At 43.9% G+C, this 122,251-nt stretch overlaps 3 protein-coding genes across 6 annotated transcripts; 2 read left to right on the top strand and 1 right to left on the bottom strand.

Annotated features, from left to right (window-relative positions):
- Positions 1-11,673: 11,673 nt before the first annotated feature.
- TSKS (testis specific serine kinase substrate) lies at positions 11,674-88,283 on the bottom strand. Its single transcript, XM_075605686.1, has 12 exons — positions 88,214-88,283; positions 80,220-80,258; positions 43,437-43,662; positions 43,091-43,189; positions 30,996-31,079; positions 29,585-29,668; positions 26,922-27,253; positions 25,188-25,382; positions 17,752-17,892; positions 16,802-16,934; positions 16,187-16,311; positions 11,674-11,871 (listed from the first exon to the last, which is right to left on the bottom strand). Exons 3-12 carry the CDS (start codon positions 43,632-43,634, stop codon positions 11,694-11,696), a joined length of 1,569 nt encoding a protein of 522 aa, XP_075461801.1. The 5' UTR covers positions 43,635-43,662; positions 80,220-80,258; positions 88,214-88,283; the 3' UTR covers positions 11,674-11,693.
- On the top strand, positions 64,114-86,860 carry LOC142497630 (testis-specific serine kinase substrate-like). Of its 2 annotated transcripts, none has more exons than XM_075605687.1 (10): positions 64,114-64,334; positions 66,150-66,248; positions 70,138-70,221; positions 71,360-71,440; positions 74,563-74,894; positions 75,325-75,519; positions 79,239-79,379; positions 81,469-81,601; positions 83,213-83,337; positions 86,677-86,860. In XM_075605687.1, exons 1-10 carry the CDS (start codon positions 64,137-64,139, stop codon positions 86,852-86,854), a joined length of 1,566 nt encoding a protein of 521 aa, XP_075461802.1. In that variant the 5' UTR covers positions 64,114-64,136; the 3' UTR covers positions 86,855-86,860. The 2 variants fall into 2 exon arrangements, with proteins under 2 accessions (XP_075461802.1, XP_075461803.1); XM_075605688.1 differs by lacking the exon at positions 64,114-64,334 and adding an exon at positions 65,059-65,484.
- A 208-nt stretch (positions 88,284-88,491) lies between the features above and the next one.
- AP2A1 (adaptor related protein complex 2 subunit alpha 1) lies at positions 88,492-120,465 on the top strand. Of its 3 annotated transcripts, none has more exons than XM_075605685.1 (23): positions 88,492-88,781; positions 94,226-94,294; positions 95,704-95,846; positions 96,894-97,087; positions 97,450-97,579; positions 98,615-98,716; positions 98,820-98,928; positions 99,102-99,252; positions 99,642-99,810; positions 101,053-101,190; positions 102,111-102,293; positions 102,387-102,484; positions 103,218-103,449; positions 105,643-105,804; positions 106,700-106,857; positions 109,378-109,443; positions 115,115-115,197; positions 115,397-115,487; positions 115,711-115,833; positions 116,257-116,373; positions 116,979-117,048; positions 117,307-117,449; positions 117,985-120,465. In XM_075605685.1, coding segments are annotated over exons 1-23 (2,799 nt in total). In that variant the 5' UTR covers positions 88,492-88,714; the 3' UTR covers positions 117,986-120,465. The 3 variants fall into 3 exon arrangements, with proteins under 3 accessions (XP_075461800.1, XP_075461797.1, XP_075461798.1); XM_075605682.1 differs by having other exon boundaries at positions 88,493-88,781; positions 117,307-117,441; XM_075605683.1 differs by lacking the exon at positions 109,378-109,443 and having other exon boundaries at positions 88,493-88,781; positions 117,307-117,441.
- The last annotated feature ends 1,786 nt before the right edge of the window (positions 120,466-122,251 follow it).

The following is a 122,251-nucleotide window of genomic DNA, read 5'->3' as shown; positions in this document are numbered from 1 at the left end:
CCTCTGTGCGGCCCGTGATGACTCCAGCCGGGCGCCAGTTAATTAATTAAATAAATTAAAAAAAAAAAGTTTAAAAAAATGGTGGCGATTCATCCCCCCCCTCCACCACCACCACCCCTCCTCCCTCCACCTCTCCCTCCCAGCCCTCTCCCTCCCCGCCCCCAGGTTTTGCGGTGCGCGGGGGCAGCAGCAGCATGACGAGGATGCGGCAGCCGTGTGTGTTTTTTTTTCTTCAATAGCAGGCTGCCGGGGAGGTCAGAGCATGCCGGGGGCGGGGCTTAGTACCGGGGAGAGAGGATGTGCTGAGCTGATCTGTGTGGTGTGTGTGTGTGAGAAAAATGGGCTGGTGGGGGGTGGGTGTGAAAAACGGGCTGGTGGGGGTGGGGTGGGTGTGAAAAACGGGCTGGTGGGGGGGGTGGGCTGCTGCCATGTGAGGGGGGGCTGGGCTGCTGACATGTGAGGGGCAGGGGGGGGGAAGTGATGTGAGGTGCAGGGGGGGGGAGAGAGTGATGTGAGGTGCAGGGGGGAGAGAGTGATGTGAGGTGCAGGGGGGGAGAGAGTGATGTGAGGTGCAGGGGGGGGGAGAGAGTGATGTGAGGTGCAGGGGGGGGGAGAGAGTGATGTGAGGTGCAGGGGGGGAGATACTGATGTGAGTTGCAGGGGGGGAGAGAGTGATGTGAGTTGCAGGGGGAGGGTGAGAGTGATGTGAGTTGCAGGGGGGGAGGGTGTGATGTGAGTTGCGGGGGGGGAGAGAGTGTCATATTGAGGGGAGGGGGAAAGAGTGTCATATTGAGGGGAGGGGGAAAGCGTGTCATATTGAGGGGAGGGGGAAAGAGTGTCATATTGAGGGGAGGGGGAGAGTCATTGAGGGGAGGGGGAGAGTGTCATATTGAGGGGAGGGGGCGAGAGTGTCATATTGAGGGAAGAGACATGGGGGGGATGCTGACATGGAATGGGCTGGGGGGATGTGAAGGGGGGTATTGTATGTTTGATGTGGAGGGGGGTATTGTGTGGGTGAGTATGAGAGATAGATGGGGAGTATCGTAAAGATTGATAGAGGGGTTCTGGGGGAGATATGAGGATGATGATGAGAGGTGCTGGAGGAGAGATGATGATGATGATTTAACCCGTGCGGCCCAAATTTTTTTTTCCTTGGAGCAGTTCGGCCCTTCTCACTTTACGAGTTGGGCAGGCCTGATTTAGAGAAACCCAAAATAGCAATAATTCATGTAGTTGCATCTAATGAATCCGCAAGGATTTTTAAGCTAGTGCTCTCCTTGTAAATGCATGAGGCTCGCTGATGTCATACAGCAAAGGGTGGTACTCATGCATAAGATAGTAAAGTTCTTTAGTGAATATTTCAATTTGATAAAGAGTTTGTCTTTAGGAGAAAAAGAGAGCTATCGCTATACAACCGGTTTCTGGCGTGTCGATCAGCATCTGTCCCCACCAGCTGACGTCATCGTTGTGACTTTAGCAAAACCTGACGATCATTTCCGATTGATAGCTCTTTCTCGATTCTGAGGGTGGTGGTGCATGGTCGTCCTTAGTTGGTGGAGAAATTTGTCTGGTTAATTCCGATAACGAATGACACACCTCCATGCTAACTAGTTATGCGGCACCCAGCTCATCTTTAACGGCAAATACTATCACCAGATCTAGGGCAACGCCATGGGGACCACATGCGCTGCCACCTACGCTAATCTCTATCTGGGCTGGTGGGAGGAGAGTGTGGTCTTCGGCAAGGCCCTGGATCAATATGTGGACCAGATAATACTCTGGGTCCACTACATTGATGATATACTACTGCTGTGAGGGGTACTGAGAGAACATTACGTAAGTTTGTGACCAGGTTGAACAGAAGGAAGAAAACAAATAAGGTAGCGCTAATTTCAAATACATAAAATAAGAATTGTAATACACTTGAACAAAGTGACTGGCTTCCTGTGATATAACTCTGACCCCATGTCAGATAGAATCGTGTGAAAAATGTTATGTCTATGGTGTTCTGCACTTAGATAATGAATAAAAGGATATATACAACCAGAGTAGATGATACTGGCGAATCCGCGGAGTGCTCCACGTGAAGAGGATCAGACATTAAATGGAAATAAAAATACATTAGTATAGTACTGTATGATAACCTAAAATGGTACACTCACAACACAATCAACAAATGCTGAGAACAAACAGGTGACTGATAGTTATACCAAACACATTTAATAAACACAATTTAAAACACAATTGAATAAGTTAAAATGAATAGGTCCCACTGATGTACTCCTGCTGTGGCTGAAGTACCTGCTTACCAGAAAAAAGAAGGTAACCGGCAGTGGATATTTAGAAAGTATCCCCTCTCATCTGTGGCCAGTTTGCTCCATCTGTTCTTCTCTGGTGTCTGCAGCTTGCTGGCATCGGCTTCCGGACAGCCGTCCCCTGCTCTCGCGGGGACAGACCTCTGTGATACTGTAGCTTCAACCTCCGTTTCTCAGACAGCCTGTGGGAGTGTAATCTAAGAGTCGCTATCCAAATAGATCATGAAAAGATCAATTTTCTTGATATTACTATCGAGAGGGGGAGTGATGGCTACCTTGAAACAACAATTTTTAGGAAACCCACTTCAACTAACAGCCTCTTAAGGGCAGATAGCCACCACCCATCCCATCAGAAATATCCCAACTAGACAATTTCTACACCTTAGGCGCAATTGTTTGTCGGTTCCTTACTTTTTGACTCAAGCAGAAGATATGAGTACACGCTTCTATGAAAGGGGTCATAGTAGAGGTGCAGTTAAAAAGGCCTCAAATAGAGCATTGAACACCCAAAGACCAACACTCTTGACCCATAAACAGAAACGTGACTCAGATAATGAGCTTATACGGTTTATTGGGACATACAATAACCAGTGGGATTATATTAGATGAATTTTCACGAAACATTGGCATTTACTAACAGAGGATAATGATCTTGCTCAGGTTCTCAATCCATCACCAAGTATGACAAGTAGATGAAGAAATATATAAGACAGGCTTGTTAATAGTCATTATCAACAAACCCCTACTAGGACTTGGTTAAACCAAAAACCGAAAGGATCCTACACATGTGGGAGGTGGGAGATGTAAGGCATGTGCCTATTTGACATCCACTAAAATCTTCACTGACTAAACTATTAAATACCTTTCAGATCAAGGATTTTCTAAACTGTCTAAGCAAAGTAGTTATTTACCTTGTCCAATGTATAGGTGGTAAACTCTATTTAGGGAAAACACATAGACAGTTAAGTCTGTGTCTTAGAACACATTGGATCAGTGAGGAATAGCCATGATACACCGGTGGCTAGACATGTTAATCATGCCCATCATGGTGACTCGAGCATGTTACACTTTGTGAGTATTGAACAGATTCCATTAGGACCACATAAGGGGGACTGGGATAGACACCTACTACAATGAGAGTAGGTGGATTTTTAATCTTCAAACCCTGAACCTCCTAGGTCTTAATGAGGGCTTTATATATTCACCTTTTTATCTAATACCACATCACACTATGTTTACAGATATATATATATATATATATATATGTGCACATATTTGCCGTTGTGTATGCATGCATATGTTTCAATATATAGACAGACTGTGCGTTAGGTAGCCCTCATTCACTTACCTGTTTCATTCTACGCACGAAAAAAAGAGAAAAAGATCCTCCTTGAATGCACTCGGATTGGCCAGTGATAGATGATAATGAGTGTATTTAAAAACCTTTTAATCACAAGAGAAGGTTTAAAATAGGATTGTATAGAGGGGCATGGTATATATAATCCAAGGCCAGCCCCTAGTAGGCAAACCAAACAAAATCGTCCTCACTTGAGAGGAGATATAAGTATGACAACACCTTAATGTGGAACTGTGTCGCTCAGACAATCCCCATTACTATAATACCAGAATCAACGGCCCATAAGCCGTATGGAAATCCTTTTATCAATAATTCAATGAACCTAAAATGGTATAGGTCATTGAAGCTAAGTCTGGAAGGGTGATTGTCTTACACCGAATGGACAGATGGTATATATCTGGATGATGTCCCTAGTCCACTTAAGCGGTGTGTACAACAAATAAACAAAACATGGTGAAAACAATAACAACGCAACAAAGATGATCATCATAAAAATGGAAACTCAACCACCATATGCATGTAGTAGTGGGATACGTAGCTGAATAGTGTGTATGCTCTGTAAAGGGCAAGCACAAAGTGTGCTATCGGAAACGCCCTGAGGCACGGTTCGAAGACCGTATCCAGTTATAGCCTCATGTATGTAATGGTGGGATGCGTAGCTGAATAGTGTATGAGCTCTGCAGAGGGCAAGCACAAAGTGTGCTAACGGAGAACGCCCTGAGGCACGGTTCAAAAGACCGTATCCAGTTATAGCCTCTGTGTACTGGTGGTGTTTCATGCAGAGAACGAAATCACATGTATCCTCTCTAGAGTCCGGTAATAAACGCTGATCAGACCTAATAATTATAAGTTACTGATAGGTACACGGGGTAAGGAACAGCCTGACTCATAAGTCATATTGAGTCTCCCTCTAAGCAAGTATAATATCAGGACATAAAAGTATCTTAGGTCCTTTGAGAAAGCGCGATCCCGCGCGAAACGTGCGTCAGGTGACTACGAGCGTGGTGACGTCACCACATCCAAGATGGCGCCTCCGCGGCTGTAGCTGCTGCCTCGAGACCGGAACACCCCTCCCATGGTATCCTGTAGCCGTTCCCTTCTACCTACGATGGTGTAATGGCTTCTATATGCACCCATGAGCTAAGTAGCACCCCTATTAGGACCTAAGATACTTTTATGTCCTGATATTATACTGTGCATCATTATGTTTGCTATGTTCCCATTTTTACCATAGCTACCATTTAGGTCACCAGCATAATATATGCACATAAGGGAGGGAGGTGTAATCAGGGGTATTGGTCACTGACCATGATCAGCCCTAGCAATCTATATTTACTTGCTTAGAGGGAGACTCAATATGACTTATGAGTCAGGCTGTTCCTTACCCCGTGTACCTATCAGTAACTTATAATTATTAGGTCTGATCAGCGTTTATTACCGGACTCTAGAGAGGATACATGTGATTTCGTTCTCTGCATGAAACACCACCAGTACACAGAGGCTATAACTGGATACGGTCTTTTGAACCGTGCCTCAGGGCGTTCTCCGTTAGCACACTTTGTGCTTGCCCTCTGCAGAGCTCATACACTATTCAGCTACGCATCCCACCATTACATACATGAGGCTATAACTGGATACGGTCTTCGAACCGTGCCTCAGGGCGTTTCCGATAGCACACTTTGTGCTTGCCCTTTACAGAGCATACACACTATTCAGCTACGTATCCCACTACTACATGCATATGGTGGTTGAGTTTCCATTTTTATGATGATCATCTTTGTTGCGTTGTTATTGTTTTCACCATGTTTTGTTTATTTGTTGTACACACCGCTTAAGTGGACTAGGGACATCATCCAGATATATACCATCTGTCCATTCGGTGTAAGACAATCACCCTTCCAGACTTAGCTTCAATGACCTATACCATTTTAGGTTCATTGAATTATTGATAAAAGGATTTCCATACGGCTTATGGGCCGTTGATTCTGGTATTATAGTAATGGGGATTGTCTGAGCGACACAGTTCCACATTAAGGTGTTGTCATACTTATATCTCCTCTCAAGTGAGGACGATTTTGTTTGGTTTGCCTACTAGGGGCTGGCCTTGGATTATATATACCATGCCCCTCTATACAATCCTATTTTAAACCTTCTCTTGTGATTAAAAGGTTTTTAAATACACTCATTATCATCTATCACTGGCCAATCCGAGTGCATTCAAGGAGGATCTTTTTCTCTTTTTTTCAGCTATATATATTTTTCCTCTTTTGCACCGGCATTTTGCCTGACATACTACTTATCACTCACTTACCTGCTGATGCGGGAGCATCCCCTACCCCTCCCTTTTTTCCCCCTTCCCATCCTTGGATTATCTCATTCTACGCACCATTGATCCACCAGATTCCAGTCATCAGGTTTCTTGTCACACCATACCTACCGTTTGTGAATTATTAGAACATTTTGGTGGAAGATGTCTAATGAGATACAGTATTGTGTGTGTGTGTTAAGGCACTTTAGGTAGAGTGGATAAATATAACAGTACTGTATTGACTTTAGAGGCAGTCCACCTAGATTTAGGACACCTACAAACCGCACTGGACCGCCCATAGGGTCAACATATAGAGAGATACCTTATCTAGCGCGGACCATATTGACATTATGGGCGGTCCATTTAGATCTAGGTCATTCCTACATTATCATCATATGTGTATATATGTATCTAATCACTATCTCAACCAAGTTGATCTCTTGGGACATCTTGTCACTATTTATGGAAATTGCATATGTATTTCTGATCTGATATTCTTATATTCTTTATTTATTTGTTTATTATTAGAGTCCAACATCATATTGGGACACCACTGATTTCCTTCCAAAAATGTATCGCTATCTCCTGTACACCGTTAGTAGGCATTATATGCATATAGGGTTTGCATGTGTTATTCTTTGATTAATTAATAAATGATATATGTACTGTGGATATCTGTATTTGTTCCTATCACCCAATAGGAACTACATATGGGGTTGATACAATTAAGCTGCATACTTAAGTACACGCCCCCGGAGAAGGGATATTTAAACCTCACAAGAGAATAAAAACAAGAAAACAGCGCACAACGCTCATAGTGAAATAAATTTTAGTAAAAGAAATTCTTACAAAAGGGTAAGTATTCTGCGTACATCAGATAAAATCTTTAGAAGCATTTCATGTTACAAGACATGGGTTACCAAACACTGGAACCGGACAGGTAGAAGGAAGCATCGTCGTCTAGTCGCCCTCAGATTGTGTTGGGAAGATGTCGTTCTCCTTGCGGTAGAAGGCCCCTCACGGAAGGCCGGGTCCGTTGCATTCGCCTGCTCCACTCGCTACATAGTGGCGCTTGCGCAGTGACGTCACTGACCTATGCTGCACACTGCCGGTGTTCTCTTTGGGCTTAAGCTGTTCATGTATTGCAGACTAAATCTCTAAAAGTCCTCATCTCTACATTATCATCTGCCGCTCCATTAAAACCGCCCCCCGAACCAACACATGCGGCTCACGCTATACTGTGATGCCGGTTAGTGAAGGAAGGAAGGGTTTTTTCTGGCTCTATCTCTGGACATTCTTTACCAGTGTTACCGCATTTGAGAACCAACGCCTTTCCCTGGAGAGGCTACTGGACGGGACGCTTGCTCCAAGGAGGATCGATTGTGCCATTCCATGAGGGGCCACCTACCGCAAGGACTTCCCAATACAATCTGAGGGCGACTAGACTACCTGTCCAGTCCCAGTGTTCGGTAACCCATGTCTTGTAACATGAAATGCTTCTAAATATTTTAGTTGATGTACGCAGAGCAACTCCTCTGTCAACAGCTGCAGACACTCTTTAAAACCTATGCAAGGTTATGTATGTTTCACCATTACACTGATTCATGTGTCACTCACATTTAATATTGTTGGGTATTTGCGATCTGATATCTGTTTTATTTTAGTGTGTTTCACATTGTATATTTTTTATATCCCAGAATTTATTTTAGTAGCGCACCTTTATTTCTTTTTTTAAAACCTCACTCACCTGCACTAATTACAACTCTCCCACCTTGAAGAAGCACACTTGTGGCGCGAAACGATCATTGGGTATTGCTGACGTCAGCTGGTGGGGACGGATGCTGATCGCCACACGCCAGAAACCGGTTGTATAGCGATATCTCTTTTTTGTTTTTCTCCTAAAGACAAACTCCTTATCAAATTGAAATATTCACTAAATAACTTTACTATCTTCTGCATGAGTACCACCCTTTACTGTATGACATCAGCGAGCCTCATGCATTTATCGACAAGGAGAGCACTAGCTTAAAAATCCTTGCGGATTCACTAGATGCAACTACATGAATTGTTGCCATTGTGGGTTTCTATAAATGATGCAGTTGATGTGGTCTACTTAGATTTTGCAAAGGCTTTTGATACGGTTTCACACAAGAGGTTGGTGTACAAAATAAAGAAAATTGGACTCAGTAATAATATATGCACCTGGATTGAAAACTGGTTAAAGGACAGACAACAGAGGGTTGTCATAAATGGAACTTTTTCAGGTTGGGCTAAAGTCGTGAGAGGAGTACCTCAGGGAACGGTACTGGGACCCTTGCTTTTTAACTTGTTTATTAATGACCTTGAGGTTGGGATCGAGAGCAAAGTCTGCATCTTTGCTGATGATACTAAATTGTGTAAGGTAATAGAATCAGAGCAGGATGTTATTTCTCTTCAGAAGGATTTGGAGAGACTGGAAACGTGGCAGGTAAATGGCAGATGAGGTTTAATACAGATAAATGTAAGGTTATGCATTTGGGATGCAAGAATAAAAAGGCGATTTACAGATTAAATGGAGATATATTGGGGGAATCCTTGATGGAGAAGGATTTAGGAGTGCTTGTAGACAGCAGGCTTAGCAATAGTGCCCAAAGTCATGCAGTAGCTGCAAAGGCAAACAAGATCTTATCTTGCATCAAACGGGCAATGGATGGAAGGGAAGTAAACATAATTATGCCCCTTTACAAAGCATTATTAAGACCACACCTTGAATATGGAGTACAATTTTCGGCACCAATCCTAAGAAAAGACATTATGGAACTAGAGAGAGTGCAGAGAAGAGCCACCAAATTAATAAAGGGGATGGACATTCTAACTTATGAGGAGAGGCTAGCTAAATTAGATTTATTTACATTAGAAAAGAGGCGTCTAAGAGGGGATATGATAACTATATACAAATATATTCAGGGACAATACAAGGAGCTTTCAAAAGAACTATTCATCCCACGGGCAGTACAAAGGACTCGGGCCATCCCTTAAGGTTGGAGGAAAGGAGATTTCACCAGCAACAAAGGAAAGGGTTCTTTACAGTAAGGGCAGTTAAAATGTGGAATTCATTATCCATGGAGACTGTGATGGCAGATACAATAGATTTGTTCAAAAAAAGGTTGGACATCTTTTTAGATGGGAAAGGTATACAGGGATATACCAAATAAGTATACATGGGAAGGATGTTGATCCAGGGATTAATCCGATTGCCAATTCTTGGAATCAGGAAGGAATTTATATCATTGGATGATATGACACTGGGGTTTTTTTGTTTGCCTTCCTCTGGATCAATAAGTAAGTATAGATATAGGATAAAGTATCTGTTGTCTAAATTTAGCATAGGTTGAACTTGATGGACCTACGTCTTTTTTCAACCTCATCTACTATGTAACTAATCAACCAGCTACTAAAAAGGGGTTGTTGTTGAGGTGACTTGAATTATATTTCTATTTTTGCTTTTCAATCAGGTTCTTATATACATTAACCATAAGTGACCTATACACCCTATGCAAATACATGATTTTTTGCCACGATTTGTTTTTCTAAATGATCAACTTGCTACTGAAGTGGTGGTGTTTTGATGAAATTAACTACATTTCTAATGTGATAGCCAATCCGGCTCTCACATATATAAACCACAAGTGATTTGTGTTGTTTCTGTTTACAGATTGTGTCCTTCTAGGGGATTTTAGAGACAAAGATACATTTACTTACTTACTATGTGTATCTATATATACTATATATAGTCTAGTTCTCCAGCATCCTACCCCACGTTTGGGGATTTTAATATAATTTATTTTTCTCTGTATATATTTGTTCACCAAGATGAGTTATATTAATAAAAAATTAATATTTTGAATTTTAATCCGGTATCGCTCTTCTCAGAATAAAATTTGACATTTGTGATTATTTAGCTCATTTAAAGACATTAAGTCTATTGTTAATATTGACTACTTATGGTTTGAGTGCAATAATAGGGGTTTCGTTTTTTGATCATTTTGTATTCAGGCAATAAAAAATGACAAAACCCCTGAGGAAGCCAAGTAATCAAGCGAAACGCTCGGAAGCCATCGTACCTGGAGATTGGAGAGCTGACGTCATACCATCCTACAGTGCTGAGACTACGGAGACAGACTGGGGAGGCCGTGCACACGGAGGACGTGCCCTGGAGACGAAAGCCGGAGCCAGGTTGGAGTGCGCCTCCAGTCGCTCAATGCTTTATAAAACCAGTGGGGAGAGTGAGTGTTTCCTTTCACCCCTGTGTTGTATGTGACCTGTAGTAAAACATTAATATATGCTATTTGCGTTTCTATTTGTGTTTTATTTTCTATATATGAGGTTATACTGTATACCAGAATAAGTGATTCCACGCTGTGAGGACATGGAGAGAACTGTTGCAAGAGACCAGCATTTATTGCACAGTTATTGTCACTATTTATTATTCACTTATTCACCCAGTGTGTGCCGCGGATACCTATCCATTGCATATGTTTTACTTTCACAGTGCAGCACCAAGGTAACAAGGTCACCCTTGTTTCTCTTCTGCTTTGTCACTTGTGAGGTTTCTCACCTAGGATGAGTAAAAATGAAATAACTTAATATGCAGTTTATGGTACTGTTAAGGTTGACTTGGGAATAGATCATTCATTTGAGCACATTACTCTATTTTTTTTTTCTTTACCTCTGTCAGTGGTTTCTAAATGTTGTTTTTGGTTAAAGAACCCTATGTGAAATTCTGCAGAAACCCAACCCTAATAGTGCGTCTGAGATCAGATGCATTGTAAGGAACTCCAACCCTCTCTAATAGTGCGTCTAAGATCAGATGCATTGTAAGGAACTCCAACCTTCTCTTATAGCGTCTGAGATGAGGTTGTAGGGAACCCTATAGGGATACCTGGGGAACCCTGGTTGAAAAACACTGACCTATGCATATCTTTTTGACCTTGACCATGAAACTGCCAAACGAAGAAGCGGTGCACTGAGGTAAGTATGAAACCAAACGCAGCTCTTACAAAAAATTACTATTTATTGAAAAAAAAGGACAAACATCACGAAGCTAGGAACCTCTGACGCGTTTCATCCCACAAGGGACTTTGTAAAAGAGTAAGACAAAGTCCCTTGTGGGATGAAACGCGTCAGAGGTTCCTAACTTCGTGATGTTTGTCCTTTTTTTTTCAATAAATTAGTCGTTTTTTGTTAGAGCTGCGTTTGGTTTCATACTTACCTCAGTGCACCGCTTCTTCGTTTGGCTGTTCCGGTTACTCCTGCTGGTAGCACGTGGATTCAAGGACACACTGCATTGCAGGCATTCACTCAACGGTGGTTTATCTTCATTTCATCGTGGAAACACCGGATCAAGCAGCGTGACAGCAGGTACTTTATTGGCAGAGTGGGCTGAGGGTGACTTAGCGTTAGCCAGGCTGTTCTCATTCAGGATAGTCGGCGATTCTTAGTGTCACCCCTTATCACCCCTCCCCCAGCCAGCTCCACTTTGTCCGCTTAGAACGCTATATGTGTTTATTTCAATGCCTCATACGTGTGTCATCATGACTAAAGAATAAGACATTTCTACGCTTGTTGGCCCTTGAGCACTGGTGGCAGAATTCTTCTGCTTTGCTTCTTTTGACCATGAAACAGACCAGCACAAAGAAACATCACTCTAAAGCTTGTTCTTCAAGCATTCATTTTATTCTTTGGTTGTATCGTCATCGCACTGATCATTTCTTTCCAGGCAGGAGCATGGTCCTGGAGATATAGTATTGCTGGCTTCAAGTAGAGGAGAATACTTATTTAAGCATAGTTTAGATAGTTGTTCTTGGAGGGAGCATATTTTTATAGTGATGTTATCCAAAACCGGCTTGCCCCTGCAACAAGAAATACTGTTATAGCAAGAATCTTATATTGGAAAACGTAAAGGTTGCAAACATCAGCTTTAAAAAAAAAACAGGTGTGTGTGTGTGCTTGAGTTAAGATTGATGTTTCTACAGGTAAAGGATTATAGTGATACTTCATAATTAGTAATATTAAGTAGCAAATAAAAATACCACTTGGGGTGCATTTATTTGCATGTCTCAGACAGGTCTGCAACCTTGCCGTTCCCCATGATCTCTTGCCAAACAATGCTTCCACTGCAGCTAGGGATTCTGGGTAATGACATGCAAATGAGCAGTCGCAATTAGTCATGCTTTACTTTTTATTCATTTTAACAGGGACCCCTATAAGCGTATGACTGCCGTATTACACAGCTTTTCAGCACAGCCTGAGTTAAAGAAGTACATAGCCAGTCACCCTACTCACAGACAGCTGTTTCGAGGTAAAGAGTGGCTCACTAAGTGCTCATTATATAGTGATGGGGAAAGACGGTTGCAGAAAAAAAAAAAAATATATATATTACACCGTGTACTTTTGCGCTAATTTTCTGTTATTTACTTTGTCACTTTTTGAGTATTTGAGCGGCACTTTGCCCTTATTCACTGTAATTGGTATCAATGATTTTTTCTTTTTCAAGTCATGGCCAAGGGTTCTTCAGACACTTTCTCAAGAAGACAAAATATAGGGTTAAATATTAATACTTTATTTGAGAGAGAAAATGCTCCAGTGAAGGATGATATATGTCTACCCATTTTTTGCTGTTGGAGAAATTGTTATTAAAGAAAACGTGTCCATTGTAGGACATGAGAAGTAGATGTACCGTCCATGCAGAATACAAGGATTCCAAGAGGATTGCGGATTATTAAGCAACCCACCTCCTTTTTCTGATGATGGAATATTTCTAGGGGCTTGTTTTAAAGGAGCAATCGGTTCTTTGGGGGGGTGGGTCTCTGGAGCTGGACCCCATTCATTTCAGGTCCGGGGACTGTATTGTCACTTGGGCCAGGGTTATTCCCCATTGAGAGAAGATAGTTCCCCAGCATCCCCATGGAGAAGAAAAAGGGATGACGGTGTAGAAGAGGAACAAGAAGGGGAAATCATTCAACAAAAGAAGCAAATGGTGAAAAGTGATGGTATCTTTAACATAAGTGGTATTCCATTGAGTAAGGAAGAAACATCGGTTTTGTCCATAGGTCTTCATTTTGCCCCTAGTGCTATCCTAAACGCCTTTATAGATGCAAGTAAATATATGCGAAAACTCACTGTAAAGAGACACTTCCTGGGAAGGAACTTTGATCAACCAGAGGTTATATATACCCCCTGTGATGCCCACTAATGAAGAATTTAAACACACGAATCTGAAGAGAAAAAAAAAATCGACCTTTTATCCAGATCACGATAAAGGAAATGTTATTGAAACATTTCATCTAATCTCAAAATGTTTGAGCAATTAATTAAGAATAATTTAAAGGAAAACAGAATATTACTATGGAAAAATGAATCGAATATTATGATTTGGTGATAAAACATGCAGATAAGGGAGGAGGGATGGTTATTATGAACAACAAATTTGATTTGGAAGAAAGGTACTTCTATCAAATTTTAAAAGAAAATCCCACCAAATCCTTCCTAGAATAATTTAATCTACTCTTAAATAGAGGAAAGAATGCCAGTGACCAAGAATATATTTTTTCTATTTACTCAATTCCCCCAAACTATAGCAAAAAAAAAAAAAAAAAAAATCAAAGTTGCATATGAGTCATACTCCAGACCTATAATTTCCAGAATAGATTCGATCATCTCAAACATGTCCCAATATATAGACACTTTCTTGCAGGAATTTGTAGCAAGGTTACCTTTCACACTTCAAAGATTCCACCCAAGTGATTATCATTTTGGAAGGACAGCCTTGGGAGAAGCATCATATTTGGGTATCGTGATGTCTCCTCACTATATACAGTTATTAATCATACACATGGGTGTATTGTAGTGAAGCAGATATTGTCTAAAGAAAGTAATTTGAAATTAGATGAGGTTCATTTTATTATTGATGGGATCAGATTTATTCTAGCACATAATCATTTTATGTTTGGGGATACATTCTATTTACAGATGTGCAGAACGCATATGGGAACCAGGTTTGGACCAAGTTATGCCAATCCCTTCATGGGGGCAGGGGAGGAGGATTTTAATTACAACAATAATCCCTTTGGTTCAAACCTAGTCCTCTGGTGCTGCTATATAGATGACGTTATCCTGATCTGTAAGGGGGGAGAAACTCTATATTGGGAAGCTCTGTGCAATATCTGAACTCTAATACAGTTAATGTAACATTTACTTCATAATCTGATCAAAACCTTTATCTTGTTCTGTATGTGGGAAAAAAAAAGGTATTAACCAGAATCTTCTTTAAAGCAGATAATAATAATTTTATTGACCGGAACAGTTGTCATCATAACTGGGGTGCAAATATACCATATGGGCAGTTCTGAAGTCTTTGAATAAAAAAAGACTGTGATATGAAAAAAAGATTTATTGAAAAAACATTAAGATCCTATGACAGTGACTAAAGCTAAAAAAAGAAAGCAAGGATGCTGGATAGGTATCTCATCTTAAATAATTCAGCCAAGAAAAAGAGAAATGATTTTAATCCTTTTATCACTAAATATAATAGAGATTCCAACAAAATTGAAAAAAAAATAATCTAATCTATTGGCATGTGCTTGTAACGTTGCTGGCAGGAATACAGGATACGAACCCGCAGGGCAGAGGTAGGGAGTAGTACACGGACCTTGTTCTGGGATCTGAGGCCTGAGATGCAGGGATAGTCATTTCCAATTCTGGGGTCGCGGAAGGCAGGGGTGGTCAGGTCCAGGCAGAGGTTAAGCACGATCAGGTAAAGACAGGGCTCAAGCAGAACAAGGTACAGAGTACTTGCACGAGCACTGAAGGGAGCAACTGTCTGCTATTTAAAGCCCAGAAGCAGCTGCTGTCAATGAGGACCAGAGGGAGGCTGATTTCCTGTCAGGAAGTGAGGAGGAATTGCCAGGAAGGAAGATGGCGATGGTAGCTTCAGTGAAGGCTAGAGGTCACTTCCTGTATCATCTTAGGTATCCAATCCAGACAGATCCTTTATAGTGTGCTTTGACAAGACTCAATTTGGAGGGGGAAAAAATCCCGATAGACGGCAGGCCATTTTTACAAAGGCCGATAATTTAAAAACCTAATTGGCACCAAGCATTTTGAGGATCCCAAGGAAACCTTTGAATAATTAGTTACCCTCAAAACCTAAAGGTTTCTTTAAATGTGATCATAAGGCTTACAAATTTGGCCATGAAAAAACTAATGTTTTCAAATTATGTAAGAACAAGAAATTTAAAATATCAACCCTCATTAATTGCCACAGCAATTTTGTCGTCTATCTTTTGATTTGCCCTTGTGGTTTAAAGTATGTAGGACGTACTATTCGTCCATCTTAGACCTACATTTAAAAAAAAGTTGTGTGCTGACCACGCGCATTGTAAGTGAAACTTCTGTGTGTTTTGTCACAGAAATTGTATTTGTGATGGTGATGTTTTTCATTTATTTTATTTATTTTATTTATTTTTGTGTCGAAATTTCCATACTATCACTTGGCATACATGACATAATTGACTTATAACTAAAGTAAGATACATATATGGCAGGGACTTATTGTTACCCCTACGGATGTGCGGTTCTCTGTTGGTGAGTCTTGGATCTTGCATAGGCACTTTATCAGCATTTATTAGGGGTTTGAATTAGCAGTGTACGTCTTTCATATTTTTAGAATTGTATTGTTTGTCCTGTCCACCGTTCATAATAATAATAATAATAATAAATTGTATTTTGATATTTTTGCACACTTCCATGAATGCCCCCATTTCTAGGACCCTGTCTGCTGTGGGTATACCGCCCTTTCGTGTGTATCAGTGCTCATCCATACTCCAGGGGAGCACCGTCCATGTTAACACGGGCATGGATTGATGTCAATTAATTTGTCTTACTTTATCTCTCGGTAGTAGAGCATTTCCACCCCGTCCCCTATTGGCACATCATTTATTCACTTTTTTGGTACCTGTTAGCACTCTGTTACACAGGGTTGCAGACCTGTCTAGGACATGCAAATGCACCACAAGTGGTATTTTTATTTGCTGTGCCCTGTACTATGGAGGGTTGGGTCATTTGTTTTATCTACCATAACTTTTTGTATTGTCTAATTATAAAGTGATATTTTGACCAAGGTTGAAATCACTAAGAAGTGGACATGTTTCCATGCCAGACACTCACTCAGTTTTTATCCGGTCTCTCAAAAGCATATTTTGCAATCTTGTAGCATCATCCTGCACCAGCCGCAGATCAGAACACAGAACCACTGCTTGCATGCGTTTCTCTGCCATCTGCCCTTCCAATTCCTTAGCAGGGAGAGAGAGAGGAAAGTAATGAAGAAACCAACAAAGCTTATCCCACGTGTAATGACATTTTATATGAATGGTTGCGTTAGTAAAACTGGAGCTGCAGCAGAGGGCTACAACCAGTGGTGAACTAACAGCTACAGGATGAGCAGCCTTTATTTCCAGATGTTAGGGCAGTTACACGTTCCACTTACTGTATTACTATATATCCATCTATGCAACGTGTGAGACCAAGAGAAGAAAGCCAAAGTACAATGACTTAAAGCTGATAGGAGAAGGCTGACAAAACAAAATAAAATGATTATATTGCGGAAAACATGGTGAGCAATGTGAGTGTCTTTGTTTATTTAAGTGATTGTAAAGCTGCAGTGTATGTGCAAAGAAAGCAGAGCACGAATGTGACCCACGAGTGTATGAGAGTGGCTGAAACCCAAAACAGCAGAAACAGCAATTTGTGTTATTCTTTTTAACCAGGTCTCCACCAGCTTACCAGTATTTTCTTCTGCATACTCTGACAATTGGTACATGTGTTATGCTGGTTGCAGCTTTTCATCTCCTCCAGCAGGGGGCTCAATGCCTGATCTATCACTTGTTTAATGGTGCTGATGTTAAAAGAACTGGTTCTGAAAGTGAAAGGGATAATTGATTTATAGGAACAGTTTTTTTTTTTTAACTAACCTATCAGTGTAATTGGCTTTCTTAGAAATAAGTAAGACTTATTTTAAGGGGGATTGAATATTTCAATCTTGTTCTGGTCATCTGCCAGCCCATTATCTGTGTGACTATTGATGGCGCCATAATTACTTGGTAAACAAAAGAACAAAGCGAAGCCAGCAGTGTTAATGTTAAATATGTATTTTAGTGATGAGAGAATTTGCCAAACACCACACCATTACTTTTACAAACTATTGCAAAATACTTGTGCAATTTGTATAAAAAAAAAAATTTAAAAAAAAGTTAAGGTGTCAATGAGCTAAAAAAAAAACAATGTTTGACTTCTAATGTCACTTTTGCCCTCGGCTGGAACGACTCCCCCTTTAAGTGACGTGTTTATTTGTTCTTCATTTGGTTTTAAAACAAAGTCTCTCAACATTAATGGGCATTTGGTAATAATTGTAACGTGTACAACTATATGTGTATAAGGTAACTACATACACAAATTTCCCTGTTACTAAAAAAACAAATTTCCCTGTTACTAAAATATATATATATATATATATATATATATTTATATCTACATTTATATATATAATTTGTTTTCTAGGCAACACATATGAACTAGTCAATTTTATTTCCCTCTTTCGCATAAAATACCACCCTTCACACCTCTCTCATTCTCCTTATGTGTTCTTATAATCCTAATTCAAATTCTATTTGGGTATGTTTAAACCCTCTATGAATCCATGGGGCACCTGTGTGCACCAGCTTTGTTTGTGTTACCTGGGTGCGGAGATCTCTGTTGTGTCTTGGATCCTCATTATGGTCAGGTGTCTGGACACCTCCTCCAATAATGGCTTCATTTGCCAAAAGGCGTCCAACTCGCTCCGGGTCTGTCCATAGCTGGAAGAGATTCTCTTAACGCTGGAAGAAAATACAAAGAGAAAAAAAATACACAGCTGTTGTAATCACTTTCAAAATGTAATCCGTCAGATCATAATTTAACATTTAGAGTATTATAACATGACTCTCAGACTGGGCTCCCTAGTAGAGTTGGGTGATTTTTCTTTTTGGATTTGGATCCGGTTCCTTTGGTCCGTAGGTTTCTGCAGATCAGTCTCAAAAAGGCAAATCCCTAGTGGATTTGGATTGATCTGCACGGCTTCAGTGCCCAATCCGCAGACAGATTTTGGTGGTGGGGGAGGGGGGGGGGGGTGGATTTGGTCTAAAAACGGATTTGAACCGGTTCGTCCGTCTCTAGTCCCCAGACAGCGGGTGGTACACAAAATGATGTCTTTCAGATAACCGGTCCAGTATTGTGTTTTAGATATATTGTTCATATAAATAAATATATTGGTGAGCAGAGCTTAGTCAAAGTTTGGTGGTTTAATACTGGTTAGAAACACAGAAGTGCCCAAATATAGTGCAAGGAATTTATATATATATATATATATATATATATATATATATATATACACACATACACTGTATAAGTACTTTAGTATTAAGTGATACCTTTTCTTTTTGGACTAACAATTGATATAATAAGACAAGCTTTTGAGAGTTTTCCTCTCTTTCTCGGGTTGGCAATGAAAACGCTTGAAAGCTTGTCTTATATACATTGTTAGTCCAAATAAAATAGGTATCACCTAATACTGAAGTACTCATTTATTCTGCACTATTGCAACTGGATTAACACAGCTATTTCCATTAAAAAAAAAAAAAAAAAAATATATATATATATATATATATATATATACTGCACCGACACACTTTATTCGAGCAAATACCCGGTATGTACCTGGCAGATACCTGGAATGCGCCGCTCCTCACCTCTGACAAGCCCCGTTGCATTTGCCTTCCCAGCCTGGGTTCATGCCTGGCTGATGGGCGGCTGATCTGTTAAATGATAATGATTAGGATTTAATAGGCTGCAATGCTTCGCGTGTCTACCAGATGGCATAAATTCATGAATTGTAATGCAGTATATATATATGTACTGTGCAGTATTGCTGCCAACGGGAATAAAATGCTTCAATCCCTGCCGGAAAATGACTCAATGCACTCGGGCAGAAAACAGTCACAAACCTCAATACACCCGGGTATACCCGAATTCGTGGGACTAGCCGAGCTCGAATAAAGTGTGTCGCCAGTGTATATATATATATATGTATATATATTTCCCACACTTATTGCTGCACTAAAGATTAATCATTAGGGCATTTCTGGGGGCGGAACCAGTTTTACCTGCAGTGTAGCTCACACACAGCGCATATAGTGCTTCTAAATGTTAGCCCGTAGGCACCTCACACATCCCATGCTATTGAGCAGCATTGTTTTTCCTCTTTTCTCTATGCAGTGGAGGAAATACAAAGGACACCGTATAACATTGTGCACGAAAACATGTAGGAGGGTTTTTTGTACCTCCATTCCTCCTTTCATGGACCAATAAAGTTTATTTTTTAGTTGTTTCTGACCCACTCTCTTCTTGCTGTGCGCCTTTACCTCTATGGATGCTTATTTGGTAGTGTAGGAACCTGCTGAAAGGGTCTAGCGTTACATGGTTGCCGCTCAACATGTATTGGCCAAAATATGTAACTAAGTGACCCATACGTATGAGAAGAAAACACATATAGAAGCAAACTAAATTATTTGCCATATTTGACGTGTTTTGGGGCTTCTTTGATTACTATTTTATAATTTACATCACTTTCCCAAGTTGGGATAATTAAATATACAATACTGTGGGACTGTGTTATTAGCTAAGATTGTGTACATCTAATTTCGAAAAAAGTGCATCACGTATAAAGACTTCATTGCCATGATATAGTGAGCCATTTAAAGTGAGCTTTTAAGTGACAAGTTATAGTTAGACTATAGTTTGACTAGAGGTGACTGGTGACTGCATCTTTCTGCAAACTCTTTTACTCAAGACAACAAACGGTTAGCTATTCAGATCACACTATGATCCCATTCTTGCTAACCTGCATATTTCAACCCCCCACCCCTTTACAACTTATTTCACTGCAGCCTCTCCCAAAACTGACAGACACACCCCTGCTGTTTAGTCTGCACACACTCACTTTGTTCACAACAGCTCCATGCAGCACTGCCTATCTCTGGCATAATGAACCTGCTATGTATCTTAACTTTTTTCTTTCTCCTGGCCTCATGGAGATGTTACTCCCTCTATCCACTACAAACTCCTCCATCCTGGCCCACACCCAACATCACCATATACCCTGGACTACTCAAAAGCCTTGCACTATCTACTGAATGTTGGTGGAGAACTCTAAAAAGCAGCGCACCAACCACTGCTCACTCTAATGGCAAACACCACAAATTTACAACTTCCAAACAACTACCCAAATTCCTACTCGTACTGTTACTCTCTTTAGCAGGTGATATTGAACCTAACCCAAGTCCTCCCATTTCAGCTCTGTCCCATGCCCCTGAGAATTCCACCTTTAAATTCCAAAAAGGGCTATCTGTCGCCCATATAAACATCCGGAGCCTGCTGCCCAAACTGGACGAACTAAGGGCATGGGGCCTTATGCAAAACCCAAAGCCATCGTTCTCACAGAAACATGGCTAACCCATAAAACATACTGGACACCTAACAAGCTCCTATTGAATCGCCAAAATAACCACAACATATATATAAGCATATGAGTGTCACAGAGGAGTGCTACTGAGCATGGCAATATATATTTAAAACCAGAGACAGAACATAAAACACAGACAGAGCTCAGTGCACATCCATTGAAACCCATACACGGTACAGTGCCTAAATATATATGTATAAATATCTATTAAATAAAATGGTCTTTTAGTTTAACATTTTTGGCCAAAATTGTTGTAAGCCCCTGAGCCACTGCACGGCAGACCACATTCTTCAGGGGTCCCTAACACTAATATAAATTCTTAATAACCTGTATAATACTAGGAAGAATGATTTATAATAAATCTGTCAATATTAGTTGCAAAGTTCTAAGTCTGATTGAAGCTTTTAATAACCTGTACATTACCAGGAAAAGCACTCTGTATTAGATTTGTCACAACCATACTGCAAGCAAGCAAGTTCCCCTGAGTGGGAGATGCTATGCAGTGAGCTTTTAACCATTTAAATGTGGGAGGGGGTAAGCTTCAATTAGGTAGGAGGTTGCCACCCTCCAATCAGAAGACTAGCTGAACAAGAATTGTAAAACATACTGGACACCTAACAAGCTCCTATTGAACCCCCAAAATAACCACAACATATATATAAGCATATGAGTGTCACAGAGGAGTGCTACTGAGCATGGCAATATATATTTAAAACCAGAGACAGAACATAAAACACAGACAGAGCTCAGTGCACATCCATTGAAACCCATACACGATACAGTGCCTAAATATATATGTATAAGTATCTATTAAATAAAATGGACCATTTTATTTATACATATATATTTAGGCACTGTACCGTGTATGGGTTTCAATGGATGTGCACTGAGCTCTGTCTGTGTTTTATGTTCTGTCTCTGGTTCTAACCCATAAAACCCCTGATGCAAATATCGCCATTCAGGGATACTCCATTTTTAGGAGAGATAGGTCAAGGAGAGGAGGAGGGGTGTTATTTTATATTGCAGACACCTTACAATTTACACTGTTAAATTGCCCCCCAAGCAAACCCTCTTTTGAAATTATAGTTGGCAAAATCTGCCTCCCCTTTTCTAAGCCTAGCTTGCTTGCTGGCATCTACCGCCCCCCTAAAGCCCCTCTACAATCCCTGACTGATATCACCCAGTTTCTTGGCTCCATTTCCTCTCTGAATGAGAAGAGTGAGCTGCTAGTTCTTGAAGATTTCAACTTCAATTGGCTTGACCCTAAAAACCACAAAATCCAGATAAAACTCAAGTCACTTAACCTATCACAACTCATTTCCCAACCCACACGGATAAACCTGAAATCGCATAACCATTCCTTGCTAGACTGGATTCTCGCCTCAAACCCCAGCAGAATCCAATCCTCTGGCATCCTTCCTGACATTTTCAGTGACCATGCAATAGTGTACTGTGTAAGGAAAATTAAATCGCCCCAATCAAGCCCTAAAGTTCTCCTCACTAGAACATTTAAAAACTTTAACCCACAACAGTTTCTGGATGACCTTACCAACTGGCCATGGCACAGAATCGATTTAATTCCCGACCCTGATTCTGCGCTCGACTATTTCCAATCCGAGTTCTTAAAACTCTGCGATACCCATGCTCCACTACGCAAAATAAGGGTACGGGGGGCCCACCTTCCATGGGTTACAACTGATCTTATTGCACTCTACCAGCTCAGGGATGCCTTGTGGAAAAGCTACAAAGTAACTGGCACTACCAAGGATCTCAATCACTACAGATGCCTGCGGAACATGTGCACAAGGCAAACAAGGCATGCAAAAGCACAATATTACTCTGACAAACTCCTCCAGAATACATCAAACCCAGCTAACTTCTGGAAGGTTATCAACAATATATTCCAGCCTCCTAACCATCAACAACCAAGTAATATCACTAAGGGGGATATTACTCTGACAAATCCCACTGATATTGCAAATGCATTCAATGATTACTTTGTGGGGTGTGCCACTAACTTATTAGCGAAACGCAGCCCAAACCACAAACCTGAATCTCATCCTGGGAGTACCCCTATAGTCCCACCCCCTCCCAACACTGCCCACAATTTTCAATTTGGCCCAGTATCTGAAGAGGGGATTATACAAGTGCTCCCCAAACTAAAACTAAGCAGCCAATGTGGACCTGACTTACTACAATCTAGGTTCCTACGACTTGGTGCCCCAGCCATTGCCAAACCAATTGCGTCCATAGTCAACTCTATCCTGTCTGCAGACCATATCCTTAAGACCTGGAAAACTGCCAGAGTTGTCCCAATCTTCAAAAGTGGGGACAAAAACACTGTCTCAAACTACAGGCCAATCTCACTTCTCCCAATTCTATCCAAAGTCATGGAAAAATGTGTCTACTCCCAATTAAGTGATTTCTATACCAAGACAAATTTCCCTAGCCAATTCCAATCTGGGTTTCGTCCCAAACACTCCACCGTAACTACCCTGCTAAAAGTTTGCAATGAAATCCAGTGTGGAATGGAACGGGGACAACTCACTGGTGCAGTATTCCTAGATTTTGCAAAGGCTTTTGACACAGTTGATCATGCTATCCTGCTTAACAAACTCCAGAGCTCCGGAATAGGGAAGCATGCTTTAAACTGGTTTCAGTCCTACCTATCAGGAAGATCCCAACTTGTTTCCATCTCAGGCTCTAACTCCAACCCCCTGGATATCACCTGTGGTGTCCCTCAAGGCTCTGTTCTGGGGCCCCTACTCTTCTCAGTGTTTATTAATGATCTTCCCAAAGCTTGTAAGGAAGCCTCAATACACATGTATGCAGACGACACAATCCTATATGCACACAGCCATAGCCTCTCTGACCTTCAACACATACTTCAGTCTGACTTTTTGAGACTCGAAAACTGGATTTCCCAAAACAAACTGTTTTTAAACACTGACAAGACTGTAACAATGGTATTTGGGACCAAGACTAAATTCTTAAAGCTTCCAGTGACTGAGCTCCTGATTAGAACCAACGCTAACACCACCCTAACCCCTGACACTAGTTTTAAATACCTGGGCTTATGGTTTGACTCCCACTTAACATTCGTGATGCAAATTGATACCCTGACAACCAAGACCTATGCCAAACTAGGGGTACTTTACAGGAACAAATCCTCCCTAAGTCTCCTGGTCAGAAAGCGTATCGCACAGCAGATGCTAATGCCAATTATTGACTATGGAGACATAGTATATGGCTCGGCACCTCAAACCCACCTTGGCAAACTTGACACCCTCTACAATTCAATTTGTCGTTTTGTTCTCCAATGCAACTACAACACACATCACTGCGAAATGCTCAAAGAACTAGATTGGTCATCACTAGAGTCTAGGCGCAAAGTTCACCTTTCCTGTCTTGCCTTTAAATTCTTCATGGGCATGCTACCCAGCTATCTGAACAAGCTCCTCACCCTTACCACTTGCAGCACTATTCACCTGAGATCAGACTCCAAAAGACTGTTCATGGTCCCAAGGCTCAACAAAGTATCCGGACGTTCCTCCTTCTCCTACTGTTGGAAATAAGGCATCCCTCATATTGCATAACTGATGTATACTATTTTAATTAAAACCAAATTGTTTTTTTTTTTCTATTTAGAACTAGTCTGAGTAAATATCAATTATTAGTATTATATTGATAATAGAATACATTTTGTAACCTATCCTATACAATGCTTAAAGGAATTTTTGAAGTGTTGCATGGCAACCTAATTGAGTTTTTTTACGATGTACGCCGAGTCGAATTTGGCGGGTGATTTTTTACGCACTTTTAAAACTGTTTTGTGAGACACAGAAATATCCTATGTGTGAGAGATTGTAAACGCTATTTACATCTGTACTCCAGGCACAAACATTTTTATGCGAAAACAAACGAAAATTCACGCAGTTGAAATAGAGTTTGACGTGCGCCTCAAAAACAGCCTGCGATGCTTAGTACAAACATCCAAAATAGTGTTAGTGCTAAATGAGGGTTAGTATGTATCTATCAACCCCAAAATGTATTTGTAGCAGCAGGATATTCTATTATATTGCTTAACAAAAGGTATTCTTTTCACAGTATGGCTATCTCATAAATAATATGACACTAATAATTTATATTTAGTATTACTAGTTATAAATATTTCTGTTTATTTAAAATTGTACCAATCGGGTATTAAACATAAGGGATGCATCGAAAAATCATTTCAAACAAGTGTGTGTGTGCGCGCATGCGCTCACACAGTGTCCACACTAAAAGAGACACGGACATTATGTAAGTAAACGCACTGCGCCTCTCTTACGGTGAACACCCTGTATATACTGTGTATGACGCACATTTTTAGAAGGTTTGTATTACTTTTTAGCACTTAGATGTTTAACGCAACACAAATTATAAAACAAAAATTGTACATAGGCCTATTTGAACCCACAACATCCTGGAGAAGTGTATATTTGTTGTAGGTTATTACCAGTAGCTGAGCGGCAGTGAGGGAGTTTGCATGGTAATACACGGAGGGCTAGTTTTAGCAGAGAAGATTCTATTTCACTTCTATAATTGACATGAAAGATAGATAACACGAGTTACAGGGAATAGATTCCGTCCATGTTGGCTTGCAGCTCCTGGATATTTTCCATCATATGTCTTTGCTCCTTCTGAGTGCGCTCCCACTGGGACAGAAATGAGTCAAAGCGGGTACTCGTGTGGAAGACCGTCATGTGTTCATTCTTATGGGACATAATCTCTTGTTCATATTTGGCATGAAGTTGGACTATGCTGTCCCTGCAAAGATAAGCAGTATTTACGTACACATGTAAAAACAATCCTTTATTCTTACATATGATAAGAAGTTACATAGTAGATAAGGTTGAAAAAAGACGTATGTCCATAAAGTTCAACCTATGCTAAATTTAGACAACAGATACTTTATCCTATATCTATACTTACTTATTGATCCAGGGGAAGGCAAACAAAAAAAACCATTAAGGGAAAAGTAAATTCCTTCCTGACTCCAAGAATTGGCTATTGGATTAATCCCTGGATCAACATCCTTCCCATATATACTTATTTGGTATATCCCTGTATACCTTTCCTATCTAAAAAGATATCCAACTTTTTTTGAAATCTATTGTATCTGCCATCACAGTCTCCATGGGTAATTAATTCCACATTTTTAACTGTCCTTACTGTAAAGAACCCTTTCCTTTGTTGCTGGTGAAATCTCATTTCCTCCAACCTTAAGGGATGGCCCCGAGTCCTTTGTACTGCCCGTGGGATGAATAGTTCTTTTGAAAGCTCCTTGTACTGTCCCCGAATATATTTGTATATACAGTAGAGGCAACTCTTATTCGAACAAAAACCAGTGGCAATTCCCCAAAAAACCCAGGAAACACCCAGGTACATTCTGAATACAAGCCTTAAACTTTCCTTAAACTAGCCCCAGCATTTCTGCATTGATTAATGGCCTATCAGATTAACAGTGGGGGTCCCTGGCAGTCCCATTCAAACTGAATTGGACTGCCAGGGATCCCTGCTGTGTTAATCCTATGGGTCGTTAGTCAATGCAGAAATGCCTTAAACGTGCCTCAAACTAGCCCAGAACATACCCAGCACATACCCAGCACATACCCAGAATGTAACCCGGCTAGTTTACGGCAAATGTTAGAATAAACGTTGCCTCTACTGTAGTTGTCATATCCCCTCTTTGACGCCTCTTTTCTAATGTAAATAAATCTTATTTAGCTAGCCTCTCCTCATAAGTTAGATTGTCCATCCCCATTATTAATTTGGTGGCTCTTCTCTGCACTCTCTCTAGTTCCATAATGTCTTTTCTTAGGAGTGGTGCCCAAAATTGTACTCCATATTCAAGGTGTGGTCTTACAAATGCTTTGTAAAGGGGCATAATAATGTTTACTTCCCTTCCACCCATTGCCCGTTTAGTGCAAGATAAGATTGTATCGCTGATCGTAGTGAAATAATATCATGATGGCAAATTAGCGCCACAAAGCCCGCCTACTCTGCCCATTGGCTCATACATAGTGTAAACCTGTGAAAAACTTCATCCAAATCCAAAGAGATCTCGAGCGTGCCAGATGCAATCTTGTTTTTCATTCAATTACTAAAATACATGTGGTCAATGGATTCACACCCACGCCCCCATGAGAGACTCTGCTGCCATCTTCACCTCTGATTTACCCCATTGTTCTCAGGGAGGGCAGCATCATATTCAACTATAGGCTCCTCTGGCAGGAAAAAGGTTAAGAACTGTGTGACATTCCTATGTAAAATTTGTACCAACTGGGTTCCCTAAACATACTGTACCTTATTTCAGCCAGAGCAGCTAGTATCTCCTTCATTTGCTGTGTCCCCAGGACAGCAACCTCTTTACCACTTCTTAACTTCTGAGCATCCATTTCCATGGTAAGCTGCAGCCCTCTAATAGAAATGAGAAGTGTGGCTATGTCCTTGTTTAAGTCTGACTGTTGAGTGGTCTCAGTTCTGGCACCAGCTCCTTGCAAACCTGCTTGACCAAGTGAAGCCTCGGCAGAGTGCTTGGCTATGCTAGCTGTGACTCGCTGTTCCAGGTCCTGCAGCTGCTTCTCCCTCTTCCCAAAGTGCTCTTGTACTTCCCGATACAAGTAATGTAATTTCTCCTGGAGAAAGTGACAGCATGTTTAGGCACATACAGTGATATCCCCATGTGCCCTGCTTAGCTTTTACTAAGCGTGTTACAGGCAAAGTCCTCCCCTCACAACATTTACATTTCTACATAGAGCACTTCCACGTTTCTGATGCTGAGTGCTCTCCTATAAGCAATCTCAGATTGTGTACTATTGAGAACCCCTATCAATGAAGAAAGAAAACAAATAATAAGTGACCGAGAATGAAGCAAGAAATGAGTTACAATATAAAATGACTGGAATTAAAAGCAGTTGAAATGTACAATTAATGTAGAACAATAAATTAATGGAAGTTGGTGAAAGACAAACAAATTTAAAAAGTATTTGAATGTTCCCTTTTGTATGATTATTTTGCTCTAAATTTGACAGGAAGATTGCTGTCAATCACAGAGTATTCTAGGTACAGATTAAATTTCTCAAGCGCCTCCTAATTCCTTTAGTTTGGAATACCCCCATTACACTATTCCCTAGGGCAGGGGGGCGGGACACAACTCTAGTCCTCAAAGGCCACCAACAGGCCAGGTGTTAATGATATCCCTGCTTCAGCACAGGTGGCTCATTCAGTGGCTTAGTTGCAGACTACCTGTGCTGAAGCAGGAATTTCCATAAAACCTGTCCTGTTGGTGGCCCTTGAGGGCTGGAGTTGGCCACTCCTGCCCTACATCCTTCATTTCAGTGTGCAAAGACTGCACTGAAACATACGAGCATATGTTTTCATGTATTACTGAAATTATTATGCTCCTGCTGATATATTTTTACATTGAGAGGGGGGTTTGCAAGGAAGGAGACGTAACCACTGTGCTTATTAGATCGGCATCAGATACACAAAACTCACGTTTCATATATACAGTATGACTTTGATGCAGATCAATGCATATGGATATGTTCACACTACATAATGACCAAACGGCATTTCTAGATACACTTAACCAGCTATGCAGACATTTAATAGAGACACTGTTACTTAAAGCAACATACATCCAAAGCAAGCAAAATCAACCATAAAAAAGTGTGTTGCGTCTTGCAGAATATCCCACTGTACAGGAACATTAATGGTTTGTGTTACTCTATTGAAGAAATGCAGTGGGAGTTAAATTATATGATTGTTACATATGGTCTTTAATTAACAATAAACTCTTAACATTCAGCTCCTGTAAACCTCTGTCAGAATTCTGCCGCGGTTTGTCATTGCGAATATAATTTCCCTCTGCAGCCACCTGAAAGGTGAAACATTTTTTGTACCCTAAGTTGAGTACCAGGGTTACTGTCATTGTTTTATTCATTTTTCTATGTACGCAGAGTCGTTCCTGCCAGACAATAACCCCCTCACTGCCAGGCGCACACATTGCTGGTGTGTGAGAGATGTATTTCGCTTGGTACTTTTAACAGACGTTACACAGGATGATCATATTCATTGATGCTGCATTTTTAGAGGAGCAATCCGACCTAACTAACCTCCCTTTCTTGGAGCTGGGGGTCCTCCAGAGACGAAACGCACTATTTCCAGCTCTGGGGACCCGTTGGTTTCCGAGATACTAGTGAAGTTACCAGTATTGCTTCCTGGTTTTTAAAGGGGATTTAAATGGCCATCCAATAGGAAGCCACAACCGATGTTACAACTTCTTATTAGCAGCCATTTTCTTTTCCCTGCGGAATATTTAAACCCAGTAACTTCACCTCCAGGGCTGAACCCAGGGCTCCCAGAGCTGAAAATAAATATAGGCGTTTGGCTCAGGGGATCACCGGTTCCCATCCTGTAAAAAGAAAAAAATGGCAAAAATGAGTAGGAGGAACGCCTCTTAACTGATGCATAAAAAGTGGAGAAAAATGTCAAGTAAAAAAAAAAATGTAAAGTAACTCCTCCTTTCTCTTATTTCTTATTATAACTCTCCCATAATTGCTCTAATAAACCAAAACACCCATTCTGAAGGTTTCAGAGATATCCACCTGTATGGGCAATTTATAGAGTCGCTAGGGATTCTATTTGGGCCGTGAGACACAGGCACGTACTGGTACTTTGTGAAGTTTAAATTAAGATGAGCACAGGAAAACGTCAGGCTTTTCTAAGAGTTCCTACTGCCCACCAGGAGACAGAAATCACATCAAACATGAGCCACAGTTCTATTTGATGATTAGGTTGTCTAAAGCGCTGTTTGGTCTCCAAGAGGATTTCAGGCAGATGAGGCAGAAGAACATTACATGTGCTCCTTAAGGGATGGAGTTATTTATAATTTTCATGCATTAATAACGCACACTATGACACGGACACTGTGTGTATCCCCACAGCAGTGCTTTTCTCTTTACCTCTAGAGTAATATAATTCTGCTTCATAGCGTTGGTTTTGATCTCTGCTTCTTCCACAGATGTGTTAACTTTCCTGCAGCTCTCCTGCACACAAAGAATCAGAATGAAGAAGAATCTGGTAGCGCTGATACAGACGCTGCACTCATTTTATTTATTCAATCTAACAAACAGCTAGAGGTGGCCAACTCCAGTTCTCAAGGGCCACCAACGGATCAGGTATTAGAGAGATCCCTGCTTCAGTACAGGTGAATCAATCAGTGGCTCAGTCGAAGACTGAAGCAGGGATATTCCTGGCCTGTTGGTGGGGATATTCCTAATTCCTGGCCTGTTGGTGGGGATATTCCTAATTCCTGGCCTGTTGGTGGGGATATTCCTAATTCCTGGCCTGTTGGTGGGGATATTCCTAATACCTAGCCTGTTGGTGGGGATATTCCTAATTCCTGGCCTGTTGGTGGGGATATTCCTAATACCTAGCCTGTTGGTGGGGATATTCCTAATACCTAGCCTGTTGGTGGGGATATTCCTAATTCCTGGCCTGTTGGTGGGCATATTCCGGATACCTGGCCTATTGGCTGTTGGTGGTCCGGAGGTGGCCACCCCTTCAGCTACAGGCTGCTCCATTCACCTTTTCACGTCAACTACAATACGCCTATTTACCAATAGGTAATTCTACTTTTTTTTTAAGTTATTTTTTTTGTAGCATTTATTATTATCAATTATAAAGCACCAACATGTATAATGGGAGTGAAATACAATATTAGGCATAACAAATAGCATTTCTGTACGCACAACAGCACCAGGTTCCTGCTCCAATGATTTAAGAATCTAAGAGGCGGTATTTAATACAAGTCAGTCATTCCCTAAAGTTGACAGGCACATTTTTTTGCCAGTGAAAATAAGCCGTTTTTCACTTTTATAGGAGAAAAAAAAGTGACAAAAAAGTTGTTAAAAGGTGAGGAAAAAAAAGGTCATAATGAATTTAGAAGATTTGCCGCTAAGGCTAATTAAAAAAAAAATTCTCATGAAAAATTGGAAAATTTTCAGTTTAAAAGTTTGAACTTTCCGTGATGGTTGCGAGAGAAAAAAAAAAAGGTCCGGACTGAATTTCGGTAACTTCGCCCATCTGTGTGAATTTCCATATTTCTCATAAACACCAGAGGATGTTTCATTTTGAGATGAAAAAAGGGAAAGAAAAGGCAATTTGTGTAACTTTTTGTTGGGCCGACTAAGTACAACTAATGCAATAAATTATCAAAGGAGAGATTTCTGTATTTCAAGATAATGTATCTCTTTTGGGCATCCTTATTTTCACCATCTCTTTCACTTTTGAATAGGTTTTTGTTAATGTATTCACCTGTGCAAACATAACATGGATAACATAGCACAGATATGGGCATTATATGTTACTTACCTCTAACTGGTTACAATAATTCTCCAACTGCTCAGCTTCCTCATGTCTCAGCTCCAGGTTCTCACACAGTGCTGAACACTCATTCTGTAACCGCAAGCACAAGATCAGGGACATGAGGGAAGGTTGCAAACACTGCCACTAACAGCACAGTTTTGGGCCACAGATGGATATTTAGCTGTTAGATCTTGAAACACAGGTAAGGAGAAGAGATGGAAATGATTTGGGCTTTTCTCACAGGGATATAGTTAAAAAGAAAAGTGGTTCACAAGAAAAGATGAATTTGAGCTGCACACGATTATGTTTTGTAAATAATAACATAAGGATATTCACAGCAAAAAAAACTATAGTAGTATAGCCTGGATTTCGGCAGATATGTATTCTTCTGGGCCTTTCCTCTGTCAGTCCTGTTAGAACAGGCAGTGGGAAGGTTAATTCCTCCAGTTGGTCTGTTTTGCATTTCAGCTCTGAGTATGTAGCAATATTCAAGCTGCAGTTCAGTCTTTTTTTTTTTAATTAATTTTTTTACTTCAATAGTTTCATGTGTGCAATCTCTAATTACCTAAAGAACTGTATAGCTGCAGGTCAATTCGTTCTCCATGTATTGATAGGTCGAAATTTGGTGACATAATTAGTGAAGGGATCTGTTTATATTCTGCTTGTCTGTCAGTGGAAGCTCATGAATATTCATGAGCACTCCTGCACTGACAAGTGCTAGAGGGAGGGCAGGGCTGACAAAGGGGTGTGCCAGGGCTTGTGACAGGTCATGAAGGGGCAGTGCCTTAGCAAATGGCTGTTAAAATAGAATACAAGAAAATTGGTCTTTCAAAGTTGTTTTTTTTAAAACAGAAAATGCTAAAAGTATTTTTTCTTACTACAGAACTGATTTATTAAAAAAAAACACATGCAGGATATTGACTGAACTGCAGCTTTCAGGGGCAGACCTAAGCAACGGGTTGGAACACCCCCTAATGTGTGTGTGAACCAATCGGTATCCAGCTTTGAGTTGTAATGATTCAAAGCTAGAGACACTCCCTGAGGATATTCAAATTGAGACATATTTCCAAATTCAGTCAGTGATGAGTTAGTCTTCAGAGAGAGCTGAGAGAGATAGCAAGCCAAGAAGAGTTCTCTCCCTCCTGCCCCACCTGGGTGAGGAGGGAGGGGAATTCAAGCTGCCATGAGCAGAGAGGCAGAGATTACACCACGCTGTGATATCATGCTGTATGCTGTCTGCACATCTATGCTGAATAAAGATCCACAGAAAAGAAGCTGCTGTGTGTGTCCCTGTTCCTGTGTATGGAGAATGGAGTGTCAGTGGGGGTCTCTCCTCTGGAGACCCCAGGGGATCCCTGCTGGCTGGAGGCACTGTGCACCCTGAGAGAACAAGGTAACCTGTCCCACACCTCCTGTCCCTGTCCTGGGTTCTCCCCACAACACCACGGAGCACTCAGCCCTCCTGTTTACCAGCAGGTCACAGCACCCAGACCACTCAGAGTGACCAGAAGGAGTGTACCCCCGAATCTCATGTCGGGTGGGGTACCATAGAAGGGTTACAATTGGAGGCGCTGCTGAGAGGAGGACTGCTCCCCAGGACAGGACACGTTTTTCAACGGGACAGGTTTTCAACGACAGAGGACCATGCAGCAGTTTCAAAGACTTTGTATGCAGCACAGAACAGCAGCCATAGACTCTGCCGTGAGGGAACCCCTCCTTGAAGCTAGGAGGTTGCCCTAATGAAGACCTTGCTGTGGGACCATTCCTGGTGGCTATGCACCAGGGAAGGCTACGTCCATAGATGGACAAGCCGTGCTGAGGCGTGCGGACGCTCCGCGCTGAGCCCCTGCATCCTCAATGAGGATGCCCTGAGAGGGGGCTCACGCGAGCGTCCGCAGGCGTGCTCAGGCTTTGGAGTTTTCAGCCGAGCGCCAAGCTGTTTTTCAGCGCGCTGTCGGCTGAAAACATCCAATCAGCCTGAGGCCGCGTCAACGTCACGGCGTCGTGAGATTGACGTCAGTGCGTCCCGGGCGATTGGCCCAGCGACATCACTGCCCCACCTCCAACCACCTCCCCCCCAGCTCCCTTCGAGCACGCTGGCTCGCCTGCAAGTCCGTGCAATCGCGCTGACTGAAGCAGGCGAGCCTCAGCGTTAGCGCGCCTTCGCTCTCCCCACCCCTCTATGGCCCGGGCCTAAGTCTTTACATGCACTTCAAGGGGACAGAGGCATGCTCCATGATTGCATAGGACCCTCTGTGCCTCCAACAACTTACCAAGAAGAAAGTAGGGGCCGGTTCCTGAGGCTTCACCAGGGAGCTGGCTCCCTATTAATGGCACTGCAGCAGGGGCGACTGACCTGAGGCGTTCCCAGGGAAGTGTGGCCACCCTCCTGTACCCACAGCGGAGAGTGAGGGGCACAGGGAACTCTGGGGATTACGCCTATGACCCCTGTGCACCTCATCTGAGAAGAAAAGGGAGGCAGGTCCCTGAGGCTTCACCAGGGAGCTGGCGGTCCCTTAATGGCACTGCAGTTGGGGCGACTGACCTGAGGCGTCCCCAGGGAAGTGTGGCCACCCTCCTGTACCCACAACGAAGAGATAGGTAAGGGGGCAGGGACTACATGGGAAATGTCTGTAGGTCCCTGTGCACCCTGCAGTAAGAGTTACTGCCGTCCCTGTGTGAGGCGTTCCCTGATGCTACCCCAGGGTGCGTGATACTCAAAGATTACAGGACAGATATGTATTTGTGGCTCCTGAATGCAAACGGAGACCCCACTGTTCTGGACTGTTATATCTCAATCTGGTGTTTCCTGCTCCTACACGGATGCCATGTATTTTTGTGCTTTCAAAATGGCGGCTCCAGCTCGCTGGGGGCCGCATGGACTCTCTTTGTGCTCAAAATGGCGCTTCCCGCCTTACCAGGGAAGCCATGTGCTGTGCTGTGCTGTGCTGCAAAGATTTGTGCATTTTGCAAGCTTCTGCTGCTCTTCAGCTTGCAAGAAAGTGCGGGAACTGTTCAAACCCCTCCCCCTTTGCTTGCTCCTGATTGGACTATCCTATCTACTAGGGGGAGGAGCTAAGTGTGTTCCACAGAGCTACAGGAAGTGAGGAGCCAGATGCACTTCCACTTCAAACACGGGTGGTTGTGTCTGCCAGGCTGCCCTGCTTGCTTCACTATGAGAGACTGGGCCTGTGTGCTGAGAAGCCTGTCAGCAGCACAGAAGCTGATGACATCACTGAGGTCTCTACCATTACCTCCACCGTACCAGAGTATGCTGTGGAGCTGCCAGTTCCAGTAACTGTTGCTGGTGCCTTCCATCTGACCCACGCTGCCAGTGTGGGTGCTGCACCACAGAGGTATCGGCCGATGCCTCCACCGTACCCGATGCTGCTGGGATCCGCCCTGCTGCTACAGATGGCTGTGAGCTGCTTGCTCTGTCTACAGATCCCCGCTGGGATCGCGCCCAGAAAGCTGCGGAGCTGTATCTGCGGCGTCAGCAGGAGAAGTGCCGGCCGGCATCACCCCTGATGACTGCATTGTCTACCGTTGCTACTCCACCACTGGGAGCTAAGATGGCCCCGAGTCGCCCGGCCGGGTGAGCTCCAGAGAGATCCAGGCCGCTCCGGTGAGTACTACCCTTCCGGTTGAATCTTTCCTCCTGACAAACAGGGAGAGGAAGAAGTCCCGGGAGGCCCTTCAGGCCGAGGCGCTGGCTGAAGCCGCTGCTGTAAGAGCAGAGGAAGGGGCAAATTGAACTTGACCCAGGACTGTGCCATTGCTCCTCTCGGGGAGAGAAACCCCTGAATGTGCCCCCTAGAGACTTTGGTGCTTGCCCCAGTCCCAGAGTCTTCTGCCCCGCCTTCCCCATCCATCACCAGTCCCAAGGTGCGACCCTTGACCCCCAGGCCCTCTTCTCCCGGAAGCCCCGTGGCTCTCTACGGACAATGTGATGTTATGTCTATTATGCCTGATATGCAATTGGAAGGGTCTGTGCATTGGGTGGATTGTGATGATGAGGGGAGTAGTTCAATGCAATCTGAAAATGTTTTGTCTCCCGTCAGAGAGAAGGCAGAAGGGACCCCTGTATGAGAAGTTTTGAGGTTCACTGATTAGAGTATGTGATGGAAGCCATTCTGGCCCATCTGGCACTTACTGCTGTAGTAATAGAAATGGTTCTATTCAGTCCTGTATTGCAATGTATCTGTGTAATGCAGTGTATGCTGGAATGTATAGGAGTTATTGCATTTCAGCTCATGTAAATTCACAGCTGTTGCACAGTATGGTAAGGGTTCTACCTACTGTAGTCCAAGCCGGGACGGTTGGAGTTTTACCAGAGGGAGTATATAGCCTGGCCTTTGGCAGCTATGTATTCTTCTGGGCCTTTCCTCTGTCAGTCCTGTTAGAACAGGCAGTGGGAAGGTTAATTTCTCCAGTTGGTCTGTTTTGCATTTCAGCTCTGAGTATGTAGCAATATTCAGGGGCAGACCTAAGCAACATTTGAATGTGTTAATCCAAAGGTTGGACATGGGTTGGAACACCCCCTGATGTGTGTGTGTGAGCCAATCGGTATCCAGCTTTGAGTTGTAATGATTCAAAGCTAGAGACACTCCCTGAGGATATTCAAATTGAGACATATTTCCAAATTCAGTTAGTGATGAGTTAGGCCCGGGCCATAGAGGGGCGAGGAGAGCGGATGCGCGCTAACGCTGAGGCTCGCCTGCTTAAGGCCGAGTCCATAGGCGTGCTGAGGCGTGCGGACGCTCCGCGCTGAGCCCCTGCATCCTCAATGAGGATGCCTTGAGAGGGGGCTCACGCGAGCGTCCGCAGGCGTGCTGACGAGTTGGAGGTTTCAGCCGAGCGCCAAGCTGTTTTTCAGCGCGCTGTCGGCTGAAAACCTCCAGTCACAGCAGCGTCAACGTCACGGCGCCGTGACATTGACGTCAGTGCGTCGCGGGCGATTGGCCCAGCGACGTCACTGCCCCGCCTCCAACCACCTCCCCCCGGCTCCCTTCGCGCACGCTGGCTTGCCTGCAAGTCCGTGCAATCGCGCTGACTGAAGCAGGCGAGCCTCAGCGTTAGCGCGCCTCCGCTCTCCCCACACCTCTATGGCCCGGGCCTTAGTCAGCGCGATTCCACGGACTTGCAGGCGAGCCAGCATGCGCGAAGGGAGGTGGGTGGAGGCGGGGCAGTGACGTCGCTGGGCCAATTGCCCACGACGCACTGACGTCAATGTCACGGCGCCGTGACGTTGACGCTGCTTAAGGCTGATTGGATGTCTTCAGCCGACAGCGCGCTGAAAAACAGCTTGGTGCTCGGCTGAAAACTCCAAAGCCTCCGCACGCCAACGGACGCTCACGTGAGCCCCCTCTCAAGGCATCCTCATTGAGGATGCAGGGGCTCAGCGCGGAGCGTCCGCACGCCTCAGCGCTGCTTGTCCTTCTATGGACGCAGCCTTAGTCTTCAGAGAGAGCTGAGAGAGATAGCAAGCCAAGAAGAGTTCTCTCCCTCCTGCCCCACCTGGGTGAGGAGGGAGGGGAATTCAAGCTGCCATGAGCAGAGAGGCAGAGATTACACCATGCCTGTGATATCATGCTGTATGCTGTCTGCACACCTATGCTGAATAAAGATCCACAGAAAAGAAGCTGCTGTGTGTGTCCCTGTTCCTGTGTATGGAGAATGGAGTGTCAGTGGGGGTCTCTCCTCTGGAGACCCCAGGGGATCCCTGCTGGCTGGAGGCACTGTGCACCCTGAGAGAACAAGGTAACCTGTCCCACACCTCCTGTCCCTGTCCTGGGTTCTCCCCACAACACCGCAGAGCACTCAGCCCTCCTGTTTACCAGCAGGTCACAGCACCCAGACCACTCAGAGTGACCAGAAGGAGTGTACCCCTCAATCTCATGTCGGGTGGGGTACCATAAGAGGGTTACAGTAGATTATAAATCAAGCAACATAATGGGCCATTGACACTAAAAAAGTATACACTTCTCAGATACCCCCGCTACAGCTATGTTGTGTAGGGAATGGTGCTTAAAGGGGCATGGATAGTAGTAGAACTGAAGATGGACAGCACCCCTATGTAGCACTCTATTCCTATGTGAGATGGTGGATGAATTAAAACATGATTTATTCAAAACTTCGTTAAAACAATGGGGTTTAAAACAATAATTAAATATTACCAAGCGCTTTATAAACTCTTGGGGTAGGTGTACTCCAGAGGAGTGGAGGTATATAATAGATAGTAAAGTCCAGTGTTAGTGAATTCACTGGCCCTAGTAATCCTCATATGCAGTGATTATCTAGGGAATGGTTTGGTGAGGGAATGAAAGTAGTGACCCTATATGTAGTGCCACAGGAATGGTTTGGTGAGGGAATGAAAGTAGTGACCCTATATGTAGTGCCACAGGAATGGTTTGGTGAGGGAATGAAAGTAGTGACCCTATATGTAGTGCCACAGTAATTGAGTACTAGTTGGTGCACCAATACACAGAGACCTTATACTGTGCTGCTATGTTATGCAGCAAGTTTTACTAACACTGGACTTTACTATCTATTATATACCTCCACTCCTCTGGAGTACACCTACCCCAAGAGTTTATAAAGCGCTTGGTAATATTTAATTATTGTTTTAAACCCCATTGTTTTAACGAAGTTTTGAATAAATCATGTTTTAATTCATCCACCATCTCACATAGGAATAGAGTGCTACATAGGGGCACTAAAAAAGTAGTTTGAAACATGCACCTCTCTATACAACTCCTTTTTTCTGCTTAAGCTGACATTTCGTTTTGCGACAATAAGGTGAGAGCTCCTTAGTTAACACAAGTATATAACAAATGCATCAATTTGTTTATCTTGGTTATCTTTTCCATTCTTTGCATTAATCAATCCCCATGTCTGAGTTGGTCATTTTTTTTTGCCTAAGAAATTGTAAAATACTTGCTAAAAAGTTTTATACATTTGACAAATAAGAGCTGTATAGGGATGCATAATGCTAATGGTTCTGAGTCAGCTTTAACACATCACGCCTTTCATTTGTCTCCGGTGTTATTCTGGAGCTGGGGTGGCCAACTCCAGTCCTCAAGGGCCACCAACAGGTCAGGTGTTAAGGATAGCCCTGCTTCAGCACAGGTGGCTCAGTCTTCAACTGAGTCAACTGTGCTGAAGCAGGGATATCCTTAACACCTGACCTGTTGGTGGCCGTTTATGACTGGAGTTGGCCAGCCCTGCACTGGGGGATCTGAATTTCCCAGGTTTGATAACATTTGGCAAAACGGGAGGCAGTGTTTTTTTGGGCAGTGGATATTCACAGTTGAGTGCAAACAGCCGCACGACTATTCGCACTCAGTAAGAAATGAAATGGAAAAAAAAGACAGAACACTCCCCTATTGACATTCTATAACCCCTGCATCTGTAATCAGCGCGGCTTTAGGCTGAGTCCCCAGTCAGCACTGTGGCACGCGCCCGGCGGGGGGGGACGGCGCATGCACAGCGCTAGACCGCGATCTGCGGTCTGAGGGGAGAGAGAACATTTGCGACGGGAGGGGGTGTGGCGGTAGGTTTGCGGGGGCGTGGCCACGCCTCCGTCGCAAATGCCAATCTCAAACTCCCCTGCCTGCCTGAAAACCTGTCGCGCACCGCTGGGGATAGGTGCGCGACGAGGTAGGGACTGGGACCGGAGGAACTGGGTGGGCGGGGCTTGATCGCACAGGCGTGCGCTGTAGTAGTTAGTGGGACCGCAGCCTTAGGAGCCGCTTCCGCATACGTGCGGAGGCGTGTGGAAATGCAGGCGACAGGCAAGTTTAAATATACGCGCTGAGGGGAGCGGAGGAGCGGTCACGTGACAGCAAACATCCAATGGGGATGAGGGACTAGCCCCACCTCCGCCACACCTTCGCCCCGCCCCCAAAGCGCGCTCACTGCCTCACTTGTCACGCCACAAAAAAGCACCAGCTTCTGCAGGCGAGGCAGAGCAGGAGCGCGGCCCAAGGCACCATGCCCGAGTCCTTAGGCCTCGGGCATGGTCATCGCTTAGGCGCTGACCCGTGCTGAGGCGCGCTGCTGCTCGGCAGTGGGTCGTCTAGCGGCTGCGGTGGGTGGCGGGACAGCCCTCTCATGCGGGGGGGCAGGGGTGGCGGTGCAGAGGGGGGGGGTGGCGGTGCAGCGGTCACAGCAGTTGCCGCCAGCCCCGCTGCAGGCATCACGCTACTGCTCACGCGCGCACCAGTGTGCTGCGGGGGTGGGGCCGATGCTGGCCCGATGGGGGGGGGGGGGGTCACAGCAGTTGACACCGGCCATGAAGCACCTGTCTCGCGATGCAGCTCCCACGCGAAACGGGGCTCCCTCTGACGCCGGCGTGCCGGAAGCTTAACCCAGACTACTTCCGGCGCTACCACAGGGAGACACCGCGATTTTTTTTGCAGCGATTTCTTGTTTTTTTTTAATGAACAGGCGCCCGGCCGCGCAGGCGGGCCCGGGCGGCCGGGTCCCCCTGACCCACGGGGCCAGGGACACCAGTACCCTTTCTCCCCCGCTGTTGGCGGCCCTGATTAAGATCAATGGTGTACAGCACATATATCGTAACCCAGTTTATAATTGGTATACATCATTATGCATAAGGCCGCGTCCATGTTTAGTGCTTGCAGGCGGAGGTGCGCTTCCGCTCGGCACTGAGCCCCTACAGCCGCAATGAGAGCGGCTTTAGTAGGGGCTCGCCTACGCTTCCGCGCGCTTGCGGAAGCGTAGCTCTTACGGAAATTTTACATTTCCCCGCTTGTCGGCGCGCAGGGCCGGTCACGTGAGCGGTTCGCCGAATGAGGGAGAACCAGCTCCGTGACATCACTGGCCCGCCCGCCGACACGCCAGCAGGAACCTTGGCCGAGGCCTTATGTGTCTGGCCAGGGTGAGCATCGGGGCTTGAGACGCTTGCAGAGCAAGCAAAATTGAATTTGCCGCCTCCAAGCGCGTCACGTAAGCGGTTCACCTAATGAGGGCGAACCAGCTCAGTGCCATTGTGGCCGCGCCCCCAGATGAGCGTGCACCTAGCCACAAATTGCACGGCCGAGCAGGGCGCAGCGCTCGTGTGCCAGCACGCCACGCTCCCACTCAGGCCGCAGCCTAAGGCTTAGTCCATATAGACTGAAGCCGTGCGGAGGCGCGCTGAGGCTGAGGGAAAGCGGTGCTTTCCCTGGCCTTAGAGCGCGCGCCGTCCGTGGGTGTGTCTGGGGGCGGGCCAGTGACATCACGGAGCTGGTTCTCCCTCATTTGGCGAACCGCTCACGTGACCAGCCCTGCGCTCCGGCAAGCTAAGAAACTAAAGATTTCTTAAGACACGCTTCCGCAGGCGTACGGAAGCGTGCGCGAGCCCCTGCTAAAGCCGCTCTCATTGCGGCTGCAGGGGCTCAGTGCCGAGCAGCAGCGCGCCTCAGCACGGGTCAGCGCCTAAGCGTTGACCATGCCCGAGGCCTAAGGACTCGGGTATGGTGCCTCGGGCCGCGCTCCTGCTCTGCCTCGCCTGCAGAAGCTGACAGGTGAGGCAGTGAGCGCGCTTTGGGGGCGGGGCGAAGGTGTGGCGGTGGTGGGGCGGGAGGCGGGGCTAGTCCCTCATCCCCATTGGATGTTTGCTGTCACGTGACCGCTCCTCCGCTCCCCTCAGCGCGTATATTTAAACTTGCCTGTCGCCTGCATTTCCACACGCCGCACGCATGCGGAAGCGGCTCCTAAGGCTGCGGTCCCACTAACTACTACAGCGCACGCCTGTGCGATCAAGCCCCGCCCACCCAGTTCCTCCGGTCCCAGTCCCTACCTTGTCGCGCACCTTTCCCCAGCGGTGCGCGACAGGTTTTCAGGCAGGCAGGGGAGTTTGAGATTGGCATTTGCGATGGAGGCGTGGAAACGCCCCCGCCGGCGGTTCAGCCAATGAGGGCAAAACAGCTGCGGGACATCATGGCCACGCCCCCGCAAACCTACCGCCACGCCCCCTCCCGTCGCAAATGTTCTCTCTCCCCTCAGACCGCAGATCGCGGTCTAGCGCTGTGCATGCCCCCCCCCCCCCCCGCCGGGCGCGTGCCACAGTGCTGACTGGGGACTCAGCCTAAAGCCGCGCTAATTACAGATGCAGGGGGTATAGAATGTCAATAGGGGAGTGTTCTGTCTTTTTTTTCCATTTCATATCCTACTGAGTGCGAATAGCCGTGCGGCTATTTGCACTCAACTTAACTGAGTGCGAATAGCCGAGCTGCTATGAACACTGTAATGTCAATAGGCTTCTATGCTATTCACTTCAAAAGCATCAGAAAGTCTTATAGCTCAATTGGTAATGCTACAGCCTATTAACAGAGTGGACGAGGGTTTGATTCCTGGCTGGGATGGTTATTTTTTTTCCATTTTATTTCCTACTGAGTGCGAATAGCCGTGCGGCTATTTGCACTCAACTGCCGTTTTTTTGGTGATGGTTTTATGATGTGTTCTATGATATATTTTTTAGAGAGAGGTCTCTTTCTCCGGGTCTCTGTCTTTAGTGCCGATTTATGGTCATCAGAAGTTGTGGCATGTTTCTTACACTGTATTCTGAGTAGATACGGGCGCATATTAAATGTGCTTGGCAAATTCTTTTTGCCAATTTCTCTTAAATTTTGAGTTTGCACAAAAGTGGCAGTGCTCATAATTCCCCCCCCCCCCCCCCCCCGTCGGCAGTGTTGTGAGCCCCACTTTACACCTCGTGACCCCCCCCCCACCCATTTCACACCTCGTGGACCCCCTCTTTCCCTCCCTCTTCCCATGTATTTCTCTCCCCTCCGTCTCACCCTCCCCCCTCCATCAATTACCCCTCTCTCACTCAATCCCTGCCCCCCCAGACCCGCCCCACGGCCTCACATTTACTATATTTCTCTCCCCTGCGTCTAACTCTTACTCACTATTTTTCTCACTCACCCTCTCCCCTCCAGCCTCCGTCAATTACCCCACTCTCATTTATTCCCTCCCCCCTCACACAATATATACCAAAAAAATGCCCCCAATGCAAAAACTTCCCACCCACAAATAAATATTAAAAAAATCTCCCCCCAAAATATATACATCCCCCACCACCCCAAATATATACTAACACCCCCAAATACATACAAAAAAAACACCTCCCCAATACATGAAAAAAGACCCCAATACATCTAAAAAAAAATGCATATAAAAAATCCCCAATACATTTTAACAACCCAAATACATATAAAAATATTCCCACCCAAATACATATAAAAAAAATAGACTTACCTTGGGGGTGGTCAGGCTGGCCCGGTGACTGCAGGGGGGACGGTGACTGCGGGGGGGAGGGGGCTGACAGTGGGAGGCCTGGTGGCGAGGTAGGGCAGTTGCCGCCGGGCCTCGGCTCCACCCACCGGCATGCCCCTTCCTCTCTCTGTCCCACGCCGGACCCTCTGACTTCAGCATGTGTCGGGCCTCCACTCAGGCCGCCGTGCGGCGGAAGCCGGACCAAGCTTACTTTCATCGCGCCGACGTCAGAGAGGCCCGTCGCGGACTGACGTCAGAGGGCCTGGCATGAGACAGAGAAAGGAAGGGGCCAGCAGGTGGGGAGAACCGGGGACTGGCGGCAACTACTTTGTCCGGCCACCGGGCCCCCAGCAGCCACGTGTTCCGGCTGCCCCCCCCCTTCCCTACGGCGGCCCTGCCAGCATACACTACGTTTGCACCTCACAAAGTGCAGAATAGTGTCACACCGTGTGCATGTCACATCTTCCAGAGAAGACATCTCGCACTTCTGAGCTGGACTTCTTCCCATACTTTTATTTCAGAGGTTTTTGGTATATGTATGACCATTCATCGTATATATGTAATTACATCTTTTGAGGGTTAATATTTCCCATTTTTAAATTAAAAATGACATACACTGGCCGCGAACTATCATTGGCTGATGCTTTAACATCATAGCATTGTATTATTTGTTATTTATATTATGTCCTGTGTATTACTGCTGTGAAGCACTATATACATGAATGGCGCTATATAAATAAAGACATACATACATGCCTTACATACACCGAGATTGTTTTAATAAGGAAGATGTAATAATTCAATGAGAAAAGTATACAGACCTTCAGCGTTTGAACATGCTGATTGATCTTGGCGCTTTTCTTTTTGAGATTCGTTATGGAGTCCTTGGCTTTCGTTAGGCCAGAACTCGACGTCAAATCCTGCAATGGACAATAGAAAAATAACAATGAGCACACATTTACATTAGTGAGCTGGAAGTATTGGTCACAAAATGTATTCTCAATGTAGTTTTATTTAAAGCATACAGTTAGAGGGGCCAACACACGTAACCATATACTTTGCAGATTCATGGTCCCTGTGGCATCATTGGGGTTGTTCAAGTTTTGGTAAAAACCAGAACAAAAGTTCATAGAGAATATGCTGCCAGCTGGATTAGAATATGGTTACCTGAGATTCCACAGAAAAGGTCTCTTCGTCCAGCTCTGCCTGGGATGAAGAGGAAAGCTCCGATGTAGAAAAGTTCCCATCCGATCCAATGAAACTTTCCTCGCTCTCTGGGCTGTCATCTTGGTCCACCGCTGCTAGATTTAGGACAGACACATTGGTAGAGGCGGACGAACGTTTGAGGGCAAGGCACCACTGCATACAATCATCTCCTTTGGGGACTTCCACTCTGTAGGGCGAGAAGAGCTCTATGAAGCTGAAATTGAAACAAAGGCTATACAATGCAACGCAGATTATGGCTGCATCCACTGTTAGACCTCTAGAGAGTCATTATATTACACAAATATATATATAATCAAAAACAAATACTCAATACAGTTCTGTGACTAACGAATTGCTTTTATTTGTGTGAGCTTTCGAGATACACGGACCTCTTCTTCGGGCGATGTTACAATGGATAAAGCAAGAAAAGTTTTACTTTTAAACAGCCTGGAATGTTATCTGTGGATGAATCCTATCCCCCCCACCCCCTGCAGTCAGGGCCGTCTTAACGTATGGGCACGCTGGGCAGTTGCCCGGGGGTTCCACAGCATAGGGGGGCCCAACGCGTAGGGTGACCAGATGTCCCGGTTTAGCCGGGACAGTCATGTTTTTTTGGTGCTGTGTGGTGGGCTGACATACCCGGAAATGTCCAGGTTTTTGCTGAGTGTCCCGGGTCTCACAGAGCAGGGGATGCCGGGGGGGGGGGGGGGCGGAGGGGGGGAATGGGAGGAGGATAGCAGCTGATTGGCGCAGCAGCAGCAGATGCCGGGGGTGGGGAGCAGAGCAGAGAGATGATTTTGCTGGTAGAGAAGGGTGAGGGCGAGGTTAGCAGCAGAGAAGGGTGGGGGCAGGGGGTTAGCAGCAGAGCAGAGAGATGATTGGCCTGACAGAGAAGGGTGGGGGCGGGGTTAGCAGCAGAGGAGCCTGTCAGTAAGCACCGGAAGCAGTGAGTACTTCCTCTGCTACCAGATACACACACTGTGTATCTGGATACAATCAGATGTTGCCACAGTTCCCAAAACCATGGGAAATACTGACCCAATAATACCTCATAAAACAGATTAGACACTACCCCGACCTGATGATGTACTGAGCCGAGGGGGTTTTCTATGTACACTCGTGCGGCCAGGTAAGTGCGGTTATCCCCATGAAAACAGGTTACCTGTAAGGAGATTCCTGGCAGAAACTCGGACTTAACAAGATGTGCAGAGACCAATGTAACTGTACTGCCAGTATCAGGCATTGCTCTTACAGGTACCCCATCTACTTTGACTTCACACATCTTATTTTTCTCTAAATGTCCCTTCTCTATAACGGTCTACTTAACAGCAGGAACCCCCCCGAAAAATACCCCACAGAAATGTCACATTGCATTCGGTCAGAGTTCAAAGGGCAAACTGCCGCCACATGTCCAAGTTCATGGCATACGTAGTATTCAATGTACTTCCAAAAATTGAGTTGGGGATTTTTCTCCAGTCTACTGGAAAGAATGGGACTGGAGTCCCTCCTATGGGCCGTGGGACTTCCAACTCCTTTATCTGAGTCTATGAGTCTGTGTAGCCTGTTAGGCCGAAGAACAGTCTTACCAGACCTCCTGACATGCGGGGATCAGGGACCGGAAAACTCATCGGGTCTTGAACTCTGGGACATCTCAGCAGCAAAGTGACGTTCAACTAAAGCGACCAACTGCTCTACTTTTGGGGCCATTCTGGCTGACCCACTTCTTGACTGTGCGAGGAAGACCCCACAGGAACCGGTCTAGTATGACCGTTTGGACGATGGCGATGGCTGTACATTTGTCAGGCTGGAGCCATTTCCACGCAAAGTGGATGAGGTCGTAGAGTTGGGAGCGTGGAGCCTTTTTTGCCTCAGGAGTTGAACCGCTGGGCCCGAACCACGATGGTGACACCCACCAGGAAGGGAGCAATTATTCCAGCCCACTGCACGGCTGGCCATCCTTCAAAGGCTGCTGTATGCTCCAGAATCGATAGGTATGCCTCAATGTCATCGTCCATCATCATTTTCTGGCGAGCGACCTGTGGGGCCCCACTAGTCTGGACGGTAATTCTCCCAACACTAGGAGCTCCTGGTGTAGCCGAAGGAGCGCCTCGTGTTGCTCTTCCTTTAGAGTCTGATGTAGAGACAGCGCCATCTGCTGTACTAACAACGCAGTGCTTTCAGTTTGGGATTTTGTCATCTGTTGCAAACCTTGCATTAACGTAGCAGCACTCTCTGCTTGGGTGCGCTGTAGAATAGCCATATTCTCTGCTTGGGCATGCTGTACCGTGGTCAGAAACTCCTCCATAGTTTCCACTACTCCGTGCCTTGTGGACTGCTCGCATTAAACTCCACCAATTGTGATGTCTCCGTCACAGCGTAGGATCTTATGTCCCAGGTCAAAGGCAGGAAACTTAGAGTTTGGTGCACAGGGGGTTTATTTACAGGGTACAAATCAGGAACAAAACATAAACAAAGAACCTAACTCCACTTTGGGGAGTGCTGACTAATACATCTTAGTCACTGACTAACTGTGAGAGAGCTAAGCTCTCCTTCCACCCTGTATCTATGGACAGGCAGGAACTCCCCTTGCAGTCTCTCACAGGGCTGTCTGTGTATGTGCCTTCAGATCAGCACAGCAGCAGGAAACTGTCTGTCTTGCCTTTTACCTTGAAGCTCATTAATTAAGGCTCAAGTGAGAGGGAAGGGATCACACCCTGGAAGGTGCTGGGTCCTATGTACCTCCCCTCAAACACCTTCTGGTTGAGCATATATATATATAATAAAGGGGAGATTGTGTATACCCAACATTGTTGTAGGGTTGTCATTCTTCAGTTTGCTGACATTTTTAAGATGAGTTACTAGATAATTATTTCACAAAATAAAGATGTAAACCCGTCTTAAAATAGTCTGATTTTCAGTGCTTGGACGCCTAGCCAAGCGTGCATTCAATTATACATAGAGGTTAAGTAACATAGTTACATAGTAGATGAGGTTGAAAAAATACATATGTTCATCAAGTTCAACCTATGCTAAATTTAGACCACAGATACTGATCCTATATTTGTATTTACTGTATTTCGATATAGGAAGGCAAACAAAAAACCCCAGTGACATATCATCCAATGATATCTCATAAGAGGAAAATAAATTCCTTCCTGACTCCAAATAATGGCAACCAAACGACTCCCTGGATCAACATCCTTCCCATGTTTACGTATTAGGTATATCCCTGTATACGTTTCCTTTCTAAAAAGATGTCCAACCTTTTTTTTTAACAAATCTATTGTATCTGCCATCACAGTCTCCATGGGTAATGAATTCCAAATTGTAACTGCCTTACTGTAAAGAACCCTTTCCTTTGTTGCTGGTGAAATCTCCTTTCCTCCAACCTTAAGGGATGACCCTGTGTCCTTTGTATTGCCCTTGGGATGAATAGTTCTGTTGTGTCAGGGTCTTCTAGACCTCCTGCCAGCCATAGTTCTTCTTTGTCCACTGGGTGTGCTGCTGTCTCCTATTTCCTCTGGGTTCCTCTGTCTGCCTGTCTGTCTTCTTGTTGCTCCTGTCTCTGTCCTTTATAGCTTCTGCTTCCTGGTTGGTTCAATTGCCTTTGCTTCAAGTCAGACTCCTATGCACATGCCTGTCTCTGATCCTGATCTGTTCCTCTACCTGTACCTGTATTTGAGTCTGTTCACAGTAAAGGCCCTTGCTGGTAATCTGGCTTGTCCGTTTGTTCCTTGCTCCCCGGTCTCAGTCCCTGCTCCTCGGTCTCAGTCCATGCTCCCCGTTCTCAGTCCCTGCTCCCCATTCTCAGTCCCTGCTCCCGGACCTGTCCTGCCCCGCCTATATTGTTCCAGTCTCCTCGTTGTCGACCTGCTTGTTACCTGACTTCGCTACCTGCCGCCTGCCTCGGACCCCTGCTTGTTACCTGACTTCGCTATCTGCCGCCTGCCTCTGATCTCTGCTTGTGACCCCTACTACGCTCCTGCTGTTCCGGCCACCGAGATCCTATCCGCCACAGGAGTCTCCCGTGACATGTTGAAAGCTCCTTATACTGTCCCTGAATGTCTTAGTATATAGTTATTATATCCCCTCATAGACGCCTCTTTTCTAATGTAAACAAATCTAATGTAGCTCTTTCCTCATAAGAGATTATCAATCCCCTTTATTAATTTGGTGGCATTTATCTGCACTTTTTCTAGTTCCATAATAGCTAAGTGAATCTCACCCTTTATGTTTTAGTTAACCTTTACAGTGCAAGAAGCTCGGCAGAACCAGAGTACCACTCTGGTCATGTAATTGCTGGAAGAGTGATCACATTGTTGTGAGCGCCCCCTGACTGACAAACTGTACCAGGTATGTCATCAGGGCACACATGATAAAAATCTCAAATTAATGTTGCCATCGGGGTGCCACGTTACTCTGGGGGGATTATTCTGTATCAGCCAAAGCAGCTGTTTGGGCCATTTTGGGCTGAAATTCCCCATTGACTTTAATTGGGGGATTTTGGCTTAAAACAGCCCTATTAGCGGCTTTGCCTAATATAGAATAATCCCCCAAGTCACAACAAAGAAATAGGTCAGGCTTATCGTAAACCCATATTTGAGAAAATATTGAGGAAATTAAGAACTGTATGTGGCTGAATTAATTGAAAAACGGTAGTTCTGGTTTAATATCAGGTGGAAACCAACTGACTTAAATAATTACGAAGCAGCCGAGCCTAACCTGATTATGAATTCTAAAGTAATTCAGCCATTTACAGTTCTGCTTGAATAGTTTTACTTCCATGTTCTGTTTCTTTACCCATGAAAGGACACAGCCTTCTTCCTTGTGATGAACACCTTAGGACTCTGCACGGTTAGCACATTCTCCGATTGGTAAGGGTTTCCGGAAGGCACCATCTTGCTTTCTACTGCTTGTCTCTCTCCTACTTTAAGCTCTTGAGCTTGCCAAATTGTCCTAACTGTAAGCGCCATTGTTTTCATAAAAATAGAACTGAATTCAGTTTCCTCTGACATAAAATACAAAAATATTATGCTTGCTGGATGGTGGCTGGTTTGGTGTTTGTATACATATGAATTTACTCGGAACATGGAAGAATGCATGTCAGAATGTATGAGGTCACAGAGGTTGATCACATGACTAGAGTGGCTTTAAAATGGACCGAACCATTAACATACAGCACAGACAAACTATTGTACTCTGTAGAAAAGTGATTCAGTGTTCTCCCAAATAAAACATCCATTAACCCAGTCTGAGTCAATGGAACATTAAAAGCTCTCCCTCGTTTCTCTCCCATATCACCATTTACAGATTCATTGTTTTTTGTTAGGTCACATATTTAAAGAGAAAATGTAACATACACTTTGGACATCATTATAAATGTGTTTGAAACACTATTCCTTTATTTTCATTCCAGTACTATTCTGTAGGGTGGGTGACAGTGACTGGGTGACGGTGACGGTGACTGGGCGGGTTGAGTGACTGGGTGGTGTGGGTGACTTACCTTGACTGGGTGGGTGCTGCTTCCTTGCCGCCAGATGCTTCCCCCCCTGCCCCCGATATCCCCGCGGCAGCAGCCCGGGGCGGGAGGTGGGCTCGGGAGGGGGGTTTTGGAGGTGGGCTCGGGGGCGTGCGGGAGGTGGGCTCGGGGGGCGTATGGGAGGATGGCGGCTGGGTGGGGGGCGAGACTGGCGGGCTGGGGCAGGAAGCGTGCACGGGGGAAGCTGGGTTGGCGCCCGCGGGGGAAGCTGGGTTGGCGCTTCCCCTACGTCCCACGTTGGAAGTGGAGGGGAGCAGTGGGGGGACCTGGGGGGAGCGCGCCCACAGGCAGCAGGCTGGACACCCTGCTTGCCCTGCGCATGCACACGGGGAATCGCCGTCATTTAAAAAATATATTTTTTATTTAATTAACTGGCGCCCGGCCGGGCCCCCATGACTCACAGGGCCCGGGATACCAGTACCTTTTGTCCCCCCCTGTTGGCGGCCCTGCCTGTTCCTATCAGGACTTATAGTGTTGAGACCAGTAGAAGGCTATATTCAGGGGCACTTAGCTACATATTCACTTAGCTATATTCAGGGGCACTTAGCAACATTCACACAACATCCAGAAATGTATGTGAGAAGGCAAAAGAGCACACGCTATATTAAATATTATTTTTTGTCATCCGTGGGTTTGTTCTTTTAATATCTTTTACCAAATAAATAATCTATTATTATTATGGATGAATCTAAACTGTACTGCTCAATGTTCATCCGTTGAGGAAGTATAAAAGCTATTCAGTTTTATCACAAGCAAGAAAAAGTAACAAGTGAGTGGACAGGTCAAACCGAAACCGAACATTCGTTTTCTCATGGAAGTATTTTAATTTAGCCTGGGTTGAACTTAATGGACATGTGTCTTTTTTCCACCTCATCTACTATGCAACTATAACAGAAACAAAGACTTATCAAAGAATATACATCAATGTTGTTTTACTTTTCCTATAACTGCTACTTTAATTCATTAATTGATATGGCCCAAAACACTTATTTGACACAGGAAATTACAGTCCAAGTTTAAACATGTATGCAGATATTTTTCTTTCTGTGTTCTTCTTTTTCTACACATTCTTGTGTTTTTGTGTGTTGTTTTGGATCAGTACATTAGTGATTGATTGTGCCTGTGTAATAGAATAGCTTACAGGTAATGTCTTTTCTTTCCTGTGGTTACCTCAGGTGGTTTGATAAGTCCTTTACCTGTGTGGTGTTCAAGAATGGGAAGGTGGGACTGAACGCTGAGCATTCTTGGGCTGATGCCCTTATGGCAGCGGTGCGCAAAGTGAGAGACTTGCTGCGGGGGGCGTGGGGTTTACAGAGGCCCGCGCACCCTTCCCGAATGCATTTAAATTAATGCCAGGGGAACTGCAGGGCCTCTGTAAACCTTACTTACCTTGTTTCAGACGCTCCTGGTCACGCGTTGCCATGGCAACATGACGTCATGACGCCAGGATGTCTGAAGCAAGGCAAGCAGGGGAACGCGAGGAGAGGGGGACAGACGGCAGGGGGGTGCAGGGAAAAAAAGATTGCGCACCCCTGCCTTATGGGACATATGTGGGAGGTAAGCATTAAACACAAGACAAAATGACATGTATTTTAGCAACAACGGTTTACGCACAGCTTTTCAGTGTAAGTGAGGAGCGGCTCAGTGAGTAAAGACACTGACTGGCACAGGGGAGCCAGGTTCAATTCCTGCTGTCGGCTCCTTGTGACCTTGGGCAAGTCACTTTCTCTCCCTGTGCCTCAGGCACCAAAAACATAGATTGTAAGCTCCATGGGGCAGGGACCTGCGCCTGCAAAATGTCTCTGTAAAGCGCTACGTAAAATTAGCAGCGCTATACAAGAACATGCTATTATTATTATGATTATAAGTATTATTATTATAAGTATTATTATTATTATAAGCCTGCAGATAGCTTTAAGTATAAAGAAATGTAACAGTACATGATTACTTATTTTGTCTTGTGTTAATTGACTGACCTGTTGAAATTTGGACACTTTTTATTTAAAAACAATAATTCTGATTAGAAAGAAAAATAAATCGGCATCAAATGTGAATTAGCCAGTGGGAGGCATTTGCTGAGCACATACAAATCAAAAGGAGAAGTGGCCACTTAAAAGTGTAATCCAAACGGGCTGTTTTTTAATATATTAAATTTAATATAATTTTTGTATTTCATTTTTTTTTACATAGGTTTGAAACAGGGGGTCTATGGAGTTCAACCCCATTAACTTCAGCTCCGGGGACTCCCTAGTTTCTAAGATACTTACCCCTGAATGGGGAGCCGGTATCTTGGCAATTCCCATGTCACGTTGGCCAATAGGAATGGAAGTGATGTTACATCCCTGGCGCTTAGCACTAAGACACCCTAAATAAAAGGATATATACAACCAGATGGAGGGTGAATCCACTTGGGTAATCCTCGTGCAGGCGATCAATCATATGAAAGAAAGAAATAAAATGACATAGCGTAATACAGTAAACTTCAAAACATACAAACACATAAGGGACAATACAAACAGATGCTGAGACAAACAGATGCTGAGACAAACAGATGACTGAGATAAGTAAAAAAAAACATTTAATAAAACAACTGGATAAACACTATTAAGATCAAAAATAATAATAACACACAATGTAAAAAATGAATATAATGATAAAGGAAATGATAGGTCCCATGTGCACTCCAACAGTAGCTGGACTGTCCGCTTACCAGAAACAAGATGGTATAAGGCGGTGGATAATTCAGAGAGTATCCCCTCTCGTAGTTATTGCTGTCCGCTCCAAGGCATCTCGTGATGGTCAGCGATGGCCTCCGGGAGGGGCACTCCCAACCTTCCGAGCAGCAGACCTCTGCAAAGTAGCTACTTTTCTACCCCTGAGGAAAGAAAGCCACGACTTCCGAAACGCGTAGGGTGGTCCCATTTGTGCTCCGCTGTCCCACAGTGTTTACCACACTCCCTGTCGCTATCTCAATCGATATAGCATTTTCTTTGGCGAATCTGCTGCTGCTTTCTACACTACTCCACTGAGCAAGTCCCTGACGAATCTGCTACCTGGGATCCAGAGCTACTACTGCGCATGTGCGGGCGTCCTGTGAGACGGAGCCCGGTGCGGCTGCTTTGCAGAGGTCTGCTGCTCGGAAGGTTGGGAGTGCCCCTCCCGGAGGCCAACGCTGACCATCACGAGATGCCTGGGAGCGGACAGGAATAACTACGAGAGGGGATACTCTCTGAATTATCCACCGCCTTATACCATCTTGTTTCTGGTAAGCGGACAGTCCAGCTACTGTTGGAGTGCACATGGGACCTATCATTTCCTTTATCATTATATTCATTTTTTACATTGTGTGTTATTATTATTTTTGATCTTGATAGTGTTTATCCAGTTGTTTTATTAAATGTTTTTTTACTTATCTCAGTCATCTGTTTGTCTCAGCATCTGTTTGTCTCAGCATCTGTTTGTCTCAGCATCTGTTTGTCTTAGCATCTGTTTGTATTGTCCCTTATGTGTTTGTATGTTTTGAAGTTTACTGTATTACGCTATGTCATTTTATTTCTTTCTTTCATATGATTGATCGCCTGCACGAGGAGTACCCAAGTGGATTCACCCTCCATCTGGTCGTATATATCCTTTTATTTACTGTGTCTTAGTGCTAAGCGCCAGGGATATAACATCACTTCCATTTCTGTTTGCTGACCTTGGTGGTCAGAGTTATATCATAGGCTGCTAGCCATTTTGGTGTTAGAAATCAGTGCTCCTTCTTGTTTTGTTGTTTAGTTGGCCAATAGGAAGCCGCACCCGATGGCGTCACTTCCTATTCGCCCCCAGGATGCGTGAGCTTTGAAACTCCACCATTACGGGATCCCTGCTAGCCGAGCGGAATGGCTACCAGCACCCCCTGCGGAGGGGAAGCAGGGGGTCCCCAGGAGTCTAAAATAACAGAGTTCAGTTTCAAGACCACATGCTATAATCCTACATTAAAAAAAAAAATTAGGGGGGGGGGGGAGAAAACCTCCCACTTGGCTTGCCGCTTTATGGAATGTAGTGAGTTTTCACACTTCCCTATGCACTGTAATGTGAGCTGAGTGCTTTCTCTTGTTTCTTTTATCCTAGTCCATGTTGGCTACAGATTGTTTTCAGCTAGGATATAATGAAGACGGTCACTGTAAAGGTCAAGTCGATAGCACATTGCCTGTACCACAGAGGCTGCAGTGGGAAATCCCTAGTGAGGTGGGTGTGCCTCCAATGTTCTGATATTTACAGTTTCACATGGGTTACCTTCCATCGGTTCAGTGTTTTAATCCCTCAATACATATGTCATGTTTGCATAATTGGTGATTTTAATTATCCGGACATAGACTGGAGCAATGAGATTAGCATTACGACTAAAGGAAACAGGTTTTTGGGGGTGCTAAAAGACAATTACATTAACCAAATTATTGAGGAACCAACCAGGGGAAAGGCATTACTAGATTAGGTAATATCAAACAAGGTAGAAGTAATAACAAATATTCAAGATCGGGAACATTTGGAAAACAGTGATCATAGCATGGTCTCATTTGCAATAAATAATCAAAAAACATATTATACAGTATGTGACCCCTTTCATAGGATACAGCTATGTATGCTGCCCCCTGACTGGCTCCTCTTTGGTGTGTGCTGCTGGAAATGAGCCAATGACTGATAGCAGCAGAAGGGGCTTCTGTAAATTGTAGCCTGAAATAGACACATGACATTACAGCCAATCAGTGAGAAGGATCATATGTTGGTGGGCCCCAGAAATGCAGAGGACAGAGAGGATCATGAAGAGACCAGAGTTAGAAAGACCCTGGAGAGAGCAGCTGCAACCTGATAACCAGGCCCTGAGGACAACTCAAGGGAGCAGGGTGACTAGGTAACACCAAGGCTCTCCTAGTGGACTTGAAAGCGGATCAGCAGCCTCCCAGACTAAGGGAGTTGTGAATAAACAGAGAGAGGATCCTCATTGCAGGCAACAGTACCACAGTCTTTGCGAAGAGACAGGCCTGCTATAGTATAACACTGATTATAAGAGCTCCAACATTGTGCCGGCACCTAAATATAGGCCGCTTATAACACGGGGTCATGGGGACTCTGAGAAACATTGACACACAACTGCACAGTGCCTTACAAGTATTGTGACTGTATGTATATGATCCTCCCATAGAAGATCACATGTATGTATGTATGTATATATATATAATATACACACACACGTTTTGGTTATTCATAGCCCTGTGTCGTGTCCTATTGTCTGACCTTTGCAAAGTTATCAACTAGTGAAGGAATAGAGAGAGAACCCTGTATAGCACTCAGGTTCACGCTCTGATGGTAGATGAGTGATTTAAAACATAAACTTTATTATTAGCATATATTAAAATAGTGGATGTTGGAACAACGTGCTGGAGGTGGGTTGATCCTGAATAATAGTAGCCGTGTTGGCTCCGGATCAGATAATATCTTATATACCAGATATAACTATATTGGAACACTGGTAACAAAAAGGCACATAGATCCTGATGTGGACCTTTGTGATGGGTGTGGGTTCCTGGGTGTGCTAATAAAGGTACTGAAGTAACATATCACACACTGGCATAGTCTGCGTACTTCCTTTATTAAGGTGGTAAGTATGATATGTGTATATATGCTGGTAGACGCTGGGAACGAGTATAGTATGATTCTCAGCAGTCGTGAGTGCAGTCAGCTAATTAACCACTCTATATATATGGGTGTCTCCGGCCAAGTGTCAAACTGACCTAAGGTGACCTTCTATTGTATATACTGTAGGGTAGGTGCCCTGCACTACCTCTAGGGCTGTATATAGACTGTAAGCAGGTAGAGGTTATAGACACTTGTGTAAGGGAGGCACTATGGCTGGATAGTAATCATAATCCCATAGCAGAGGGTGAGCTGAGGGTAAGCACCAATAGTGACCCTTAAAGTGCTGCTGTCTAGAATATCCCTGACAGCAGCGCAGCTATGGTGTTGCTGGGGATCACTATATCAGTACTTCAAGGATATTAGCACTCTCCAAAAAGAACACCACACAGAGGAGACTTGCAATGACCGTCGGGGCACTGCTAGTCTGTATATCCTGCACGAGCAGGCTGCCGCATGAACTCGCGGTTAGAGTTTCATAATGCGGATGCAGTCACAAGCCTGCGCGTGCACGTGGGAGAAGGGAGCCGACGCGCGCGTTTCGCGAGGGGCTTTCTCAAGGCGAATGGTAAGTATAGTTGAGGGAGCCCTGCAGGTAGGCAGGTATATATAGGGCCTCCAGTGAGATGACGTCATAGTTTAACCCCTGGTGCGCTGAGGTATGCCTGGTGCTGTTTAAAGAACACAGTGAGTATACCAGTGTGAGTCACTGCATACTTAACACACTACTCAATAAAAATCTGACTTATGTGTTGTCTCGTTTTTGCTTCTTGTCAGATATGCACAGTAGAGCTGAATTGACTCAGTCTGTGCTACAGGGGTAGTCTCAAGGTTAATGCCTAATAAATGATCATGTGCTAATGATAGTAGGGTTCAGATGTACCCTAATGAAGTTAATATCACCACTGTTAAGTGGCAAAGGTCAAAGTACAGGACTATGAAGATACCTGATACCGTCATGGCAGAGCTATTGGCGTGAGTGAGGATACTAGTGGTAAATTGGGGAGAGATATACTCAGAAGCAGTAAAGATGAAAGTCATGTCCAAGTCATAGATTGCAGCTGTAAAGAGTCATAGCAGATATATAGCAGATATAACAGAGGTGTAGATTTTCACAGGAAAGGGGTGTACAGGAATCCCTCATTGAGGCCTCTGGGTGATAATGTCCCGAGTGTGTAGATCCATTTTGACTCCTTTTGGAGGAGAGCTTTGTCCCAATCTCCCCTCCTTTGTCCCCGAGTAAGATGGTCTATTCCACAGAAGGTGACAGCCTTTAAGTCTCCGCCATGACACACGTTGACGTGTCTCGATAGGGGTTTGTCGGACTTGTTCCTGACAGTGCCTATGTGCTCAAGCACCCTCTGTTTTAGACATCTGCTGGTTTTTCCCACGTACACCTTCCCACATATACAGATGCCTTGGTATATGACACCCATGCTGAGGCAGTTAATGAAGCAGCGTATTTGGTACATCTTAGAGTTGTTCCAGTTCCCAAATTGTTTAGTTGTTCTCATATATTGGCAGGCCTTACAGCGTTGGCAAATTGCCAACGCTGTAAGGCCTGCCAATATATGAGAACAACTAAACAATTTGGGAACTGGAACAACTCTAAGATGTACCAAATACGCTGCTTCATTAACTGCCTCAGCATGGGTGTCATATACCAAGGCATCTGTATATGTGGGAAGGTGTACGTGGGAAAAACCAGCAGATGTCTAAAACAGAGGGTGCTTGAGCACATAGGCACTGTCAGGAACAAGTCCAACAAACCCCTATCGAGACACGTCAACGTGTGTCATGGCGGAGACTTAAAGGCTGTCACCTTCTGTGGAATAGACCATCTTACTCGGGGACAAAGGAGGGGAGATTGGGACAAAGCTCTCCTCCAAAAGGAGTCAAAATGGATCTACACACTCGGGACATTATCACCCAGAGGCCTCAATGAGGGATTCCTGTACACCCCTTTCCTGTGAAAATCTACACCTCTGTTATATCTGCTATGACTCTTTACAGCTGCAATCTATGACTTGGACATGACTTTCATCTTTACTGCTTCTGAGTATATCTCTCCCCAATTTACCACTAGTATCCTCACTCACGCCAATAGCTCTGCCATGACGGTATCAGGTATCTTCATAGTCCTGTACTTTGACCTTTGCCACTTAACAGTGGTGATATTAACTTCATTAGGGTACATCTGAACCCTACTATCATTAGCACATGATCATTTATTAGGCAGTAACCTTGAGACTACCCCTGTAGCACAGACTGAGTCAATTCAGCTCTACTGTGCATATCTGACAAGAAGCAAAAACGAGACAACACATAAGTCAGATTTTTATTGAGTAGTGTGTTAAGTATGCAGTGACTCACACTGGTATACTCACTGTGTTCTTTAAACAGCACCAGGCATACCTCAGCGCACCAGGGGTTAAACTATGACGTCATCTCACTGGAGGCCCTATATATACCTGCCTACCTGCAGGGCTCCCTCAACTATACTTACCATTCGCCTTGAGAAAGCCCCTCGCGAAACGCGCGCGTCGGCTCCCTTCTCCCACGTGCACGCGCAGGCTTGTGACTGCATCCGCATTATGAAACTCTAACCGCGAGTTCATGCGGCAGCCTGCTCGTGCAGGATATACAGACTAGCAGTGCCCCGACAGTCATTGCAAGTCTCCTCTGTGTGGTGTTCTTTTTGGAGAGTGCTAATATCCTTGAAGTACTGATATAGTGATCCCCAGCAACACCATAGCTGCGCTGCTGTCAGGGATATTCTAGACAGCAGCACTTTAAGGGTCACTATTGGTGCTTACCCTCAGCTCACCCTCTGCTATGGGATTATGATTACTATCCAGCCATAGTGCCTCCCTTACACAAGTGTCTATAACCTCTACCTGCTTACAGTCTATATACAGCCCTAGAGGTAGTGCAGGGCACCTACCCTACAGTATATACAATAGAAGGTCACCTTAGGTCAGTTTGACACTTGGCCGGAGACACCCATATATATAGAGTGGTTAATTAGCTGACTGCACTCACGACTGCTGAGAATCATACTATACTCGTTCCCAGCGTCTACCAGCATATATACACATATCATACTTACCACCTTAATAAAGGAAGTACGCAGACTATGCCAGTGTGTGATATGTTACTTCAGTACCTTTATTAGCACACCCAGGAACCCACACCCATCACAAAGGTCCACATCAGGATCTATGTGCCTTTTTGTTACCAGTGTTCCAATATAGTTATATCTGGTATATAAGATATTATCTGATCCGGAGCCAACACGGCTACTATTATTCAGGATCAACCCACCTCCAGCACGTTGTTCCAACATCCACTATTTTAATATATGCTAATAATAAAGTTTATGTTTTAAATCACTCATCTACCATCAGAGCGTGAACCTGAGTGCTATACAGGGTTCTCTCTCTATTCCTTCACTACTGTATGTACACCCTAAGCACCGTTCATCATTCCTTCTATTAGTGTGGCTGCAGCAGGGGCCCCCTACTATTCTAAAGTTATCAACTATTCAGATCGCACTGCCCATAACAAGGAGGAGAACTTGGGACCAGTTCAGTTTATTGGAGGGTTAGAGAGAAAGAAGGAATATGTGAAGGGTTGAGCATGAGTGTACTGAGAATGAGGGGGACGCTTGCAATCAGTTCACCAGAAACTCTTCCACCACTTTGTGTCAATAAATGGTGCAGATAGCATTAATTAAATCTGCCAGGTCCCAGGAGGTATTAAATATTTTGTTCCATGAGATCAGCAGCAGATGTATGAAACAAAACTATTTTTAAACATACAGTATACTGCCGGTACAAGTTAACATAAAAATAATTTAATAATCTGTCACTTTTCCTGGAAGGTACTTGCAAAGAGCTTTGCAGCGATGTATAATGACTGGTTGTAGAAGATTGAGATCGTGACAGACGGATAGAGACTTGTAGTAGAAAAAAAGAGGAAAGCAGCGCACTGCCAGGGAGTCAGGTGGTATAAAGATAAAATTCTATTTATTCAGCACAAGTACAAAACATCACCCAAAGGAGGTGAAATCCCTCCTACGCGTTTCAGACACGAATGTCCTTTATCATGAATATAGGGTGCATGATGACAGGGACCCGCTATATATACCTACCAGAAATGGATCAAAAATTCTTCACCACGCGCACACCTGCGCACGACCCAATCCCCGTCAGCACGATAACCAATGCAGGGCTAGTATTGCTCACAAGGAAGAAGTGCTGGCAGCCTGCTCTGTGTCTACCCCGCCCCTCCCCCCCCCCCCCCCAACTCACACAATGAGAGCCATAGGACAAAAATCGGCACATCAGCAAATCACAACCCAAGCTGAAACGCCAGCCACCTTGTTCACAGCAGCTCCCCATTGATTGGCCCAGGGCCTGACAGGGGAAGAAACACAACAACCCCACCCCCATTTGGAACTCTGAAATTCTTATGAGTTACACCCAGTAACTATAAATAAAAGCACTACCCCTTCTGCAATAAACAGATCCGACTGATATAAATGCAAGTACAATAATTCAAGGGTCTCTGTAACCCAGCCACCTATATTACACCAGCAGCAAACATGAATATCACATCCCCTTTCTACTTATTATTCAATAACCAGGTCTAATAAGACCTAAGAGGATGTGAATACAAATAAAATAAACATACATCAAACATTAAAAACAAAAAGTAGAATCAGTTGTATATATATAATATCATTCCACTATAAATGCAAATCCACCTCCGAAGGGTGACCTGCAGGATCACGGAAATAGCACGCTTCTATCTCATAATATTAATCAGCCATCTAAAATTATAAATTGCACTACTTGTTAAATATATTTAGAGCTGTTGTAGGTTTCAAAAAACAGAAAAAGCAAAAAGACAGAAACATGAAAAAGGGGGGGGGTAGGGGAGGGGAGGAGATAGGGGGAAGGGAGGGGGAAGGGGGGGAAGAACACAGAAAGGAAAGACGAAAAAGAAAGAATAAATGAAAAAATACTAACTAGAATTGGAATGAACATATTGATTGGACTTCTGCATCAGCGGCTTGGTATGCCATTACGGACTTTCCAAGACTCAAAGAGTGGGTAAGATCTCTTCAAGATATTTAAATGTGATTTATGGACATTGATAAGTACCAGTATGTGTTATATTTCCTCCAATGAGGTTGCATCAATGTGATATCTAGCATCTAGCAGGTGATTGCATCAAGGTGATATCTAACATTATTGATTGTTTCTTTCAGGAGAAGTTATATTGATTATTGACTGGTGACTCACATATCACACTTTATTATATACCCACTCCATACTTAGTCTTATGCATGAGCTCTATATTTGAATTATTATTGATGTCATTGCGTGAAGATTTCACCGTCCCTGGAGCACCCACTTTCTATATACATGGATAGAGACTTGTGAATGACATATAGATTTGTTTTGCATTTTAGCTGTATATATTTGTTTTCAGATCATATCTGTGGCTCAAAACAATGGAAAAGAAAGCTCGATATTATAAGCTCTGAAGTCTTCTAACACGAATAAAATAAATTACATTTCCTTCATAATAGTACTGGAATAAAAATAAAGGAATAGTGTTTCAAACACATCTATAATGATGTCCAACGTGTATGACATGTTCATTATATTTAATCTTTAAATATGTGACCTAACAAAAAACAATGTAAATGGTGATATGGGAGAGAAACGAGGGAGAGCTTTTAATGTTCCATTGACTCAGACTGGGTTAATGGGTGTTTTATTTGGGAGAACACTGAATCACTTTTCTACCGAGTACAATAGTTTGTCTAGGCTGTATGTTAATGGTTCGGTCCACTTTAAAGCCACTCTAGTCATGTGATCAACCTCTGTGACCTCATACATTCTAACATGCATTCTTCCATGTTCCGAGTAAATTCATATGTATACAAACACCAAACCAGCCACCATCCAGCAAGCATAATATTTTTGTATTTTATATCAGAGGAAAATGTATTCAGTTCTATTTTTATGAAAACAATGGCGCTTACAGTTAGGACAATTTGGCAGACTCCGAAGCTTAAAGTTGGAGAGAACCAAGCAGCAGAAAGCAAGATGGCGCCTCTCACAAAACATTGCAGATCGGAGAATGTGCTAACCGTGCAGAGTCCTAAGGTGTTCACGCCAAGGAAGAAGGCTGTGTCCTTTAATGGGTAAAGAAACAGAACATGGAAGTAAAACTATTCAAGCAGGACTGTAAATGGCTGAATTAATTGAGAATTCATAAGCAGGCTAGGCTCAGCTGCTTGGTATAATTTAAAGTCAGTTGATTTCCACCTGACATTAAACCAGAACTACCGGTTGTGCCTGATAATGATTTAATTCTCAATTAATTCCGGCACATACAGTTTTTTCTTTTCCTCAATATTTTCTCAAATATGGGTTGAAGATAAGCCTGTTATTTGTTGTGACTTGGGGGGTTTATTCTATAGTAGCCAAAGCCGCCAATAGGGCTGTTTTAAGCCGAAATTCCTCAATTAAAAAGTCAACGGGGAATTTCAGCCAAAAATGGCCCAAACAGCTGCTTTGGCTGATACAGAATAATCCTTTTAGAGTAACATTAATTTGAGTTTCTCATGATTTTTTAAAAATCCATTGACCATAGAAGTGCGCCGATAACATACCTGGGGGGTGGGTCATGACAATGGGATCACTCCTGGAGCAATTACATGACCAGAAGGTCCGACGGTACTCTGGTTCTGCCGGGCTTCTTGCACTGTAAAAGATTAACTAAAACATAAAGGGGGAGATACAGTAAGCTCCGTTTCCTATAATATATATTATCTTTAACTGTGCATTCACTTTCTTGTATATAATGTATAACCCTGTTCCCTTTATGAAACCATGTATTTGTCATCATAACTCTGTGCCCAGGACATACTTGAAAATGAGAGTTAACTCTCAATGTATTACTCCTGGTAAAACATTTTATAAATAAAAAATAAATAAGTAAGTAGGAATTTAGACCATAGTAATGCAGTTGATGTGGTCTACTTAGATTTTGCAAAGGGTTTTGATATGGTGCCACACAGGAGGTTAGTGTACAAAATAAAGGAAATTGGATTAGATAAAGAAATTTGCACCTCGATTGAAAACTATTTGAGGGATAGACAACAGAGAGTTGTCATAAATAGAACCTTTTCAGGTTGGGCTAAAGTTGTGAGTGGAGTATCTCAAGGATCAGTACTAGGACCCCTGCTTTTTAACTTATAATAATAATAATAACAACATGTTCTTGTGTAGCGCTGCTAGTTACAGAGACATTTTTTAGGCACAGGTCCCTGCCCTGTGGAGCTTACAATCTTAAGTGACTTACCCAATTTAATTGTGTAAGGTAGTAAAATCAGAGCAGGACGTAATTTTTCTCCAGAAGGATTTGGATAGACTGAAAAGTTTGGCAGGTAAATAGCAGGTGAGGTTTAATATACTGTAGATAAATGTAAGGTTATGAATTTGGGAAACAAGAATAAACAGGCAACTTACAAATTAAATGGGGAAAATTAGATGGATCCTTGATGGAGAAGGATTTAGGAGTGCTTGTAGACAGCAGGCTTAGCAATAGTGCCCAATGTCATGCAGTAGCAAAGGCAAACAAGATCTTATCTTGTATTAAACGGGCAATGGATGGAAGGGAAGTAAACATAATTATGCCCCTCGATAAAGCATTAGTAAGAGCCCACATTGAATATGGAGTACAGTTTTGGGCACCATTCCATAAAAAAAGACAATAAGGAACTAAAAAACGAGCAGAAGAGCCACCAGATTAATAAAAGGGATGGAAAATCTGATTTATGAGGACAGACTAGCTAAATAAGATTTGTTAACATTAGAAAAGAGTAATCTAAGAGGGGATATGATAACTATATACAAATACAGTATATTCGGGGACAATTAAAGGAGCTTTCAAAATAACTATTCATCCCAAGGGCAGTACAAAGACAAAGGGTTCTTTACAGTAAGGGCAGTTAACATGTGGAATTCATTACCCATGGAGACTGTGATGGCAGATACAGTAGATATCTTCATAAAAAGGTTCGACATCTTTTTAGAAAGGAAAGGTACACACGGATATACCAAATAAGTAAACATGGGAAGGATGTTGATCCAGGGAGTAATCTGATTGCCATTATTTGGAGTCAAGAAGGAATTTATTTTTCGCCTTATGAGACATCATTGAATGATGTTCCACTGGGGTTTTGTGTTACCTTCCTCTGGATTACAGATGAAGTCTCTGTTTCCGTCTTGTCCTCCTCGTGGCTCCCGCACAGGAACCCTCCTCCCCCCCCACCGCGCCGCACACACGTTAAGCGTGCGAGTGCTTCACCCGGCTTTTACAAGCAGTAGCGGCTGAACGCGCGCCACAGGGAGGCATACATTCTCCCGCGGGCAGCCAGCGGACTGCCCATGGAGCATCCCTCGAGAACGGGTCGGAACCGGAGATTTCATCTCTACAAATATAGAATAAGTATCTGTGGTCTAAATTTAGGACATATTTTTTTCAACCGCATCTTCTATGTAACTATGTTACTTAACCTTTATCTATAATTGAATGCACGCTTGAATAGTATTCTGACCACTGAAAACCAGGCTATTTTAAGACTGTTTTACATCTTTATATTGTGAAATAATTATCCAGTAACTCATCTTAAAGCTGCAGATCAAGCAATATCCTACATGTGTTTTTTTTATTTTAATAAATCAGTTCTGTACTATGAGAAAGTACTTGTTACATTTTTTTTAAAAACAACTCTGAAATGACATTTTAATGTATTATAATGTAACAAGCACTTTTTGTTTCTATAGGAACAATTTACAAAGTCACATCCCATTCCTCTTCTCAAACAGGCTCTGGCACACCCCTTTTTGAGCCCTGTCCCCTCTCAAGCAGTGCACCAATTGTATCTAGTGACTGTCTGATCACATGATTTTTCCCACAGAACTTTGCATCTTTGGTCCTCTTCTGCTGCACTGACAGCCATTTAGTGAACCCGAGCCGAATCTTCACCGATCGATCACAAGAGAGCAGATCGATCGGCAACTTAGATAATTACTTATCGTTGTGTGGGTTGTATTGATGCACATATTAAAGGGGAAAAAAATGTAAAAAAAATGGCAGCATGAACTGCTGCTTTAAAAATGTCAGCAAACTGAAGAATAACAACGCTACAACAATATTGGGTATACACAATCAGTGTGAAATGATATCTCCGCTTTATTATATATATATATATATATATTTGTATAATATAATGATTCTCTAGAGGTCTAACAGTGAATCCAGCCATAATCTGCGTTGCATTGTATAGCTTGTGTTTCAATTTCAGCTTCATAGAGCTCTTCTCGCCCTACAGAGTGGAAGTCCCCAAAGCAGATGGTTGTATGCAGTGGTGCCTTGACCTCAAACGTTCGTCTGCCTCTACCAATGTGTCTGTCCTAAATCTAGCGGTGGTGGAACAAGATGACAGCCCAGAGAGCGAGGAAAGTTTCATTGAATCAGATGTGAACTCTAATACATCAGAGACTTCCCCTCAATCCCTGGCAGAGCTGGAAGAAGAGACCTTTTCTGTGGAATCTCTGGTAACCATATGCATATCCAGCTGGCAGTATATTCTCTACGAACTTTTGTTCTGATTTTTACCAAAACTTGAATAACCCCAATGATGCCACAGGCACCGTGAATCTGCAAAGTATATGGTTACGTGTTGGCACCTATAGCTGTATACAGTATTCTTTAAAATAAACTACATTGAGAACACATATTGTGACCAATGCTTCCAGTTGACTAATGTAAATGTGCATTAAAGAACAATCCATGTGCTCCTTGGGCTGAAATATATTGGTGATATTTTTACATTTAGAAACTAAGGCAGTGGCCATGGTGCGAGCGACGGCATGCGCGGCTCTAACAAAAAGATCCAGAGCGGGTAGCCGTGGCTGGCGCTGATGTTGCATCCGGACTGCACCAGCACTCGGCAGGACTCTCCTCTGCTCAAGCTTCGTGGTTCCTGTCCCAGCCAATGGGTGAGCGCGTTGAACAGCCTCTCGTGTCCTCAACGCGTTTCGCAACAGCGTGCTTCGTCAGGAGCTCACGTTAGAGGCTGCTCACGATCATTGTATGTCCCCGGCAGCCAATGAAATCAGGACACTAATAACAGCGCTGACACAAAGGGAACCAATTTCATTGGCTGCCGGGGTCATAAAACGCACATGAGCAGCCTCTAGCGCAAAACATCAGCGCCAGCCACTGCTACCCGCTCTGCTACTTGTGGTTAGTATCTGCCCCCCCCCCCCCCCACTGTGGTTCTTATAATCACTTTTGCTGTGGCGGAACACTCTATTTGAGTGGTTTTTAGGCAAACTTGATTTTTGGTGTAGGCATCATAGAAGCTTGTGTCAGTCCAGTATCCACGTGGGGGAGGGATTTGGCATTTTATTTCATTGTTGTGCATTGTGTTATTATTCTCTTTTTTTGTAATTGTGCTATTCAGTTGTTTATTGGTTACGATATGTGTGGTCATTTGACCAGATATTCAATTGTTATTTGTAATACTGATCCCTGGTGCGCTGTGTGTGCATTTTCTTCTTTTTGAGATCCCCTTTGGGGGACCTCAATTTAGGAGCGCTTGGGGAGTTGCTCCAGCATACACAGCTGCAAGGGAGCTATCCAGTTGAATACATGGGACAGCACGAGCGTGGATTCCTTGCTTTTCGTTATTCCGCCATAGGGGTAGGTTTTGGCTCAGCTGTTTTCTGTTTTACTAAACGGTTCCTTGGAAGTGTATGACTCCTCCTTTCAGGATAGAGGTCCTTACAAATTCTCCAATTAGTATAAAGGTATTATACACCTCATTGTCAGTCTCACCTCCACTGAAGAGTAGGTGAGTATTAATATTTCACACTAGGATACTTGTGCACCAACAGTTTGCCTTTATAATAAGGGAACTTTGTTACTGGCTTTGGCCAGATTGTAACTGCACTAAATCACAAATGAGCATATGCTTTATTTATTTAAGCCCTTCGGGGCACTTTCACATACTTCACAAAGGTTAGTCCACAGGACAATAAGAAATTGCATATATTCAGTGTAGGTACCTGCTAAACGGAGCCTACCTTGACAAGGGTGGCAGGCTTGAATCATGTTTTGATCAAAAGATGCAACCAAATAACTCCTTTGTTACCCAGACTTAGCTTCTAAATGTAAAAATGTTACTAATATATTTTAGCCCAGTTTGTAGGAGCGCAGGAATTGTTCTTTGTTTTCCATAAATGTAAAGCAAATCCTTTTACCAGCTGCATACTTCACAAAGGGAGGGGTGCAGATAATATGTACAGTATTTGTTTTCCATGACTCTAAATGTGCGCTCATTGTTATTTTTCTATTGTCCATTGCAGGATTTGACGTCGAGTTCAGGCCTAACGAAAGCCAAGGACTCCATAACGGACCTCAAAAAGAAAAGCTCCAAGATCAATCAGCATGTTCAAACCCTGAAGGTCTGTGTACTTTTCTCGTTGAATTATTACATCTTCCTTATCAAAACAATCTTGGTGTATGTATGTATGTCTTTATTAATATAGCGCCATTAATGTATATAGTGCTTCACAGCAGTAATACACAGTACATAATATAAATAACAAATAATACAATGCTATGATGTTAAAGCACCAGCCAATGATAGTTCGCGGCCAGTGCATGTCATTTTAAATTTAAAAATGGAAACTATTAACCCTCGAAAGATATAATTACATATATACGATGAATGGCCATACTTATACCAGAAACCTCTGAAATAAAAGTATGGGAAGAAGTCCAGCTCAGAAGTGCGAGATGTCTTCTCTGGAAGATGTGACATGCACAAGGTGTGACACTATTCTGCACTTTATGTTGGAGAACATTCCCTTCCCCGGTTCTTAGGCTAAGGCCCCGCTCCCTCCGTCAGCGCTCCCGCACTGCAGACAGGCGGGGCGCTGACATACACAGACCGCGATATGCGGTCTGTAGGGAGCGGGAGCCGGAGCGGGAGGTGGGCGGGAGTGGGAGGTTTGAGCGGGAGGGGGGGCGTGGCTTGAGCGGAGGGACCCGCTACTCACCCCCCCCCTCCCTCCACGGGCTCGGGCTGGAGCAGCTGATTGAAGATAAATAAAGCAACACACACAGGCACTCATACACACACACAGGCACTCTCTCACACACACACACACACACACACACACGCACACACACGCACACACACACGCACACACACGCACACAGGCACTCATACACATACATACACACACACAGACAGAGGCAGGCACTCACGCACTCAGGCACACACATACACAAACACAGACAGGCACTCAGACACACACATACACAAACACAGACAGGCACTCAGACACACACACACACACACAGACAGGCACTCACGCTGCTGTCCCTCCACACTCCTCCCCGCTCCCCGAAGCCTCTCCTCCTCCCGAAGCCTCCCCTCCTCATTGGCTCAAGGCCACACCACGTGACGCCTCAACGCTAGGGATTACAATTCTCTTGTATCCCGTAGCGGCTGACGCGTCACAGCGTGTAGTGAGCTGTGCAGCCAGGGGGGACCGGGACCGACTGGGGAGGATTCCCCTGCTGGTGGGGTACTCTCGTGCAGCCGCCCGCGCCGCCGAGCGCAGCGGGTCCCAGGCCTTAGGAATCCTTAGCAGCTAAGGTTGTATGACTGCACTCGCTGTAACCTGCATGACAAAACGCTTTGGTCGAAGCAACCGCTTCAGAATTACAAATGTGCAGAATGTTCGCTGTAGTTTGTGAACCAGGCGGAAAACGTACTTTCTTTTCTTTGCAAAAAATGTGCAAATCAAAAGGTCAGTTTGCGAGTCATATAACCCTTTATATACTGTTTTTTTTTTGTTTGTTTTTTTTACTAAATTCTAGTGAATATTGGTGACTTTGTAGAAAATTATGAGCACTGTCACTTTTGTGCTAATTTAAGAGAAATTGGCTAAATGAATTTTCCAAGCACATTTGATATGCGCCCATATCTACTCAGACTAAGGTGTAAGAAACATGCCATAACTTCTAATAATGACAATAACAACAACTTTATTTCATAAAAAGTTGTTTTCTCCCAATGGAACTCCAAAGCATGTCACAGTTCCAGTATAGTTACAGTATAGTGCGTGGTACGCAGCATGTAGGAATTTTTACAGGCACAGTCACTGCCGAGATGAGTTTACAATCTATGTTTTGGTGCGTGAGGCACAGTGAGATAAGGTGACTTGCCCAAGGTCACAAGGAGCTGACACTGGGAATTGAACTAGGTTCCCAAACCTACACCCTTAGCAGCTAAGGATTCCTAGGAACCAGGGAAGGGAATGTTCTTCAGCATACAGTGCGTTTGCACCTCACAACGTGCAGAATAGTGTCACACCTTGTGCATGTCACATCTTCAAGAGAAGATATCTCATTACTTCTGAGCTGGACTTCTTCCCATACTTTTATTTCAGAGGTTTTTGGTATATGTATGGATATGTATGATTCAAACTCTGTCATTTTTTTCAAAGTCAGTGTCTTTACTCACTGGGCAACCAACAGGTCAGGTTTTAAGGATATATCTGCTTCAGCACGGGTGGTCTTCAACTAAGTCACTGAATGAACCACCTGTGCTGAATCAGGGATATCATTAACACCTGACCTTTTGGTGGCCCTTGAGGACTGAAGTTGGCCACCTCTGCCCCAGAATAACACATGAGACAAGTGAAAGGCTTGATGTATATAAAGCTGACGAAGAACCATTAGCTTTATGCATCCCTCAGGTGATTTACTATACAGCTCTTATTTGTGAAATGTACAAAAACTTTTTATCAAGTACTTTACAATTTCTTAGACAGAAAAAATACACCAACTCAGACCTGTGGATTGATTAATGCAAAGAAAAGATGGCTGTCACGTACGACACACCTGTGAACACGTTGCCTGTATACAGCACAAGGGTTAATACACAGCTCTCTAGCTGGCCCACTTTTCACCTTCGCAAAGGTCCTTCAAGTGAAGAATATCTCCCCTCAATCTATCCCCATATACCATCTGTCACAAACAGCACACAAGTGAGCACGTGACTTAGATATGCAACCAGGGTTAATACATGGCTACTCTAGCCAAGTCACCTTTGTCCTCCGCAAGGTACTTTCAATGAGTTCATATTAACTCCTTACTCAATTGCAATCATATCTATACGCTGCCACCACCCAAGAATTATACAAATACAATATGCAAAATTAATATATCTATATAAATTAATATATCTGCCAGGGTCTCAGGTCCCTGTGTATTATAGAAATCTTCGCACTTAACACACATAAATCTGTTGCAGCAAAATGTGTCCAAAAATGTAAATGCTCTCTCCAGAGCGTGCAACAGTTCATTCAGAGCCCCAAAGCATCACTTATTAATGATATATATATGCTTAGATTACAGAAATGGATTATAAGAACATACCATTACAGTAAATGCATGCAGTTTCTTAAAATAACAAAATAACAGGATAAAACAGAAATCCCTGTACATTACGTTACCATATATCAGGATTTTCTCCCCAAGGTCACAGGCATAGTAAATATGAGAAATCACATGTTTGGTCCAAAACACACCTCTGTTAAAATCTGATTTTCATAATACTTTGCTAAATCTTATGTACTATTTTGCCCCCGAAGAAACAACGTAAGCCCACCCGTCGTAAATCAGCTTCGAGAATGACGGTTTTTACGACAGAGTAAAAAAAACTTCTACCAAACGACGTTTAAGATTTGCCTCAATATATAAATGCACTTAGAACTTCCCTTCTCTAGTACCTAGACACACGTGAGTCACATCAAGAGATTCAGGCAGTCATGAACGAGACTAAGTAGGACCGCCTTGCTCCTAAATTTCAGTGACAAATGGATATCTGTCCCTTATTACCTGCTAGACCTCACATGTCTGGCCTCATTGCATGCGACTCTGTGCCATGATTACACATATGCAACTCTTAGTATATACAGTAGATATCGTCACATGATATTCTCATTTTTAATAAAGTCCTCCAACGAAAGCATACCCTGTGTGTCACCCCTCTCTGAAATGCACCAGTAATCTTTCACAAACGTTTTTGCTGTGAATATCTTTATGTTATTATTTACAAAACATGATCTTGTGCAGCTCTAATTCATATTTTCTTGTGAACCACTTTTCTTTTTAACTATATCCCTGTAAGAAAAGACAAAATCATTTCCATCTCTTCTCCTCACCTGTGTTTCAAGATCTAACAGCTAAATATCCATCTGTGGCCAAAAACTGTGCTGTTAGTGGCAGTGTTTGCAACCTTCCCTCATGTCCCTGATCTTGTGCTTGTGGTTACAGAATGAGTGTTCAGCACTGTGTGAGAACCTGGAGCTGAGACATGAGGAAGCTGAGCAGTTGGAGAATTATTGTAACCTGTTAGAGGTAAGTAACATATGATGCCCATATCTGTGCTACGTTATCCATGTTATGTTTGCACAGGTGAATACATTAACAAAAACCTATTCAAAAGTGAAAGAGATGGTGAAAATAAGGATGCTCAAAAGAGATACATTATCTTGAAATATCTCCTTTGCTAATTTATTGCATTAGTTGTACTTAGTCAGCCCGACAAAAAGTTACAAAAATTGCCTTTTCTTTCCCTTTTTTCATCTCAAAATGCAACATCCTCTGGTGTTTATGAGAAATATGGAAATTCATACAGATGGGCGAACTTACCGAAATTCAGTCCGCACTTTTTTTTTCTCTCGCAACCATCACGAAAAGTTCAAACTTTTAAACTGAAAATTGTCCAATTTATCATGAGAATTCTTTTTTATTTATTTTTTTAAATTTTAAAATTGCCTTGACGGCAAGTCTACTAAATTCAATATCACCTTTTTTTCCCCTCACCTTTTACAACTTTTGCCCTTTTTTTCTTATATTTTTCTTATATTTTTTGCAGCATATTTTCACTGGCAAAAAATGTGCTATCTCTAGATGTAAGCCGTCAACTTTAGGGAATGACTGACTTGTATTAAATACCGCCTCTTAGATTATTAGATCATCGGAGCAGGGACCTGGTGCTGTTGTGCGAACAGAAATGCTATTTGTTATGCCTAATATTGTATTTCACTCCCATTATACATGTTGGTGCTTTATAATTGATAATAATGCTACAAAAAATGTAATTTAAAAAAAAAAGTAGAATGACCTATTGGTATTGTAGTTGCAGTTTACGTGAAAAGGTGAATGGAGCAGCCTCTAACTCAAGGGGTGGCCATTTCCGATCCTTAAGGTCCACCAACATCCAACAGGCCAGGTATTCGGAATATCCCCACCAACAGGCCAGGTATTCGGGAATATCCCACCAACAGGCCAGGTATTAGGAATATCCCTGCTTGAGTCATCGACTGAGCCACCTGTACTGAAGCAGGGATCTCTCTAATACCTGATCTGTTGCTGGCCCTCGAGGACTGGAGTTGGCCACCTCTAGCTGTTTGTTAGATTGAATAAATAAAATGAGTGCAGCGTCTGTATCAGCGCTACCAGATTCTTCTTCATTCTGATTCTTTGTATGCAGGAGAGCTGCAGGAAAGTTAAGTCTGTGGAAGAAGCAGAGATCAAAACCAACGCTATGAAGCAGAATTATAGTACTCTAGAGGTAAACAGAAAATCACTGCTGTGGGGATACACACAGTGTTTGTGTCATAGTGTGCGTGATTAATGCGTGAAAAATGTAAAACAGCACTCCATCCCTTAAGGCAGGGGTGCGCAGAGGCCTCACGCGATCCGCCTGCATTAATTGAAATGCATTGGGGGAAGAGCGCGGGCCCTCTGCAACTGCCGTGCCCCCCCTGAAAATTCTTGCGCTGCCCCTGAGGGGCATGCCCCCCAGTTTGCGCACCCCATCTAATGTTCTTCTGCCTCATCCGCCTGAAATCCTCTTGGTGATCAAACAGCGCGTTAGACAACCTAATCATCAAATAGAACTGTGGCTCATGTTTTGTCATTTCTGTCTCCTGGTGGGCAGTAGGAACTCTTAGAAAAGCCTGATGTTTTCCTGTGCTCATCTTAATTTAAACTTCCCAAAGTACCAGTATGTGCCTGTGTCTCACGGCCCAAATAGAATCCCTAGCGACTCTATAAATTGCCCATACAGGGGGATATCTCTGAAACCTTCAGAATGGGTGTTTTGGTCTATTAGAGCAATTATGGGAGAGTTATAATAAGAAATAAGAGAAGAGAGGAGTTACTTGACCTTTTTTTTTTACTTGACATTTTTCTCCACTTTTTATGCATCAGTTAAGAGACGTTCCTCCTACTCATTTTTGCCATTTTTTTTTCTTTTCACAGGATGGGAACCGGTGATCCCCTGAGCCAAACGTCTATATTTATTTTCAGCTCTGGGACCCCTGGGTTTCCGTGATACTTACAGGTGAAGTTACTGGGTTTCAATATTCCGCAGGGAAAAGAAAATGGCTGCTAATAAGAAGTAACATCGGTTGTGGCTTCCTATTGGATGGCCATTTAAATCCCCTTTAAAAAACAGGAAGCAATACTGGTAACACCAGTATCTCGGAAACCAACGGGTCCCCAGAGCTGGAAATAGTGCGTTTCGTCTCTGGAGGACGCCCAGCTCCAAAAAAGGGAGGTTAGTTAGGCCGGATTGCTCCTCTAAAAATGCAGCATCAATGAATATGATCATCCTGTGTAACGTCTGTTAAAAGTACCAAACGAAATACATCTCTCACACACCAGCAATGTGTGCGCCTGGCAGTGAGGGGGTTATTGTCTGGCAGAAATGACTTTGCGTACATAGAAAAATTAATAAAACATTGACAGTAACCCTGGTACTCAACTTAGGGTACAAAAAATGTTTCACCTTTCAGGTGGCTGCAGAGGGAAATTATATTCGCAATGACAAACCGCGGCAGAATTCTGACAGAGGTTTACAGGAGCTGAATGTTAAGAGTTTATTGTTAATTAAAGACCATATGTAACAATCATATAATTTAACTCCCACTGCATTTCTTCAATAGAGTAACACAAACCATTAATGTTCCTGTACACTGGGATATTCTGCAAGACGTAACACACTTTTTTTTGGTTGATTTTGCTTGCTTTGGATGTATGTTGCTTTAAGTAACAGTGTCACTATTAAATGTCTGCATAGCTGGTTAAGTGTATCTAGAAATGCTGTTTGGTCATTATGTAGTGAACATATTCATATGCATTGATCTGCATCAAAGTCATACTGTATATATGAAACATGAGTTTTGTGTATCTGATGCCGATCTCTTAAGCACAGTGGTTAAGTCTCCTTCCTTGCAAACCCACCTCTCAATGTAAAAATATATCAGCAGGACCATAATAATTTGAGTAATACATGAAAACATACGCTCGTATGTTTCAGTGCAGTCTTTGCACACTGAAAGGATGTAGGGCAGGAGTGGCCAACTCGAGTCCTCAAGGGCCACCAACAGGACAGGTTTTATGGAAAGCCCTGCTTCAGCAAAGGTGGTCTGCAACTCAGCCATCTGTGCTGAAGCATGGATATCCTTAACACCTGAACTGTTGGTGGCCCTTGATGACTAGACTTGTCCCCCCTGCCACAGGGAATAGTGTAATGGGGGTATGTAACAGGGACTTTTCCCTATTGAAGAAAATGCCCATAAATCCAGCAGAGCTGGTTAAATGCAGCCAGGCAATCAACCAGACTCCAGCTGCCTAATCAGAGCTCTGTGAAATAGTGTCATGTGAGACACAGGAAGAGGATTCTTGAGCTCACAATTGGTGCTGACCCAGGAAGGACAGACCAGAGATTCCCTAGTCCACAACTGGGCTGACCTGGGGAACAACAGACGTCTTGAGCTGCATAAGGACTGCAGGCTGACAGCAAGACAAAGGGGACCAGACTTCTAAACCTGGATCCTGATATTGCTATAGCACACAAGGGTGCGGACCCAGGAGAGCATAGAGGCTTTCCCCTACATCTACAAGAAACAGATAAGACTTACTTATAGGACTGCTGTATATATGTATATATGTGTAGCTAATTACCTCCCCCCCCCCAATTTTTTTTTTATATATATATTTTTTTGGGGGGGGGGGGTGGTAATTAGCTTAGCTATCCACCCAGTTAGAGAGGACTGGACTACATGTGTAGATATTCTCCAAAGCAGAGTAGGCTTTTATTTTGCTTATTTTAACAGTTTTTGCTGTGTTAAAGGTACAGGCGCAATAAAGCCTAATTTTAGTTTCACTTTAAACGGCCTCCATTGCGTACCTCTGCACACATCTCTTACAGAGTATTCAAAACTAAAGGAATTAGAAGGCGCTTGAGAAATTTAATCTGTACCTAGAATACTCTGTGATTGACAGCAATCTTCCTCTCAAATTTAGAGCAAAATAATCATACAAAAGGGAACATTCAAATACTTTTTAAATTTGTTTGTCTTTCACCAACTTCCATTAATTTATTGTTCTACATTAATTGTACATTTCAACTGCTTTTAATTCGTCATTTTATATTGTAACTAATTTCTTGCTTCATTCTCGGTCACTTATTATTTGTTTTCTTTCTACATTGATAGAGGTTCTCAAAAGTACACAATCTGAGATTGCTTATAGGAGAGCACTCAGCATTAGTAACGTGGAAGTGCTCTATGTAGAAATGTAAATGTTGTGAGGGGAGGACTTTGCCTGTAACACGCTTAGTAAAAGCTAAGTAGGGCACATGGGGATATCACTGTATGTGCCTAAACATGCTGTCACTTTCTCCAGGAGAAATTACATTACTTGTATCGGGAAGTACAAGAGCACTTTGGGAAGAGGGAGAAGCAGCTGCAGGACCTGGAACAGCGAGTCACAGCTAGCATAGCCAAGCACACTGCCGAGGCTTCACTTGGTCAAGCAGGTTTGCAAGGAGCTGGGGCCAGAACTGAGACCACTCAACAGTCAGACTTAAACAAGGACATAGCCACACTTCTCATTTCTATTAGAGGGCTGCAGCTTACCATGGAAATGGATGCTCAGAAGTTAAGAAGTGGTAAAGAGGTTGCTGTCCTGGGGACACAGCAAATGAAGGAGATAGTAGCTGCTCTGGCTGAGATAAGGTACAGTATGTTTAGGGAACCAAGTTGGTACAAATTTTACATAGGAATGTCACACAGTTCTTAACCTTTTTCCTGCCAGAGGAGCCTATAGTTGAATATGATGCCGCCCTCCCTGAGAACAATGGGGTAAATCAGAGGTGAAGATGGCAGCAGAGTCTCTCATGGGGGCGTGGGTGTGAATCCATTGACCACATGTATTTTAGTCATAGAATGAAAAAGAAGATTGCATCTGGCACGCTCAAGATATGGATGAGGTTTTTCACAGGTTTACACTATGTATGTGCCAATGGGCAGAGTAGGCGGGCTTTGTGGCGCTAATTTGCCACCATGATATTATTTCACTACGATCAGCGATTCAATCACTTATAGCCGTATGTAAGAATAAAGGATTATTTTTACATGTGTACGTAAATACTGCTTATCTTTGCAGGGACAGCATAGTCCAACTTCATGCCAAATATGAAAGAGAGATTCTGTCCCATAAGAATGAACACATGACGGTCTTCCACACGAGTACCCGCTTTGACTCATTTCTGTCCCAGTGGGAGCGCACTCAGAAGGAGCAAAGACATATGATGGAAAATATCCAGGAGCTGCAAGCCAACATGGACGGAATCTATTCCCTGTAACTCGTGTTATCTATCTTTCATGTCAATTATAGAAGTGAAATAGAATCTTCTCTGCTAAAACTAGCCCTCCGTGTATTACCATGCAAACTCCCTCACTGCCGCTCAGCTACTGGTAATAACCTACAACAAATATACACTTCTCCAGGATGTTGTGGGTTCAAAAAGGCCTACGTCCAATTTTTGATTTATAATTTGTGTTGAGTCCAACATCTAAGTGCTAAAAAGTAATACAAACCTTCTAAAAATGTGCGTCATACACAGTATATACAGGGTGTTCACCATAAGAGAGGCGCAGTGCGTTTACTTACATAATGTCCGTGTCTCTTTTAGTGTGGACACTGTGTGAGCGCATGCGCGCACACTTGTTTGAAATGATTTTTCGATGCATCCCTTATGTTTAATACCCGATTGGTACAATTTTAAATAAACAGAAATATTTATAACTAGTATTACTAAATATAAATTATTAGTGTCATATTATTTATGAGATAGCCATACTGTGAAAAGAATACCTTTTGTTAAGCAATATAATAGAATATCCTGCTGCTACAAATACATTTTGGGGTTGATAGATACTGTACAACCTCATTTAGCACTAACACTATTTTGGACGTTTGTACTAAGCATCGCAGGCTGTTTTTTGAGGCGTACGTCAAACTCCATTTCAACTGCGTGAAATTATTTTCGTCATTTGTCTTGGCGCATAAAAATGTATGTGCCTGGCATACAGATGTAAATGGCGTTTACAATCACACACACACACACACACACACACACACACACACACAAGGATATTTATGTGTGTCAGAAAACAGTTTTAAAAGTGCGTAAAAAAATCACCCTCCGAATTCGACTCGGCATAAACCGTAAAAAGATTCAAAATTAGGTTGCTATGCCACACCTCAAAATGTATTTGACGCATTGTATAAGTTACAAAATGTATTCTACTATTAATATTACACTAATAATTGATATTTACTCAGACTAGTTCTAAATGTAAAAAAAAAACACAAATTGGTTTTAATTAAAATAGTATTAAATCGGTTATGCAACATGAGGAATGCCTTATTTCCAACAACAAATGACGCTTCCTGTATGAAGACTTTATACGTGATGCACCTTTTTGGAAATTAGATGTACACAATCTTAGCTATTAACACAGTCCCATTGTATTATATATTTAATTATCCCAACTGGATGCTACTGGGAAAGTGATGTAAATTATAAAACAGTAATCAAAGAAGCCCCAATGCACGTCCAATATGGCAAATTATTTAGTTTGTTTCTATATGTGTTTTCTTCTCATACGTATGGGTCACTGAGTTCCATCTTTTGGCCAATACTTGTTAAGCGGCAACCATGTAACGCTAGATCCTTGCAGCAGGTTCCTACACTACCAATGTTATACAGTGTCCTTTGTATTTCCTCCACTGCATAGAGAAAAGAGGAAAAACAATGCTGCTCAATAGCATGGGATGTGTGAGGTGCCTACGGGCTAACATTTAGAAGCACTATATGCGCTAGGTGTGAGCTACACTGCAGGTAAAACTAGTTAAAAACAAATACCAGACGTGCCCTAATGAATAACCTTTACTGTAAGTGTGGGAAGTATATATATATGTAGCACTGAACACACACACTCTGGGAGATTACACAGCCTATGCACCTAGTGTGTGGTGCAATACCTGCGATGTAGTGGAGATCAGGACAGGCTTAGGTTCGTTCTCTTGGTGTTCAGCGCCTCCAGCCGTAATGGGTTCCAGGGTGTCCAGAAGTCAGCCCCCACTACTGCATACTCCTCCCTCCTGCCCAAGGACTGATACTTGGAGTGTCATAACAAGGGTCTTTATTCAGCATGGCAGGCATCCACTGCAGATCTTCATACAGTGATGCAGAGTCTCAGAGGTCCCAGACTTCTGGCTGGTGAAGGCCCTTGGTCTTACAGGGCCACTGTGACTGAATCTGATGTTCCCTCAGTCCAAAGACTGAGGGTGAGCACGCTCATCCTGCCATAGGAGAGACTGACAGCTCTCTGCCTCCTCTCTCTTCAAGAGCAGGAACAGGACTTCCTCTCTCCTCAAGAGCAGAAGCAGGACTAAAGCTAACTTGGTCACACCCTCCTAGGAGGATCAAGAAGGGACGGTCTCATGGTCTATACCTATCCGATAGGCTTACACAGGCCATGAGTCACCACCTTACTTCTATCACTCATAATAGGGGCACAAGGGGGGGGGGGTCAAGAGCCCATAGATTTAACCTGTTACTGCCTGCAGCTAACAGGACTTACATAACAGGGGGAAATAAAGGCATAATGGGACATACCCTGTTACATATATATATATATATATATTTTTTTTTTTCCTTGCACTATATTTGGGCACTTCTGTGTTTCTAACCAGTTTTAAACTTTTACATATTGCAGACCACCATACTTTTACTAAGCTCTGCACACCAATATATTTATTTATATGAACAATATATCTAAAACGCAATACTGGGACCAGTTATCTGAAATACATCATTTTGTAGTAACATTGTATGCAGAGGCATCGGGAGAGAGAAGCCTTAGGCTGGGATTATACACTCCGCTTGCTTGTGAAAGTGCGAGCGCATACCGTGCAGTGCGGATCTAGCACAAGCGATCTGTAAACTCTCCTGGAAGGCAATGTTTAGGCGATGGGTGGCGCGGCCGTGACGTTACCCGGCTGGTTCGCCCTCATTGGCTGAACCGCCGCCGTGACGTGGCCGCCGCGCCAAAAGACAAAAAATCTTTGTCTTTTGTAAACACGGACCCGCCATCATGCTCCTTCGTGTGCGTTCGCGAGCAATATGAGCGGCCTCATAGGGAGTCTGAAATTTGTTTTTGCCGTCCGCGCACGAGCACAAAAGCACGGAGTATAAACTCAGCCTTGAGTGAATTGTGTAATGCTTAAGGGGACTACAATCCCTGACTGATATCACCCAGTTTCTTGGCTCCATTTCCTCTCTGAATGAGAAGAGTGAGCTGCTAGTTCTTGGGGATTTCAACTTCAATTGGCTTGACCCTAAAAACCACAAAATCCAGATACAACTCAAGTCACTTAACCTATCACAACTCATTTCCCAACCCACACGGACAAACGGTGAAATTGTGTAATGCTTAAGGGGACTATCACTACAGTATCTGGGTACCACCCTTTGTCTGGGGACTAGCGATGGACGAACCAGTTCAAATCCGTTTCCCGGAATTTCCTGGATTTAATAGACCATATCCGTCTGCGGATTAGGCACTAAAGCTGTGCAGATCCATCCAAATCCGCCATTTCATACAATCCGGACGGATTTTTAAGAATCCAATTTGCGGATTCTACATTACGTAGCCGGAAAGTTAAAAATCCACACGCGGATTAATCCGCGAGAGATATCCCCCCAATCAGAATTCATCCGTGTTTAGATTTTCAAACAATCTGGCCACAGATTTCGGATTGCTCTATAAAATAAAAGAATCCAAAAATGTGGATTTGCCTTTTTGAGACTGATCTGCGGACCAAAAGAACCGACCCATCCAAGGCTGATCAAAGTCGGAAAGAAAAAATAAATCACCCATCTCTACTCGGGACCACAGTTTGAGAGCCATGTTATAATACTCTAAATGTTAAGTTATGATCTGACGGATTACATTTTGAAAGTGATTACAACTGCTGTGTATTTTTTTTCTCTTTGTATTTTCTTCCAGCGTTAAGAGAATCTCTTCCAGCTATGGACAGACCCGGAGCGAGTTGGACGCCTTTTGGCAAATGAAGCCATTATTGGAGGAGGTGTCCAGACACCTGACCATAATGAGGATCCAAGACACAACAGAGATCTCCGCACCCAGGTAACACAAACAGAGCTCGTGCACACAGGTGCCCCGTGGATTCATAGAGGGTTTAAACATACCCAAATAGAATTTGAATTAGTGATTCATTTTCAATTAGGATAATAACACATAAGGAGAATGAGAGAGATTGGAAGGGTGGTATTTTATGTGGAAGAGTGAAATCAAATTGGCTATCTTGTTCAGTGCTTTTCATCCAGGGTTCCCAGGAACCCGTGGGTTCCCCGGGCATGCCTAAAGGGTTCCCTGTAGTTTTCAGGTCATTTTAAAATTGCACCAAATACAATTTACAAATATGAATTTACAATGCATCTGATCTCAGATGCACTATTAGAGAGGGTTGGGGTTTCTCAGAATATCACATAGAGTTCCTTAACCAAAAAAAGGTTGGAAACCACTGGTCTAGTTCATATGTGCTGCCTAGAGAAATAAAAATATATTTTTTAGTAACAGGGAAAGGAAAGATGGGGGTGTTTAATGCCATAAAAAGGAAGGCTGATTTCCATCTGCAGCTGCTGGGTCCGTGGTGGACATGAAACAATCGTGTTTCCAAAAGACGTTAGTGGTAGTCTATAAAGTATTTCAAAATTCACTTCCTACAGCTCTTTCTTGCAGTCTTGTAGTTTATACCACCACTAACAATAAGTGATATAGAGAAGCGCAAAACTAAAACAAAATAAGCTTCTCTGTGCAGCTTTAAATAAACGATATCAAGAATATCGTGTAAAAGTGTTAGTGGAAAAATATAAAGCGCAATAGAGTGCTGGCACACAATGAACTTTTACTAAGATTAACCCAGTGAAAGTGGTGTGAAAGTGGTTAAGTGAACAAATCACTCACCTATGTCTGCAAAAAGATGGTCTGATCACGCGTGACTCTCTTGAAAAACAAAAAGGAGTACATAGCATAATACAGTTTTAATGCACAAATGATTAGATTCAAGGGGGATGGACACACATTCTCCCGAAAAGTAAATCACAATGAGTGCTTTAAGGGCACACTCTCGCCACTCTGGGACTGCCTCTGGAACCGAAAGAGTCATGGTGTAAGTCCCCGTTTGTCACCAGGATACTGCAATCCACATTGTTCAATGGCGACAGTCAGCACTTCCGCGTCTGCGCGTGCAGCAGGGTACGGTGGCTCACGAGGGACTGGACTCTTCCTCACCAGCTACGGAGTCTTCAGAGGGCCAAAAACCCTACGCGTTTTGCCTACTTTTGTGGATCCACAACCCCTGAGGAAGCCGAACTGGAAAGTAGGCAAAACGCGTAGGGTTTTTGGCCCTCTGAAGACTCCGTAGCTGGTGAGGAAGAGTCCAGTATCTCTACCACCACTAACGGCTGATTTTTAGGTACAGGTCCAGTACATTTCATATGTGTTTTAAATACATTTAATATATATTCAGCAACAAAGTAAATATAGTGGTCCTCAAACAAGGGGTCTGCAGTATGGGAACGTATAAAGCAGAGGTCAATCCTAATAAAACAGTATGTGTAATATAGGGAAGAATTAATCCTTCCTGTGGTCTCCTGTAATTTTGTTTTACAAAGTTACCTTATACACACATATAATTGTACCACGTTACATTTATTACCAAATGCCCATTAATGTTGAGAGACTTTGTTTTCAAGACCATTTAAAACCAAATGAAGAACAAATAAACACGTCACTTAAAGGGGGAGTCGTTCCAGCCGAGGGCAAAAGTGACATTAGAAGTCAAACAGGTTTTTTTTTTAGCTCATTGACACCTTAACTTTTTTTAAATTATTATTTTTATACAAATTGCACAAGTATTTTGCAATAGTTTGTAAAAGTAATGGTGTGGTGTTTGGCAAATTTTCTCATCACTAAAATACATATTTAACATTAACACTGCTGGCTTCGCTTTGTTCTTTTGTTTACCAAGTAATTATGGCGCCATCAATAGTCACACAGATAATGGGCTGGCAGATGACCAGAACAAGATTTAAATATTCAATCCCCCTTAAAATAAAAGTCTTACTTATTTCTAAGGAAGCTAATTACACTGATAAGTAATTTTTTCTTTTTTAAACTGTCCCTATAAATCAATTATCCCTTTCACCTTCAGAAACAGTTCTTTTAACATCAACACCATTAAACAAGTGATAGATCAGGCATTGAGCCCCCTGCTGGAGGAGATGAAAAGCTGCAACCAGCATAACACATGTACCAATTGTCAGAGTATGCAGAAGAAAATACTGGTAAGCTGGTGGAGACCTGGTTAAAAAGAATAACACAAATTGCTGTTTCTGCTGTTTTGGGTTTCAGCCATTCTCATACACTCGTGGGTCACATTCGTGCTCTGCTTTCAATGCACTTACACTGTAGTTTTACAATCACTTAAATAAACAAAGACACTCACATTAATTATATTGCTGAAAACATGGTGAACCATCAATATATAGGACAATGGTCCTCGCTATCCGACGGTGTTATCCGACGTCGTAACGGATTACCCGACGCTCACCGTCGCAGATTAACATTGGATCCGCAATCCGACGGCGGTTTGCGGGACGGATTCCAGCGGATAACCGAGGACCACCTGTAATCACTTTATTTTGTTTTGTTTTGCCAGCCTCCTCCTATCAACTTTATATTAATTGTTCTTTAGCTTTCTTCTCTTGGGCCTCGTTCAGACAGAAAGCGACGCGACGTGCGTGCGCTTACGTGAGCGCGCACGTTCGCCACTCTTTCACTGTGTTCAAACTGATAACGACCTCAGGCGGCGAAGTACAGCGTTGACGCCGTTGCACTTGAAGGAGACAACTGAAGTTGTCATTTCAAGCGGCAGCCGCGTCACGTGTACTTCGCCAGCCACGTAATGTGTACTTCGCCAGCCAATCACAAACACGCACTTTTTTTTTTTTTTTTTTTAAAGTCCTCCAATCGTGTCATTCTGTCTGCTGGGGATGAGCACACATCGCCCAGCAGACAGAGGCGCGGACGTGCACAAGGTAGCTTTCTGTCTGAGCTCAGCCTTGGTCTCACATGTTGCATAGATGGATATATAGTAACACAGTATGTGGAAAGTGTAACTGCCCTAACATCTGTAAATAAAGGCTGCTCATCCTGTAGCTGTTAGACTTGGGTCCCGCTGCGTCCGGCGGCGCGCGCGGCCACTTTACTCACCATCACTTGGTATCCTCCCAAGCCGGTCCCAGTCCCCCCTCGCTGCATGGCTCACTACGCACTGTGACGCGTCAGCCGCCAGGGGATGCAAGAGAATTGAGATCCCTAGCGTTGACGTGTCACGTGGTGCGATGGTGAGCCTATCAACGGCGGGGGCTGGAGCAGTCAGAGCTTCCCTCACCTCCAAAAGGTACGGGGGGGGGGGGGGAGTGTGTGTGTATGTAAGTGTATATGTATCTATGTGTGTGTTGTGTGTTGGGGGAGGACGGACCGACGGGGGGACCGACCGGGGGGAGGGAGCAGCACGGAGAGCGAGCAGCAGAGGGCATGTGTGGGGAGGGGAGCTGCTTACCTTCCAGCATACAGCCGGCAGCAGCAGCATCCTCCTGCAGCCGGGAGACCCCCGCTGCAGCCATCGCTCCAACCACGCTCCCCTCGGACCTGCTCCAACCACGCCGCTCCCTACAGACCGCAGATAGTGGTCAAGTGCCTCTCCACACGCCGCCTTTCTGCAGTGCGGGCGCGCGGTCTGAGGCAGCGGGGCCTTAGCCAAAGTTCAGCACTGGTTGTAGTCCTCTGCTACAGCTCCAGTTTTACTAAAGCAACCATTCATATAAAATGTCATTACACGCGGGATAAGCTTTGTTGGTTTCTTCATTACTTTCCTCTCTCTCCCTGCTAAGGACTTGGAAGGGCAGATGGCAGAGGAACACAGGCAAGCAGTGGTTCTGTGTTCTGATCTGCGGCTGGTGCAGGATGATGCTATAACGTTACAAAACATGCTTTTGAGCGACCGGATGAAAAATGAGTGAGTGTCTGGCATGGAAACAGCAACGTCATCTTTGGTGATAATATCACTTCATAATTAGACATTACAAAAGATATGGTGGATAAAACAAGTGACAAAAAAAAACCATAGTACAGGGCAAAGCAAATAAAAATACCATTTGTGGTGCTTTTGCATGTCCCAGACAGGTCTGCAACCCTGTCTTTCCCCAATATCATATAATGAGCACTCAATCACAGCGAGTCACTCTTTACATCAAATAGCTGTCTGTTAGTAGGGTTACTGGCTATGCACTTTTTAACCCAGGCTGTGCTGAAAAGCTGTGTAAGGCCTCGGTCCCGCGGCGCTCGGCGGGTCGGGCGTTCCCCACCAGCAGGGGAATCCTCCCGAGCCGGTCCCGGTCCCCCCTGGCTGCACAGCTTACTACACGCTGTGACGCGTTAGCCGCTACGGGATACAAGAGAATTGTAATCCCTAGCGTCGACGCGTCACGTGGTGTGGCTGTGAGCCAATGAGGAGGGGAGGCTTCGGGAGGAGGGGAGACTTCAGGGAGCGGGGAGGGAAAGCAGTCTGTGTTTGTGTTTGTCTATGTGTGTCTGAGTGCCTGTCTGTGTTTTGTGTGTGCCTGAGTGCCTATCTGTGTTTCTGTATGTGTGTGCCTGAGTGCGTGAGTGCGTGCCTCTGTCTGTGTGTGTGTGTGTGTGTGTGTATGAGTGCCTGCCTCTGTGTGTGTGTGTGTGTGTGTGTATGTGTGTGTGAGTGCCTGCGTGTGTGTATGAGTGCCTGCGTGTGTGTATGTGTGTGTGTGTGTGTTGCTTGTCAGCTCCAGCACGAGCCCGTGGAGGAGCGGGGGAAGAGTAGCGGGTCCCTCCGGTCAAGCCACGCCCCCTCCCGCTCATGCCTCCCACCTCCCGCTCCCTACAGACCGCATATCGCGGTCTGTGTATGTCAGCGCGCCGCCTGTATGCAGGGTGGGCACGCTGACTCTGGGAGCGGGGCCTTAGCCTAATACAGCAGGCAAACAGCTTATAGGGGTCCATGTTAAAATGAATAAGAAGTAAACAGTGACTAATTGTGAGTGGTCATTTGCATGTCATTACCCAGAATCCCTGGCTGCAGTGGAAGCATTGTATGCTAAGAGATAATGGTAGGGCAGACCTGTCTAAGACTAAAAGTGGTATTTTTATTTGCTACTTCATAATTAGTAATATTAAGCATCACTATAATCATTCACTCGTAGAAGCAACAATCTTAACTCAAGGCAAGGACGAATGACCACTTCAGAAGTACTATGACTTTCTTTGATAAATGCAAGTTGCATTTATTTACCATTTACCTCAAAATATATATATATATATATATATATACCACACATTATTAAGGTTATGGTGGGTAAAAAGTAACAAAAACCCTCCACAGTAAAGCATATAGCAAATGGAAATATTACTGTATGTTCATTTGCATATCTTAGACAGGTCTGCAACCCTGTCTTTCACCACTATCGCCAGCACACAGCACTTCCACTGCAGCAAGGGATTCTGGGAAATGACATGCAAATGAGCACACAGTGCCACCTTTTGTCTCAAACTCATATTACACGAGCAACCCTTAAGCCAATGCATGCTGCTTTAAACACATCCATACCCATCAAGGTTGAAACATGTCTGTGAGTGGGTTTACTGTCTTTGCATCTCACCCCAGCCTATGCTTAAAAGCTGTGTTTAAAGCAGCATGCATTGGCTTAAGGGTTGCTCGTGTAATATGAGCTTGAGACAAAAGGTGGCACTGTGTGCTCATTTGCATGTCATTTCCCAGAATCCCTTGCTGCAGTGGAAGTGCTGTGTGCTGGGCGATAGTGGTGAAAGACAGGGTTGCAGACCTGTCTAAGGGCTGGGTCCCGCTGCGCCCGGCAGCGCGCAGCCGCTACTCACCATTAACTTGTAGTCTCACGATCCGGTCCCAGTCCCTCCTCACTGCCAACCTACTACGTGTTGTGACGCGTCAGCCAGCAGGGGATACACGAGGATTGTGTTCCCGTGCGGCGACGCATCACATGGTACGCGAAGGGGCCAATCACAGACTGGCTCCCATCAACCAATGGCAAGCCAGCTAGTGCTAGCCAATGGGAGCACATTATTTTCAAACACGGAAGAGGGAAAAACTTGTGTCGTGTCATGGCTGCGCCCCCCCGACCCGTTTGCCCCCCCGCCCCCCTTGCTCGCAAAAATGCTCCCTTTGGACCGCGGAAAGCCTCAAGTGCCTCTCCACGCACCGCCTGTCTGCAGTGCGGGCGCGTGGTCTGAGGCAGCGGGGCCTTAGCCTTAGACATGCAAATGAACATACAGTAAACACACACATACACTTTAGGTTATGGTGGGTGCAAATGTGACTAAAAACCCTCTAGCATACACCATCTTTTCACCCACCATAACCTAATTTATGTTTGGTTAAGACCTACTCATGTCTCAAATTGCAAAGCCAGTACAACCAACCTCACACTGACGAGACCCACAAAGTTGAAACAGTCTGTCTGTGAGTGGGTTCACTGTCTTTGCATCTCATCCGATGTTTAAAAGCTGCATTTAAAACAGCAAGCATTGGCTTAAGGGTTCCATGTCTCCTTTTGAGACAAAAGGTGGCACTGTGCTCATTTGCATGTCATTTCCCAGAATCCCTTGCTGTAGTGGAAGCACTGTATGCTAGGTGATCATAGCGAAAAGCAGGGTTGCAGACCTGTCCAAGACATGTGAACGTGTTTACAAGATATATATATATATATATATATATATATATATATATATATATAGCTGAACCCCGTTATAACACGGTCCTCGGGGGGCCACCTGATCAGACCTCGTTATAACCAGGGTCGCGCTCATTTAAAAAAAAATGGCCGCCGTGATCAGGGACTCCGCGCCCGCCGAAGGGGGAGAGCTGGGATAATTCTCCCAGCTCTCCCTGAGCCCAGCGTCGCAGAGGCAGGCCCCCCTCCCCACAGCAGCACTTACCCGGCATCTGAAGCAGTTGATCTGTGGCGGGGGGCGGGGAGGAGGAGAGCGGGTATATGTCAGCTGTCTGAGTCCCCGGCCAGCTCCCTTCTATCCTCCCCCACAGCAGCACTTACCCGCATTTGCAGCAGTTGATCTGTGGAGGGGGAGCCAGGTTAATACCGCGTTATAAGCGGATTCGCGTTATAGCGGATTGCGCTATAACGGGTTTGAGCTATATATATATATATATATACATACACGCGCGCAAGTTAGTATACAGTATGAATGCCAAGTCCTTTTAAAGCTGATGTTTGCAACCTTTACGTTTTCCAATATAGGATTCTTGCTATAACAGTATTTCTTGTTGCAGGGCCAAGCCGGTTTTGGATAACATCACTATAAAAATATGCTCCCTCCAAGAACAACTATCTAAACTATGCTTAAATAAGTATTCTCCTCTACTTGAAGCCAGCAATACTATATCTCCGGGACCATGCTCCTGTCTGGAAAGAAATGATCAGTGCGATGACGATACAACCAAAGAATAAAATGAATGCTTGAAGAACAAGCTTTAGAGTGATGTTTCTTTGTGCTGGTCTGTTTCATGGTCAAGGTCAAAAAGATATGCATATGTCAGTGTTTTTCAACCAGGGTTCCCCAGGTATCCCTAAAGGGTTCCCTACAACCTGACCTCAGACGCGCTATTAGAGAGGGTTGGGGTTCCTTACAATACATCTGATCTCAGACGCGCTATTAGAGAGGGTTGTGGTTCCTTACAATACATTTGATCTCAGATGCATTATTCGAGAGGGTTGAGGGTCACTTCTTCCCGAGTTAACCAATTGTTCGCTAATATAGAAGTTGTTGCTTCCTTCTGTGGCACTATTTTTTGCAATTGATTACTCCCTGGTAAATACAGAGGCAAATAATTTGTTTTAAAAGGCACTGTAAGCGGCACTTTAATATATATAATATATGCAGCCTTAGTCGAAAAATAATTACCTAAACCGACCATCGATTTTTTCCCCACGTGATCGATCAGCAAAGATCCTGCTTTCCCAGGGTTCACTAAATGCCTGACTTTCAGTTCCAATCAATCCTTCAGTCAGTGTAACTCAGCAGCTACAATGGATTCTTATATTGCTAAGGTAACATTATCTATTGTTACAGTTTGCAGCTAAATTGCTGGGAATATTGACAACAAATTATCCCAAACAGAAAAGTCTTGGAAATATCTTGCAAAGCTGGGGAAGTGTGCCAAAACCTAATATAATGGCTCCGCTTTCAGAGGTATCTGGAATATACAGTATGCCATCATCCTTTTCAAACTAGTTGGCCTCTTGTTTCCTCTTGCTTTTAAGCACAGTGCCACTGCTTTCTGGCTGCGCTTATAGTGACGGCAACGTCACTGAGTTCTCATTCGACAGACAGGTCACGTGAGCACTCCGTGACGTCACTAGGAACGCCCCCACGGCGCGTCTAGCATGGCCAGGGAAAGAACCCGCTTTCCCACAGCACCATGGCCCCAGCCTAGCCTGGGGAATCACTGAGCTCTAAGCCCGGGGAATCACTGAGCTCTAAGTCTGGGGAAGCACTGAGCTGTAAACCCGGGGAATCACTGAGCTCTAAGACCGGGGAATCACTGAGCTGTAAGACCGGGGAATCACTGAGATCTAAGCCCGGGGAATCACTGAGCTCTAAGCCCGGGGAATCACTGAGCTCTAAGACCGGGGAATCACTGAGCTCTAAGTCTGGGGAAGCACTGAGCTGTAAGCCCGGGGAATCACTGAGCTCTAAGTCTGGGGAAGCACTGATTCCCCTCACTGCAATGACGTCACTGAGTGCAGCGCAGTCAGGGAATTGCAACTGGAATACTCCAATGGGAGCACAAGGGGGAGAACCGTTACCTGCAGGGAACACACGAGGGCGGGGACGTTGTTGTAACCCCTCCTACCGGGAAATGGTCTGCCCTATCAGTGTCTACTGACCAGCCAATAGGAGCTCTGCGTGAGCGAAGCCTGGAACAGCGTACGCTACGTTTTCAGTTGGAAAGGCAACGTCATTTCCCCATCACACCCCCTGCTGACCTCCTCCCTCTCCCTACTCGTTGATGGATAGGACAGCTCGTCCAATCAGCGCCGCGCTCTTCCTGCTGCGGTCCAATCGGAGTAGCGGAGAGCAGAGCGGTGCGCGCGACGGATTTCCTGCTGTGCCTCTGGCTCTCAGTCTCTCTCGCTGTCTCTTTTCTGTCTAGCGCACTCAGCCGTTTTTTTAAAATCTGCTTCTCGCGGGGTCTCGAGCTCCCGCGGTCTCGCGACCCTGCCGTTGTTGCCAGCATCACCCGTTGCCGCCGCCCAACCTAATTAGCTCGGCTGCGGGGCGGGGAGGGACCGCACACAGCGGGAAAGATGCCGGCCGTATCTAAAGGCGACGGGATGCGGGGGCTGGCCGTGTTTATCTCTGACATAAGGAACTGTACGTATCTAATCGCGATATGCTCCCGCCAGGAGAGTAGTCTTGTGATCCCGAGGCTGGGGTCTGACGGGGATCACAGGGAGCCTCCGCCCTGCCGGTCTGTGTGCGTGTTGTAGGGGAGCTGTATATATATATATGTGTGTGTGTGTGTGTGTGTGTGTGTGTGTGTGTGTGTGGTGGGGAGGGGGAGTATGGGCCCTCACTATGTGTGTGCGGTGGGGGGGGTGTATACCGTGTGTGTGTTGGGGCTGTCACTGTGGGGGTGGGGGGGTGGGAGCTGTCACTATATGGATGGGCTGTCAATGTGTGTGGGGTGTGGGCTGTCACTGTGTGTATAGGGCGGGGAAGCTGTTATGTGTGTGAGGGGGTGTCAGGGTGGGTCTCACTGTGTGTGTGCGGTAGGGGTCTCTCACTGCGCTTGCGCGCAGTGGGGGCTGTCACCATGTGTGTGCACGGTGGGGGTCTGTCACTGCGCATGTGTTGGGACTGTCACTGTGTGTGTGTGTGTATATATATATATATATATAGCAACTGTAAATATTACTGTATGTTCATTTGCATGTCTTAGACAGGTCTGCAACCCTGTCTTTCCCCATTGTCACCCAGCATACAGCGCTTCCACTGCAGCAAGGGATTCTGGGAAATGACATGCAAATGAGCACTCAGTGCCACCTTTTGTCTCAAGCTCATATTACACAAGCCAATCCTCAAGCCAATGCATGCTGTTTTAAACACAGCTTTTAAACAGAGGCTGGGATGAGATGCAAAGCCATTAGACCTACTCACATACATGTTTCAACCTTGATGGGTATCATCAGTGTGAGGCTGGTCTTAATGGCTAGCAGGTTTGAGACTAGACTAGGTAATCACCACTGTCATTAAGGTTATGGTGGGTAAAAAAAGTGACAAAAACCCTCCACAGTAAAGCATAAAGCAACTGTAAATATTACTGTATGTTCATTTGCATATATATATGTATATGTATATATATATATATATATATATATATATATATATATATATATATATATATTAAAAAAAAAAAAAAAAAAAAAAATCTCCCTTGCTGCAGTGGAAGTGCTGGGTGATAATGGTGAAAGGTGGGGTTGCAGACCTGTCTAAGACATGCAAATGAGCATACAGTAATTAATATATATATATATAAATTTCGGTGGGTCAGGAGCTGTCACTCTGCATATTTGTAGGGGAGCACTGTCACTGTGTGTTTATATATGTGTGATGGGTGGCTTGTCATTTTGTGGAGGGGCTGCCACTGTGTGTGTGTGTGTTCTCACTGTGTGTGTAATGTGGAGGGGGGGGGGGGGAGTTGTCACTGTGTGTGTGACTGTGTGTGGGGAAGGGTCTGTTACTGTGCATGTGGGGGGGCTGTCACTTTGTGTGTAACTGTCACTGTATGTGTGATGCATTAAGTTAGCAGAACATTGCGTTAGCTTCCAAAACTTGTCGTTAAGTGAAATAGTAACTAGCTCTGGGGACCCAACCGTTCATAAGTAACTGTGACATTGCAGGTATTACTTCCTGGTTCTTAAAGGGGATTTAAATGGCCATACCATAGGAAGCCACAACTGAGTAGGAGGCTATCACAATGTGTGGGTATATGAGGGAGAGACTATCACTGTATGTTTGAGAGGAGAGATGCTGTCACTGCGTGTAGGAAAGGCTGTTTCTTCTAGACGTGTGGGATATGAAATGATTATGCTTTTGGAAATGTATGTTATAACCTGTCAGTGCCTATCAGTGGGTACCAGTCACTTTTCCTGTATGCATGTGATGTTAGAGACTCTATAATACTGTGTAATGTGATAAAGGCTGCCATTTCTCTGCCTTCTATGGAGTATACTTAACCCTTTCAGTGACCCAGAGTCATGCCACCTCCGACACGTCTGCATCACGTGACCACTCGTTGTAGTGATCATGTGATGCTTTTTTAGTTTCAGTTATCAGGCCAGATGTGACAGGGAGGGGACACGCTCCGATTGCGTTCAGTCCCTAAAAAATTAGCGTAGAGCAATGACGTACGGTGCCCTGGCACTTTTATTGACGCATAACGTACCTCAGGGCGCTGAAGGGGTTAGGAAGCAAATTCAGTGCCACGCAGTGTGAGCGCATTCATGGTATGCACAAATCTACAGTATTTCCCTGTAACTAGATCATTAATTACACCTTTGGTTTCTGCCTTGTGAAGTGGGTTTTACATTTTTATTTGTGTTTGGTAATTACTTATTTGTTCCTAATGGTTGTCACAGGAGACCAGGTTTAGCAACACATTTATATCGGGATCATATGATTGAGCAAAACAAGGAGGTAAAATAAATTATAATTTATTTCAGGAAAAGACAAACACACACTGCAACACAATTTACACTAAAAATACACTTACTTTGGAAATCTGGGGTAACACAAACTACTTTTCCTAGTTGTAGGGGCTTATGACCAAGCTTACCCTAGTAACCGTTGCAAAAGAAACAGCAAAATAATCCAGGCAGCTTTTCCTTCAAGTAGCCTCTTCCTGCTGAAGACTTGTAACTGGACACTAAGGCCGCGTTCACACAGGGGGCTTTGCGACGCTGCGGGCTTGTGTCCGCATGTGCGCGCCTCCATCTGCTGGGCGATGTGTGATCATCCCCAGCAGACGGAATGATTCGACATCCAGGAAGTGTGTGTTGCGGGCCTGTCGTGTGTGTGTGTGTGTGTGTGTGTCCGTGTCCGTGTCCGTGTCCGTGTCCCCGAAGCGCCCTGAAGGTAGTTTTATTTTATTTATTTATTATAGTTTAATTTACCGAGGTTCATACCACCCGCCCCCCAGCACTGATCTGCCCTAAAACCCACTGCACAGAGGGGATCATATACTGAGGGGGGGTTCCCCGTCCCCACTGCCGAGTCTGGTCAATTCAGCAGCCAATCAATGTAAAACGTCTGGGCATTGATTGGCTGCTGAAATTGACGTCATGCTGCTGCAGCCGGAGACCACAGATTGGAAAGACACCTGCGACTGCAGCAGCGTCGACACCGTACTTTGCAGCCAATGGTAGTTTCAATACTGAACACTACCATTGCCCGCTAGGCATCTGCGACGAACGCACGCATGCACCTAAGCGCACGTCGTGTAGCGTGCTGTGTGAGCGGGGCCTTAGCCTCTCAGAATCTTAGATGACTTACTCATAGCTTGGCATACACATTACATCACACCTCTGGGATGGTGACTAGCTATCTTATACACTTTGGGACAGGCAGTCCCACCGCTTGTCCACCAACCCCCAGCGTGGGAATGTCATCGCTGACCAATTACACACTTGGCCAGGTTTGTGAAAACTGGCACCTATGGCTTCAGAAAAGTAAGAGGGCATGTGCGCAGATCGCCATCTTGCTCACTTACTATTCTAAGCCCCCCACAGGCTCAATGCCCGAAAGTCTGGGGTAGGTGACAACTGGCCAGGATAGCTTGCCTTCATCTCAGGATGCTAGCACTTAACTTAGCTATCCTGCCCATCTGGCTGCTCACACTTATGGCACAAGTGTTACGTTGATCTATGAGACGACCTGGCACCAAAACCTAGTGTGGCCAGGAGTTCTCCTTTGATCCCGAGATGAAAAGACCCTGCCTTATGTTACATGTATAAAGTAAAACATATTTTCTTAAAACACTGCTGCTTAATAAAATATACTTCTATACATGCTTCTGTTAAAATATGTTACAGCCTTTTGGTGTATTTGAGATAGTGTAAGCTAACCTGCTTCCTTTACACTATCCTGTATCCCTTACACACTGCAAGGCAACATGTGCGCAATACACCAGTCCAAGAGCTAACACTCTAAGCTCCCAAAACACAGTTCAGGGGCAACCAAGTGGGCTTAACCTTTATTAGTGAGCCTGGTTACCCCCTCACTGTCACAATGGTCTCCATTTCTGCTAGAAATTGTTTGTAGCCTATTCAACTAAACACTTATTTTCTTTTATTTAAATAAATTTGACCCGCACACAAACAAGAAAATTATTGACAAAGCACTATCTATAATGACATTTTTATATATCAGTAGAAAAACGCATATAAGGGGGAAAAAAACTACTGTTACAGTTATGAAAGGTAACAAACAATTACACGGAAATACAAAGTGACAATAAATCACTAACACACATAAAAGATATTTGAATTGATCTATATCTCTATATATCTATAGTAGTGAGTGAATAGGATACACATTAGCTAATACCCTATATCATGCAAAAAGGTGTGCAAAAAAGTGGCTGATTGAAAAAGAAGCAATAATTATAAGAAGGGGGGCAACGTTTCAGGACCTCATGTCCTTTCTTGTGGCCTATTAACGCAGTACTTCCCTTATGTATCCCTCCTCCGTAATCTCCAAGTTCAGAAAAGCATTACCCGTAACGCACGGCCTGCGCACTTTTTACCAATAACGCGTGGCCTGGGCACCTTTTATCCGTAACGCGTGGCCTGGGCACCTTTTATCCGTACTCACAAGTTCCCCGGGTTCAATTTAGATGCTGTTTGGTATTTGAGAGACTAACAGTTTTTGGAAACCTGTGAGATGTGTAGATGCAGTGTTTTGCCTGTACAATGAAACCTTATTGGGTGCTACTAGAGCGTGGGTGCGGTCTACACTATATGGCGCTCTGCTTGAGCTGGAGTAGTATCGTTTTAGTACAACGGCGCAACAGAAATACTTTTATCCCCATCATTAAGTGGGAATGCGAATCTGGTTTAGTTATTCATTCTGATGAATGGCCGGCCTATTGCAAACTAAATGCCATTGGTTACCGTCATTTTACGGTTAATCACCAGTCCAAATTTTCCGGTAGACCTCCCGCTATAGTAGCACATTTTATGTGGCTGGGTGCTGTATGCAAATAATTGTGTTTGATAAAAAATAGCAATAATAGGTGAGCTGACTGAATTGAAGCCCAAGAAATATATTTCAAATGGCTCGTCCCACTTCCTTTTTTAGATGTAGTGCTAGGGGGTCCATGCTCTGTATCGTAAAAAAACCCCCGTTTCTTCTAGCATAATGTATTGTGTTGTCATGTATTGTATTTACAATGTTGAGTAAAACCAGATGCACATCTCTTAATGGCTGATTTGATAATGATTAGTATTTTTAGCCTTTTAAATTAAATTAAATTAATGTGCATCTCTGTTCCCTTCAAACAAATGAAAGAGCCGTCTTTTTTTTGGATGTTAATTTCATTCCAGAGCTGAAAATAGTGGTGGTTGGGGGTTTGGGACCCCTAGTGCCCCACCCTATTTAAAAAAAAAAAATCCTTCCTATATGCTTCTGAAAGGGATTGCTGCTTTAAAGGCTGTTTGTGAGGATTCCATTTAATATCATACAATAGCTCCCCAACCCACAGTTAAAGTGACCTGATGAGTGTTTCATTATATATTTTTTGGTTTTTCCTTATTCAGGTAAAAGTAAAGAAGCTGAAATTAAAAGAATCAACAAGGAGTTGGCCAATATTAGATCAAAGTTCAAGGGTGCGTATCGCCATATATACTCTTCTCTGTTCATTTTTCATTTCAATCTCTGTCCCTCTTGTGTGTTTTCTCTTTGTTCTTATGTGTTACCGGGTCATGATTCTTGAGAATAATTTCAAGAAGGAATAAAACATTGTCTTTGAAAAATACTTCTCATTTCTTTCTTGGATGTCTTGGTAATAGTATTTTCCCCCTCCCCAATAAAGATGCCTCATTCTAAAAGATTAAGCGTGTAGGGATGTAAAATCCTGTGCATTAGTATATTCCAGGAGTGGCCAACTCCAGTCCTCAAGGGCCACCAACAGGTCGGGTATTAAGGATATCACTACTTCAGCACAGGTGGCTCAATTTGTGCTGTAGCCACCTGTGCTGAAGCAGGGATATCCTGAAAATCTGACTTGTTGGTGGCCCTTAAGGACTGGAGTTGGCCCCCCCATCTGTATTCCTTCAATCTCTATTGCGCTTCAGAGGAAATCTTGTAGAAAATAGTACAAGCTGTCCTGTGCTCTAGAGAGAGTTGGATGTGGCTGTGTACAGCTCAATGTATAATATATGCTGAAGTTCGCTTAATGGAGACTAGGAACTGCCAAACCTCCTCAGAGCGCACCTACTGTAACTTCTTCAGAGGAAATCCTCCTGTTTATTTGTGTGCGGTCATACCAAAGGGCCTGCAAGACAATATCCAGATTTTTGATCTAGCAAGTAGTTGGAGACTTTAAATAAATGCTGGACATGTACACTTATTAGTACAGAATATTGGGGGGAAGGGGGAAGAATACTGATACAAGAATAATCTAAATCAGGGAAGTAAGGGATACAACTGATATTGTGATTATGGAATGTGGTCTATTTAATAAAAGAATACAGGCTTAACTTGAAAAAAGAGACTGTCCAAATGACTAAATTGAAAGCTTCCCCAATTCTCTAAACAAAATGTAAGCCCTTTTCAACAGGACAGACACCCAGCTTTTGTATAATAAGCAGAAAGTAGAGCTATAGAGCGCATTGTTTGTCTCATCATAAGAGTGATGAGACCACATAAACTCTGTATTAACATTAATATTACTGACTAAGTGATGCCGCTGCCTCATAAAAGTAATTAAAACATGCAGCATTGGTGGCATTCACCCAATAGCTCTTAAGAAGCACAATTCAGTTACTGCTAGATATCATTTAATTTGTACGTGTTGTATTACTTTAAGGCAGTCCGACAAGCCTACTCCTCACACTATCTGCCTTATCCAAAAGTATGAATAATTAATTTACTTGAGCAGATTGTGCAAAGCAAAAAGTAGAAAGTTAACATAAAATCAAAGATCACAGTGTGACTTTTGTGGGAGTCGGTAATTGAGGCTTTGTTGTATGGACCTAATGACAATCCTGATGTCCTCATCATTTGGTATAATTAGGAGATAAAGCATTGGATGGCTACAGTAAAAAGAAGTATGTCTGTAAACTCCTCTTCATCTTCCTGCTGGGGCATGATATCGACTTTGGGCACATGGAAGCTGTGAACCTACTGAGCTCCAACAAGTACACAGAGAAGCAGATTGTAAGTAATGAGCCTCCAGATCAAGCACAACCTTTTATATGTGGCATACGTTTCTCAACACTTGGATACCCGGCCCAGTTTCCTACATGGATTGTATTGATTGCAATATTTAGAAAATGTATGTACATATACATAATTGCTGCTAGTAATAATTTTATAATCCTGGTGAAAGCCAGGTACATTGAACACAAGCCATGGTGTATTTTACTTCACATACCTTTGCTCTTTGGTGTTCACTAAAGTAGTCAAGTTTAATAACTATTGAAATAGCATTTGTTCTATTTTAGCTAAAACACGACTAAGCCACCTCAACATTGTAATAAGTCGCTCTTTGATTATTACCTCTTTCTGTATGGGTCCCAAGTCCTAGCAGAGACTCTAGAAGACATCAAGGTCACAAGGAACAAATAGAAAAATAAATAGCTCACAGCACAGAATACTACATCCGGTGTTCTTTTTTCTGACTGCTTTAGATCATGAAGCTCATGATACCTTGGCATAGCCACGAGCTTCCATTTTAGAGGAAATTTAACCCAAAAATATTGTAAGGACTTGGTAAGTAGTAAAGGGTAAACAGAATTGGTTACCTGTAGACCAGGTGTGGCCAACTCCAGTCCTCAAGGGCCACCAACTGGTCAGGTTTTAAGGATATCCCTGCTTCAGCACAGGTGGCTCAGTCATTATGATACAGGAATTTCCAGAGCAGAAAATAACAAGGTTCAGCTGGTTCCCATCCTGCACACACAATGTTAGATGAACATTTTATTCACAGCATTATTGACTGAAACTGTGAGTAATAGACTCACAACCTTGTTCTCTTTCTCTCCATGAATCACAACCTATAGTTATAAATGAAGTCGTGAGAATTAATTGGTAATGTAATATGTGATGTAACTACCTGAAACTGTATGAAAATCTTCTTCTAACAGAACTTTATACATAACTATGTGAGACCAGTGATTTGAAGAGTTATTGTTGCTAGCTAAACAACTGGAAAGCAGCTTTTCCTCGTTCTTTGCGATACAGAATTGTTCTCTCCTGACACAGGGCTACCTTTTCATCTCGGTGCTGGTGAATTCCAACAGTGAACTGATTCGCCTTATTAACAATGCTATCAAGAATGACCTTGCCAGCCGCAACCCCACCTTCATGTGCCTGGCTCTGCATTGCATCGCAAATGTAGGCAGTAGGGAAATGGCAGAAGCCTTTGCTTCCGAGATCCCCAGGATTCTGGTTGCGGGGTAAGAGCTTCATGGATTCCTTCTAAGTTTGAAGAATGTCCTTTTATCCACTGATCTTGAAGGATGTCTCTGTTATCAAAGTCTGTGATCATTAATTCTACTCTTAACTTCATCTTCTGCTAGCATTAAATATCGCCATTTGTAGTCCCTGTCATTTGCTGCAAAGGAAGTTTGCACGTTACTCATTATTTTTTCTTTTGAATCACATCAAGATAATATCTATAGTTTTTATATGTAAGGCAGACTCTTTACCTATAAAATTGTAGTCTGTATTATTAACGCTACACATTGTCATTCTCTGCTACGATCTGCCACTGTGTGTGTTCGCATCAATTTGATTATCTCTCTTACTTCCTTAACAGGGACACCATGGACAGCGTGAAGCAGAGTGCTGCACTGTGTCTATTGAGACTGTACAAGACCTCGCCGGACCTTGTGCCCATGGGTGAATGGACATCAAGGGTGGTTCACCTCCTTAATGACCAGCACATGGTATGTTCTTTAAACAGATCCATGCATTAGAGTAGGCCCTTGGTTTCAGTCTATGGTGTGTGTGTCTAGTTTATTTCCTTTTCTGGCGAGCACAGATTCAGCCTGTAGGAATCATTTTAAAGATTTGCAATATGAAGCAGCTCTTGACAATTTGTAATAGCCAGTTTCATACCTGAGAACTACTTAGCACAACATCAGTCTTTGTTATGCTGGATGTCAACCTACTTTTTGTGAACTACTAGTCTATCCCACAACTGAAAGTTGTAGGAATATTAAACTTTTGGTTGTATTTCCATGTTTTTCCATGTGGTGCGGCTTTACATTAGTCTGTGTATTATTTTATCACACAAACCAAGAGAAAAAGGTCCCAGACTGAATTGCACTCAGGCTCCCTAAGTGAAAACTGATTAGAGAAATAAAAATATAGTCTTAATAGTTTCCAGAACACAATAAATGTTCCTAAATAACGACGATTCGGGTCGGTACACAACAGACAACTCTGCCATAAAAACCTGCTATATTGTTAGGATTTTAGGACGGAAGGATGTAATAACATAAGATCCTATAATATAATATAGCAGGTTTTTGTGGCAGAGTTGTCTGTTGGTGTACCGACACGAATCGTCGTTATTTAGGAGCATTTATTTTATTCTTGAAACTATTAAAACTATATTTTTATTTCTCTAATCAGTTTTCACTTGGGGATCCTGAGTGCAATTCAGTCTGGGACCTTTTTGGTTTGAATCTAATTCTCTTTGACCCAGCAGTGCACCGCTCCACCTGCAATTCTGCACCTGCACATAAGCTGAGCGAGGGTACTCCCCATCCCCTTGTTTATACGTATTAGTTTATTGCCAGAATGGGAAGGAACCCAATGAAATAATATTGATTTTGTGCAAAGGTTTTCCTAATGTTACATTCATTATTGTGTTGCATTCATGTTCTTGAATGAAGATTTGACTTTCTGTAGCCGCCTCCCCTTCTGATGGTATTCCATGTTTCATAGAGATTTGAAATGTTCTTATTTTGTGACAGGGAGTGGTGACAGCTGCTGTTAGTCTCATAACCTGCCTCTGCAGGAAAAACCCGGATGACTTCAAAACCTGTGTCTCTTTGGCAGTCTCCAGGCTCAGCAGGGTACGTTATCTTTTTATATATTTAAAACATTTAGAAATGAATTGAGCATTTATAGATTCTCTTGTATTACTGGCTAACCTACTTGTCCACTTAATCTTCACAGATTGTCTCTTCAGCCTCAACAGATCTGCAGGATTACACATATTACTTTGTGCCAGCTCCCTGGCTCTCTGTAAAGCTCCTGCGCCTTCTTCAATGCTATCCTCCACCAGGTAAAGTCCCACAGTCCAGTATGTAGTATGTGTGTGTATATATATATTATATATATATATATATATATTACATTTTAAGTTATGGTGGGTGATAATGGTTGAAAGGCAGGGTTGCAGACCTGTCTAAGACATGTGAATGTGCTCACAAGTGATATATTTTTTTTTTTTATCAGAGGATGCTGCTGTGAAGGGGCGTCTGGTGGAGTGCCTGGAGACCATCTTAAACAAAGCGCAAGAGCCTCCAAAGTCCAAGAAGGTGCAACATTCCAATGCCAAGAACGCTATACTGTTTGAGGCTATCAGCCTCATTATCCACTATGACAGGTGAGGAAAGGACATGTTGCATGTGGATGCAGGTCAAGACCACTCACCTCCTTTACACTACACAACATTTTTACTCATTATAGTAATTAAAAGTATACTGTCTGACTTAAGCAAATCATTCCTATTTAGAAAATGTGCCGTGAATAATTTCTTATGGAAGGACGGAAGTTTTCCGTTTTTTTTTAAATATTTGAATATTCTATGTTAAACAACAGAAACAGGGAGATAATGGGCACTATTTCAGTGTAAGGAATAACCCCCAAATTGTCCTCCACTATGATAAATATCTCTAGAGTAGCTTGTTTCCTGGAAAATGTATTTAACTGTTTTAGTTTTGGTGTAGTCCATTAACACTGCACTTGCTCATCCTTTTTTTCCCCTCCCGCCAGTGAACCCAACCTGCTGGTGAGAGCCTGCAACCAGCTTGGCCAGTTCCTTCAGCACCGGGAGACCAATCTGCGATACTTGGCCTTGGAAAGTATGTGCACGCTGGCCAGCTCCGAATTCTCTCACGAGGCTGTGAAAACTCACATTGAAACAGTCATCAATGCACTGAAGGTGAGTCAGTTTGCTGCGTTTTACATTAGCCATCAGCTGTGTATGACAAACTAATACTATACCTTCTTCATAAATATGTACCTACCTCATTGAGTCTTTCATATTTGCAGTGGCTTTAGTAGGAGTGCAAGCCAGTATTTTTTTTTATAGTTAGAATGATAATTGAAAGTAATATTTTTATGCAGAGCGGCCACAATGAACTCTGCACCGAAAGGATGATCTATATTTTTAGCACTATTTGATCCTCGGCTTTCTTTCATACGTTGGATAGCCTTATATCTATCCCAATCATGTTTGAATTCCTTTACCGTATTAGCCCGATAACACCTCATTTGGGAGGCTATTCACATGGGGCCAAAGTGACTTGCCTATGGTTAAACACAACTGTTGAAATGGTTCTCCCACATCAGAAGTCTGTTACGTAACGTTAAGGGAACATGTTTGGTGTTAGAACAGACTGCAACTTAATTAATTTGAAAGTCCCTGCAACTTTTTAAGAGAAATAGCCAAACTACAATCTATCCTAAACGCTGCTGCCAGAATCACTCTACTCTTTCCTAGATCTGTCTCAGCATCTCCCCTCATGAATTCCCTCTCCTGGCTTCCGATCAAATCCCGCATCTCACACTCCATTCTTCTCCTCACTTTTAAAGCTTTACACTCCTCTGCCCCTCCTTACATCTCATCCCTAATTTCTCGTTATGCACCATCCAGACTCTTGCGTTCTTCTCAAGGATGTCTTCTTTCTACCCCCTTTGTATCTAAAGCCCTCTCCCGCCTTAAAACCTTTCTCACTGACTGCCCCACACCTCTGGAATGCCCTTCCCCTCAGTACCCGACTAGCACCCTCTCTATCCACCTTTAAGACCCACCTTAAGACACACTTGCTTAAAGAAGCATATGAATAGCACTGTGGATATTCTGAACACGATACATAAAGCTTGGTCCCCTGCAGACGCACTTACCAGAACTCCCTCCTACTGTCTCTGTACGTTCTACCTACCTACCAATTAGACTGTAAGCTCCTCGGGGCAGGGACTCCTCTTCCGAAATGTTACTTTTTATGTCTAAAGCAGTTATTACCATGATCTGTTATTTATATTATCTGTTATTTATTTGATTACCACATGTATTACTACTGTGCAGCGCTATGTACATTAATGGCGCTATATAAATAAAGACATACAATACAAACTGCTGCTCTTGTTTTTTGCATCGATCTTATTATATCTTATCCTATAGACTGAGAGAGATGTCAGTGTCCGACAGCGAGCTGCAGATCTCCTTTATGCCATGTGCGATCGTACCAACGCTAAACAGATCGTGTCTGAAATGTTGAGCTACCTGGAAACAGCAGACTACTCTATTCGCGAGGAAATAGTAAGTTCCCTTTCTTATTGGTAATGGTTGCTGCTCCAAATCTCCAGTGAAGACAAGTGCTTCTGTGAGCATCTCAATGCTGTTGATGAACAAGGGAAATCCTATTGGACAACTTACCCCAGGAGTTTTCTACAAGATGAACCTAAATTGTTCTCTGCATACTATGTTATTGGGAAATAAAAGTTTTTTGTTTGATTATTTAAGTCTCCGCATCCACAAGAGATTAAAGAATGCGCAAATATTCTGAAACTAGTTTTTGAAGGATCATTTCACCATCTTATCACTTAATTGTATGTATTGAAACAAATAGCAACCCAGCACTCAAAAATACTTAAGTTAGAAATACTTAAAAAGAGTATATTTTACTCATAAATATGAGAATAAAAGTGAAATGCTGTAAAATGTAAGCATACAGATAACAGAGCAAACAAACATAGTGTGAACAGGAAGGACAAACGAATAGGGGAAAATAAGAAAAAATAACAATAATATTCACAAAAGTGTCAAGGGGGGCAACATTAATGTTTCGGGGTAATAAACCCTTCTGGCTCATTCCTACATGCAGAACATGTAGTACTTCCCTCAGTCAGATCAAAAAATGTTATGGCAAAAATGATCAAACAAAGTCCAATCTGGAGTTTCAAAAGAGAAAGTACACCAGCACAAATGATGTATGCAGCATACAGCCAGACATGTGGGGAACACCAGAGCATCATCATTTGTGCTGGTGTACTTTCTCTTTTGAAACTCCAGATTGGACTTTGTTTGATCATTTTTGCTAGATATTTTTTTGAGTTGGTGGGGACTCCTTCTCTCCCTGCACCGTATCTATATTAGCCCTATTGGGAGTTATTATCCATTTAGGTGTGTTATTTGTTATATGTGACTTAATTGTATGTGGCTTTTTTTTTATATACCAGGTGCTAAAGGTAGCCATCTTGGCAGAAAAATACGCTGTGGATTACAGTTGGTACGTGGATACTATTCTGAACCTAATCCGCATTGCTGGAGATTACGTCAGCGAAGAGGTCTGGTACCGTGTCATCCAGATCGTCATCAACCGGGACGATGTGCAAGGCTATGCTGCAAAGACCGTCTTTGAGGTAAAAAACGTGAAGGGTGCTCCCCTCTCAAAACTGACTGAACATCTTTACCATTGTCTGACCTACAATTTCTCTGTTTTTTATACCTTACAGGCCCTGCAAGCCCCAGCTTGCCATGAGAACATGGTGAAGGTGGGAGGCTACATCCTAGGCGAGTTTGGTAACCTAATTGCAGGAGACCCTAGGTCAAGGTATGACAGACACAATGTCTTTCAAAATCTAAAATATCTGTGCCCTACATTACAATGACAATTGAAACTGCTTCTGTCACATGTTTCTATGTCGCAGGGCCGACTTGATGGCAGTTCCATCGGTGCGAATGCACATGACCCTGCACCTACAGAGGCCCTGCGCTCTTCCCCGGCCCAACTTCTATAATGCCAGTTTAAATGTTGTGGTTAAGTTAACATTTAAACTGTGGTTAACGGGGTTGAGCTGGGGGGGAGAGCGCATCTACTCCTGCTACCACGCGGTGGTGCCTTGACGATACGACATCACGTGATGAGAGGGTGGGTAAGAGGCCATGTGTCATGTGACATCAGCACGTGATGTTACATTGATACGTCAAGGTGTCGCGTGTAGCAGGAGGAGATGTTGGCTCTGAAGGCGGTAAGAGGCCCCGTGTGCACACTTTACCAGGCCATGCTATACCCCCAGCCGGCCCTGCTTAGATTCAAGTTCTGTATCATAAAATGAAGCAAATTTATACTACTTTGGTCAAATTCGTTATGCATTGTGGACAAAACTAGCAGTGACTGTCCCATTGCTTCCAGGGAGCCATTCAGATAGTAATTTAAAATAAAAACTATTCTTCAGCTAATTCCCCCTAAACTGTTTGTTTAGCCAATAATTTCCATGCTTTGGGCATGTTTTAGGGTTCCGAGTTTGTGTTATGATGACTGTATTTATTCCTTTTCCCTAAAGCCCCCTGGTGCAGTTCAACCTACTGCACTCCAAGTTCCATCTGTGTAGCGTCTCTACCCGAGCCCTCCTGCTCTCCACCTATATCAAATTCATCAACCTCTTCCCGGAGACAAAACCCACTATCCAAGATGTACTTCGCTCTGACAGCCAGATCAGAAATGCCGACGTGGAGCTGCAGCAGAGGGCTGTAGAGTATCTCAAACTGAGCTCCATCGCCAGCACTGATGTCCTTGTAAGTGCCCCCATGTGTGTTTTTGTGGTGGTGTACATTTTTAGTAAATGCATTTGCCTAGTATAAAAGGTCAGATAAATCACTCAATAATCATGGGTGACTTTTGGTGTACAACTGCGTATATTTTGTACAGGATCAGTTTTCAGACTCCTGTCTTCCTTTTTAATTTTGACTCTAGTTGTGTATTGTGAAAAAGACTCATAATAACACAAAATCTGGCATTTTATTAATTAGAATAATTTCGAACTGTAACAATCACAGAGCAGATCCTAATGGGTAGTCCCTTTTTGTACAAAGTTGTACTAATGTAACTATGTATTTGTAACCATGTATTATTTGTCATTATAACTCTATGCCCAGGACATACTTGAAAACGAGAGGTAACTCTCAATGTATTACTTCCTGGTAAAACATTTTATAAATAAATAATGGCAGTGAACTATTTAGGGATTAAATCTAGGTGACTGATGTCTTGTTTTACCAAAATCCAAAACACTTCTAAGTTTTTTTTTTTTTTTGTTTGTTTTTTTTTTATAATATATTTTTTTTTCAAGTTTCTGTTTTGATTTCCCATTTCCTGCGATGTCACCGTGTTCAGCAAGGTAGACCCCCTCTCTCCCCTTTCTCGGAGAGGGATGTGGGGCGTGGGAGGCATAAGGGTAGATGAACACTTGATTGATAATAAATTCAGACGCCCCAATGAAAAGCATTTGATGTTTAATTCCCCCAAAAAACAAAATCGGTTAAATATTTGCTTTAAGAATCGTTACATATGTGTAAGGAAGTCCCTTAGATTGTCCAATTATTTACAAAATTTTGTTTTTTTTGGTTGGCTACCAAGGATTGCACTTTTAATTTTTTTTATTGGAAGTTGACATTTTCACACACACACACATACACACACATACACACACACACACACACACACACACACACACACACAAACACACAAACACACAAACACACACACACACACACCTGAGTTAAATCTATCGTCCATGTCTAGTGCAAAATTAGGCTGGTTCTATGGTGCCGGGGCGTGCTACGCAGTGCGCGCGCACGGCAGTTATAGATGGCTGAGGTCAGCCAGCCCTTCTATACAAGGGCTGCGCACGGCGGGGAGCCGACAGACAGCGACGAAGACGGTTGGAGGGATGATTTTGCGCCGCTACCGGTGCTCAAATGTATGTGTGTGTATGTATGCATGTTTTGATGTGTGTGTCAATAAGTGCACAAATAAAATAAAAAATTATTTATTAAACTTTATTTTTTCTTTAAAAAAATCTTATTTAGGACTTTCTTCACTCACACAACCCATGCACACGCATATACTCACGCATACACAGTACCTGCAGCTCCCGGCTCTATAACAGGGAAAAGCATGTGGCGCGTGCGCACGGCCGCATGCAGTATAGAACGGGCCTTAGGGGTGATGTAAGAACCACTTTGGAAGCAGAGCTGCCCATAACTGCACAGCTTGCCGAAGTTACACCACATAATGCCTTGCATAGCTCTCTCAAAGGCATTGTGGGGCATAACTTCGGGAAGCAGAGCGGTAAATGACCTGCTTCCAAAAGGACCTTTTTATATCCAGTTTTTTAATTTCAGCATTTAAAAAAACACTGCATTATAAAATATATTTTGAGATCAAAGCGTTGTTCAGGACAATACAGCAATAAAGCTCTGAACAAATATTCATTACATGTACAAAGAAACACCTTTAAGATACTGACTCTGTAAACAACGACACAGAGTTTGAATCAGGCGACCCTGGTTCAAATCCCCGTGTCAGCTCCTTGTGACCTTTGGCAAGTCACTTTATCTCCCTGTGCCTCAAATACCAAAAACATAGATTGTAAGCTCCACGGGGCAGGGACCTGTTCTGTAATAATTCCTATGTGCTGCGTACCGCGCACTATTCTGTAATTGTGAAGCGCTTTGAGTCCCATTGGGAGAAAAGCGCTATATGAAATAAAGTTATTATTATTAAGACGTTTGTTGTATGTCTGGCACATGGATGTCCCAAAATATGAATGTTGTGCTCTACAGTTTGTAAGGTTTGAAATAGCGATCAAATATATAATCAGTTATCAGCTTTTTATCAGAAATAGACAAAGCCCAAATTGGGATAGTATTTTTAAGAGAAATGTTGACCCCGTGTTCGATTCTGGCTTTGCTCCCGGTTTTACGCAGGCTACAGTCCTAGAGGAGATGCCCCCCTTCCCAGAGCGGGAATCCTCCATCCTGGCCAAACTTAAGAAAAAGAAAGGACCCGGAGCAGTAAATGAGCTCGAGGAAGGGAAGAAAGAGCAAAACTCTGAAATCAACGGAGTAGAGCCTGCCGCGAGCACTGCGGTAAGATACGGGAACACCGCCATCTTGCGGCAGCATGGGCCACTCTTTAGAACAGGGGTGGCCAACTCCAGTCCTCAAGGGCCAACAACAGGTCAGGTTTTCAGGATATCCATGCTTCAGCACACTGATTGAGCCACCTGTGCTGAAGCAGGGATGTCCTGAAAAACCCGACCTGTTGCTGGCTCTTGAGAACTGGAGCTGCCCACCCCTGTTCTAGAATCTAAGAGTAAAGTGGATGATCCAGGGCACTGCGGATTTTTGAAAAGTAGAATTTATTTTAACAGCAGTGTCCTGGATCATCCACTTTACTCAAGCTCTGGATTCTTCGGACAGGTATTCCCTGAGCCAGGAGCACCGGTAACTGGAGGTATTACTTACTTTCCTTTTTGGTGTGTCGCATTGCACCTAATTTTTGCTAGAATCTAAGAGTGCATGAGAAATTGACTCTTATGCCATTACGTTCAGACATTTCTGAAGCTGCGACATTGGTCAGATGAAGGACCTCTAGTTTAAAGTAACGACAAGGTGTTTTATTATTATTACTACAGTTGTGTGGTGCACATGATTTAAGCATGTACTCTGGCCCTATCAGCACTATAAAATCCAAGTGAAAAGTTGTAAAATAAAGGTATTATAGATTAAATATAAATGTGAAGAAGGGAAGGGGATATTTATCCTATTCACCGCTATGTTTTAAGTAATATTGCATGATGCAAAAAAATGTAGTTGCGCGACTGGGTTGGTGTTATTAAGGCTGTATTTTGTTTCTTTGAAAAAGTATGTTTTGATTCCAGACACAGTGGAGTAGACAGAGTTTATTGAACACAGGAAAGTGATAAATGGTTTAAACATGTGAAATCTTATTCATCATTGTGCCCAATCTTCTTTTTCACAGTCCACCCCTTCCCCATCGTCCGACCTTCTAGGTTTTCGAGCCGCCCCTGTAACAGGATCAGCTGCACCCAGCTCTGGCAGCCTATTGGTTGACGTATTCTCAGACGCCGCCTCTGGCGCAGTCTCTTTAGCTACAGGCGCTGACGAGAATTTTCTCAGGTAATTTACCCACTGCTTTATTTTCTTATCATATTCTGCGGATTTGGCACGCGGAACATAAATTGATTAATGTTGAACAAGTGATTTGATCAGCGTGGAATTATATATTTCGTCCCCCGTTTCCCCTTATTATGTGGTTGATCCATCTATCTCTATATGGGTCGATGTAACAGGTGCTGCCTAATTCCCAGCAGCGCATATTAACCACTTGAAGATGTTCTGCAGTAAGATGTGCAGCAAACATACCATGAAATGACTGTTAAATAAAGCATGCAGGAGCTTAGCCTTTGTTGGTTTGTGACGTAACTCATTGTGCATAAGCCCCCTCCCCGCCATCCCCCCCTAACATAAACATTAGAATTCCATATAATTCCTGGTTGGTGATTGTCTACATTAGGTGCTCACCTGTAACTGGTATCAAAACCGGTAGTAGTTTGTGTGATAGATTAGTGTTTCAGGGCTTGAACTGTTCATGCGGTCTATGTTTTCTACACACTCTGCAAACACTAAAAATGACTAGAGACGGGATTTATTCTGCGTGTTTGCTTTGGTTGTTTTTATTTCTGTATCTGACGGTCTAATTGCATGTAGGTTTTCTGTCTTCTTTCTTCGCCTGTGGTTTCCCTTTTGCTGTCTTGCTGCTGGTGGGATTGTTTCTTGTCTTTGTCTGTCTTGCTGTGCCTGCCTGTGATTGGATGATGTGCAGTGATTTGGACCCGCCCTCTGAGAGTCCTGCGTCTCTGTTGGTCGATGCAGCCCAGTCTTCAGAGTAAGGGCTGATTTAGTAACCAGGGTATGGAATGCTAGGTATCATGACAAATTAATACTGTGGCTATTTTGCCCTGCTAATATTCATATTTGTGATTATTGCCAGTTAAAGGAGCAATCAAAGCAATAGTCTACATGTCTCTTTTTTTTTTTTATAAATAAATCGGTTCTGTAGTATAAGATGATACTTACTACTTTTTTAAAAATTATTATTCAATTCTTAGGCCTCGTCCAGGGTGAAAGCGCTCACTAGCTGCGCAATCAAAACAATGAAACTCAATTGTAGCTTCCATACTGCGCGTGAGCGTGGGGAAGCGCAAAGCTTGTAGAGACAAAAAAAATTGTATTTGTCACGCTTGCGCTGGTCACGTGCGCGGTTCAGCCAATGAGAGTGAACCGCTCACGTGACGTCACGGGCACGACCCCCCTATGCGCGCACCTAGCAGGCCAAGAAGCGCCCAAGCAACATGAGCGCCTGACATCACGGTGCTCGAGCACCAGCGCGCTCTCTTTCACCCTGGACGAGCCCTATATGCCATTTTTAATACGTTTTAATATTCTGATAATCCTTTGATTTCTGTACAAGGTTTTAAACACCTTCCAAGCAGGGCAAGATCTTTGTAACACTTTCCTGTGTTTGATAATTTGTTGCCAATATTCCCAGCAGATTTAACAGCAAACTGTAACAAAAGATAATGTTACCTTAGTAATATAAGAATACGTTGTATGCTCCTGAGTTACACTGAACAAGGATTGGTTGAAACTGAAAGGCAGCCATTTAGTGAACCCTGGGAAGCAGGATCTTTGCTGATCGATCCCAGGAGAACGAATCGATCGGCAGTTTAGGTAATTAGTTTTCAATAAAGGTAATCAAAGGCTGCATATATATATTTTTTAAACTACTTGGATTATCTCTTTTTAATGCCTCCATCCTGCAAAATATTTAGTAGGAATGAGTTGAAACATTTCACTGCCAAATGGGTCCCTCTCGCAACAATGATCACGAGATCCAGGTGAAGAGATTAATAGGATATCAATGTATTAATGATCTTGTTTATAAGCCCTTAGGCCAGAGCCATGGTCAAAAAGACCGTGCTGACCCGCGCTGAGGGGAAACATTATCCCTATCAGCACGGCTTTAGACGGCGCTTCCGCAGGCGTGCGGAGGCGTGTGGAATTGCAGCCGACATCAAAATGTAAGTTTTCCCGCTGAGGGAAGCGCAGGGCCGTTCACGTGACTGCCAAAAGCCAATGGCAGTCCGTGACGTCGGCGCCGTGACGTGTCGCGCTAGCCCCGCCTCCCGCCCAGCTCCCACCCGGCTCACAAGCGCGCACGCTGACGCTCATGCAGGGACACAAAAAAGCTCCGGCTTGAGCTGGATCGTCAGCGCTGTGAATGCCACCATGTCCGAGGCCTTATAGTAGCCCTTAATTCCCCACATAAATTTTTTTTTTTTAATGGAATATGCAAGAGTTCTGGTTTGCTTAAAGAGGGGATCGAGGTCATACTCAGACAGACAAAAGTTGATGGTTGTTTGGGGGATAGACTTCTCAGTAATATTTTGTCTTTTGCTTTTACTATGAGCGCTGCTGTTTCTGGTCAATGTTGCATGACTAATTTCTGGGACTCTAGATGTTGTAACTAACACTATTCATAATCCTAATAGATTCATTTTTGTTTTTCCTTTTCTGGTTTCCTCCTTGCTTCTTTTGTCTGCCTTTTCCATGTTCGGTCTGCCTCCTTGCTTATAGCTCTGGTACTGCTGAGTCCGAGGATCCTGCCTTACCTATTGCTGAGGCCGATGAGCTCCTAAACAAGTAAGAGGGGCATGTGTATTCCTGCATGTTCTACACAAGGAGGGGCACCAACAGGTCAGGTTTTCATCATAATCATTTATTTTTTACGTAAAAACAGGCCTCTACTTAAGGGGGCATTGCAATACTTTAAAGTCAGTTTGAGAACAGCTACAATTATTTTGTTACACAAGAGACAGACGGGGAAAGTCACAGTTATAATAATAGGTTGCATTAAATGAAGAAAGGTTACATATTCCGTTCAGACATTTCATGGAAAGTTAGCGATATGATTATGGGCATAAGTAACATTTACAGACAGGATTAAAATGGTATTAGAAGAGATGGGATAGGCCTGTAATGTGTTAGAAGAGGCCCTGCCTCAAGGAGCTTACAATCTATAGGCAGGGTAAGTAGACATTGGGTACAGGGGATGAGAGGGCTGGTGAGTTTCAGAAGCAATCGAGCAGCTCTAACATTAGCAATCGATGGATACCCTTTGGCTGCCCTTTGGCTAACGCCTTTGGGGAGACGCAGGTGTAGACTGAAGGGGTTCTGAATTCATTGAGCTGGGCTTTGCAATTCCTTTAATCAGTCATAAACACTGCATGGGGTGGGGTTGACGAAACACATAGCAGCAATAAATCTCAGATGCTACCCCTTAGCACGCTGGTTCTGTGCAAAGAGGAGCTGTTTGAGGAACACTTTCAGACGTCCGCTTTTGGGACGACGCAGATTGTATTGTATGTCTTTATTTATATAGCGCCATAAATGTACATAGCGCTTCACAGTAGTGATACATGTTGTAATCATATAAATAACAAATAATATAAATAACAGGTCATGGAAATAAGTGCTTCAGACATAAAAGTAACATTAAGGGAGAGGAGTCCCTTCTCCAAGGAGCTTACAATCTAAGGCCTGGAACATAGTGTAGTGAAGAGAGCTGGGCAGCGCTGATGCTCACCTGCACACACAGGAGATTTTTCTTGTCCCTGCATGAGCGTCAGCGAGCGCGCTTGTTTGCAGGGTGGGAGGCGGGGCTAGGGCGCCACGTCATGGCGCCGACGTCACGGACTGCCATTGGCTTCTGGCAGTTACGTGACTGGCCCTGCGCTTGCATGAGCGGCAAAATTTAAACTTGCCTGTCTCCTGCATTTCCGCACGCCTGCGGAAGCGTGCGGAAGCGCCCTCTAAAGCCGTGCTGATAGGGATAATGTTTCCCCTCAGCGCGGCTTCAGTCTCTAGGGACGAAGCCTAATTGGTAGGTAGGGAATTCTAGTAAGTGCGTCTGCAGGGGACCAAGCTTTATGTAATCATGTGTCCAGGATTATCCACAGTGCTATTCATACGCTTCTTTAAGCAAATGTGTCTTAAGGTGGGTCTTAAAGGTGGATAGAGAGGGTGCTAGTCGGGTACTGAGGGGAAGGGCATTCCAGAGGTGCGGGGCAGTCAGTGAGAAAGGTTTAAGGCGGGAGAGGGCTTTGTATACAAAGGGGGTAGAAAGAAGACATCCTTGAGAAGAACGCAAGAGTCGGGATGGTGCATAGCGAGAAATTATGGCTGAGATGTAAGGAGGGGCAGAAGAGTGTAAAGCTTTAAAAGTGAGGAGGAGAATTGAGTGTGAGATGCGGGATTTGATCGGAAGCCAGGAGAGGGATTTCAGGATGGGAGACGCGGAGACAGATTTAGGAAAGAGTAGAGTGGTTCTAGCAGCAGCGTTTAGGATAGATTGTAGGGGAGACAGGTGAGACGCAGGGAGGCCGGGCAGCAAGAGGTTGCAGTAGTCGAGACGGGAGAGAATGAGGGCCTGAGTCTGAGTTTTAGCAGTCGAGTAACAGAGGAAAGGGCGTATCTTTGTGATATTGCGGAGGAAGAAGCGACAAGTTTTAGAAACGTTTTGAATGTGAGAGGAGAATGTGAGAGAGGAGTCGAGTGTGCTAGATGTAGCCTCTCGATCAGAATGACTGAGCCACCAGTGCTGAAGCAGGGATATGCTGAAAACCATACCTGTTGGTGGTCCTTGAGGACTGGAGTTGGCCACCCCTGCTCTATACAAAGGGCTTTTTTGTGCCGAATTTGTTTGGATCCAGTTCCCTGTCCAGTCACACATGTATTTAGAATAGTAATGTCAATACCAATACATCTAAGACATATATTTGTATCTGTCTCTTCTGCTGCATGGTTGTTTCCTTCTAGGAGATTAAGTACTGCTATTTGTCAGTCTTTTTGGCATAACTGTTATTAAAATGTCAGAAGCAACTTTTTAGAATGTGTGGTGGTTTGTATTTTTTTTTTTTTTAAATTCAGCTGTGCTTCTTGCTAAAATAGATGTAATATAATAAAGGGATGTAATGTAATCCAACCTTTGCCAATGTTACCCTAATTTTAGAAATTGGGGAAAATATTTTTTTTATATATATATATATATATATACTAGCTGAGAGACCCGGCGTTGCCCGGGATGTAAATGCGTAATAGGTCGTATTATTTATAAATCGTTTGAACAATAGATGACTATTTGTTGTAAAGGTTGGATAATAATGTTGAAAAGAAAGATGGAAGAAAATGTAATACGATGTTGTATAAAAATGGTTTATTGTAAACACACCACAGTACAATGAATATTTTGGTGACATAAGTGATGTGAAAATGTGAGGCGTGTGTCCTGCTAGGGTGTGAGCGTGTGTGAGGCGGCGGGTGGGTGTTCAGTACGGGTGGCGCGTGGGTAGTGAGTGCTGGCTGTGGGTCGGGGTCCTGCTAGGGTGTGAGGCGGCGGGTGTGTGGCGAGTGCAGGTGACAGCTGGTCAGTGATATTGTTGCGTAGGGGCAGGATGCGGCAGGTGTGTGTCGAGTGTGTGGGGTGGGTGAGAGGCGGCGGGTGTGTGTCGAGTGTGGCAGGTCTGTTTAGTGCGTGCGGCGGCTGTGTGGCGCGGGGTTGTGAGCGGTGGGCGGGTGAAAGGCAGAAGTGCGGGTGGGCGAAAGGCAGAGGCGGGAGGGCGGACGAAAGGCGTTGAAGGAGGGGAGGTGAGGTCGGAGGGGTGGTGGGGGGTGGTGAGGGGAGGTGAAGGGGGGCGGAGGGGAGGTCGGAGGGGAGGTGAGGATGGGTGCTGAGGGGGGGGTGGAGGGGAGGTGAAGGGGGGGCGGAGGGGAGGTGAAGGGGGGTGAGGGGAGGTGAAGGAGGGGTGAGGGGAGGTGAAGGGGGAGAGGTGAAGGGGGGGGTGACGGGAGGTGGAGGGGGTTGCCGGGAGGTGAAGGGAGGGGGGGGTGACAGGAGGCGAAGGGGGGGGGTGACTGGAGGTGAAGGGGGGGTGAAGGGAGGAAGGGAAGGGGGAGGTGGAGGAGAGGAAGGGGGAAGAGGGGGGTGGAGGGGAAGGGGGGAGGAGAAGGGGGAAGGGGGGGAGGTGGGGGAAAGGGTGAAGGGGGGAGGTGGGGGAAAGGGTGAAGGGGGGGAGGTAAGGGTGAAGGGGGGGAGGGGTGAAGGGGGAAAGGGGGTAAAGGTGGGGGAGGGGAAAAGGGGGGAAAGGTGGGGGAGGAGGGAAAGGGGGAAAGAGGGGGGAAGGGGGGGAAGAGGGGGGATGGGGAAAGGGGGGAGGTGGAGGAGGGGAAGTGGGGAGGTGAGGAGGGTAAGGGGGGAGGTGAGGAGGGTAAGGGGGGAGGTGAGGAGGGGAAGGGGGGAGGTGGAGGAGGGGAAGGGGGGAGGTGGAGGAGGGGAAGGGGGGAGGTGGAGGAAGGGAAGGGGGGAGGTGGAGGAAGGGAAGGGGGGAGGTGGAGGAGGAGAAGGGGGGAGGTGGAGGAGGGGAAGGGGGAGATGGAGGAGGGGAAGGGGGTAGATGGAGGAGGGGAAGGGGGGAGGTGGTGGGAAGAGGGGGGAGGTGGTGGGAAGGGGGGAAGAGGGGGGAGGTGGTGGGAAGGGGGGAGGTGGTGGGAAGCGGGGAGGAGGGGGGAGGTGGTGGGAAGGGGGGGGAGGTGGGAAGGGGGGGAGGTGGTGGGAAGGGGGGGGAGGTGGTGGGAAGGTGGGAAGGGGGGGGTTGAAAGGGGGGGAGGAGGGGGGAGGTGGTGGGAAGGGGGGGAGGTTGTAAGGGGGAGTGAAGGGGGTTGAAGGTGGGGGTGGGGGTGAAGGGGGGTGAAGGTGGGGGTGGGGGTGAAGGTGGGGTGGGGGGGGGGGGTGGAGGGGAGGTTAAGGGGGGGGGTGGAGGGGAGGTTAAGGGGGGGGTGGAGGGGAGGTTAAGGGGGGGGTGGAGGGGGGGTGGAGGTGAGGTGAAGTGGATGTGGAAGGGAGGGGAAGTGTAGTGAGGGGTGGGTGAGGGGAGGTGAAGGCCGCTCACTCACCCGTCCGGCCGCTCACTCACCCGTCCGGCAGCTCCCACGTGGATCTGAGGCGGGAGGCAGCGTGTTGTGGCCGCTCCCCCGCTGACTGTAGCGGCGCCGGGGGGGTGGAGGGGAAGTGAGTGAGGGGAAGTGAGTGAGGTGATCACTCCGCTCCCCCGCTGAGTGTAGCGGCGCCGGGGGGGGTGCAGGGGAAGTGAGTGAGGGGAGGTGATCACTCCGCTCCCCCGCTGACTGTAGCGGCGCCGGGCGGGGGGGGGGGTGGAGGGGAAGTGAGGGGAGGTGATCACTCCGCTCCCCCGCTGAGTGTAGCGGCGCCGGGGGGGGTGGAGGGGAAGTGAGTGAGGGGAGGTGATCACTCCGCTCCCCCGCTGACTGTAGCGGCGCCGGGGGGGGGGGGGGGGTGGAGGGGAAGTGAGTGAGGGGAGGTGAAGGGGGGTGAGGGGACGTGAAGACCGCTCACTCACCCGTCCGGCAGCTCCCACGTGGAGGGGGGGGGGGTGAAAGCGCGGGAAACAGGGAGAGGCGGAGCCTCCGGGACCGGTGGGGAAGATAGCGGGAGATGTGCTGCTAACCCGCTAATGTATGTAACACCCCCCCCCCGTGTGTGTGTGTGTGTGTGTGTGTGTGTGTGTGTGTGTGTGTGTGTGTGTGTGTGTGTGTGTGTGTGTGTGTGTGTGTGTGTGTGTGTGACAGTGTGTGTGTGTGTGTGTGTGTTTTTTTTTTTTTTTTTGTGGACCTTTGGCCCGTCACTCCGCCTCAGGCCAATGAGAGGTGTGGGGGGCGGGCCAAGGGGGTGGTGTGAGTGTGTGAGGCCAATGAGAGGTGTGCGGGGGCGGGCGGCCCAAGGGACCAATGAGATTGCCGCTAGGGACACCGGACATCCAGGCAGGCAAACATACAGTGCTTTCACTAATATAGTATAAGATATATAGTTACTAAAAAAAAAAAAAAAAATACGTAAAATTAAATTATTCAGGGGCTATTATGATTGCCTGGGAGGGTGACGGTCTTAAGTGCAAGTGGTACTGCTGCTTTAACATCAGAATTTACAGTTTTGTTTAGGCTAAGACAGTGTCTAAAGTGATCACCGTACATTGCTCTGTAGAAAAAGCCGTTCAATAATGATGGTGTTCATATCATGTGCTTTAGAATGTATCCAAGAAGAAGCTTTCACCTCTTGCTATTGACCGTGAACAAGACATAAATATGAAAGGGCTGTCATCGCTATTAAAACCATGTGATATTTGTAGTGTTGTGTAGCTGTCTGTAATGATGAGCATGCGAGAATGTAAGATGAAGGCTTGTTTATTGTTTAGTAAAAGATATTGCAACTAGGTGTTGACAGTATTTCTATGGTTTTTAGGTTTGTATGCAAGAATAATGGTGTCCTCTTTGAGAACCAGCTTCTGCAGATCGGGGTGAAGTCAGAATTTCGCCAGAACCTAGGTAATGTGATAAAAGGGCTTCAGTATTGGGCAACAACCAATTTTCCTCCCCCATTAGTATCAAATTGGTTTAAACCTTCCAGTGATGTGGGGGTGCAGTTGGGGGCCTGTAAAAAAAAAATAGCTCTTGACTGCTTTCCTGATCTCTCTCCCACTGAAGGAATTAACCTCCATATTTACCTTTTTTCTGTTTACTGTAGGACGCATGTACCTGTTCTATGGGAACAAAACCTCAGTGCAATTCCAGAGCTTTACTCCAACAGTTACATATCCAGGGGAGCTGCAGAGTCATATCCTCTACCGTTGGGATTTGCTTTTGGGGTGCATTAAGAGGAAGCCAGGAATCTTTTCTCTTCTTTCACACACTATTTCCTTCATACATCCTCAAAGGGTTTGTCTTTCCCACAGATACATATTTTGTCCATTTCTGTTTCTTTCATTACCATTTTGGTATCCTCTTCTAATCCTGTCTGACATTTTGGCATAATAGTCATCCTTAACGTGAATGCTTACAGCTCAACATCCAAACTAAGCCAGTTGACCCAATGGTGGAAGGAGGAGCTCAAGTTCAACAGGTGTTGAACATTGAGTGCTTGACCGACTTTGATGAGGCTCCGCTTACCAGCATTAAACTCAGGTGTGTCCAAATGCTGGCTCCATTGCAGACCTGAGCAACATTTGTTTCGTTTCCCTGTACATTAACTCAGGGGCGCGCAAAGTTTCTGTGCTGCACACCCCTGCCTGGCAGCCCAAGCGCTCACAAATCCCCTCCCCCCGTCCTAGGACCCGGCGTCATGTGGCGTCACGTGGCCCGGCAGTGTAATTTGACATGGCACGTCACGACCCGCGGCGTCATTTGATGCCGCGTTGCCATGGAGAAAAGCCGGCTGAAAGCAGGTACGCCTCCCCCTGCATTTAATTTAAATGCCTTGGGGAGGAGTGTGGGGCCTCTGTAACTGCTGCGCCCCCCCCCCACTTCTAGAAAATCTTGTCCCCCCCCCCCCCCCCCCCCCCCAGTTTGCGCACCCTTGCATTAACTCACTCACATCTCCTTTTTCAGGTATGGAGGGACGTTACAGAACATCACCCTGAAACTGCCAATTACCATCAACAAGTTCTTCCAAGCTACTGAAATGCCGTCCCAAGACTTCTTCCAGCGTTGGAAGCAGCTTAGCCTGTATGCTAAATACTTGCATTAATCAATCTGTTACGAAAGAGTAACGAGAACAGCGAGTTCTGCTTATAGCCATATATTTGTCTATTTTTATATGGTATTGATAATTTGCTTGTTTGCATAGTGTTCTAAATCTTTGTTCTGTAACTCCTGAAAGGGTTGTGGTATTTTTTTTAAGGTGCCATCCTGTTTATACTGTCTACCCTTGGTATATATGTATGTGTATACATGGAGGTTTTCCTCTTCAAGATGAGCTATTAGGAGTCATGGTTCTCCAAACCATGAGTCCTTGCCACCGATAGGGAAAGCTTGCTGTTTCTCTGCTGGTGAAAAGCACAGTCTTGGGGTAAAGATGATGTAGACATGGAGTGGGCAACTCCAGTCCTCAGGGGCCACCAACGGGTCAGGTTTTCAGGGTAAACCTGCTTCAGCACTGGTGGCTCAATCGAAGACTGAGACACCTGTGCTGAAGCAGGGATATCCTGAAAACCTGGCCTGTTGGTGGCACTTGAGGATTGGCGTTGCCCACGCCTTATGTTGAGTGCTCTTTTGAGCAGCTGGAGAAAGGAGAACCCAAAATGTAAAACGGCCTTCGTATCCTTTTGCAGCCCACAGCAAGAAGCACAGAAGATTTTCAAAGCCAGTCATCCTATGGACTCTGAAGTGACGAAGGCAAAGGTAAGAACTCACTCTAGAAACCTGCATTACTACTCAGCAAACCAAACCTCCTCCATCAACATACACTCTCTGACCTGCATGCAAGAAACATCCACTTTATACGTTTTGTGCTGAGCTATTAACAGTAGCATCCTATTTTAGTGAGATCATTATGGTCAAGGTTAATTGACTACTGCAGTGAATGGGAGTTCAATGAACAAGTCATAATTTTAGTGTGTAGAGCTGACAGATAACGTGTTTCTTGTCCCTGTTCTTCAGTTGCTGGGCTTTGGCACAGCACTCCTAGAGAATGTGGATCCTAACCCAGATAATTACGTGGGCGCTGGGATCATCCAGACTAAATCAGTCCAGGTTGGCTGTCTGCTTCGTCTAGAGCCCAACATTCAAGCCCAGGTAACATGGTGATTATGTTCTGCATGCTTAGACCCATCACTGACTGTTATGCAATGTTTTTGAGGTCCTGTGGCAGTGATGGGGTTACAGTTTAGACAACACTTTTAACGAAAGGCAGCACCAATATAGATGGGCCTGAGCAAAAGGGTTTTCTAATTGACTTAAACCCTTTTATGTCTGTTCCTATGAAGGTGATGTGAGATGTGTCCATTATTAAGATTGATATATGGATTCTAATAGTATGAAATAAATAGTTACGTAGGTGGCATAATTTACTAATTTTTGCACACCCAGAGACATGGTGATGCAGAACTTTAATAGCAATGCGTGTGCATAGGGTTTCCCGGGCCCTGTACCACAATGTACTCTGCTTTGGCAGTAGTGAAACAGACTTGTTTCATCTGAAGTTATGTTGTTTTATACTATACCATATGTAGCTATCTCAATATTTGCATTATCAACCTGTCACATGTTACCACTGCCAACATTATCAGGATGCAGCATTGCACACAGGTGCATTTATCCCTGTCTTCTTCATTTCAGATGTACCGTCTTACATTGAGAACCAGCAAGGAGCCAGTCTCCAAGCACCTATGTGAGCTCTTATCCAAGCAGTTTTAAGCCAACAAGAATGTGTCCACTAAAGGCAGTAAAGAATACAAACAAACAACACTACTACATGGAGGGTTAACCATGCATTGAGGAAACGTGCGAGTCTGTGTGCATGTGGCAGCAAGGGTGGAGTTGTCGGAGCCCCATCTTTGCAGATTGTGTGTGTGTGTATTCTGAGTCCAGTAATGTCAAAGAGACTTAGAACTTGTAAAACAAACAAGATAAGGCGAACTATTAATATTCTTATTGTAATAAGATGTGTGGTCGTTTTACTAGATTTTGTCATTATTGTTGTGACTATAAAGTAACTATTCTAAAAGGGATGCATGATGCAGAGCACGCCCATATTATGGGCTGAAGGTGCCTCCCTCCATGCTGCCTCTGGCTGTTAGAAGGACAAGGGATCGAAGGTCTGGCCATGGGGGCCCAAGCGCATATCATTTTATCAGAAGTGGAAATGTTGCTTATTGAAAGAATAATGTGCAATTGAAATCTAATTTTTTCCGGAATTAGATTTCGTTGGAATAAGTAAAGCAGAAGTAATCCATCGTTCTCCTTCCTTTATCATTATCTTCTCATAACTGTTTTTTTCTTTCTTGTGCTCATCAACACCTTCTCTGCAAGAGGAGAAGCCATTGATTGCTCTGTTAATAACTGCATGCCCTTTCAGCAGTTAAGGTATTAAGGAGGCATAGTTGAGCGCGAGTGAGAGGTAGATGAACAGGGTTTCACAAATAGTTTGAGGCCAAAGTGTTTACAGGTAGACCAGCATCGTATTTTATTTCAGCATTTAAAAAAAATGTCTGTTCCTTGCTGATAACTTCTTAAAAAATTGGGCCAAATGCAGCTTGTGGATGGAAAAAGCTTTGTCTCAACCATTGATATGTATTCTCACCTTGCTAAACTCATGGCTTTCTGTAGGACGAGAAACATATTTGTTGTCGCTGACATATGACATTTTGGTTTTCACATTGTCAGTGGTGTGTAGTAACTAGTGTTGTTTTATTGTGGCCCATCACAGAGCCAATTGAACTAGTAATTAATTTGCTGTACTTTTCAGCTTATACTCAAACGTTCTGGGGCCAGCTGCTGAAACTTGTCCTCTAAAGTGTATTTGTATCTCAGTGCGATCATGTCTGGGTTTGTCTTTTTTTGTTCAAACATTCCATGCCTCAGTAGTGTATCCAGTGTGTTACAACACTGTCTTTGTCCGTTGTAGAATCATTTAATGCGTATGCACTTGTATGTTTGAGATCCCCCCTCAGTCCCCCACTGTCATCTCCATCATTATTGCCTTACCCTGGGTGTTGAAAAGGCAAATTGTAACCTTCAGAGGTTCCAGAACAAGCCTGAGAACACAGAAACACATGAAAGTTCAATATCAATTTCTTCTTTACAAATACACACAAACTTTACACCCGTGGTATAAAATCATGTCCCTCCAATACTTCACACCCAAAATTTTAGTTGATGCAGGAGGTCATATTACCTTCCCATGGAACTTCTCAACCTGCCTTGCAGATATCATGCTTATGTTATTTTTATTTCCAGAATTGTATGGCCTGTAATTGCCACAGTGCGTTTTTTTTTTTAAATATTTGTTTTGAATGGTAGGATGCTTACCTGCCTATGTACATAGGTATATATATAAATATATATAAAATATTATATAAATGTTTAATGCATAATCACGGTACATAGATGCACCATTTAATGCATCCCTGCAATCTGTAGTCTTGGAGCTCCATTCCTACTTCTGAGAAGGACAGACCAAACCAGAGCAGCCCAGTAAGGCAGTCACTCCTCTACCACCATTTGAGTCCTACAAGAGTATGTGATCCTTCTTCAATACCCGCCCTTCATCTCTAGGTGGCAGTGGAAGGCTGGGGAAAGTTGTGCTTCCCACAACAGGCTCTAGTTATGGCCGCTATACAAGACCCGGGATTATTGCTCTGCGTAAAGTAAAATTGTAAATCTTAAAACCCCTTCATCAACATACACCTTATCTGCAATTTAGAGTATGTTCTTTTAGCTTTGAAGATGTTTTGTCACTCAGTCAAACAAGGCATTATTAGGGTTGGGAGGCCATCGGATAATCTCCACCTTATTGCAGTCAAGGTGTATTTCACCTGTCTTTTTTATATTTTTAGCCATTTTTGGAGGGTATTCTTGGTTTTAATTGCGTTTTCTCAGTTCTGAGTGTGGTCCTCGCTGGTGCTGATCCTTATTTTGTGTAGTACACTGCTAGTTAAGTGTGCGTGTGTGTGTGTGTGTGTCTGCATATGGAGGTATTGCTGAAGCTTCGTGCATTCTGTATCATATTAAACTTGCATATTTTCTATCCGTGTATTTTATAAACTCATCCCCACGAAAAGTCCTGGAATAAAAGGTTGAGCCATGGCTTCATTTTAATGCCTTTGTTTTATGTGTTTGAGATGCTTTCCAACCTCTTTCGTGTAGGATCTACCTGTAGTAGTGGACTAAAAAGTCAGCTCTTAAAACTCTAACTTTGGGTATAAAGGTATCCTGTTGTTTGTTTAAAACTGGGTCATGCAGCCTTCCAAAAACATACACAAGTTGCATCCCTCAGTCTTTACAAAGTTCCATGTTGTATTCTTAAAGAAATACCCAGGTCATGGGAGAATTTCTCTATACAGGTAAAATCCTAAAATATGGGTTTCATTATTAATGCACTTATGGGCTTTCCATGGAAATAAGCCAATATTTTGTCAGTGTCGAATTTAAATCAATTGTTATTTCAGCAAAACCTTGAATTTTCACACTTTCAACTGAGAAGAATTGGGAAAGGAGGGAAGGAATGAACTGACTGGAAAATTATATAAGCAAAGGAAGAGAAATCCAGGGCACTTCGGATTTGAAATGAAAATTTATTCTGTCAAAGGCACAACGTTTCGAACTACACAGAGTTTGATAAAGAACTCTGTAGTTCGAAACGTGGTGCCTTTGACAGAATACATTTTCATTTCAAATGCGAAGTGCCCTGGATTTCCCTTCCTTTGCTTATACTGAGGAATTCTCCAGTCAGGTTTTCCCCTGAACCAAGGTGCACTGGTACCAAAAACGCAAGCATTTTGCTGTTATTGCATTGCTCATGGTGTGCAAGACTGAATCTTTACTAAACTAGAAAATGATATAAACATACGGGTACACAATATATCATTGCAAATAAAAATGTTCATTAATTACACTGGCTACATCCTCTTCTATAAACACTGCAAATGTGTGCATATAATTATGCCACTATAAATGAATTCATTTTCTTGATAACTTTACTTTTGGACTAAGTATTGTGCGTAGTCTGAATCGTGCTTCTAGTTCTCACCCAAAGCAGGTTATGGTGACAAAAACACTCCACCGAAAAGTGTGCAGCACACAAAAATACCACTTATGAGCACATTTACATGTCTCAGACAGGTCCACAAATCTACCTTTCCCCATTATCTCCTGGTGCTTCCACTGCAGCCAGGGATTCTGGGTAATACCATGCAAATGAGCACACAAAGCATGTCACCTTTTATTTTATTTTTCAATTTTAACATGGACCCCTATAAACATATGCCTATTGTATTACACAGCTTTTCAGCACGGGCGTAGAGAAGTGCACAGCCAGTAATCCTACTCGGCGACAGCTATTTCGATTCCTCATCAAAATCCCTATTAGAGTAGTGATGATCAGCATTGTGTGCGTGAAATGGTATTTCTGGTTACTTACTTACTGACTGCAGCAGATCTGTAGTGGGAAGCTTGAAGCCAGGGACAAACATTTCTAGCGACCTGTATTTCGTGTGGCATTGTTTTTGTATGTGGGGTATTAAGGCATAGTGTTCCCTGAAAACTCTCATTTTATATTTACAATACTACCTTAACAGGAAAGTGATTTTTGATTTGTGTAATCCAATTTATGTACATACGCCTTATTTTTATGCCATTTTCATTTAATTTTGTTTTTAGAACTGTATTAGATGTCTTCCAGATATATAGTCTGGTTTTTTTGACATCCATGTATCGTAAGACAGTGTTTTTCAACCCTTCAAGAACAATTAAGACTCCATAGAACGCCAGCCTACGTGTGTTATTTACCCAAAATAATATCACTGTAAAATATAAGATTATCTTTATATTTTTTTTTTATTTTAGAACTTTACAAAATGGTAGTGAATTTTATTAACTATCTTTT

Source organism: Ascaphus truei, chromosome 6 (genome assembly GCF_040206685.1).
Source record: "Ascaphus truei isolate aAscTru1 chromosome 6, aAscTru1.hap1, whole genome shotgun sequence".
Taxonomy (NCBI): domain Eukaryota; kingdom Metazoa; phylum Chordata; class Amphibia; order Anura; family Ascaphidae; genus Ascaphus; species Ascaphus truei.
This window is presented reverse-complemented; position numbering and strand designations above follow the sequence as displayed.

Excerpts from the sequence above, each read along its gene's own strand:
- TSKS (XM_075605686.1), bottom strand. The coding sequence starts at position 43,634 with ATGCAGTGGTGCCTTGCCCTCAAACGTTCGTCCGCCTCTACCAATGTG. Across the intron at positions 25,383-26,921 it reads GCTGCTCTGGCTGAAATAAG|GGACAGCATAGTCCAACTTC; the intron begins GTACAGTATGTT and ends TTATCTTTGCAG. Across the intron at positions 11,872-16,186 it reads AGAGACCGGATAAAAACTGA|GGGCAAGCCGGTTTTGGATA; the intron begins GTGAGTGTCTGG and ends TTCTTGTTGCAG.
- LOC142497630 (XM_075605687.1), top strand. The coding sequence starts at position 64,137 with ATGCAGTGGTGCCTTGACCTCAAACGTTCGTCTGCCTCTACCAATGTG. Across the intron at positions 64,335-66,149 it reads CCTTTTCTGTGGAATCTCTG|GATTTGACGTCGAGTTCAGG; the intron begins GTAACCATATGC and ends TGTCCATTGCAG. Across the intron at positions 70,222-71,359 it reads ATTATTGTAACCTGTTAGAG|GAGAGCTGCAGGAAAGTTAA; the intron begins GTAAGTAACATA and ends CTTTGTATGCAG.
- AP2A1 (XM_075605682.1), top strand. The coding sequence starts at position 88,715 with ATGCCGGCCGTATCTAAAGGCGACGGGATGCGGGGGCTGGCCGTGTTT. Across the intron at positions 97,088-97,449 it reads CCCAGGATTCTGGTTGCGGG|GGACACCATGGACAGCGTGA; the intron begins GTAAGAGCTTCA and ends CTTCCTTAACAG. Across the intron at positions 103,450-105,642 it reads TCGCCAGCACTGATGTCCTT|GCTACAGTCCTAGAGGAGAT; the intron begins GTAAGTGCCCCC and ends GGTTTTACGCAG.